The sequence below is a fragment of the Rutilus rutilus genome (assembly GCF_951802725.1).
Source record: "Rutilus rutilus genome assembly, chromosome: 16".
Lineage (NCBI taxonomy): Eukaryota > Metazoa > Chordata > Actinopteri > Cypriniformes > Leuciscidae > Rutilus > Rutilus rutilus.
The window spans coordinates 11,241,587-11,350,959 of record NC_140224.1 but is presented as its reverse complement, the minus strand read 5'-3'; the positions used below and the strand labels follow the sequence as shown (position 1 = coordinate 11,350,959).

Genomic DNA, 109,373 nt, shown 5'->3' with positions numbered 1-109,373 from the left:
CAATTAGGTACTTTATTTTTTATTGACATGACAGATTGTAGCAGTAATTACAGTGCTCTAACAACAGAGATTAGCTGAATACATAAATAAATAACAATTGACATTGAACACGATGTATAGATGTATTGAAGACCAAGTTTCAGTGAAATATTTTCAGTCCTCTATCTCTAATCCTCTGTCTTTACGTCCTTCATTATGTGTGTATCCTGAGTGTCAGTTTCTCTCAGCAGATGATGAGGTTATGATACGTGACAGCATCTGAAATAGACAATTGAGTTTAGTTATATTGTGTCTCTTCCAGTTGATTCTGTAAAAACCATTATGTTCATGAAGGCCAAAATGAGCAAAAATGGACAGAATGAGCCATTTACCATGTTAAAAGGAAAAAGTGATATAAAGTCATGGTATATACCCTTTCATGCATGAAATGTGATTTTTTTTTCCTATGTTTTTTTTATTGCTCTTAGGGCATGAAAAACAAGATTTGATTTTTTCTTTTTCATTTTACAAATTTTTCAAAGAGATTTTCAGATGTCCACTTGAGTGGACAGCATGCGTTTATGGTTTAAACTGAAGAGATATTGTATTAAATATAATACAATAATCAAACAGAAAGTATGTGTATTTAACAAACTAAATCAATAAAATTATATCAAATCATCTGAAAACTATAAAATATATATATAATATATTGCAAAGGCAATTGAACTTCATACAAGTTGCACTTCGCGTATCTTTGATATCAGAACATGAGGACGTGATTCCATCAGAATTTTCTACATGCTCCATCCAGTGTACCAGAGTATGTCAATTTACCCTTATTAGCTGTATATTCTAATTATGATCAAGATGGACACATTTCTAGCATAGCCCTCCTCTGAGAAAACCTAGCGATAAGTTTTTTTCAGTCTCATCTGAAATGAGCAGTGTTGGGGGTAACGCATTACAAGTAACATGCATAACGCATTCAGATTACTTTTCTGATGTTACAAGTAATGTGTTACAAGTAATATGCATTACGTAATCAGATTACTTTTTGATGTTACGAGTAAAGAAACGCATTACAAGTAACATGCATTACGTAATCAGATTACTTTTTGATGTTAAGAGTAAAGAAACGCATTACAATAACGTGCATTACAAAATCAGATTACTTTTTGATCTGACAAGTAATGCATTACAAGCAACATACATTACGTAAACTACTTTTTGATCTAACAAGTAATTAATTACAAGTAATTTGCATTATGTAATCAGATTACTTTTTGATCTGACAAGTAATGCATTACAAGCAACATGCATTACGTAAACTACTTTTTGATCTAACAAGTAATTACAAGTACTTTGCATTACGTAATCAGATTACTTTTTGATGTTACGAGTAAAGAAACGCATTACAAGTAACATGCATTACGTAATCAGATTACTTTTTGATGTTACGAGTAAAGAAACGCATTACAAGTAACATGCATTATGTAATCAGATTATTTTTTGATGTTAAGAGTAAAGAAACGCATTACAATAACGTGCATTACGAAATCATATTACTTTTTGATCTGACAAGTAATGCATTACAAGTAACATGCATTACGTAAACATTACTTTTTGATCTAAAAAGTAATTAATTACAAGTAATTTGCATTATGTAATCAGATTACTTTTTGATGTTACGAGTAATGAAACGCATTACAAGTAACGTGCATTACGAAATCAGATTACTTTTTGATCTAACAAGTAATGCATTACAAGTCACATACATTATGTAATCATTACTTTTTTGATGTAAATGAAAATTACATTCTAATAATACAAATACATTTATTTACAGTAAAAAAAAAAAATCACTGCAGATTAAGTATTTTCAAAAACAATATTCACAGTATAAGTATGAATTGTAGCTGAAATATAGCCATTGATGCATGAGGTCCACTATAGTGGACAGATGATTAATCAACTTTCTCCCAATCTAAAATCAAAACTTGGAAAATGTAACTGTGATATGACTCATTAGATATTGCTTGATGCTGCAATATCTTTTTTTTACCTACAAGAGTCTCCTAGGATAGAAGGAATGCGTGGATATTCCAGAGCAACTTGGCATTTCTGACTGACCATTGGCCATCTTGGTTTGGAGGGGGGAAAAAATTGAAAAACAAAGGCTTGCCACTTGGTGGCAATGTATAGGATGATTCACAAGAGTCCACTGTAGAGGTTGATGTGCAACTTTGCCATAAAAATCCATGCATTTGCAAAAAAAAGCTTTTTGAATAGCTGTCCACTGTAGTGACCACTATGCGTGAAAGGGTTAATGTTTTTTTGTGACTGTTTATGTTTAGGCATTGGATCATAAATTCCATATCTGTTACTTAGGCTACCTTGTGGAGAAGAGAAGAGTATCCTTAACTGAATAGAGCTGCTCACACATGATGCTTACATGTTCTGTTAAACTAAAAAGAGAGAAAGACATGATTGTTAGGAAATGATTGTTAAAATTTTTAAAGTTAGAATTTATAGATATTTTAAGAAAGAAATCATTTACCTGTTGAGTACGTTGACAGTCTGTGTAACTGGTTGTACAGCTGAGCTCCAGAAAATCAGTAATGAGGAGGCTTTGACAGTTACAGATTTGAAAAAGAAAAAGGCGGGAATAAAGAATCCTAAACTCTAACACAAATAACCATTTCAGCATATAAAGGGTTCTTCAGGATGATACGGTACTAAATAGAACTGTTACTACGTGTAAGAACCTTTAAAGAACCATCTTTTTTTTTTTTTGAGTGTAATTACTTAGTAATTAGTTACATCACACTGCTCCTAAGCTGTGGTTTCTCACTAATCAGAAAGCATTATCATGCTCTTTGGCTCACATATCTGCAGATAAGCAATGCCATTTATGTAGAGTAGCACTGTTTGGTGATGCAAAGAGCGAAAATTTATGGAACAAACATTAATTTTGTGGTATCAGCACTTGGGTTTATCCAAACCAATTTTTCACAGATTTGCCTAAAAGGGTTCACCCCCAAAAATGAAAATTCTGTCATAAATTTCTCACCCTCATGTCGTTCCAAAAACATAAGACTTTCGTTCATCTACGGAACACAAATGAAGATCTTTTCGATGAAATCTGAGAGATGTCTGTCCCTCCATTGACATCTACGCAACTACCACTTTGACGCTCCAAAAAGTTCATAAAGAGATCGTATCCATATGTGAACTTGACGTTTGGTTTTAGTCCAAATTTCCTGAAGAGACATGATTGCTTTATACATGATAAACTGATTGAATTTAGGTTTTTATTCACATATAAACATTTAACTCACACATCAGTTGTGGTAAACAGAAGCTCAAGCATGTTCGCTTGACGCGGAAGAACCAATGAGGTTCATTCTCGTGTTACTCGGCACGTTTGAGCTTTTGCAAGAACCAATGAGGTTTGTTGTCGCACGTCAAGCGGGTCCAGTTGAGCTTCTGTTCATGTTCGCTGATCAATGTTTATCAGTGAATAAAAGTGTTAATTCAATCTATTCATCATATAAAGTGATTGCGTCTCTTCAGAAAATCTGGACTAAACCGCTCAATTTATATGGATTCGTTTTACAATCTTTTTATGAACTTGAAGCGTCAGTGTCAGTTGCGTAGCTGTCAATAGAGGGACAGAAATCTCTCAGATTTCATCAAAAAGATCGTCATTTGTTTTCTGAAGGTTAATGAAAGTCTTACGGCTTTGGAACAACATGTAGGGGCATAATGACAGAATTATACATTTTGGGTGAACTAACCCTTTAAATAAAAGAGCCTTTTATTAATTTTAAGCTCCTATAAAATGCACTCAAGGCCATGTGAATCGCACAAATCAAAGGATACAGTCCAAAAATGAACATCTGTTTGCTGATTCAGTCACAAATCAAATCAACATCCGAGTCAATTACTTTTACAAATTTTTATTTATTTATTTTTTCAATTTGCATGTGCTCTGCAACAGTGGGAAAAAAAAATACATATGACATTAGGTCGAACAATTACAAAAATAAAACAAAACAAAACCATACCGCAAACATTTTTTCACATAAGCGTACATAATTCTGAAATTAATATTAAGGCATCCAAATTAACACTCAAAACCTTTCTTTGAAAGACAAAGTTGGTTTCATAACAAAATATGTTTTTATAATCACAACTTAAACCCTACACCTTTAGTGCAACTATACAATCTCACATCAACCCCAACAGCTTGCTCTGAAGACCACAAAGTTAACATGATCAGCTTTATCTGAGACACGACACGCTTCATGAGGCTTTATACGGTCATGATTTATGACTGAATATCAGCCACTTTTTCATAAATCATACTGATAAATCTTGTAAAAAAAAAAAAAAAATTAAGAAAAGTGCTAATTGCTAATCAGTGCAAAGCTGACCTTGATAGGACTAATGGAATACGCTTAAAGTAGACAGTTTAAGAAATAGGAGAAAAGGAATTGAGGTTGACAGGAATACAGATAAATCACTGATGAATGTGGTCTGTCACAAAATCCAGTTCATTTCATGTTTGGCGTTGTCCTATGTTTCAAGCCATTGTAGAGGGAGGTCATAGGGTCAGTGCTCATTTATGATGCTACAGCCAGATATCCTGTAGCTGATCTGCAGTCAAAAAACAAACAAAACAAAAAACACTTAATCTTACAATAAAAAGCTCAAGGGCCAGATTTACTGAACGGGACAAATCAGCATTGACCGCAATCTCTTAAAAGCGCAGATGGGAGTGAAACATTTCTGCGGGTGATCGGCGCAAAGTGTAGGGTCGCAAACAAGCAAAGCCGATGATAATCAGGTCTGGGTAATCTACTAATACAGGCGCAGCAAATTAAAAATGTAACGTGGCTTGGCAAATAATGCTCAAATGTCTTCCTCTGGAATTTCAAATAAATGAACACAAGTGGAGAAAATTATTTTCGTTCTATCACGCGCTCTCTGTTCTCTGCTGGGCCTCCTCATAGCAGCAACTAACTATCACAGCCTTGTCAAGTGCAAAATGGGTGCAAAACTCAGTTTCTTGAAGGGCCACAGCCTTGTAGAGTTTAGTTCCAACCCTCCTGCAACACACATACCTGTAGTTTTCAAATGAGCCTGAAGGACTCGATTAGGGGGATCAGATGTGTTTAATTAGTATTGAGGCAGGGCTGCAGTTTTGTACCCCTGGGTTAAGACATGCTTTTTGAGCGTTAAATAATGGCGCAAGTACAGTAAGTCGAGTACCACAAACCTTAGTAAAATCAGGATTCATGTAACCTTGTAATGCATACATTTTTTGTAAAAAAAACACAACTTTTGTATACGTCATCGGCTATTTGCACTAAGTGCAATTAGCGAAATATGCCATTTACATGTAAAAACTGCAGTATTTTCTTTGCAACGTGTAAAGTTAGATACTATTTGCACCTCAGTATTTTAGTACATAAAACTGCATTTAAGTGTAAATGATTATTTTTATTAATTATTCTTATTAGGACAATAAAGCCCTCCTTACACCTACCCGATAAACGCTATTATTAAATAACCGGTAGGCATTTTAATTCCACATTTTAATTCCAATTCCAAAAAGGAGCAGAAGTTCAGCAAAAGGTGGATTCAAACTCTGGTTCAAACTCACGTCAAAAGTATCTGCTACACGCCTTACTCCCCTACGGCTGATAAATTACAGGCATTTTTATTTTTGTCTAGCCCAACCAGACATTGGTGGGAGGAGTTGTCTACCAGCAGGGTGGGCTATTTGCACTTGGTGTAAATAGACGCACATCGTTAGTATACAACCTTTGCATTCCCGGGTCCGCTTGGACCTGGTGGAATGCAAGCCTATAACAGTCATAACTTAAAATTTGCACATGAGAAGATGGAACCAACACATTCTTTTTCTAACAAAACATCAATATTACTCAAATGTTTAAACAATTTATACATTTTACTTGCATAAACCTTTACTTTCAGATGAAAAAAGATAAACAGCTTGAATATTCTGTTCATGCTGCAATGGTTCATCCATAGGTGGCAGCAGTGAAATGTGAATCTTTTTAAAATTTAGACCGTTTGGTCTATGAACTTTTGATCTACAAACAAATCAGCATAATTTCATGTGTAAAGCCACAGAGCACTTCAGGGGCAAAAAGGACCCAAAAGGTGCAACGGACCCATATGTAATAGGAGGGTTAATATACTCTTCTCCCATAAATCTGAAAGGGAAGCTCCTTCAAATGCATAATGCAATATGATCAGCCGCAAAATAACGGTCCATGCCTTTTCATTGCTAATTTTTCACAGCATGCCTTTAAAAATCAGTCTCTGACCGGATAAAAAAAAAAACCCTCTGGTTTCTTACCACAAGTGAATCGTTCCAATCAAGACAAACAAATCTGTATAAATTCATAATAGGAAGTTATGTAATAGGAAAGTATTGCAATAAGCAGTGTCTAATTGTTTGGTGAACATAACCAAAGTCCCTTTGAGACTAGTCATTTCACTCAGAGGCCATTTGAAACGCCTGCATTTCCGTGCAGCTCCTTTCTCTTTGAACGGGGAAACATCAAATTCTCCAAAACTGTTCACCAAGCTTATGATTAAATTTCAAATTTGAAATCACCAATGCAATCTGACAACAACAGTCTCATAAATTGGATCAAGGCTGGATCAAGTTAATGCACATTGGAAGTGCGTGTCTGACTGTTTCTATTAGGAACCGGAGGTTCTAACGGCAGCTGCAGTGACGCGATGACTTTACCATTTGGCGATTGGCTTTTATTTAGAAGGCAGGACTTATTCCGCAATATTGAGTGTTGCATTTCCCCCCCCCATTCAAAACAATATACGAGTGATGCGTCTTGTGTTATTCTAATCTATAGTCTTTGACATAACTTATCACAGTGGAAAACTAAAGAGCACCATCTTAAGTGTCATTGCACATTTCCTAAACAGGAGGCATTGCAAGAATGTGGTCCCGACAAGGCCTTGATTCCTGCTTTAAAGGATAGCAGTTAGAGAATCCAGGCTTATATACACACACACGTTCATATATATTTGTGTTGGCACTGACAGCTAGTCCACAGAGCCAACAGTCCTTAATGTACGACTGCTACGAACGGAATCACGAAACACAAACCGGTGAACCAATGAGAGGACAGTTTTACTTGCATGTGACTAGCATAAATCGCAGTATGTGTTTGTTACAAAGTAGAATTTTCTCTTGGTTCAGTTTGCTTTCACAGGGCTACATTTCAACTTATGTCCCGTTTCACAACAAAGCAAATTATCTACAGGTCTGAAATGCTCTAAGAGATAAGCAAAGTGTGAAGTATTGAGTGCGGTATTTAGACTCACTCCATGTTATTCTTCAGTTGGTGTATGGTCCGCTTGTCCAGATATCGACAGAAAAGCGTTAGCAGGTTGGAGGGCAGAAGTAATGGCTCAACAAGTGTTGTCTGGGATAGCTGCCGGGCCACATGGAATACGGTATCCGTCCTTGATGGTTGTTAGAAAAATTGGGTTTCAATTTTAAAAATCATTTACAACTGAATTAAACGACAACAAAATCTTGTAACAACTTTCTAGAGGAACAGACCAAATTTGTTGGCATCCACTGAAAACCATACTGGCTTCAACCAATATATTTGATTTTTTTTTTGCATACAGCTGAAAGTGCAGCATAAGAATAATAATAAAATACACAAGACGACAAAATCTGAACAAAACAATACACAAAATCATGAACATGATTCAATATCTAGGGAAATCTATAGATTTGCAGTGACTCATGCCTTAAATTTGGATCTCTTACTCGCAAAGTTACTATATGATTTCTATATGTGATATTTGACAGCCTCTCATTACAGTCCACTTTCATTGTATTGAAAAACTACAGTGTGAACATCTTCGAGAGATAGAGATGGTACCAGGTCTCAAAGTCTCCGATGCTGGGCTCCATGGGAAGGTCAGAAGATAAAAGCCTTTCTCCCTGCGAGAGCAGAGCATACAGCAGCGACAGACCAAACTGCAAAGCAACATTTAAGTTAATTTAAAAAGATTTTTTTAATACACAGTATGCATTGTAAATACTATGTTTTTAACCTGCATTCATTAAACCTGAAAATATTACTAGACAGCAATGCCACTAAGATGCCCTAAGAAAATGTAAAGCTGTTACACATTTGCCAACTTTGGTTATGGTAAAACATAACTAAACTGAAAAGGACAAATTGAATAATAAAAAAACAACACTACAAGATTATATAATAACCATCTAAAAGCTGACCTTGTTTTGGCAGGCCAGTGTTAACCGTGTGTCTTTTGAGTCGGGCAGTGATGTGGTGAACTCTTTGAGAATTCGGATTAGCTGACTGAACGCAAGTCCATCAACCACAGCACGGAGCGATGGATACAAAACAGGCAGGACCTGTGAAGGTTATAGCTTGAATAAGTGATCAACATCAAGAGCTATACAGAAAACAAATTAATACACATGTTCCAGACCTCATCTGGATCTCTGCTCATCAATACTGGGAGGTGTTTGGTCACCACGCTCAGGATATGTTGGGATGCATCATGTGACAGGAATGGGAGGAGTCTGGCCAACATCCTCTTTCCTTTTGATACAAGTAGACACGAAAGAAATTCCTCTCCCGAATCCCTGTAGGGAGGGCAAAAATATATATAAAAATGATAGACTATACTGTATTCACAACAGAAAATTAAAGGAGTTTCTTACAGTAGATTAGTGACCCGCAGCTCAGTGTAAAGCTGCTCCACCTTCCTCTTATTGTTCTGCATCAACCGCCTCTCCTCATCTTTGTCAGACACTGTTGCCTTCATTTTCTCTGCCTCTTCCACTTCTAACAAAACTATGTACAACTGTAAGAAAGCAAAGGGTTTAAACAGTCAAGTAAATGGGTGACTTTAGTTGGATTCTGAATTTTGAGCCCCGACTGAGTACTTAAAGTCACAATGAAACCAAAGTAGCAACAGATTTTGTCTTCCGAATTGTGAATAACATCCGAGATTAATGGATAAATAAAAATAAAAAAAGGTTAGGGAGTGGTTTCAATTTAGTTGTTTACTGAATATTGAGATGTGGTCGTTCCACTCAAGAGTAAATGCAGAGGAACGCGTCACAAGAGTGTCATTTCATCAGTTTTCACCTGAAGGACCAGTTATAACAATGATTATACATTAAGCTTATAGCCCTTCAGCAGCACAAACAACAGACACGGTAAACAACAAAAAGACTACACCAATAATTCTTGCGAATTCTTAATTCTGATTGGTCAAATCATGCCATTTGGTGGTAAAATATTTGTCCATGTACCAGTGGACACACTTGAAAAATAGGATCCAGAATTTAGAATAACTCCAAGGTACCAATTGTAAGGGTTATACACAGTTCAATCTATACCTTGAGTTAGGAATTAATCTTGGGTAATCAGGCATGTCCGTCAATAAGGGTGAACAACTTAACCTTTGGTCCAAGGCTGGACTCAAGGGGGACCCGGACTAGAGACAACAGGCTGTTTAACTAGTATAGATACAGTGCATTATTGCAGCCCTAGTGCTAGAGTCATAGAGGCTTTTCTTGTTGGTTGCAGGCAGGCAGAAAGGCCTTATAGGTTACAGTAATGAAAGAACAGAGTGTGAATGGCAGAGATAGATTGTGACTGACAGGTGGTTGGTGTGACAGACAGATAGACACTGTAACAATATGGAGAACATGTGAGGGACAGCGAGTCACTGTACTAACCAGACATGTGTCACCAACCATCCTAGTGTAAGAGTGCAAAAATGTCCCAATCCAAAATGAAACCTTCAGAACTGGATTCAAATATTACAAAGTGGTTACCTTCTCAATGGTGCTCAACACATCCAACCTTTGCTGTCTAGTGTCTTTGTGCTCCTGCTCAAATAAGAAGGTACAGGTTGTTTTTTAGTTTAAGTAGCCCCTCTTCCCTTCACCAAATTACTACAAATTATTTGTGCATCTTCAGTTAAAGAAAGCAAATCTCACCTCATCATGTGTGTGCGCATGAACGGCATCAATCGCTCTTCTTGGAGAGAAACAGGTGGACACTGCAACCTGCCCGAGCGAACCTTCAAAGTGGACCACTGTAGTAATGCAAAAATAACTGCAAATCATATATACTGTAAAATGATAAAATAGGCATTACATCAGTTAATTGTGCCAGACCTGGGATGTATGAAAGAGTTTTGGTAACATAAGGCGTTGTGAGTTTAGGTGGTTCCTTCTTTAACCGGTCACCCAGGATCTCCTCTTCGGTAAGTTTGGCTTCCATCCTCTGATAGTACTCCTGCAGAGATTAGAAATAACTAGACTTGACTCCCGAACTCATACATTAAGTAACTAACTTTTTAAGGGGGGGGGGGGGGGATCTCCTTCTACTCTTCTGAACTCTTCCCTCTCTTCATTAAAGGGTCACCATGATTTTGCAAAGCAAGACATCAACATATTTTGTTTTGACATCAAAATTTAGTCCTAACCCTATCCCTAACCCATAACTTATCCCTAAAATCAGAGGGAAATGGTTGAATAACACTGAATTAGAAGCACCTAACCCTGGTTGTAAGCCTAAACTTGACAATCTGTAAACTTCAAATCTGATTGGTTGATTGGAAAGTTGTTCCAGGATCATGTCGTACTCCAACGTTCTCCATTCTCTGTAATCACGTTCTCCATCATTAAAGCTCCAGTGAAGGTTTGCCAGATATCACAAAACAAGCCTCTTAAACACAATATAACACATGGCAAAAATTAAAATGAATTTTTTAGGAAAAATAATATAAACAATATAACTAGTATTACCAATATCCTAAAAAAAAAAAAAAGGCAGGAAATGTAATTTATTATGAATAAAATAATTTTAATATTTTATTGAACTAAGTAAAACAAAGATTGACAAATAATTCAAAAACTTTGTTTAATTACACCTATGAGTGTTTTAAAGGGATACTTCACCTCTGGGAAGATGAATGTGTATTTAAAATAGGTCATTTAAGTAGAAGAAATGTGAAGACATTTTTTAATTTGGAGCTTTCTAGACTGAGAAAAGCCAGAAAATGTATTTTTGGCTTATGTGGATGAAAGACAACAACTCCCAGAATGCACTTGCTTCGCTGCCTTAGGAGGCCATGCCTACCGGTAAGAGTGCGCAGTTTAAAACAACAAAGCTAGCCTACGTGATGAGTTTGCGAGGGATTTAGAGATAGCCCAAAATGTCCGGGATTCGGCTTTTGCGTTCTACAGTCGCCATTCATTCATCATGTTTACTGTGGCGTCGCGAGCAGGACGAGGCTGACGGCCGCGGGAGAACAGCGCGAGGCCGGTGGCGTCATTACTGAGACGCGCCGGGTCTCCCATCTCTCACGGAGGAGCGGGAATTTTTCTTAGCAATGGTAAAACGCACATCAACCGATCACTTGTTTAGCGTTCATGTAAACACTACATTCAAATTCACCAATCGGAATGAATTCAGTTAGATTGAAACAAAAGGTGTGCATGTAAACAAGGAATAGCGACCGCAGAAAGCAAAAGCTGAATCCCGTACATTTTGAACGATCTCGCCCGCCGGACAAGTCCGGGAAAAGGAGGATGGTTACTTACTCAGCTTTCTCCTACTATTCAGCTTTCTCCACAGAACAAGAGCCTGCTAGCTTAGCTTCCAAAGAAAGACGGCTGACACTGTGTACATTCTGTGAGTGAGATCCCACCCTGTATGGGCGGGCTGAAAACATGCGGAACAACGCCATCTACTGGCTGTAGTCTTTAGCCTCTGGCCAGAAAATCCTCCGATGACGCAAAATGACGATTTTTGCGTCATCGGAGGATTTTTTCCAGAGAAAAAATACATAAATCTCTTGTCTCAGGGGGATATGAGGGTGGAAAGCATGGTAATTCTAAAATACTACAGGTTTTCTACTAATACAAAGCTTAATGCTAAATCCTGAAGTAACCCTTTAATATCCATCATGGGGCATGGGTTTTATATAGTACAAGTAGATACATTCATGCACAATAAATACAATTCAAAAACAAGTTAAGAATCAAATCTATGCCAAATCTAATTGATACAAAATCAAGAATCGATTTTTTGATCGATTCGTGACCCCAGTCGATTCTAATCGAATCATGAGATTCCCACACCTAGTAGTTACACCCAATAACTTCCTTGACCATTTTCTGGAGGGCTGAGAAGTTTAGGACTGATACAGACCTGGTAATAGTAGTCATCCAGATGTGGATTCTCACTCTGTAGCTGGATCATCTGCAGCCTGATTATCCATTCCTTCTCTTTATCGGTCATGATTTGACAATATGGGTCCCAGCTCACTGGCTTTCTAAGAATTATATTTCAATTCAGGAAAAGGAAAGACATTTATTTTCAAGTAAACATATCCAAAAGACAAATGTTCATTACACTTACCTGTGAGGTCTCTGCTGTCGCTGACTCAAAAGCCGCTTGTGCTGGGGGTGGAACTGAACAACAGGGCCTGGTGCTCTAAAAGTTGACAAAGAAAAATAATTTGTGGAAAGACCAAACATTAGCTAGTAAGTCCAAATTACAGCACCCTAGTTGAAACCTTCACCCAAAAATTAAATTCTCTCATTAGGATTTTTACACCCAATAGCTGATTTGTTTTTCATCATCTTAATTGGCCGATACAAATTTAAGTTATCAGGACGTAAAAGCTTTTAAATGGACAAAATGTCATCGCTTTCTTCCACTGTAGAAAAATGAAGCCAAAATATCCCAGAAACGGTCGTTGCCAATAATGTTATTTGGAGCCAGAGTCTGTGCATTAGTGATCCTGAGGTGGAGAAGTGGTATCAAGATCCCACACATACTACTGCAGATGGAAGCGCAGTCATGACATTACACCTCATTTTTATAGGCTGAAACTACTAACTAAAACCCAAACTCATTGTTAAAAAAAAAAAACCAACAAAAAAAAACACTAACACTTGGACATGCGGTTTGATGGTAAGAACTACCTAAAATGGCAGAAACCATCGTCGGAAAAGTTATTTGTTTTTTAGGCTTGTGTCCCATTACTTGGAGAGGGCAGGGTTTATGACCTATACTGCAGCCAGCCACCAAGGAGCAATCAAAATGTTTTGGCTTTAATTTTCAGGGCTATGCAGCACACTTGGGACACATAAAGGGATTGAGGAAACAGCCATTATAGAAATAAATATATATTAAGCTTTAAGAAAAATTAAGGGGTGGGGGGACGACATAAGTATATTAAACCATGATATTAGACTTGCTGTTTTCATGTGCATTTTCAAAATGTGTTTTGTGCTTTTTGCCTTCATTTTGACAAAACAGTTCCAAGAGAAACATGAAGCGATACGAGAGGGATCAGGTAAGCACTACAAGCCAGGATACAACCTTGGGACACCTGAAGTGCTGTTTCATGTGTTGTGCACTTCCAACAAATGTACATTTCAACAGTTTTGCATTAAAAATAAATATAATTGACACATTTGGTCATCCATAAAGAGACCACCAACTGACTTTTCAGTGAAGTGCAATATGAAGATGGTATGGTTTGTGAATGAGACCCAGTCAGTGTAAAAATTATACCAACTGTGCACACGCACGGATTTGCGCATGAAATTTACGTACAAGCGTTTTCAAAAACAAACCATGATAAACACATACTCTGAGTGAGGTCTCCTACAACCGGATTACATGCAACAAAGGTACAAATAAAATAAAGTTCTCATACATAATATACATTGTACAAAGATTCTCAGATGACACGTTCGAAGACTCAGTCTCTCTAAACCCCTCCTTTCCGAGAGCCTACTCTGCTCTGATTGGTCAGACGGGCCAGTCTGTTGTAATTGGTCTACCGCTTGTAGAAAACAAAACAAAATACCCATTACCATAACTGAACTTCAGCTCCGGAGCCTTCCTCCGTCCGCAGTGATTGTAAACACTGTAAAGACAGTAGCGATGGCATTGATTTTACAATATAAATTTGAGTGCGAGTCCGATGATGAAACATTGGAAGGACTAGTTATTTAACCCAAACCTCCATCAGACATCTTGAGCAGGATGTTTCTCAGGGATATTCTTCTCAGTTTGCCATACATTATGAGATGTTGCAACTAATTCCTCACCATCAGCATTAACAAGTCTATGCCTATCAACAAACCGATGTTTATATTTCTAATTTATTGCGGTGTACATGTGGGAACCACTGTATCAATAACAGTGCATGAGTTAGCTGAGCACTTTTAATGATGTAACAGTTTGAAAAACAAATCTTGCTCCATCCTTTATCATTAATCAAAGTAGTAAGAACAACAATCAATCTGCATTAATGGACACAATTTTGGGTAATAGTGGCCCACAGCTGCTTAGCAGAACCATTTCAGTAAGACCGTTATAGCACGAGTTAGCGGGAGACCTACACAATATTAAACACAAACCTACCTACTTTGAACACTCTGTAGAAAATTCATACATAAATAATTAATCATACTTACAAGTTGGGATTTTGAGAAGGAATGTGGTGCAAACAAAGTGGGTACTGTCCCATCGTTAATGGATAAGGATTTTGTAAATCCCATTTAGAGTTGAGAAGCAATCGTCAAAAGGTTATACAGCTGTTGTATCGCTGTGATCATTTTAACCACTGACTCTCCACATCCTCATCCTTTGAAAGTTTACAAAGAGAATTTGCTTTTGCTGAGCAGAAAACAGCGTCCTCGACATGTACACAACACGAACCAGCTACAGTGTTTGAGGGCGGGTCAAAGTAGACACTGTTCACGGGCAGCCAATGAAAACCATTAAGCAAATGGGTTACATAGGTACGCATGCAAGTTACAGAAGTACGACTGGAATTACTGACGACTTGTTTCGTTTTTTTTTATAGAGACAATAACTTTATCGTGCACTTTAATCTTTAAAACTTTGCAGACCTTTTACATTCACAAACAGCTATATTACACTGCATGAAAGGTAACATCTGAAAAAGCATAATAGGGGCACTTAATATAAGACTTACTGTAAAGAAGAGTAAGAAAAAGGTACGTACATGCATAAAGATGCAGATTTGTCTCATGGACAGCTATGCGTACATAATGTACACACATTTTGTGAATTAGGCAAAAAAACAACAACAATTGTGAGAAGTTCTCCTGTGCAAATAAATACAAAGTATCCACACAATATTAGTGAATCAGCCCGGTTGTTCTCAAATCCCAGTTACACTAAAACAATCAATCTTTCCATGATGTGATCAGTTATGAGACTGAGACATCACACCTGATGTGACCTTTTCACAAGTCAAGTTTGAATAAATGGAAGTACATTCAGTTTATAACTTGGTCTATAACGTAATGAAGTTGTATATGTCCCAGTCCCTTGTGATTATTAACTATTTGACAAATGCGTCATAAAAGGGTTTGGAAGAACATGAGGGTGCTGGGTGCATATTTTTAATCTTTGATAAAGTATTCCTTTACAGAGTAGATGACCAACCTGAAGTCCTGCATGATGTTGGAAGATGGGCTGTAGAATGGAGCAGGTCTGGGGGACTCTGTTCCGAACTGCAGGTGCATGAGTTTGGGCGTGTGGGGCATTGGGGTAGAGAGATGAGGACGGGAAGGTGACAGAAAACCTCCAGGCTAGAAAAAAAAAAATTTAACTACGGATATGAGCTTCTGGAAGAAGGTGGTTTTATTAAGGAACAGAAACGTAATAATTGAATGAATAAGAGGATCACCTGGTTATATTGTTGCTGGGGTGAAAAGAGTCTTTGGGGTCGAAAGGGAGAGCAAGGCACCATGGAACTATTTTGTGCCTAAACGAAAAAAGAACAAAAACAAAAAAGAACAAAAAGATAAATCCAGTACATACAGTACAGTACAATACATTTCTGTACCTCTTACCCTTTATTAAACTCAATTCACACAACAGACTGCCTACTAGATAATTAGTGGCGTTTACCAAGCAAAGAATTAAGAGCAAATTTAAGGGCTTTGAACAAATGGTTAACCCTATTACTAAACAAGTAACTAGTTTGTTTCCAAAAATAGAATTGGAATTTTTGTATTGTTGTAACTAAAGTTTACTGTGAATCTTTTCTACCCACTATAAAAGTACAGTGCCAATAGAAAATCATCATTCCCCTTTTTTTTTTTTACATATTTTGCCTTACAACAAACTAATGAAAGGAAAAGCAACAGGTCTGAAAATTAAAAAGAACTGAAAAACTAGAACAGGGTTGGAAAAGTCATCAGTCCCCTGATTTAATACTTTGTAAAGCCACCTTTTGCTTTATAAAATCATTAACCTTTTTGGATATGTCTGTACTAGCTTTGCACCCCTAGATTGGGGAATATTTGCCCATTCTTTCTTGCAGAATTGCTCAAGTTCAGTCAAATCCCGTGGTGAGCGGAAATGGACTGCTCTCTCCAAGTCCATCCACAGATGGGCTTTTCTTTCATTAGTATGATGTTGTAAAACGAAATTTGTAAAAAAAACTAGAAAATATTTTTTCGGAATGAGTTTGATTTCAGGCTGTACAACAAAGAGCGCAACTATTTCCAAGGGATATGATGATTTTCTATAGGCACTGTAAATGTTAGATGTATACACCTCTGGGACACTAAAAGGTTTGTGAACAACTACACAAATTTGAATTTTATCTAATCTAATCTGACTGCTAAATCAATCAAATAGGGGAAGTGAGCACGCACAATTAAATATCCAATATGAGCTGATATTTCACATTTTTTAGATAGCAGAACAAAGCATCAAATAATGGGCTTTAATTATTTATTTATTTTAAATAAAATAAAACCTTTTATCATTGAAACATTACCAGCAGCACCCAATTTAAAAACCCTGGTCATGGTAAATAAGTTTAGGACAAGCTATTGTTGTTTGTTTATCATTCTAGTTTCTAAAACGGGTCTCACTTCATTAAAAATCTTTTCATAAGAGTCAACTATAAAGTTAAGAGTCCTAATGGAGTTCAACAGATCACAGTCCAGTGAAATATGCTTCTGCGATAAATGACTCTGGCAAGAGGGGCATAAAGGTGGATCTTCACCCAGTAACAAAAATGTGTGTGCCATTGTTGACCTGGCCACAACACTGACTGCTAGCAATATGCTAATAATAACCACCCACAACTTTCTAGTGTAGTGGAAGCTCATTTTACACGGGGAAACACAGCTCAAATTTACCTTTACAGAATGTAAAACAATCTCAATTAGTTCCCCATTTATATTAGAAACCCTACTACCTGATAATGACATCTCTGGTTGAAAGATCCAACAAAAGACTGTCCTCTCCTGCCTCGGCTAGTGGAAAAAGGCCGCATAGGAGAAAGATAGTTTGGAGAGACAGGTGGGACCCTGCCACGTGCTGATCGGTCAATCACTCCCACGATCGCCTGGTCCTAATTGGTGAGAAGATCAACATGATCAACAGATGGTTGTGATGTATAATTCCAAAAGACACATCTGAGATTTGCTTGATCACCTGATATATAGACGGTGGAGGTGACCTGTTGGACTTTAAAGATGCTATCATCCACTGTGAGGTAGAAAAAAATTAAAATAAAATTACACTACGGGTCAAAAAAAAAAAAAAAAAAAATACTGCCAAATTTTTAAGACTACACACAGTATTTGAATTGAGGTCCTCCCAGTAGGAGCTGAGGCTGCAATCCACAATGGCACTATCAATACTCTAAAAACAAATCCAATTCAGAAAAAAAAGAAGGGTGAGGGTGTTGGTTAGTACTCAGTTTAAGTTCACAGCTTCAAACCAGCATTTCTGAGAGACAAAAATAAAAAATAAAATAAAAAAAATAGAACAGGCAGGTAAACCTTCAAGCTTGGTCGACCTTCCACAGTCTTCACCACAGCTGGGTCATCAAACAGCTGCCCTCGACCCACTCTCCCTCGCTGAGACCGGCCTGTTGGAGTGTGGGGCCAAATGCGAGGTCCCGGTCTGGGAGGTGAACGGGAACTGTAAGAGGAAGGCGGTCTGGGAGGTGAACGGGAACTGTAAGAGGAAGGCGGTCTGGGAGGTGGTGAAGGCAGTCTAGGAGGTGGTGAAGGCAGTCTGGGAGGTGGTGGAGGTGGAGACCGTGGTCTTGGGGAGCTATCGCTACACAGCAGCAGGAGATCCGTAGGGTCTACATCTGGATTGTCACCACTCACATCCTCATCTGGTAGTTTTTGCATAATGATGTTTTAGAAAGTAAAAAAAAAAACAAAAAAAAAAAACTTAAAACCACATGCAGCAGCGATAATGCTTAAAGTGATTACAGTGCATCTAGCAATACAATATTTCCAGAAAAAAAGCAGTTTTACAGTTTTAAATGGATCATATATTGGTCTATACCCTTCATCAGTCAGTTACCAATTTGTGCAGGTTATGATTTTATAATATAATAATACCTAAGCCAAATGTTTCCACATTGTAGAGGTCAATCTCCTCATCCTCTTCAGCCATTTCCAGCAACAGTCCACATTCATCATCCTCTTTGTCGCTCCACTGATCTCCATTCTCTGGCCAAATGGCATCAGGAACAGATTCCGCGGTTTTCTCCTGAGATACACAAAATTATGTATAATAAAGCATTGCTAACTATCACCTTGTTAGCAATGTATAGCATAAAAGGAAATATGGTAACACTTTACAAAATAAGGTAATACTTTACTATAATATTCAATTTGTTAACATGCAAAACACCTCTTACACATTTATTAATCTCAGTTCATGTTCATTTCAACATTTACTATGATATTATTAAAATAAAATTTTGTATCCGTGTAATATTTAATTGACCTGAGCTAAAATGAACTAACAATGAACAGTTGTGTTTTATAACTAACGTTAACAAAGATTAACAAATAGGCCTAATGTAACATGTATTGCACTATTGCTCATTAGTTATTGTCTGTAAATGCATTAAACAACATTAACTAATGGGACCTTATTGTAAAGTGTTACAGAGAATATTAGCTTCGTATGAATGAGTAGCCTACATAATACGTTATATGCAAGCCATTGGCTTTCATCCAAAATGTTCAACTTATTCACAATGTATTTGCTTCATCTACTTACGGGATTTTCAGAATCACCCATTTAAATATTGTCTATATTTCGTCACGCATCCACATTCACTAAACGTCTACAACTGCCCGTGATGTAACACGTGCTTATCAGTGTTTGTAAATGAACACACCTGCGCACCTGGAGGTGGTGCTCACGCAACGCCGACGTAACCGCCATAGACATTAAAGGGGACACGTCACTCCCGCCAATAATCAAATACTGCCGCCAAACCGGCCCTCACAGTATTTGATTTGATCTACTGCAGTGCATTATTCACGGCTCTGTATGTTGTTAGGGTGACAAAAAGTGTTACATTTTAGAGTGCTTTGCCTCGGGTCTTATGCAGATGTCAAAATGACTGAGAATTTTTAACAAATTAAATAAAAGAAGGCGGGCGCTTTACTGTTCACAAAAGCCAAACATGAATTCCAGAGCTAAGCTTCAGGGTTACCCGTTAAAGAGTGCCAATAGGGAGGGGGAAATAGATTCTATAGCAAATTGTGTTTATTGTGACAAACTATTTAAAAAAAGCAACTTGACAGACTGTGGTGCATGTGACAGCAAGGCCATGGTTAGGTAGGACACAAAGCGGATTGCTTTTACAAAACTGTTACCACACAATACAAATAGATATTGAATCCAAAAATGTGTATTGCAGTTTTTTAAATTAGCTTACACACTAAAAGTGGTAGGCTACTTGAGAATAATTAGTCATTGACGTTTGCCACTGGCTCTGATGTCTCTGTAGCCTACTGGTTAAACATCTGAGATCTGTGTATATCTAACCAAAGTGAAGTTTCATAACTTTATAGTCAGGCTAAACTCATCCTTCCCTCGGATCATTTTGAACTGAAAGGTTTTTTTTTACTACTTGAGTGTTCATCAGAGGGGTCCAAGACCCAATGACTTTTGTCACACTTGAACTATGAATACACAAAATAAAAATTTAATTGATTCGAGGAGTTTTGTGGTTGAAAATTCAAATTCAAATTTCAAATGCTCAAAATTCAAGCTAAAACTGCAAAACTTTACCAAAAAATTATTTTATAATGTCTGTATGTGTAGGCTATCTGAATCATGAGCGTGTATGCGAAATTTTAGCTCAAAATACCCCACAGATATTTTTATAAAGCATGTTAATATTGTCACTGTTTTTGTGTCTGTCCCTTTAAATGCAAATGAGCTGCTGCTCCCAGCACAGAGGGCGGAGCTTCAACAGCTGTGTCCTTTTACCTCACACAGACTTACACTGAAAATTTCAAAAACCTTTAGCATTTTATGTTCAAACCGGAGTCAGACAATGATGGAGAAACTCAAGAAGAAGTGACAACATATAGAATGCAACAGGACATTTCTGAATGGTTAGTTGATACATTTATGTACTTTATGTGTAGTTATCTTTTAGTCATTGATTCACATTTTCTGTCATGATAATCTATAAATCACGTTCCTGGGGGCGGGATTATGTAAATTCTTGGGTTCATGATGTCACTAACCCTGGAGGAATGTCATGTAGTCCCTACCTGCCATTTGTTGTAGTCCTTAAAAAAGATTTCTTTAAAAGCAAATATCTTCCTTTGCTTTGAACTTTGAGCATTGTATCTTTGCAGATGTTGTTTATGCTCAAACAGCAACATTACACACTAACTAAAGTTAGAAAAGTGAAATCATAATCAACCACCCCTTTAATTTTAATGTGAAGTTTGTGCTTAAATTACTATTTATGTAGGCTATTATTTATTGATCAAATCTAGTAATTTAAAGCATTCTGAAAAAAAAAAAAAAGAAAAAGAAAAGTAGGCTATAATTTTAGGGCTTCGGTTAATTTTTACCTGCAAGGGAAAGATATGTTACAAAATGCGAGGGAAGGATGAAGGGTGTTTCCTAGAAAAATATTCCATTTTGTCAACTCAATCAGACGTCAACTCCGTCAGGTTATGTCTGATGGAGTTGACCTGAAAGCTGTTGGAGTTATTAACAAGTGCTCACAAAATTCTTTATGTAGTGATAATGTTGTATCATGATTTTATTTACATATTTGGCCTGATTTATATGCCTTACAAACATCTTTACATCTACTGTCACCATGAATTCAAAATTGATTCATCTTTTTTTTTTTTTTTTACAGAATACAGTTCTTAATATTATTACTTTTTATTTTTTACAACCTGTTCACATGACATCCCAGCAATAGCAAACCCTGATGTAATGGACTACTTCATAGAGAGTGAACATGTCCAACAGCATTTCTCACTGTTTAAGTCATGCAGGTCAGGCACAAATAAAATGTACTTGATGCGGTTTAAAGACAGGCTACAGATACTTTGGAATCACATTGGGAACATTTCACACTGGTACAGGGCCGCACATAATAATGCTTATCATTACACTCAACCTAACATACGCTTCTTGTATTCTGTGAGCTACTGCCTGCAAAATAGTGTTGCCCAGATGCGGTCCACATCTGGTACGCGTTGAATCCACATGCTGTCTGGGTGGAGACCCATAATGAGACGGACTAGGCTACTGCTGAAAGGAGAAAACAAACCACTGGAAGGATTGTTATTAAATAAAATATTAGTTTAAAAATGTAGTCAGTTGTCTTAATTTGTTGTCTTGACGATCCGTTGTTGTAACCTTCAGTTGAACCTTTGTCAACTCTGTCAGTTTTTGTCTACTCTCTCAGTAGATGAAGGTTTCTGTTAATTTTGAAATAAATATCGTATTTTTTTTCCCCATTTATTGTGTTAAAATATTAAAACATCAACTGATGACATTAAATGATACTGTAACCCTTATTTATTGATGCCGTGTCTGTGAACACTCCAGTCTCTTCACCGTGGGTAACGGGTGAAACACGGGTTACAATGGTAATAATTCATGTTTCGTCTTTAATCGGAAGCATGCCTAACTCACATACAACTCCAGCTGATTTCCTACACAAGAAGTAATTGTCACAAACTGCCTAGCCAAGCTTTCCCTAAACACACAACACTACATATTAATAAAATAACACATTATAGTACAGACACTTCTTATTTAGCTACCATGTTTTTTTAGGACATAATAGACTCATTTTAATTAGTTTGTAAAAGGTGTCATTTTATAATTTTCCTAGTGAAAAAAAGTATACTTTATTGTATTTGAAATATATTCCCCTTTTCAATAGTACATTGCAAATATACTAACAACAATATATATATATTTTTTACTATCTTATATTAAAAGTATATTAGCATCATGCTGAAAATAATCATTGTAACAATACATTGAAAATACATTATACAATAGTATATTTTACAAAGTATAGCTAAGTAATATTTGTTTATTAATTTGCATTTGTTATTGAAGACAAAGTGTGCAATTTGTAATATTTGGAATAAGCCAAAGGTATTACTGAGTATATACTTTTTACTCAAATAGCCTACTTGTTATATTGCTTGATATGTTCTGAAGACACTCTTAATGGATTTGTACTGTAGGCTACTTGTAGCCTAACACAAATAAAGTACACTTTAATATCACTAGCATGTAATTAGTCCCAACACAGGCATATACTTAAAGTGTACTTGAAGTTGTTTCAATTTAGCACACAAAAATACACTATAGCCTACACTTAAAGTTATGCTTCACTTCAATTTAATTAATTAACTGAAATATACTTAGTAGTTAGTACAAAATGATTTGTTCCAAAATAACACACTTCAAGTTAACTAATCATTAACACACTTGAAGTATACTGAATTAGTCTGGCTGCAAGTATAGCCTACTTAGCATTTTCACCAGGGGTTGGACCATGTTCTGCTTGCATTTAAACCACTTTAACCACCAGAGTGCGTATTTTTCAGCACTGGTGTCGCCAGTGTGCGGTGTTCACAGTGCCTAGAATTATGGAATCATTTTCCTAAGCATTTTGTTTAGTTGATTTGGAGTTTCGAAAAGCTCTGCTTCACTTGCTGACCGTTCCAAGATGGGGGCGCATATGCGGCATCTTCTTATGAAAATGATAGAGACAGACAGGTCCAAATCAGAAACAACGACCACGCCGCTAAGCAACGCCCATTTCCGGGTATACCCGCAGTATGAGGAATGCCGACGTCAGTGTCAGCTGTTTTTACACAACATGCTCTCATGCCGGCAGGACATACTTTCACAATAACATAGATGAAATATGTGATGAAAAGAACCAGTAGACAACTGCATATTGAGTATCGACTAACCATCGGATCGGGTGGAAGCTTTAACAGTGGCAGTAAGCAGGCTTGACTCCTATGGTGGATTTCCACGCCCAGCTCTACTCGCCTTCAATCGGATGAAATCGTACTGGCAGCCGTTCAGATAAGGTGCGTGTTCCCTTCTCACTGCGGTCATTTTTCTGTTTTATTTGTTATCTACGTTGATAGACTATTTGCTCGTAGTGGTTTGATCATGTGAGTTGATGTGTTTTTGACTTTGTTTACATTCCCGGGTCATTCTACACTTTCAGTGGCAGATGTTTTCTCTCACATTGATATGGAAAAACTGATATAAACTCTGTTGTGAACATACAAAACAAATGAATGCTTAATTTTTTGCAATATATACATATATATATATTTTTTTACGTTTTGAAAGTCGATTATGAAGAGAATGCAAATACGTATTTTTCTTATAATGCAGCCAGGGACACATTTTGACACTTAAAACTTAGCAATTTGTTGTTAAATATAGTGTATTTGACAATGGAATAAGTGGAATTTATTTAACATTATTTTACAATTTGCATGTAAATATTTTGTATGAATAGGCTACTTTTTGAAAGAATCATGTATTTTCACCAGTGTTACTCTCTTATGTAATTTGTGATTGGTTGTTAATCAAATTGTCTTAGAAAATATCCATAATGAAGAACACCATGTGAACCACTGACAAAAGAACAAGACAGCCAATGATAAATAATATTTTTTTTTGTTTCAAAAATACAATTATTTAATTTGACATAATAAGATTTATTAATATAGCAGAGAATTTTGATTGAGAAAAATAAAATCAGATGGAAATGTGACGCAGTTGTAGAATGCCCCCCCTTGACTATCAGAGGAAGATAACGTACCTTACACACCATATCACATGTCTGGCAATTCCACTGTTCATGTTGTGAGTTTATTAATTATCCATCCTCTTTTGGTTAGGTGCTGTTCTTATTAAACTTACTAATTTGAGATTGCTTATTTGACATTTTAATGTGCTGATTTTCCCTGGTCAAGTGTGTATATGAAATGTATCACATCTTTTGAAGCATTTTCCATGATAGCTATGCCAATTGATTGGTCCAAAGAACAAAACAACAACATCAACAACAACTTTTAATGTTAATGCAACCTTCTTGTCTGTGTGATAAGAACAATTCAAGCAGATGATGTTAACACTTTTGTGGCTTTTTAAAGGTTTGAAGGTCAGATACAGGTAATGATGGCCTTTAGGTAATGTGACACTCCCTTGCTACAAAATGACTGATACTGATGTGGCCAAAACTGTCAAGGCCAATAATAATCTCTTATAATCTTTAATGATTCATGAACTCTTGCCTAATGTAGGCTGTTTATAGATGTCTTTTAGTCTAGCTCCGCTTACTCTCACTTGCTTTTAATGATAAGAAGGGGATTAATCACTTTTTTTTTTTGCCTAATAGGATTATCAATTAGTTAAGCTTTACTGATACTAGTTAGTAGGGTCTTGTAGGTTTGTTTGCCTTGGTTCAGAACATGCTGGATGAAAAGATCCACATGCTCAATATAATAACTGTGCAGTGTGCACACACACACACACACACACACACACACACACACACACACACACATACACACACACACACACACACACACATAAACTCTTTCCTCTGCTGTTCTTGGCTTTCTCCGATATCTGATCTCCATAGATAATTCATGCTTTGGCCTCTCTGGCAGGGTTTGTGATGGTTGGGTGTGGTTTGTGCAGTAGTCTGGGCAAGCCAGAGGGTGTCTGTGCATGGCAAAGAAATGTCCCAGTTGTGCTATCAGTGCGTAGAGACATTTGGTCAAAATGTTTTAAGCTCTGCTGCTTTGGCAACCTATTAGTTTGGTTCCAAAACCAAGTGAGCTGCATACCTAGGATTTAAGTTATCATTTTAAGACAGATATTTAGCATCTTTGACAATAGGGGAAGGCGTTATGATTAATATCATAATAACAATAGTTGTTTTTTTTCTTTTCTTTTTTCTGGAAATAATTTTGAGACTCCAAAATTTTTGATATTAGTGAAATTTCACAATTCTTATATAAACCTCAAGAAACATTAAAATAAGCTTCATGCTTCTTTTTTATATCATATGTTTGTGTACAAATCACATCATACTAAGTCATTCGAAATAGCCACTTTTAGGCCTAATGCATGGATACAATATTGGCACATTTGTTTTTTCCCCACTCAGTTTTACTGTGTTAGTAGGATTAAGTGAGTTATCATTACCCATCCAATTACCATTTTTGTATATTAAAGGAACCGTATGTAAGAAATGTATTTCAATTAATCATAAAATGGCCCTGATATGTCACTAGACATTAAAGGGATAGTTCACCCAAAAATGAAAATTCTGTCATCATTTACTCACCCTCAAGTTGTTCCAAACCTGTATGAGTTTCTTTGTTCTGCTGAACACAAAGGAAGATATTTGGAAGAATGTTTTAATCAAACAGATCTCGGTCCCCATTGACTTCCATAGTAGGAAAAAATATATACTATGGTAGTCAATGGGGACCGAGATCTGTTTGGTTACAAATATCTTCCTTTGTGTTCAGCAGAACAAAGAAACTCATACAGGTTTGGAACAACCTGAGGGTGAGTAAACGATGATAGAATTTTCATTTTTGGGTGAACTATCCCTTTAAGAAATCATGTTCATTTCAAATACTTATATCACTGACAACAGTAGTCTGGCCAGGATATTGTCATTTAAAAGTGAAGTTGCAGCCCTCAACTGATGTTGATGTTGTCATGTTGTGTTTTGGCCTGAAGCGCCACCCTCCACCTATCTACCAATCACGAAGTCAGTAGTGTTCCGGCATCCGGGTTGCCAGCTCTGCTCTAGTTACCACAGCTGCAGCTACAAACGTGTCGGATAAAAAAATGTCTAACGTTACGAAACCTAAAAGACCTCGTAATGAATCCGAAATACGCAAAACATCTCTCATGAAGCATAAACATAATTAACAGAAAAAAAACTTACTGTGTAGGACTCGTCACTTGCCATTGGAAGCTCCTTGTAGCAGCCTACGTTCCTGCTGGATCCTGCAGCCTAACTGGCAACCTCGAGTCAGGGGGGAGGGGGAGGGGATACACCGCTCTACAGTAATTTGAAAGTGATTGCAGTACCAGTTTTGGCCACAATCTTACATACGGTTCCTTTAAGTCTGTATACAAACTAAGCGTTACAGTACAAACTTCCTACACTTATAATTGGTTGTTGTTATTCAGAGTTGGGAATTTTTCCTGCTTATTGAAAGTAAGAGCAAGTTGCGTTCATTTGCCTATACGGTAGTGAACATCAGCTCAGCTGATGGACAAAGAAGTGTTCATTTTGAATACAGATTTCTACAGCCTTTTACAGTTATTTATTGTGGTTATGTAATTATGTTGCATTTCGATGTTTATTAGATGGTTTTCTTTAATGAGTTCACAGTATTTCCTAGCTGATAGCAACATAAAAGTTGTTAAAATAAAGAAGAAGTGCTTTACAATTTATTAAAAAAATATATGTAAAATAACAACAAAACAAAACATGGTTTTCTTGCATTGCTGGGTTATTGGTTTGCATGTAAACTGGTAAGATGGGTAATTTCAATAAGCTGATTTTTGGTAGTTATTAGTGTTATTGTGTGCATGACATGTATAGGTTATCATTGAAGGAAAATTTCATTCAAAAATGTCAAGCCATCAATCCATGACCTCAAACATAACAGAGTTTGGGTGATGCAACAAAGCAATAACACAAAGCAAACAAGTAAATCAATTAAAGAATGGATGAAAAAGATTCATGTTTTGGAATGGCTAAGTTAGAGTCCTGACCATAACATAACTGAGATGAGGTGGCATGACCTGATATTTGATTTGTAGAGGGCAATGGTCCAAAATCCACCCTCATTGTTGTGATAAACAGCCACAGAAAATGTTGGTTGGTTGTTGCTGCAAAAGGAAGATCTACAAGTTACTATATTTACTAGGCTATATTCTCACATTTTTTGATGTGGGTTTGTGTGCATTATTTGCACAATGGCTTAGTTGTTGTGACTTGTTTGTTTAGTTCAGACAAACTATGCAAACTTTACTTGATGCAGCTTTGTTGCCCCATTGTCTGCGGGTGATTTGTTCAGATCAGGTGCTCTGAAATAGAGCAAGTCAATCCACAAAGGTAGCAACATAAAATAAGGAAAATAAGCACCTGCAGGTGGCTTTTAAATGTTCTTTACATATTGCATGCAGTTTGTTTTCCCAGCAGTTCATGAGCCATTCAATATGTATAACGAAGGCCATAACCATGTAAGATTCAGCCTTCTCACTAGACCTTTCTCTTCCTGAAGAAAAACAAGATTTCTGTGTGGGTTTCAAAACGGTCACCTGACTTTTAGCTCTTCTGCCAGCCCAAGAGGTGCAGGCAGGGGCAAAAAAGAGATAGCAGGAGACAAAGTTATGGTATTAAAAAAATGAGGAGACTATATTGAACATTTTTATTTGCATCTTTCTCAGTGTCTGTTTAGATGGAAGACATAGACTGTAGATTTTAAATCCACATATCTGTTGAAAAGCATAGATGACTTTGAAGCTATAAGCGGATATGTTCAGAGCCGTCGCTTTATGGGCAGAAGTGTAGCTGGTCCTCTGATGGAAAAACCTGCCTCTACCTACATTTCTGCAAAACTCAAAAAACATACAGGTCTACATACAATTATGTAGTTTGTTTCCAACTGAAATGAACACTATCGGCAGTAAAACACCAACACATTTTATACACAATGATAACATGATGATAACAGCACAGAGGAGGATTAATGGAATCACTTTCAGATAAAAGTAGTTTTCAGCTGATACAATTGTTTCATTGTATGATTTTGGGCTGTCTCAGACATAAGATGGCCAATCGTGGCGATTTCTGTGGCTCCTAAATGGTGGTCCTATGTTGTACAGTGAGAGAGGTTCAAAGACAGCTGTTGTCACAGCCAAACTGTGATCATTTTCTGACAGTGTCAGAAATTTTGCATGATCAACTCACAGTGTTTGCTGCTACGACCTATGTGTACTGACTAGCCAATAAAAATGCAACTTGAAATTGCATATTGATCAACGCGATCTACTTACCACAAGCTCCACTTACAAAATTGGCATGCCAAGTTGGCCTCTTTTCCCTAGCCATGACCGCATCCATATTCTCCTATTTTGCTTCCTTCTCTATTTTCAGTACACATAAAAACCACAATGCTAAAGTGCAATTCATCTTGCTCTATTTGTCTGTCACTAGCGCATACTGATGACGTTTTATGCTTCTATACTAACTTGCCATAGCCTGAGTAGTCTAAATTCTGTTTCTCCCCCCAATATTCAGATTGGTAGTCGACTGAAATGGGTTCAGGGTTTGAATATTATGACATTTGATCCCCCATTCTGAAAATTTGGTGACATTCTTGCCAACTGAGGTTCACTATGGACTAAACCATTTGAGAAGGCCAGAGAGGTGTGTGATGAGGTTGAGAATGAAGCCGTGAAGTTCATTTGCATTAGGGAAGTCAACATAGATAGTGCTTGTTTAAATGCTTCTGTGGTGCTTTGCAAGCTGAAAGAAAAAATGGGAGTGATTTTTTTTTTTTTTTTGGTCTCAATAAGATTGAAAACTAGCCAATGTACTATTTTCTGTTATGCTCTTTTTGCAGTGTCTTAACATAGTTCACCTAAAAATGAACGTTCTGTTATGCATACTCATGCCATTTAGAACAATTTCCCCCCTCATCGCTCTTTTCCATAAAAGTGATTGTCACGGTCCAAAACTGTGATTTCTTTTTTTGACAGAAGTTGTTTATGGATGTGTAGATTATAATCTTCTGTAGCACTATTGTTCTGTTGATTATAAAAAATGTTTGGGAGATAATGTGATGAAATGAACATCATCTGAGATGATGTGGATTTTAAATGTGTGTGATATGATGATCTTGTGACTATGAGACTATGATACTTCCTTTTTTCATAGAGGCTGGAGGGTGCATCATCTCTGATACAAATCAGATCTCAGACAATTTCAGACAGTTCAGTGGAAACAGCTGTAAGAGCTGTGTGATATGTAACACCTCAGTTGAAGGTGACTTGGGGGTGCCACCTCTAATGGTTTGTCAGTGTTTTCACCTTTAGCAGGACTATAGGCTTACACCACGTCTACACTGGACGTGACGCATCGCTCCACGCCGCAACAGCTAGAAGCTGTCTACTGGACGCGACAAAGCGACCGTTGCAAATCCATTTGTCCTTCCTATGAGAAGTATCGCAAGTGCTTGGAGTACGTCATAAATAGAACTAGACATCAGTTTACTGTCAGGGATTTGTCGTGTCGCGTTGCATCACGCCGCTCGCATCCGGTGTAGACTCAGTGTTACATTTTAAAAGTACTCAGTAGTATTCGTTGTTCTTTTAGAGAGTTTTTCTCTTTTGATGAAAATGTCCTTTAATTAGTCAGTATTACATTGTGTCACATTCACACATATCATCATAATATGTCCAATGCAGGCGCATTGACAAAACATGCCTTTCAGCAAAATTATATTACATTGCTTATTGTACGTTTCAAACACTTTCGAAGTGAAATGTCCAGTGAGTGGCTCTAAAAGTGTCATCAGTTTTACCTGAAACAGATGCACATGAATCTGGCAATGTTATATTTCGTTGGTTGCTATTTAGTATGCAGCCCGGAAAGGAAATATCCAGTGAGTGTCACTAAAAGGTTAATGCACTATCATATTTGAAAATAATGTACCACCTTCACTAAACCTAACCTATAACAAAAGCAAATGTAAGATAAAAGTGCATTTGTTGAAGCAACCATGTCATGGCACGTAGCTCTTTTATTGTGACTTGTGCCTCACATGTGCATACTCAAGTGGTTTGGATTGCAAGTGCAATGCTGTACCAGGTGAGCGACCAAGCAATTTCACTATGTTAAAAAAGTCATACATCTAGAGCTAATTATGTGATGCGAACATCAAAATATATTAGCTTGTAAATCATGCACTATGGTGAAAGTGTTTTGATGTCACACTCACTACATAGTATTGGGCAAGGAGCTGCATGGGATTAAAGGAACACTCCACTTCTCCGGGTCTGGCGGTAGCACTTTTAGCATAGCTTAGCATAGATCATTGAATCTGATTAGACCGTCAAAAAAATTACCAAAGAGTTTCGATATGTTTCCTATTTAAAACTTGACTCTTCTGTAGTTACATCGTGTACTAAGACCGACGGAAAACGAAAAGTTGCGATATGGCTAGGAACTAGGCTATACTCTCATTCCTGTGTAATCATCAAGGAACTTTGCTGCCGTACAATATAACTTCCGTCAACATAACCAACGTGACAACCTGCTTGCACAGGGAGCTGTAACCATGGAGACATTTGTGAGAGACAATTCAGAAGACATTTACTTTGGTGCAGATCCTGAACCGTATCTATTTTGAACCGGCTGCAACTACACAAACTTAGTGCCGGTCACGTTGGAAGTTACCTAGCTGGGAACTATTTTCAGGCGCTGTGTAATATCATTGCGCCTGCTGCACCCATGGTATGGCAGCAAAGTTCCTCGATTTATTATTTATTATTTTTGTTGAAAGATTCCTCATTATCACTATCATTATCAGCATGCCTTAGGCTAACCTTTTAACCTTTAACACCTCTAATGGAAGACAAACTCTTTTCTGTGACAGCAGGAATGTAACCGTCTAAAAGGTTGTGGTGAGAGTTTCAAAGAAGCATAAAAATTAAATAAAAACACATGCATCAAACAAGTCAAGACAAGGAAGAACTTGTTATTAAGGGCGTGATGTAAAGTGGAGATTAACTAATTACAGTTGCCGAGCAACATCACAATTTGCCATATAATACAGAATATCCATAATTTAAATGTGTCACAGAAATGTAAATGAATAATCTAATCTTTTGGTTTGCATCCATACATTTTCAAATAAAAAGTAAATAAAAGTAAATAAATAAGTTTAACCCTTAAACAGGCAAGAGTAGAAAATAAGCAACAAATAATTTCATGTCATTTTTTTATATCATCTGGACTTAAGTAAATCATATCCAAAAGAATTTTTGAAAAATGTTATGTATTTTGGATTTTATGAGTTGTGACTCCCAGATCACATTGCCTGTTTAGGGTATAAAAAAAGGACCAAATCTATAACTGTAACTGCTATTGCATGTTTAAAACAATTATATCCTATACTTCAACTCATATAATGTTGACATATTATATATCATTGAAAAGCTTACAAACTCAGCCTGTGAAAACCGTTTTGAAATCGGACCTTGCGTTACCATAAAAATGAATACAAATAAAAAATACATTTGGTAAAATGGTAAAAAAAATTGGATTTAGGTCAGGCTGACTAATTGATCACAGATAACTTGAAGCAAATCATGTGACCAGCATACTCAAGACAGACAGGCTGTATCAGTTTAACCTGTACATTTTATCATTTGTAAAAAACAAACAAAAAAAACTCAGAATACAAAGATTGTTACAAAAATGAATACAAAGTTAATCCCTTTTTATACCCAAAAGTGGCAATGTGACTCAGGTGTAACATATATTTCAAAACGTGCTAAATAACAACATGAACAACATTTTTATACATTTTAGCAGTGTTAAAGACAATTAATGTTAGCAGTGTTAGTATTATTTTTCCAAAAGAAAAGTAAGTTTAATATATATTTACTTATCTCAAAATCTGAATGTCCTGCACCACTGGCAGCCATGTTGGATTTAGGTCAGGCTGACTAATTAATCACAATTTTTTTTAAACAAATCATGTGACCAGCATACTCAAGACAGTCCAGGCTGTGATAAATGATAAAAAATCATTCTTACGCCCCAAAAAAGACGACAAAAACTATGTTACACCCAGATCACATTGCCAGTTTTAGGGTTAAGTATTCAATTGAAAAAAAGATGTGAATTCATTTTATTATCAAAATAATGATACCAATGAGGGCTTACCAATTATGATTATATTGCTACTATTACAGGTTATAGTATATAGGCTACTGCATGTATGTATAACATACTGTCTTTTTTCAGAATATATTTTAAAGATAATTTTGTAAATTCCAAATAAGCTTTACAAATCTTTATTGGAAAGGGTTTATACAATGTGTTTTTTTTTGTTATATTAATTTTTTTACGCTTGTTCAATGAACCATAAACAATTATTGCACATGCTCCTGTGGAACATGTCCTTAAGACACTGACTAAGACTATGCTCTCTCTGTCAGTACAAATCTGATTATTTGTGTATCCGATCTGAATCTCCACACTATATCGCAACTGTTCAGATTTGATTATGTGTCCCGTCCGTGGATCTTTCATTTTCCGGAATATGTGCGTTGGTTTCCATGGCAATGATGTTGGGTTGATAGGACTGTGACAAAAACAACATGGAGGTGTTTGCAATGTTGTCTTTGAATATGACACTGAGTAGCTGCAGCACTGGACTACTAATAAAGCAACGAGCTATGACATGCATGAACCAAGCCATATTGCATGACTACAAGTGTGATCCTGCTTATATATATTTTTTGTACACTCACTATCCACTTTATTAGGTACACCTTCCTAGTATCAGGTTTGACTTCCTTTTGCCTTTAGAACTTTAATTCTTCATACATAGCATAGATAGATTCAACAAGGTGCTGGAAACATTTCTCAGCAATTTTGGTCCATATTGACATGACAACAACACATAGTTGCTGCAGATTTGTCAGCTGCACATCCATGATGCGAATCTCCAATTCCACCACATCCAAAGGTGCTCTGTTGGATTGAGATCTGGTGACTGTGAAGGCCATTTGAGTTGAGAAGGCCATTGTTACTTTCAAGAAAACAGTTCGAGATGATTTGAGCTTTTTGACATGGTGCGTTATCCTGCTGCAAGAAGCCATCAGACGATGGGTACACAGTGGTCATAAAATGGCTACTAAATTAGTACTAAGGGGCACAAAGATATGTCCCTCACACTATTACACCACCAGCATCCTGAACTGTTGATACAAGGTAGGATGGATCCATGCTTTCATGTTTATGCCAAATTCTGACACTATCTGAATGTCGCAGCAGAAATGAGACTCATAAACCAGGCAACATTTTTCCAATCTTCTATTGTCCAATTTTGGTGAGCCTGTGTGAATTGTTGCTTTAGAACCATTGTTCTTAGCTGACAGGAGTGACATCGGTGTGGTCTTCTGCTGCTGTAGCCGTGTTGTCCGTTCAGAGATGCTCTTCTGCATATTAATTTGGTTATATGAGTTACTGTTGCCTTTCTATCAGCTTGATCCAGTCTGGCCTCCTATGACCTCTGGTATCAACAAGGCATTTTCACCCACACAACTGCCGCTCACTGGATATTTTCTCTTTTTCAAACCATTCTCTGTAAACCCTAGAGATTTTTTTGTGTGTGAAATCCCAGTAGATCAGCAGTTTCTGAGTCACTTATCACCTTTCTTCAGCAGATTGTCTTGACCATGTCTACATTAGAGATGCACCGATTGATCGGCTGGTGACCGGAATTGGCCGATTTTCACGTGATCGGCCATGACCGGCGACCGGCCGGTCAGTCTGACATATGCCGATTTTATGCCGGTCAAATGCACTCGGGCGCCGCATGATTAACCTTTTGAGCGGTACGGTCTCATATATGGGATTTTTATCTCTGTGCCCCTGAGAGTACGGCGCCACATTTATAATGTTCAGTGACGTCGCATAACTGCCAGATTCAAACTGTGCTTTCGCGCGTTGGCTGGCGCTGAGCCAGAGTCGGACGCGTTCAGCGCTGTCATAGATCACAACTAAGCAGTGTTTTCAACCTCATAATGTTTATTTTAGGCTTCATATATTTAAATACACATAAGCACGAGTAAAACAATACATTTGGAGTTTGTAAAATACACACTGATGTCTGTGGAAGCAGCAATAACAATCTATTCAAATATAATTTGCCGACATGTTTTATAGAGGGTTTTCACCTACGTCACGATTTGGTCAGTTACCCGGATGCGCGGCCATATTGGAGGTACTCGGATGTAAACAACAACAGCATGAATTGCACTGTTTATGTACTACTGAACACATTGTTACACTAATTTCTGATGTCTAAACCACGGGAACAACACATGGAAGCTGCGAAATCATATAGAGAAGGACTTAAAGCAGGAAAGAGCTCAACATTTTGACAAACTTAAGGTAATATGTGGTAAAGATCTGAACGAGCTAGCTTCTCCAACTAGTCCTTACTTCTATTTCGACATTGGCTACGTTCAGATTGTCAGTCCAAAAAAAAAAAGCACATGAAATCCGTTTCAAGCTACATCCATATGTGGTTTAATATCCTATTCAAATCACATATCAGGAAATCCACCAGTCTGAACGCTCTTTCGCGTGGTTTATGTGACTTTCTCACGCCACGTAAAATGTAAACATCAGACGTTGTTATAGGGAACATGCTGAAAGTCGCTGCCGAAACAAGGCTGTGTTGTTGCAAAGTGCCGAACAAGCAGAAAATTATTATTTTTTAAAAGTATTTTGAAACCGGCGCGGAAAAAGAGTTGTGCATACACCAGCCTCCTACAGTTCTGCAGCTCGAGACGCAGTAGTCCAGCGCAGCGGCTACACATCTCCATATTGTAAAATTTAAATAAGAAAACATTTATATTGCAAATGCAAACCCCTCCATCAACGCAACATCATTGCCGTGTTGTCAAAGAGCTGCGTGGACACACAAATCGGACCTGAACAGTTGCAATACAGTGTGGACATCATTTTAGATCATATTCCAATCGGATACAAAGATCATCGGATTGACAGTGTGTATGTACCCATAGTTAACTATTTTACGTCAAAATTTTAGCCATAGTTAACGCTTCATTTACACATGTGGCTGATGCTGTGCCTCTCTCAACCACAAACGCCATCTTTCATCAGTTTTTTGCACTCTTCTCTTTAACTTTCGGCAGTCTATAGAACTAGAAATGTTTTTTCTCGGTGCGACCGATGAGTACAGACCAAAACTTGACCATTTTTCAGAAGCAATAATCAGCCAAATTTGCGAGTCCGTTCAGTTCAATGGCACTGTTTACGTTCAGTGCCTCCAAAATGGCCGACTTCCGGATTGATGACGCGTCGTGAAAACCCTCTATTCATATCAGACAAACATAGTGGAAGTAACTATAAAGTTTACTCTATTCTTCTCAGTTCACCGGCCACTTTCTTGCATTTATTTCGGGAGAAACTGATGAATTCACGTGCTATAAATCCGATTGACAGGACAACATTGCGGCGCCCATCTCATGTTTATAGATCAAGATTATTTATAAAGGTTTTTAAACGACCAAACACACTCACTTACACGTATTTGAGAATCGGAATACCAGATAGGCTAGTTGATGACATGGTAAGCAAGTTTGTGAATATTTTGAATAAAAAAGGAAAAGCGAAATAAAAGCGACACATCTGTCATACAGTATTATTGTGGCTGCGGTGTATCGCGTGACGCGTCACGCGTCGCCATGGAAACATTAAAGGGAACGTTCGCCTTGAAAAAACTCACTCTGGGAGTGGGGTTGTCATTTAGAATAATTTTAAACTTATGTGTGAAAGGGTTAAAGAAAAGATCGAAAATAAATATTTGTGTGTGCTGTAAAGTGGTTAGAAAAAAATTAAATCGGAATCGGCTAAAATCGGTATCGGCAGGTCAAACTCAATGAAAAATCGGAAATCGGAATCGGCCTAGAAAATTGTAATCGGTGCATCTCTAGTCTACATGCCTAAATTGCTGAGTTGATGCCATGCACTTGCTTATTAGATATTTGCATTAACGAGCAGTTAAACAGATGTACCTAATAAAGTGACCTGAGAGTGTGCATTGTATATACAGTTGCAATCGATTCAACCCCCATTGCAAATCAGATTTATTGGCAAAATGTACAGACTTTCACTTGAAACATTTGTTGTGTTTAGCTATTTTAATTACTTTTGTTTGATTTGTTCATTGCAAATAGCTGAAAGTCTGTAAATTTTGCCAACAAATCTGATTTGCAGTGGGGGTTGAATAATTTCGATTACAACTATATATATATATATATATATATATATATATATGTATATATATATATATATATATATATGTATATATGTGTGTATATATATATATATGTGTGTATATATATATATATATATATATATATATATATATATATATATATATATATATATATATGTGTGTATATATATATATGTGTGTATATATATATATATATATATATATATATATATATATATATATACAGTACCAGTCAAAAGTTTGGAAACATTACTATGTTTAATGTTTTTGAAAGAAGTCTCTTATGCTCATCAAGCCTGCAGTTAAAAAAAACAAAAAACAAAAAAAACAGTAATATTATGAAATATTATTACAATTTAAAATAATGGTTCTCTTTTTTAATATATTTTAAAATGTAATTTATTTTTGTGATGCAAAGCTGAATTTTCATCAGCAAGTACTCCAGTCTTTGGTGTCTTATGATCCTTCAGAAATCATTCTAATATGATGATTGCTTGCGTTAACACGTAAATTTTGACAGCCGTATTTTTTATATATATATATATATATATATATATATATATATATAATATTGTGTGGGTCTGGGTAGGCAGGGAGGACTGTTAAACCATTATTATCATTTTCCTTAGTGTTATTTCTGACACATTATCAGTGAGTAGGCTATGTATCATAATTATAAGCAAACTGTATATGTCTGTCATTCTGTCTTATTATAGTCGATCTTTGACAGACAGTATTTGATGTCTCATACATGTGTCCATGTGCACCACCTGATCATGTGTCATTTTATAAACATGGGTGTGCCTGGGAGTTTGACTGCAAATACATTCACTCACTTGGTTCAACAGACAGTATAAACGCAAATAGTGAGGGAAAGCAAACGTGAGTCTTAACGGTAGATAAATAGCTATAGTAGTTGTATCCATTTTATTTTGCAATGTGGAAGTAAGCTGTTTTTTTTTATATGTGCAAGACTTACGATTCACAGGTAAACACCTAAGAATAACAAGTGCTGTAAAACTTTGGTAAAACTATTTGCGCTACAAACATAAAAATAATATAACATTTGAAAGTTTGCAATATAAAGCAGTATAATGGTATGTTTTGCCATTGTAAAATGTATGGTATGTTTTTTTCAGGTGAAAGAACTGCGATTGTGAAAATTGAATGACAGACACATTCAAGTTACAAATGGCTGTGCCCGCTTTTTCGTGAAAAATAAGGTGGATAGTCTTATATCTTTAATCATTCAATCCACTGGGTTGCACAGCATCACTTTTTTTTAATGACTCAGCAGGATAAAAGAGAACTTCCTGGAATATTTGCATGACCGCATTCTTTGTCACATGTGCTCTGTATATATAGACTTATAATAAAGGAGAGACCTGAACCTGAGAATATCGTTGACATTTAGGGGTCGGCTCTCAAAATCGATGTACATCATCTAATGTCATTATATTTGGGCACACAATGGCTCAGTGTACACCGCTCAACAAGAAGGTCCCTGACTCAAAAGGCCAGCACTAGTGGATAAGGAAGATGGATGAATGGATGGATGATTTTTGGAACTTGATGGACACAAAGCAAAATATAAAATTATTCATAACAACCAAATCACAGTGAACAGTGCAAAAACAGCCTAATTTTATGTAGCTTAACACTAAAACAGTTCAACTGTTTTATTTTATTTTTTATTATAATAAAATAACCTGCGTTCAAAGGCATTGCAAAACTGATACATCAGATTTATTATATTAATGCTGCATATAAAGTTGCTTGCTCAGCAACCCTAAAATAACTTGTGCTAGTATAGTGCTTAATACACTTCTATAGGGGCTTTTCGCACTTGGTAGTTATAGGAACTAGCCACCAGGGCTGTTCCCCAAGAACTAAACATTCCCCATGGGCCATTTTCCTGGTTGCATTCGCACCGCCAGAAGGAACTCTGAAGTGTCGCAAGACGGCCAACAGCGACATCATTTAAGCATGGTATTCAACAACGTCAATAACTGGAGAATGGAGGACGCTGTGATCTAAGCTGAGGTTTTGTTGTGTGTCATGGGACTTGTGATAACAGAGATGGAATGTAGACGTATAAGTAATGCAATGGAAAGAGCAAAAAGGAGGACTAAGACAATTTTCATGTTTCGCTTGGTTCCTTTAAAGTCGCGTTGGATTTCATCCGTGGCGTAAAGGTTGGACTTCGCCGTCGGTCCATCTATCCCTTTTTTCCATCGTGGAGTTTGTTCGTGGTGTAAACTGTGTGAGTACACAGCTTTTTTAAAAATGGCGGGTGCTGTTTCGTATACCTGTTGCATGTGTTCGACCAATCAGCGTACACTTGCGTCACTGATAGTTCCTATTGTACTGGGTTAGACCGTACTTTACTTAGGAGCTAGGCATTCCTAGATATAAATATTTTCCCAGTTCATGTGGTATGAACATACCAAAAGTGGGTAGTCCGCCATTAGTTCTAGGAACTATGGAAAAGTTCCTTTCAGTGCGAAAGCCCCTATTGTCCCTCCTTGTCTTGGCCTGTGTTGCAAAATGTAAAGCAATGTGAAGCCGCTGCCCACTGACTGCTGTGTAGCCTATATCTGCAGCAGAATCTCTAACAGTTGTTACATTTCTACTTTTGCATGGCGTACCGTCATACCACCTAGTCCTATAATGGATGATTGTAAAATTCATGTACCATAGTATTTCAAAAATACTAAAGATACTAATGTCCTAAAGATCTATGTAATACCATAATGCATTATGTTACTGATTACTTGATGAGAACCTTGGATGATGCGAAGAATTACCTTAAAAGGCTGTGTAAGCAAGACAACCCAGAAATGTTGATGAACTAAAACTGCTTTGTTGGAAGGAATGGTCTAATTGTTGTGCAAAACCTTTTATCGCTACCATATTCTTTAGAGGTTTAAATGGGTGATAAACATGATAACATGGTTCCAATACAGAAGTATCTCTCTGGTCACAGGGCATGTTCCTCTGTCTTGCTTTTGAATAGACAAATTGTATCCACCAACTTTTGGCAAATGGCGATATCTTCACTTGGTCATGCTTTATCCCTCCAGTGAATTCATTAATACGGACAGGGCATTTGAACATTTGTCACATATTGAATGAATAGAATGAATAATGCTTTGTTCCCCGCATCAGGTTAATCTTCATCATAGTACACACGTGGCTTTCAGCTCTCTGATCTTAATCAGAGTATTGTCTGAAAGTGTGGGCCTCTCATATGATACCTCTTGTGTTGAAAATGTCAATAGATTCTTTTAAAGTCCTTGTATATCATTGGCCTGCAATTTCAAAGCCCCAAGGACTACATTAAATATTATATATAATATAATGTAATATAATAGCATTATTGTTTGACATACTCATGATTACCCCCTTCAAGCAAAGGGAAGTCTGAGCACAAGGACTAAGATGTTAGGTTTAGCTAGAACAAAATGTTCAACCATAAGCGCTGATCCCGTGGGTGCTCGAGCCCCCCAAAAACAGAAGATATTCTTCATTCACTTTAACCAATCAAAAAACAATTGAGATTCCCAACCTCTCTGATTGGTGGATCTCACATCAGGTCCCGACGGGTTGTAATATTCTACCATTGCGTTTAGCAATACAACATAACAGCCTGACACAAAAGCTTGTGCTTTATTGATTTTTGCATAATGATAAATTGCATTTAAATAATGAACTCTAAAATAATCAGGTATGTCAGTGAGAGAGCAACCCGCAACAACACTCGTGGAAAGAATATGTGTTTTCCTTTGGTTGGAAATTGTATTTACATTCTGTGTGTTTTTCTTGGTGAGACACTTTATACAATACAGATCGTTTCACAGCAGCTTTACAGTGATCAAAAGGAAAAAATAATGATTCAATAATGCAAACATAGTTTAAATTGGCTGTAAAGCAGTTCTAAAAAGAAAGAAAGAAAATAGCATTGTTCAGCTGAAGTCAGTTCAGTGTTGATTCAGATCATCAATTATTAAATTAATTCCATTCGGCTATAAAGCAGCTCTGCAGAAAACAGTGATGTGATGTCACCGTCCAGCTCAATTAAATTCTCAAATGTGATAATGTGTTGAGTGTATGCTAGGTTAAAGAGATGTGTTTTTAATCTAGATTTAAACTGACAGAGTGTCTCTTCCTCCCAAATAACACTATAAGAGTTTGGGCACTAAATAGGAAAGGATCTTGGACTTTGGTATTCTAGGTATTATCAACCGGTCAGAATTTTGAAACCGCAATAGACGTGAAGGACTATAATGCTCAAGTACTGAGGAGCTAAACCATTTAGTGCTTTGTAAGTAATTAGCAAGATTTTAAAAGGTGTGCAATGTTTAATAGGGAGCCAATGTAGTGTTGACAGAACCGGGATAATATGGTCATACTTTCTGTTTCTAGAAAGAACTAGATAGCTGCTGCATTTTGGATCAGCTGGATTTTGTTTATTAAGCCCTGCAGGGCAACCAGCCAATAGAGCATTACAATAATCTAGCCTTGAGGTCATGAACACATGAATGCACTTGCAGAGAGAGCCCACCACACGGTCATCAGATTGGCTGTAGGTTGTGGTTGATTTTTGTCTCTTCTTGTAGATATGTTGAGTCTGGACCGAAACATTTCTTGTAGCTGGAATCACATCACATCTGGTTAGAACATGGTGATTCCTTATTCTGCGGCTCCCTCTAGTGGGCAACATTAATATAATAGCTTTCATTTTCCAGTTAAAATGGCTGACAGTTTAGAATTTGCTGTATCATGAGTTCATGAAACTAAGTGTGTTCACCTCTTGACTTCTTCTCCATATGTGCAAAGTTTTGAGAAGTGCAGACTTTGTGTATGTAAAAATCAAGATATAAACATAATAGTCATAAGGGGTAATACCAGGCACATATAAAGAATTTAATCTTCTAAAATAGATAACTTTTTGTCAGCATGGTCTAGATCTGATGTGGGGAAAGTTAAGGGTCTGACAAATGGCTTAAGAAAAAAAAAAGACAAAAAGTCACTTTTTTTAACGAATTAGAATGGCGGTAATTTTTTTTAGATAATCATAAAACGTACTCGGTTACTAACGTAACCTCTGTTCTCTCTAGAGAGGGAACGAGTATTGCGTAAGCTAGCTTACGCTGCGGGAAAGTCTCCTTTCTCGAGATACTGAAGCCAAAAATTATCCTAATTTTTTTAAATTTGTCAACGCAGTGCGGCAGCCTGCAGACCTAGGGCAAGCGAGTCGCGTGCCCATTGGCTGCTCTGCGGCAACTGCAGCAGCCTATGGCTGAGCCTTGCGCGTGACGTCACGTCCAATGAGCGCGCTTGGCGCGCTTAGTGCGTCACAGCCCGTCATTAGGGGTGTGGCTTAGCGTATATAAGCAAGGAACAGAGGCTGCTTCGCTGGTTTCTGTCGCATGAAGCGAAATGAGCTCGTGGCGAGAGCACGGCGGGTTACGCAATACTCGTTCCCTCTCTAGAGAGAACAGAGGTTACGTTAGTAACCGAGTACGTTCTCTTACGAGAGGTTCTCTCGTATTGCGTAAGCTAGCTTACGCTGCGGGAACACCTTTGTCAACGCCGTGCGCGCGCCCAGCATCCTGAATGAATCCCATGGGAAGCCCAGGGAACGCGAAGCGGAGCTGGGCGGCCAAGATACCACAGTACACAAGCACATAATATGGGGCAGGGAGCGGCACAGCCGGTCCAACTAACACTTCCATATAGTGTAGCTCAACCAGTAGAGCTAAATCAGCAGCGTAGCCCGCGCACAGACAGTGGGCTGGCTTACGCGAGACTTAGACTGATAGCACTTTGGCCTGCAAAGCGGGAACTTCCAGGTTGTAAAACCTAACAAATGTGGAGGGGGAGGCCCAGCCTGCCGCTGCACAAATGTCATGAATGGGAATCCCACTGGACCACGCCCACGATGAGGCCATGCCTCTGGTGGAGTGTGCCCGAATGCCCAAAGGGCACTGCAGGTTTTTGGATGCGTAAGCAGCTGCGATAGCATCGACTATCCATCTGGACAGGGTGTGTTTCGAGGCGGCGAGACCCTTGGTGCGCCCACCAAACGAAACAAAAAGCTGCTCTGAACGCCTGAAGGCGGCGGAGCGCGAAATATAGCTTCTCAGCGCCCTAACTGGGCAGAGGAGGTGACTATCTGCCTCGCAGCCAGTATTCGGCAGGGCTGAAAGGGAAATGACCTGCGCTCTGAAGGGAGTGCCCAAAATTTTTGGGACGTACCCATGCCTCGGTCTGAGAATAACTTTAGAGTCATTAGGTCCGAACTCGAGGCACGCAGCGTTAGTGGATAACGCGTGAAGGTCTCCCACACGTTTTACTGAAGACAGTGCTATCAGAAAAACGGTTTTGAGCGTGAGGTATTTCATGTCCACAGTTTCTAAGGGTTCGAAGGGATGTGCTTTCAGTGCGTCTAAGACCAGTGAAAGATCCCACATAGGAACCGAAGGGGGTCGCGGGGGGTTCATCCTCCTCGCTCCTCTAAGGAAGCGGATGACAAACTCGTTCCTTCCTAATGCGCGGCCCGGCTCTGAAACAGAGAGCGCTGAAATGGCCGCGACATAGACTTTGAGCGTGGAGGGGGACCTGCCCGCGTCCAGTAGCTCTTGAAGGAAGCACAATACTTGCGAGACCCCACATGTCTGTGGATTGAGTCCTCTGGCAGTGCACCATTTGTTAAACACAGACCATTTAGACGTGTAGAGCCGCCTCGTGGAGGGGGCTCTAGATTGTATGATCGTGTTCATCACCCCTTCTGGTAGATCAGCATGTAATTGTTGAGGCTCCACGCATGCAGAGACCAGTGCTCTGGGTGGGGATGCCAAATCGAGCCGCGGGCTTGAGAGAGAAGGTCTCTCCGCATCGGAATCGGCCAAGGGGCTGAGTCTGCCAATTGTATGAGTTCCGGGAACCAAGCTTGGTTCTCCCAGAACGGGGCTATGAGGAGCACTGTGTGGCGCGCTTCCCTGACTCTCTCGATGACCTGGGGCAGCAGAGAGACAGGTGGAAACGCATATAGCGGGCCGCTGGGCCAAGGCTGGGCCAGCGCGTCCTCGCTCTTCGAAAAGAACGCTGGGCAGTGTGCGTTGTCTTTTGACGCAAAGAGGTCGACTTTCGCTCTGCCAAAGCGGCGCCACAGCGACTGGACTGTTTGGGGGTGTAGAGACCACTCCCCAGGGGGAACGTTGTCCCTGGACAGTCTGTCGGGGCCCTCGTTCAGATGGCCAGGCACATGCGATGCTCTCAGAGAGCGCAGAGAGTGCTGAGCCCATACGAGGAGGCGTTCCGTCAGGGCGCAGAGTTGCTTTGATCTGACACCGCCCTGGCGGTTCACATAGGCCACTACTGAAGTGTTGTCCGTGCGGACTAGAACATGGTGACCATGGAGGAAAGGGAGGAAGTGCATGAGCGCTTTCTCGACCGCGAGCATCTCTAGACAGTTTATGTGTAGGAGATTCTCCTGGTCTGACCAGTGGCCAAAGACCGGTCTGCCTTCGAAGAGCGCTCCCCAACCTAGGTTGGACGCGTCTGTTGAGACAACTTTCCGGTGAGAAACCACTCCCATATTCACTCCCGTGTGATACCATTCGGCTGCTAGCCAGGGCTGCAGGGCTGAGACACAGACCTGAGTCACTCTGATTAGCGAGCCACCGGTCGCCCAGGCTCGATGGGATACGCGCGTTCTCAGCCAGCGTTGAAGCGGGCGCATGCGCAGTAAACCCAGCTGAAGCACTGCTGCAGCTGAGGCCATATGCCCCAGAATGCGCTGAAATGCCTTCAGGGGAACCCGGTTGCCTTCTTTGAAGGATGCAGCGAGGCGCTGGATGCGGCGCGCGCGCTGCTCCGACAATCTGGCCGTCATCGCCACCGAGTCCAGTTCTATTCCGAGAAAGGAAATCGACTGCCGGGGCGAGAGCGAGCTCTTGGTCCAGTTGACCGCTAGACCCAGACCCTCCAGGTGGTCGAGTAGCTCTGTTCTGTGAGACACAAGTTCTGTCTCTGACTGCGCTAGAACGAGCCAATCGTCCAAGTAGTTCAGAATTCGCATTCCCTGACTCCTCAGGGGAGCGAGAGCCGTGTCCATGCATTTCGTAAATGTACGGGGTGCTAAAGACAGGCCGAACGGCAGGACTGTGTATTGATAAGCTCGACCGTCGAAGGCGAATCTCAAAAATGGCCTGTGACGGGGAGTTATCTGGATCTGGAAATACGCGTCTTTCAGATCGAGAGAGATAAACCAGTCTCCTGGGCGAATTTGCGCGAGGATCTGTCTGGTTGTAATCATCCTGAACGGCCGTCTCATGAGAGCCTTGTTCAGATGTCTCAGATCTAAAATAGGTCTTAATGCTCCGTCCTTCTTGGGAACGAGGAAGTAACGGCTGTAAAAGCCTGACTCGCTCAGGGAAGGATGCACCTGTTCTATGGCCCCTTTTCGCAGCAGCTTTGTTATTTCTGCATGAAGCAGATGTGCTGTTTCCAAACTCACTTTCGTTTCCGTCTGCGCTAGAAAGCGCGGAGGGCGACGAGCAAATTGGAGCGAATAACCGTGTCTTATGGTGTTGAGCACCCATTCTGACGCACCCTGAATAGCCTCCCATGCTTTTGCATGCATAGCTAGGGGTCGAATGGTCTCTGGGTTCAGATCGCCGCGTTGCGCAGGATGGGGAACCTGTATCAGAGAAGACGGGGCGGCGCGTGCGCCGCCGATGATGCTCGGACACGAGGGCAGAAGAACAGGGCTGGCCGACTGTGCAGAATTTAGTAGCTCGATCTCGGGCGATGGAGCGTGAACTGCTGTCAAATAACCCAGGCGCGAGAGCGGCGTGGGGATTATGGTGTCTGAAAGTGGGCGCGCGTGCTCGTGAGCTGGCGCGGGATTTGCACTTATGACACGGCCAGTGTTTGGGGGCTTTATGAGGTTTGCAACCTGTCTGGCAGAGCGGGCAGTGGGCAGGTGTGAGCACAGGGCTGTGGGCACATTTCCTACACTTGATGCTCGAGCGGAAAGTTTCCGCTTTAAGAGATAGCGCTCTGGACGCGTTGCCATGGGAACCTGGTCTGTGTGAGGCAGTGAGCACACGGGAGTGGGCACTTTTTCTACACTTAATACCCCTGCGGCTTGAGCCGTAGCAATTTGAGGTAACTGAGTGACAGAGCGAGCAGCGAGTAGTTGTGAGCACGGAAGTGTGGGCACATTTACTACATTTAGTACTCGAGCGGTGTGAGGCCGCTTTATGAGAGAGCGCTCTGGGCGCGTTACCATGGGGATTGTACTTGTGTGAAGCAGTGAGCACATGGGTGTGGGCACATTTTCTACACTTAAAGCACTTATACTCTTTTTGAGATTTATCTGGGTCGCCGTGAAAACGGCGTTTGTGTGCAGGCGAGCGAGTGTTAATACTGGCTCGTTGGCTGCGGTGTGTGCTGCTGCAGTAGCCTGAACATAGGGGACTGACAGAGCTGTGCGTTTTGATGGCGGTCCGGCCGTAGCGGGACTCAACCATCTTTTCCTCCTTGCGGATGCTAGGAGGACTTCGCGGGCTCGGGCTTCAACGCGATCTTGGGCCGCGGGCCCCGTGAGGGCGGCGGTCTGTGACGGCTGGTCGAGCGCGACCTGGGGCGATTGCCCTGGCGTCGCTGCGAAGCGCTGGGGGGCCTGGAAGAGCGCTGGTTAGAGCTGCGCACAGGAGGCTGAGTTTGAGGGCGGCCTGTGGCTGAGCTCGAACGGCGGGGCAGGAAGAGGTCCATCGCCTGCGACGCCTTCTGTACCTCAGAGAACCGATCCACAATTCCGCTGACCGCAGGGCCAAAGAGGCCGGTGGGCGAGAGTGGTGCGTTGAGAAACACAGCGCGCTCTGACTCACTCATGTCCGCGAGCGTCAACCAGAGGTGTCTGTCGATGACGGTGAGCGCGGCCATGGATCTGCCGATGGCTTGAGCAGCGGTCTTGGTAGCGCGCAGCGCGAGATCCGTAGCGCTGCGCAGATCGGTTAAGGCAGACTGATCCGAGCCCTTCTCGTCCAGTTCACGGAGGAGGTCGGCTTGAAGGATCTGAAGAATAGCCATTGAGTGCAGGGCGGAAGCAGCCTGGCCGGAGGCGGCGAAAGCGCGGCCGGCGAGAGCTGAGGTGGTCCTGCAGGCTTTAGACGGCAGGGCAGACTTTGAGCGCCATCTAGCAGACGGCGGGCAAAGGTGCGTTGCCACAGCATCCTCAACGGCGGGGATGCCGTTATAGCCGTTCTCGGCGGCTCCGTCCACCTGGGAGAGAGCCGAGGAGACTGGCGGGCGGAATCTGGTGGAGAACGGAGCGTTCCAGGACTTAGAGAGCTCGGCGTGGAGCTCAGGCAGGAAGGGTGCTGACCTAGAGGCAGGCGCAGGGCGGCGGCTAGGCAGAAAAAACCCGTCAAGGCGATTGGGCTCCGGCTCCTTAGGTGGGGACCAATCCAGTCCCATTCTCTCGACCGCTAAAGTGAGGAGGCGGAGAAGCTCTGCGTCAACACTAGCGCGGGTTCGAGAAGACTCCAGAGTCGAGGGGGCGGAGCGGTGAGAGCCCGACCACTCCTCGCTGTCAGACGCGAGCAGAGAGCAGCTGTCAGCGGCATCATCTGCATCATCCCCCAGGGCGACGGCAGTGCGGGCAGTGGCCGGCCGCTGCGCGTCGGTGAAGGGTGGGGGGGAAGGAGAGAGCGAGGCTCGCGGGAGAGGTTCCGGCGAGCACTCAGCTGTAGCGTCCAGTTCCGGCGGCCTTTGAGAGCGACGTTTCTTCTTTCGTGGCCCGGAAGAAGCGGCCGGAGAAGATGGAGTTTCTTCAAACTTAGCGAGTCGAGCCCGTAGGGTCGACATCGGTAACTCCTCACACTGTTCGCAGCCGCCCTCGGAGAGAGCGCGAACAGCGTGGTCAAAGCCCAGGCAGAGAGCGCACAGCACGTGGCGGTCTCCTTCGCTGAGCGCGGCTCTGCACGAGCCACAGGATGTGCGAGGCATTTGAAACAACGCCTCGCGCTCTTTTAGATGCAAGTGTGTCGCGGCGGACACACAAACACACAACACAGAGCAGAAAAGGATATAATATGCCGGATGGCGCAGCAGGCAGGGAAGGCTGAAGGCGGCGAGCGGCCGGCGTCCTCAGGCTGAGATCCTCGGCGTGCTGGTCGCTGGATTCGACGGCGGCTTCCTCGGAGATCAGCGATGCGAAGAGCTTCGCTGAAGAGACAGAAATCAGCGAAGCAGCCTCTGTTCCTTGCTTATATACGCTAAGCCACACCCCTAATGACGGGCTGTGACGCACTAAGCGCGCCAAGCGCGCTCATTGGACGTGACGTCACGCGCAAGGCTCAGCCATAGGCTGCTGCAGTTGCCGCAGAGCAGCCAATGGGCACGCGACTCGCTTGCCCTAGGTCTGCAGGCTGCCGCACTGCGTTGACAAATTTTAAAAAATTAGGATAATTTTTGGCTTCAGTATCTCGAGAAAGGAGACTTTCCCGCAGCGTAAGCTAGCTTACGCAATACGAGAGAACCTCTCGTAAGAGAACAAATATTTTGTTCGGGATTAAAGCAAGGATTCAGAAGAAATAAGAATTTGAATTCTGTCACACACAGTTGCAGAGTGATTTGCTAAAGCTCAAAGTTGCTTATAGCGCCACCTAGGGTTGGCTCAATACCACAAATTTGGCTTCGGTACGATACCAGAAGCTGTAACATATATACATATATATATATATATATTTTTTTTTTTCTGCAGAGCTGCTTTATAGCCGAATGGAATTAAATCGATACCATAGGTGACATAATTAAACATACAAATCCAGCATTTTGCAAACAAACTCGATCTACTTCGCAAAGGAAAACATATGACGGTAGAGCTTTCAGTTTAGAGCTTTCAGTTTATAGATTCCCCTATCCTAGAGAGAGTGAATTGCCAAGTGCTAATCTGTCTAGATATGTAATAAACATTTTGCAAAAGAAAACCTCAAAAAGGTTAATTATAGATCAAATAAGACAGAAACACACCCGTTCACTGGTCATTTTCCTCAGTTATAGGCAAAGACAAGTTTCAAATCAGTGCTTCTCCCGGGAGACTAGCGCTAAATTAATCCCCTAGTTTAGCGCCATCTACTGTTTTAGAAGAGGAAGTTGCTCAACTGCATTTGTGCGAAAATCTGCCTGGACACATTTGTGAGAAAATCGAGCCTGAGAGATCTCGTAAAAAGCAAAGTGTCACACAATCATAACAGACAGATATGCATTTGTATGCACTAGATTTGGTATTTGTTCAAAGGTTACATGCAATTTGTAGGATGGTTTGTATTTATTTGTGAAGTATTATCTTGGCTCATTTATTTATATTTGTAAAACACAATACATATTTGTTACTCCATTGCATTTTCACTCAAACTGACCTTTGTACTTGCACATTGCTTTCTGTTTGTTTGCGAGTCGAGTTTTCCTTCACAAAGCAGATCGAGTTTGTTTGCAAAATGCTGAATTTGTTTGTTTAATTATGGCACATAATTCGCTCCATAAAGCAGCCTCAAAAGATAACTGAATTAAAAACTATTTTATTAAGAACACACATGAAACTGCAGTAACAAATGTGTTGCTTGTTTTCAAGCATGAATATAAACAACATAAACAGCACTTCTCAGTGCTCCATACTAAGTAAAATTGAAGTAATACAATTCATTTTTATTAGATTTTTTATTGTTTAACTATTATTGAATTATACAAAAAGTGCAATCTTCCTATAAAAAGTAATAGAACAAGTGATAGATCAATTATTTGCATTTATGCTCCAAGATCTGTTTTGACATACAGTATCAGGGTTTGTTTTGCCTCGTACATTGCTATGGTGATCATCACTGACAATCATTGCAGTTTCGGATTCACCGTTTAAATAAGGTTGTCATTTCAGAAACTTTAAAATGTGTTGTTAGCAGCGCTCCAATTATAATCACTGAGCATTGTGCCGATGACATACCAAGTGTCGTAACGATATGCCAATGTGCAGTTTATGACAAAATTCAAAATGGTCAATGCCTAAAAGGGTTGACATTGGAAGATTTGGTATAATTCAACTCTGTATGCTGTACTGAATCAAAAGATACCAGATTTATGATTTTTGTGCAATCCATTCATAAGTTACAAGCAAAGTTTTTTTTTTTTTTTTTTTTTTTTTTTTTTTTTATATCTCCTAGGTGGCGCTGTGCCGAAACACAGCAAGTAGCCTTAGGTCATGCTTTTGATGACGTGTACCAAGTTTGGTCTGAATTAGGGGTGGGCGATATGACCATAATCTTATACCCCGATATGAGTAATTGTATTTCACGATAACGATATATAACACGATATAGTTATTTTTGCTTTAAATAAGGTTTTTATGATATCAATTTTTGATACCATTGAAATGTCATAACTCTTATCACCATTTTCAATATCATTTAAAAAACGAATTGCCTACTAGCCTAAAAAGCTCTCAACCTTACTGAAGACAAGTAAACTGTGATAAAGAAAGAGAAAAAAGAAAAAAAACTACAATAGAACTAATACACAAATGAAATAGACCAACCTGAAAAACTTCAAGCACTAGAAATACTACATAAAATTATTAAGAAATCAAATGTATGAAAAAAAAACAATGCATAGGCTTTACTCTGTAAATTAAATATACATTTATTCTTATTGAAGTTACAAAAGTGATTCAGTCAAGAACAGAGAGATTTAAATTTGGATGCTGTCACTTTAAGATCGACTTCATGGATCCAATATACTTCTGCGTTTTCTCTCTCAACTGTTAACGTTCACTTAAGACATAAATGACTGTTTACTTGCAAATACATGGTCAGTTTGACACATAGGTTTGTGTATTTAACTGTTCAAGCCTAATTAGATGGCAAAAAGCACTCAGTTCAGTTCTCGCGCTCTATGAGCAGCGGCTTCATTCCTTGCATCTCTCAGACAGCGCTGAGAAACAGTCTCTCAGAGAGCACGCGCATATACTGAAATAAGTTCTGTTTCGCTGCTTATTGTGTTTCAACTGTTTAAAATCACCTGTTTTTAAACCGCAATGCAGACAATAAGCTTTCGTGATGAAGCAGCACTGCAACGTCACATGAGCCTTACTGCGATAGAGACAAAAGTCCAAAATCTCTACCCGTTGACATTTCTACCGGTTAATCGTGTCTGCCGGTATATCGCCCACCCTAGTCTGATTACACTAAAGAGTTGCAGAGCTATAACCGTACATATTGACGTGCTGTCCTACTTTTTGACAAATTTGTTAGCACATTATTTGAGAACAGTGGTAAAAAAAAAAAAATGGATGAACCGGCTAGGACGAGTTTGAAAAAGTAGTTTTTTTTGCAAAATTCAAGATAGTAAAAAAAAACAAAAAAAACAGCAGACTTCTTGCTTTTGAAATGTTGTCTAATGTGTGACCCCCTGTCGCCGATTCAACATGTAATCTGCCCACAACAGCAACTAAATTGTACCCCAAACTAGGGCTGAACGATATATCGTTATCGTATCTATATCTAGATATGAACTTTCAAGATATTACTATCGAAAAAAGCATTGTCAAATACATGCAAGTGGAAGTATATTGTTGTTTAAACACCTTTATAACGATCGCGTTAGTTGAGCTGTATGCGCGATGGGCGCCGCCGTGTTAGTTTGTGCCGCAGACGCAGTTCAGAGAATCGAATCTGTTGGATTTACAACCTCTATGTTTACAACACGTGAATTCATCCACTTCTCCCGAAATACTTAAAAGTAAGTGGCTGGTGAACTGGGAATAGAATAGAGTAAACATTGAAGTTACTTACACAATGTGTATCTGATGAATAAAACGTGTCGAATTATAATGGAAAGGATTATTATTACCTCTTCCATAGACATCAGTGTGTATTTTACAAACTCTAAATGTATTGTTTTTTTAGTACTTACGTAGTCATATCGTATTGTATCGATATCGAGATATTTGGCATGAAAATCGAGATATGAAATTTTGTCCATATCGTTCAGCCCTACCCCAAACAGTCTTGTAGTGTGAGAAGTACAGTGATCCGAAAAATGTGTTCCTTGCATTACATTCCAACTTGAAAGCTTTAGAGGATTTTCATATTTCATCATGTCTCTTTTTCCCTTTTTGCAGTTTTGTCCACATCCATGGTGGTGAACCTAGCTGATGGAAAGGAACGCTGTCAAACAGCTCAACATGGTCTCCAGGCTTCCCAAGTTTGCTTCCCATCCCTCAGTCACCACCATGACCCCCCTTCCCAAAGGATCTGCCCACCCGGTTTCCTCCATGGAGTCTAAATTTGGACCTATAGGCAGGCACAATAGTTTGACACGTGTGCCATCCCTAAATTGGAGAAAGGGTGAAGAGGACAGTGGAAATAAAGTTCAACACTCTGGCTGCTTGGATGAGGAGAGTAGTATAACTATAGATTCTCAGTCCCCAGTAATGGTGACTAAAAAGCCTTCCCCTGCAGCTGCAGTTAAATGCAAGAGTGCAGTCCCAACTTCACAAAGTAGCTGTCCCAGGAGTATACCCCAGCCTAGCAAAACTATTCCCCGCATGACTACTCCCAAACGCCTCTCCACAGGGAATCCCCTCTATAATGGTATAGCTACTCTGCATGGTGATAATGGTGGTAATGGGCGTTATGGCACCTCAGGGTCTTGTCTTGGTCATGTATCCCAACAAAGAACCCTGCAGGGCAAACTGTCCCTGTCCAACGACAGCATCAAGTCTTCCTCTAAAGAGAGCATAGTCCACTCTCAGAGTTTCACCCACTTCAAGAGAGCAACCTGCCCCACCAGCCCACCCATGACCCGTTCCTTCTCCTTTAACAAAGCTACAGAGCTTGCTAAAGAACTCCCCAGGCCTTTAGTACAATCTCCAGTGGCTAGATCACCCCTCATTCAGCCAAATCCAGTATTATCTGATGGGAAAGTAGGTAAATATGGGATTGCAAGGCCCTCTGTAACTACTAGTGATCATCTTTTGCCAACGACCACAATAAAGAAATCACTTTTACCCAGCTGTTCAGGTAAGAAACCATCTATGCTCAGTTATAGACTTACACGACCAACAAACACCACCAAACATCTCCGTCCTGTTGTCCCCGAAACTGTCCAAAAAGAAGCAGAATTGAGTAAAGATATCCAAGATCCTACACAGATAGTAGAAACCAGTTCAGAACCAACCACCAATAATGAAAGTATTGAAACTACCCCAAATGAGACCTCATTTGAAGTAAAGGAAGTTGAAGACATTCTGGGCCCTTTCATGGAGGTTTTTGATGTTATGTCGCTATCTTCGTCCTCCTCTGTGGAGAATAATGATACTAGTGAGGAGTACATGGATGACTTTGATAATCTCGGGAATGGAGGTGAGACCCTGCTGCTGCCTGTCCTCAAAGAAGGGTTAGACCACTTTGGACTATGTACAGATGCCAACACCCTAATCACCAAGTGCAATGAGGAATCATCGCTCACCAACCTGCACACCTTCTTGTCCGAATCAGTTGACTGGGCAGGGATGGGACTCGCAGGTTTGATTGAGAATTTCTTTATTTCCATTACACCTCAGAACTACTAATCCCAATTTCTGCATTTTGACTGTTCAAACCCTAGGTAACTTCAGAGTGTAATAAATGACCCCTGCATTGGTGTCCTAGTTTGTAAGAATGTTCCTAAATGCATTTCTTGAAAAATTATAATAAGAAGAAATGATAATTTCTGAAGAATGAAATGACAGGCTTAATTTGATGTAATCTGATTGGTTTGGCAGTTCTTGCTGAAGACTCGCTAATTAACTGAATGAAAAACACCTCAAAGGCCGTCTTTTTGCACTACCTGCAGATAACTAATACTCTTAACTTGTTGATAACTATTTATTTGATTTAACATTAATATTTGAGTTATGACTGGCTTGAGGGGAGTTCAGCACTTTCTGGTTGTGTTTTAAATATTTATTTTTACAGAGCCTGTAAATTATTATTATTATCTAATTAAATTGAATATGTCCATCACTTTGCAAAAACCAAACAAAAACATACTGCGTGATGTAGCCTTTTCGGTTTAGGTTAGACTACTTAGCATTTAGTGTGCACACTATCACTGCGTGATTTACCCTATTAAAATGCTGAAAAAATGCCCCTGGATGAGTATTTGTCTTTTAGGCTATATTTATATCATATGATATAGTCCCCCAAATATCAGCACGGTTGCAAATGCGATATTGATTTTATACAACCGTTAAAAAAAAAATTACGTGACTTACATTTTAGACCCAGTATTGCCTGTTGCTCTATTTTGCAGATGAAACTAGTTCCAAACAAAGCCATGGCAGAACTGTTTTGCATCTTTAAGCAACACACAGTGGTGTTTTGTTACTGAAATGAAATCGGTCCATTTGAACGAATTGGTTGAGTTAATGACTCAATGGGCCCTATCTTGCACCCAGCGCAATTGACTTTGTACACCGACGCATGTATCATTCCTATTTTGCACCCGCACACAGCGGACTTTTCCCTCCACAGACGCACGCTGGTAAACTAGCAAATGCATTTGCGCTCCCGGGGACGGTTCAGTGCAAAGAGGAGGCGTGTTCCGGCGCAAACGTTCCCTGGTGCTATTTTGCAGGTTTAGAAAACAATTCCGCCACTGACCAGGAAAAACCTAGTCTAAAGTCAGTGGCGCGTTGCGCATGTTATTCATATGCTATTTTAAGGACGCATGCTTGGCAATAATCAATGTAGCGTGTGCACAACGCGCATGCACTTTGCTTATCTCATCTACACACAGCAGTTCTCATTTTTAGAAAACCATACATTATTACAAGGAAAAATATTAACACACAAGGGAAATCATTGTTGTGTCCATGAAGATGTGAAAAAATAGGCATAAATCTAGCTTACACATTTACCCAAATTTTTATACGCCTGTTTAACCGAAGCTAATTTGGGTGGGTTTCTCCCATCCCCAATGTCACTTCTCTGTCTTTTACGGCCCTGACGAGAACGTCGGTCTCCTCGGATGTGAACCGCTCCTGGCGTGCGCCTGCCTGGCAAATCCGCTGTTATAATAGCAATCCGCCATGGAACAAGCGTGCCTGCTCTTAAAGGGAATGTGAGATGTCGCTCTGATTGGTTTATTTCACGTTACACCTAAACCACACACCTATGAATAATGAAGCTACTTCAGACCAACCCATTTTAGATTTGCGTTGAGCGCAAGAGTAATTTATCCCGCCGGTATAATAGCAACAGCGCCCAAGACCCGCCCACAAAGTTACTTGCGTTTCGCACTTGATACTTGCGTTTCAGATAGTTAAAATAGGGCCCATTGAATCACTCATTAACAGTGATTGCCGCCACCTACTGCCGGTTTTAGTATCATATTTAAATCTTTTCAATTTTAAAATCATTTTATATATCATCAGTTTTTTTTTTTTTTTTTTTACATTTATGCATTTGTAACTGCAGTTTAAAGGCCTTTATGATTTAAACTAATATAGTGTTAAAAGTTGAAGTATGTCATGTTATAATCTCAAAGCAAAATACATAGCCTATATGTATCAGTGGTGTTCTGAGGGGGCAAAGTCCTCACATTTTTTAACTGTTTTTTTTTTTATCAATCAACTTTAAATTCATGTCCCAGTTACACTTAATATTGTCACATTTTTCTGGTTAAACATTACACCACATAAAAAAGACCTCAAATGCAATTCTATTTTGTATATTTACATTAACAATGTAATTAATGTTCTATTTATTAAAACCAAGTAAAAAAATCTCAAGTTAGTGTTTTTTAGGCTTTTTTTTAATACATTTATTCTGAAATAGGAATAGGCTGTAACAATTTAAACAATATATTTTTTTTGCGAAGGTGATCTGATGTTCAGCTGTTATTTTTAATAGTGAACTTATTTTCGAATCATCAGATATCAAGCTTAATAAACACTGGTGATCACAGACACGAAGATGTACCTTTAATTTCACCAAGCTAATTGTTTACAAAAAAATCCCAGCAGTCATCATGTTTTTGAGGCCATTTCAAGTTTAATTTTGACGTGACATAAAGCGGTGAAATCTAAGTGGCTGAGTTGTTTACTTACTTTTTAATTAGTCTTCCCAACTCAGTACTTTAGTTAAAAATTTAATTGGATACATCCGTTAACCTCCTCTTGAAAGAAGCATTTATTTTGACGCACGGCAGCGCAGCACATTGTTAATGTATTAATGTTGAATGTTAAGAGAATATTAACGTTATTTGCAAAACACAGACAATTAAGAATAAACTATTCTTAAATTAACAAGCGCAGAGCTGTTCAAAATCAGTCAAAAATATTGACTGGTTTCTACAATTTTGGTAGCTTATTTATTAGAAATACAATGTCACATGGGCCTAAACAATAATAAAAATAAGTATTACACATGATATTCTTTCACGGGCTATGGACCTTTAAAGTAGCCATGGCCACCCCATGTATTAAAGTCTAGTTCCGCCACTCTCAATGGGCTCAGAGAAGGCAAGAGAGATGCAGACTTTAACTTTACCTGCTGTTGTCGCTGTTGGACACAGTCACTTTAGAAAAACAAGGGATTTTTACACTTGTTTTTTTTTTATGTCACACTTTTATAATATGGATTATTTTCTCATCCATTTTTTTTTACGAGGCACTGCCTCCCTTGCCTCCTCTGAGGAAATGCCCCTGACTTGTATCTACATAAACTTCTTTTTTTTATCAGTACTTCTCAGAATTGTATGCAATATTGTATATGCATAGTGTATATGCAAAGCTGTATACACGGTTTGATGCTGCCTTATATTTTGGCCAAGACAACGTACCTTAGAAGGCAGCATAATGATGTTGATGAATGAACAGCCTTTTGGAACAGTATTCCATCTTGAATGTGCCTATGGTGATTAAAATCCTGTCTGATTAGCTTTTGAAAAAGGTTTTCATATTTAAACAATTTGAGCAGATCCATACTGTCACTAACATTACTTTAAAATATATTTCTCTGTCACTTTCTCACCCATTTTATTGTCTGTCTTTCAGCTGGTAAAGATGACTTTGAACATGGGACATCTCCTACAGGCGATTTTCCTCATGGCTCGTCTCTGGACCTGTCACCCTCAGACAGCTCTGGAGGGACTTACATGTGGGATGAAGAGGGGATGGAGGCACTGGCAGACTCTGGACATGCCTGTGGAAGCTTTGACTCTGATCTCAACAGCATGGTGAGTCCAAAGCTTTATGCAATGATTGACCTGAGCAACTTACAAGAGAGAAGTAACAGAATTTGTATAAAAAAATTCATAATTAGTGGATTATTGAGTTTCATTATTTTATCTATTTAAAAAAAAAAGTTTTTAGTAGTGGTTCTTTAACTTGCTTGTACAACTAGCCTTTGTGGTCTTTGGCCCTGTGGTGGAGAATCGCTCCTCTAGGCAACTCTCTGCAATCTTCTTTCCAAGCTCCTAAAATACACTGCCAAACTTGTCTGAATCAGTGTGCTTAATGGTTGACTTTTAAAATCACAGTTGATGAGCACAGTTTGATTCTTTAAAGGGGACATAACACACACAGTTTCTGCCAATCTCATGTCAATCTTCAGTACCTATAGAGTAGTATTGCATCCTTCATATCTCAGTAGAGTCTTTTGTTTTATCAGATTCATAAAAGACAGATACAGCTGTACCACTTCTTTCTGCGTGCTGTGAAGTTCTGCCGATGACTTCCGTAACCCGAACAAAGCACGTTGATGGGCGTTGCTCTTGCTCTCGCTCTGGTTGATGTGCTCTTCCGGGAGAAGTGCCCATACAAGGAATTCCGCCCTTTATGACGTCATGCATAGCCATACTCGAAAAAAAACCGTATCTTATACCCAAAACTTATACGAACCCTGAAGGAGTGTATTTGACACAGAAATACTTTGTCATACGTCCTACTCATTTTTTTAAACTTTGGCCATGTTTAGCGTGAGAACCCAACTCTTTAACAATGTCAGTATGCATTGAAAAAGCATTAGACATCTCCTTTAAAGTGAGGTTTGTCTTGTGCTCAAAGCCCAGAGACTGACTGGATAAATCTGTCAGCTTGAGTTATTGAAGGTGTGTCTCTGATTACGCATCATAATTCTGAGAACTCCAAATTGGCTCCTGCTGATAGTCATTTGTCTTTCCTCTGGAAGCAGACGATCAGATTTTCAGCTTCATGACCGTTAGTAAATGGTGAGGTGAAATCAATGTCAAATGAGAGGATGACTTGGCATTTATGCTCAAAGCGCTAGCCTTTATCCTCCTTTGCATCTATAATATATTGTTAAATGCCTCTCCCTATTATATTTATCTTTCTGTTTAAGCCAGATTACAAATCTTTCAATTAGTGTAAGTGCGTCTCTGTTTAGTTATTATTTAGCAAAATATTTATTTTTGTAAATATGGCACATATTAGATAAACAACAGCTGCATTTTCCTATCATTGCTTTTAATGATTCAGTGTATTATAGTAATACTTTTTGCTAAATACTTTTTAATAAAATGTGTTAATTATATTTGGCACTGATGAGTAAGTACAGCTGCCACTTAAAGTTGGGGAAAGTCGTTTTTGAAATATGCTGTTTGGAAGTCGGACCGATACAACAACAAACATGTAGCCAATCAGCAGTAGGCGGCGTATGGCGGCCGAGGAGAGAGAACGATCAAGAGGGAGATTTGAAGAAAGACTGCAGAAATAGAGATGGGACACAATATAAAAGAGAAAAGCTCAGAAGAAATCACTGGAAAATAAAGGGGTATGTCTAGGTAAGGTCCCACGTTAATATTAGAAAAGCTGTCCAGCGCTGGAGAGAGCTAAGTGGGAAGGCCTGAAAACAGATGCAGTCAAGGCTAGGGAAAAGAGGCCAACTTGGCATGCCAGTTTTGCAAATGGAGCTTGAGGTAAGTAGTTTATCGCCATGTTGCGTTGATCAATACGCCATTTCCTGTTGCACTTCTCAGTGAAGACACATTAAAGCCCACTCGCAGTTTTCAAAAACACGCCTAAAAATCTTAGACTGTGAGAAACAAGATTCTCTGGTCTGATGAACCTCAAGTCCGTTTCTGAAGGAAACCAGCTGAAAAGCAGCTGAATTGCTGTGTAGCCTCTTTAGTAGCCTACCTTCAAGGGCCACATGGGGGCAGCAGAAACTCACAAACATTCAAAGCGTCAACCATTTCAATAAGCTTATCATCTAACAGAACATCCTACATATAGTTCATTTCCTCACCCTCACGTTGTTCCAAACCCATATGGCATTGTTTTTTTTTTCTATGAAACACAAAATGAGCTGTTTTGCAGATGATCTTTTACATGAAATGAAAATGAATGGGAACTGGAGCTCTCAAGCTTCAAAAGTAAAAAAACAACAAAACAAAACAAAAAAAACAATAATGTATCATAAAAGTAGAATATAAAATATGACTCATGCACTACTTTTAAGTCTTATGTATTCATGCAATATCTTTTGTTCAAAGATACAATAGGTGATTCTCTACAGAAATCTTTTTTGTTTACTGTTTGAAAGTCTCATCATATCCTGATAGCAATCACCATGCAACAAAAATGTAATCATTTATTGATAACAATAATTCTTCCAGCTAGCAATGTAGTTTTTTAGCGATGTTTAGCAGAATGGTTGAAGCTACAAATAGTGATGTAATCAGATCACGATTGTGTTTATATAGTATTTTACAATGGCTTTGAACACTGCTCCGCCAATCATAATCGGTCTTGTATCTATCTATTTTATAAATTTCCTGATATTTTGTAAACACAACTTTGTTTTCAGACATTCCAGATTTAGTATTTTCATCCTTTCCAGTCCAGTGGCAGTATTTGCCTTGGTCTTTTCATAGGCTTTGTTTCCTTTAAATACTATCCTTCAACTTATTCGACACTTGCTCAAAAACTGATTATCATTTTGATAAAAAATAAAAAAATAATAATAATTGTGGCTTCCAGCTGAAATGAACAATTATCATTAAGTAAATATTTGCACAGTTCTGTTATAACCTCTAAATACTTTTACCATAATGCTTGATTTGTAAATTAATATATTTTGTCATGTGCATCACATAACCAGCTCCATGTCTATGACTTCTAACATAGAAAAACTTTGCTCAGGAGAAACACGAGTCACGATAAAAGAGAGTAAAGGTTTAGCAAGCTAAAATGGCATGGTTGCTTCAGCAAAAGTGTTTCATGTCTGAACTACCGCAATATGTACAACCACATATAAGAAAACTTGCTTGCAGAACAAGTACCGAGACTTGCTACTGCCAATACATTCACAGACGTGCTGCTGTGAGCATGTGATAACCCCCATAGCAGATCTATACAGGTGGAGCTGGGGAAGATGTGGGGTTTCTGAAAGCGCGCTGCAGACTGCTAACAGCAAACAAAACCAGTATTTGCTGCGTTATGTAAATGACGATGCGTTCGCTACCAAATTGAGTTTGTAGAGTCTAGAGTTTCATGCCAGAACTTGGTATGGATTCTCCTTAGCTCCAATAAGGACTCTAAGGATTGTGAGTGATGTTGAAGTGACAGTGATGTTGTGATGTTGCACTTTTTTTTGGCCAATCCAAAAGTTAGCATCACCCTGGTTTTCCATTGGCTTTTGGATTATTTCCGAAAATAAGCTGTTACCAACAAAACTTTATGATTCTTACACATTTTGTTCATCATGATAATCTTCACAAATGAACACAAGTTTCATGCATTTTCAAGCTTGCATACTTTCAGCAGAAGTAAAAAGCTAAAAGTAGGCTATTAACGAACTACACTACGGTTGAATGAATTTAACGTCGCCACCATTAAGCTTACACAATCTCTTCCAGTCTTTATTTAATAACTATTCCCTGAAAGTTTGAGTTAGAATAGTTTGCAAGAAAGTGATTATATAAACACAAGACAGTGAAAACGGACTAGTGAGTAGATACTTCGGACTAGTTTTCCTGTTTTTCTTGATGAGGTTTACTATCCCCGAAAACCTCTGCAGTCCCATTTAGCCACTTGATAGCAACGGCCTTTTTCTAAAAACCCATTGACTTCAAGACAGTGGAACCAGAAGTGCTAAAATGCTAACTTGTTTCTCTGTTTTGGCCTACAAAGAAGCGTCCCCCCTGCAGAACTTTATAAGCAAATAATTTGAGCTAAATTTGAGAAAATATTTGACTCCCTGGTAAACATTTCAACAAAATGAGATTGTAAATTTGAAACAGTAAATAACACACACACACACACACACACACACACACACACACACACACACACACACACACACACACACACACACACACACACACACACACACACACACACACACACACACACACACACACAGTGTGACTTGTCAAGAACTTGTCAACCAAGGAACAGAAGTGACTCAGGAATCAACCAAGTGAGAAAACTCTGAGCGATGGTGTTCTGCTCCCGCTCCTCACAGAACGTTTGTCACGCTCAGATATCAGTGCTCCTTTTCTGATTGGCTGAGTCAGAAAGGATGATTTCCTCCCCACTGCTTATGTGTATTTCCTCAGACAGTTCAGCTGACCCAGTGTGCTGCTGTCTTGACTTGGGTTATGCTGAACGTAGGATATGAAAGTCATGAAACTGTTTCAAAGTGAAGTGTCTGAGACACTGTGGAGCCAAACAAACAAAAATTATAGGAGGCCATATGGTAGTGTACTCATAAAAGTTGACAAAATAAATGTATATAGGATGTATTTGAAATTTAGAGTCTCTCACTTCTGGGAAAATGAACCAGCAGCGTTTCGATCAAACTGATTTTCGTATGACATGCCTGACAATGATTTGTTTTTATCAAAACATTGGCGTTTTAATTAAGAAACATTAAAAAAAGGGGGAATAGGCAAAATAACTGACCGGTCGGATGAGACAGTGCTCCACTAGGGGGCAGCTTGTTTCCAACGTGATGAATAGCTACAAGATTGTTGTTTGCAAGAGAGATGCTTTGACGTTATTATACATAATTTTTTCTCTCTTTCTTTCACTCTTTTATACTCTGTTCTGATCTCCCTCGCTTTCACTCTCGTCATATGGGCTTTCATTACCACGTTCTCAACATTGCCTAGTCATTTGGGCTGTTTAGAAGTTTGATGCATCTCCCTAGTTCACCAGGACCGTCTGTTGTTGTTGCCTGCCAAGCGTCACTTGAGGGCCCTCACTATGGCACTGAATCCATTAAGATAACACATGTTTCTCATGTTTTTTTCTTTCCTGGAGGCAAAACCTAAACTTATAACCATCCCCTGAAGAATCTGCAAGATCCTAAAGCATTGGATTTTAATTTTAAACACCACAAAGGGTGTAACTAAGTAACTTTTTCCCATGGTAAAAAAGTTTTAGGGTGCAATGGGGCTAAATGTACTTTTCACTACTTTCAAAGTGTATGATTGCAGAAAAAAAGATACAAATACTTTAGCTAAAGTAATATGTTTTGCATAATAACCAAGTTGTCTCTGTAATACACCTTAAAAACAATCATTTCAGCAAAGTTTGTACCATATTCTGTTTTGGTAAATAAAAAACTATTTAAATAAATAGTATCCCATAATTAAATATGGCTTTTCAGTATTTTATATGAAATTATATTTTAAAATATGGTTTCATATAGAGGTCGATTGACCAGCTCTCCCTGATGCATTAATACATTTCATAACTAACCACTCTTTTTTTTTTTCCTTGAGTGAATCAGTTGATCTAGTTGTCAAAACCATCTCATTAAACCTTCAGGGTGATACAAGATCTAATCACCCTGTCTGTGTTTATTTTGCAATAATGGCTAGCTGACTGTACAGTATATTGTCTTTTACACTTTAGTCTGTTCGTCACATACAGCTATATTTGAAATATAGTGCTTGCGTTGTATAGACTTCTTTAATGATACCTGTATTGTGCTTTTTTTGTTCTCTTTGAAGAATGAAGTCAAAGTTCCCAATCATTTTAATTGCGTGGGGAAAGTTTTATTTACGTGAGGTCCTTCATTAATTCGCTAACTACCTGTCTGGTGCAAAATGTTAACAAAGAACTGATGACCTAAATGCAACAGACATTAAATCTACTTTTCACATCCTCTCTCTTTTTTCTGTCTCCCTCCACTGCCTAGAGTGCTACATCATTTCAATACAATGTGTTCAGGCTGTCACACACCACTGACACAAGAACCCCTCTAAAATATTGAGTAAAATATTGAGTAGGCTATATTGACTTTCTTTTCCACCCCTTCTGCCTCTAAAAGTACCTCTCAAAAACTGTCCGTCCTTCCATAATCCAAAAAGTCAGTTTAGTAATATTTTCTGGCTTGTTTCAGTTTGCTGCTGGGACTCAGAACATCAAAAGCACGCAGTGTCAAGAATTCCAACATGAAGGTTTAGGAGATGTGTTTCTCATGTTGACCTTTATTGTCATCCAGTTCACTTAAGGAAATATGCAGATCGGTTGGTTTCAAGTTAGTCTAAGGGTTCGCTTACACGACAATGATGTGATCAAAACTGAAACGTTTTTTCTTTGCAGAGAAGACTACGTTATCAATACGACCCGTTCACACAGATCTGAGAAAATGACTAATAACTAATAACAGACAAGTAGTTGGCGATGTCACTTTGTAAAGAAAGACTGCGCACATACGCATTATTTTACTACAGTGCACTCGAGCCGAGCACACATGCCTATAGACACAAATTACATAATATATCATTTATTTGTCCGATCTTCATTCTAAGGATGTTAATCTTGATAATACTGTATTATTACTTGGTCTTCTGGGCAAATTTCATCATCACAAAGCCAGAAACATTCACTGTAATCCCAATTTTAGAATGTTCTCCCTTGATATAAATACCTTTTTACTTCCTTTAAGAAAATGTCAAAACCTTTGAACACAAAGGCTTAGAAAACATATATCATGCTTGAGTCTGTTGTAAGAAACATCAAGTCTTATAACCACTTGTGATGATGTCCGTACGCCACCCCTTAATTCTTACTTAAAAAAAAAAAGCCTATAGCCTACACATGTGCATGACATCACCGTTTTCACAGATTCACATTTTTTTGTAGTTTACACAGAGATGATAACAGTTTCGTTTTCCAAAACTTGCACTTTGAATACTTTGATAACTATAAAGATAACGATAAAGATATAGTTTTAAAAATCATTCTCAATATTAAAGAATAGCAGAGTTCACGCCACAGCTATAACGATAACGGCACAGAGAAACAATATCATTGGAATCACTTTCAGAACGATTTTATCCAGCTGATGAATGTTAAACACACTGACAGCCAATCAGAAGCAATCCTGCTGTAACAAGCTTTATTTAAAGCGACAGACAAGCTTGTGCTTAGAATAAACAGAACGATTTCGTCCACTAATTTAGTTATCTTTATAGTTATCGTTCTTGGTGTGAAGGGGTCGTAAGATGGTCTTTGACTGACAAGCCATCATGTTCCAAAAATCTGATTGACCATCTTAAATTGGGATGACAATTCTACTTGCACCAATGTGCACCAGATCAGTTAGAAAAAAAGTGTCCTTGTTCTAAAACACAGCTATAATCTTAAACTGGATTTTCTAGCTGGGAGGTCTTATCACAATAGAAAAAAATTCTAAACCGATACAGAGTGAAATTTTACAATTTACAATACATTTTTACAATTCTAGATTACATCCACAGATGAACTACTACTAAAAAAACTACTACAGTATTGAACGCATTACTTTATCGGATTATAAAAACAAGATGGGACTTTTTTTTTTCTTTTTAAATGAGAAGTGGATGTCAGGTTAGATGGTTTAAATTTTGTGATCTGGACAAATTTGAAAAAAGGGATCAAATGCAAAAACAGTCCATCATTTATTGCTATTATCTTTATTGCTTTATTATGATTAAATACTGATTGTTTATTGCGATTAGAAACAATGGAATTTTTTCCCCATTATGCCAACTTTTTGTGTTCATATTTAATTCAGAGCATATTTCACATATGGTTTGGTGAGACATATAAATAAATATATGACATTTATCACAAAAGCAAAGCAAAAGCTTTGAAAGTCAAGCTTCCTTATGCAATGAGAAGGTAATTGTATGTTTGAATAGCGCTGGTCACACCGGGGCCATGTTTGAAAGGCTGTACCTCCATTTTGTGAAGTCTCGGAGGCTGTATGAGAAAAGCCTTTTGTTTTCTTAATGTAAAACGCACCATGACATAGCAAATTACTGTCTGATGGGAAAGAAAGACCAGAAATGGAGCAGACAGTAAAGTTCATTCAGGAGCACTTCCTGTGTCTTGAGCAGAGGGAAACAAGCCTTCTCTGAGAGCTGCAGATAATGATTTTTCCCAAGTACATTTCAGACATGTTTGCTATTTAGTTTCTACTTGCAAGGTCAGATTTTCTTTTGTAAGAAAGAAATTGTCTGTTCTCACAGATGAGTTAGGCCAGCTTGAAACTATATCTGCCTCTTCCACTTTATCTGCATTTTAATGGCTAAATCACAAAACCTTGGCCCAGTCAATAGTAATATGTACCATGCTAATATATGTCCAAAACACATGCAAGTAGGGTTGTCATGGTACTAAAATTACAGTAGTCGGGACCTATACCAGTAAAATGTCATGGTTCTCGATACCAGTTGTAGTACCATAGCAAAAACTGTTGGAACTCTTTTTTTTATTTTTTTATTATTATTATTATTATTATTATTATTATTATTTAAAAATACAAATATTAATTAAATTAAATGAGTTTATTACTCATGATGACAATAATTATATAAGTAAATAATACATTTAAAGAACATTTAGCCTTCAAATGGATACAATGAAGGACAAACATACAAACACATATACTACATAGAACACGTGGCAGGTCTGTTAGTTTACATTTACACTCTAAGACTTCATCTATTTTGACATACCGTATCAGATTGTTTTGTCTTGTCTGTTGGTATGGTTATATCTCTGTCAATTATTGCAGTTTCGGAATCAATCATGCATTTAAATACAGTTGTAAATCCGAAACTTTGCAGTGTACTGAGCAGCATGAAAAACAAAACTTTTATTAAAATTGCGTATGGGTTATAAATGAAAAGCAAGCAAAAAGCGCTTCCTTATATAATCACTGAAGCTGTCAATCACCTGCTCACTTACTGTACATCTACACTCCTGTGAAAAATTCTGCTTTAATCAAAAAAGCTGTCTACACTGCACAATGACTCTCTTTTTTACATTGTGTTTGCACTTTGTTGGTAAAAATTAAAGGGTTTGTGAGTGTGCAGAAGAGGGTGTTTTGAGTGGTGTTAAGTGAATTCTGACTAACTTAAACACCTCATATTGGCCATTGGGTTCATGCGCTCAAAAGATATGTTTGTGATTGGCTTCAATGATTAACACTTTGAAAAACACTTTGTAAATAGAAACCTTTGACGCAGGTGACAGAGCGCTTACACAGATACACTCACGAGCATTTGAAATCAGTCGCTTACCTGATATACCCGGTAATACCAGTACTCACGGCTGGACTGGCCATTGGGCATACCGGGCAAATGCCCGGTGGGCCGACGTGCTTTTTGGGCCGATACATCTCATAAATACTTTTTTTTTTTATTATTATTTTCTTTTTTAACGGCCCATAAAATGTGTACATCGGCAGACCATTCGTTTTGTTTTGTTTTGCTTGCGTTTTGGGTTTGTGCCGGTGTAATGCATTGGTCAAAAAAAGTCAGTGTTAGTTTTTTTTCTGACAGACCAGCCCATGAAACACGTAGATCAGCGGCCCATTGGTTCTTTCCTTGATTGACACTGGGCTGGCCCAATCACAACTTTAAACGAGTGAGCGAGCGTGCAGCAGTGTCAGTGTGTAATATCTGCCAGAATAGTCTGCGAGATGGAGAAGAAACGCAAGGAATGTGCAGATAAATAGCGTGAAAAAATAGAACCAGGCCCTTAAAGCAGACGCTTTATGTGTCAAAATATATGTTTTCTGACCTTCGTCAGCTCCTGTGGGCTGTGGCAGATGATGATAGTGAGGACGGAGGATCAGGAGAGAGATGAGAGAGTGTAGAGCCTGCGGTAAGCAGAACTACTTTCAAAACACTTAGGCTATGTCATGATGGAGTGTAGGAACCCATAACCCAGTTACAGATTATTTCCACATCTGCATAGTTGACGATTACCGCAATTCACTAGAAATTTAATGACAGGCGTTTGTAAACCATGTTTTCCGCCAAAATAAAAGCTTGATGCAGTTTGCGTCAAAATAAAAGATCATGTGCTTATCTCTTTCAAGTATAGAAATTGTTACAAAACTAATTATGAAAGTGTCCTTTATTTTTTAGTGCATTTGTTTTACAAAATATGGCTATTACTGTCATTGGATTAATATTATAACTATTATATAGTAGGTGTAATGTAAATAGACACTGTAACTTAAAGAGGTTTGAATTTTTCTTTGTTTAATTTGCACACTGAATATGGGTGAGCTTTTCATTTTGAACTCTCAAAGTGCACCATATTGATGAATTTAACATTAAAATGCACAAAATTTTCTCACGGGGGGGCATGCCCCCGAACCCCCCTAGAAGAACCAAGGTCCACCCACCACAGTTTTAACAAAAAATCCTGTAAGAAACACTTGTATTGCTATGCCAGAGCCGCTTATAGCTTGTTTTAGGATTCACCACTGTGGAGTATAGTTCGACTGTATTAATAAATGTCAAATTTGTACTTATTTCATCTGTAAACTCTCACTCGTTCCTATACTCACTCATTACATGGCATTAGTGGTTTTAATGAATAGGAGTTGGTATGCATATAATTAAGGGCGTGCAAAGATGGGTGGTGTTTATGATCATATAGTGGGCCGGTCTGGGCCAAAATGCCCGGGCCGATTTTTTGTCCCAGTCCAGCCCTGCCAGTACTGCAGAAATACTGGTAGTGTCACATTATGTTAATTTTGTCAGAATGAGAGTCGTAGATCCAATTGCAAATGAGCAGTTTATTGTAACAGACAGGACAGCGGAAAATTACTCAGAACAGCACAGACTATAGCTGGCAAACACTCAATGCACAATCCCAGGGAAGAGAGATGAAGAGACAGGAATCAAACACAGCGTGGAAACTCAGTCCGGACGGCTGGTTGAAGAGAAACTCAAGACGCTCTCCGAGCTGCTAGGAAGCACTGAGGAGATGAAGGAAACTCCGCTGGGAACTCAGATACCGACACTGGGTAAGAGAACAAAACAAGAGTGACGAACCGACACCAAGCACATCTCACTCCAGCTAGATATAGGCAGCTGACTAGCTGCAGCTGAATGACTAATTGAGTGATCAGCTGGTTACTTGGCAACAAACAAGCCACCACACAGACCCAAAACCTACAGATACGCAAAATGAACACGCGGATCCATGGACCTTGACAAATTTACTATATCATATGTAATAAAGAAAGAAAAAAATCAACATTTAGAATTTTTACCTCAGTATGTTTCTTCTGTGAGTTTCTTTATGTGTGCTGTTACTCTCATTTGTTTCGATGTCTCCACGAAATTCTCTCTCAAAGAGACAGGCAGCACGAGCCTCAACAGCACTACCATAGTTGTGGTCATGCCATATCATAATTACCGCAATTACGCGATTTCAACTTGTAAAAAGCGTTCACAACCTCGTAGAGCTTATAATAGCTTGTTTAATTTTTGCTCATTACAGCTTGTAATAATGTCTTAGAGCTCCTAGTTGTATCACGTGACTGCTGTACCACCTGACCGCTGCAGATTCATTTAGGCGTTGATAGTGGTGCCATAGCAATGCGTAATTCCCAGTCCGAGGATGTGAACAGCTCTGAATATATATGTGTGTTGTCATCTTGAGACTACGGTAATTACGACATGGCATGGATGCAGCACTTGTTACCAGAAATACACTATCAAATCATTCTCGCATTTTGATGCTTCCCTAGTTATTTTCTGTCAGTATGAAGTTTTAATCAGGCTACTTGTCGGGTTGGGAAAGTAAAATTCCCTTTCATCTGCCTCGTCAAAAAAAAAACCTTGTCCCAGACTATCGGGCAAGTGGTAATGTCGAGCCCTTTAATTTAGGGAGGATAATCAAGATATTTAGTTATCATCTAACATAAGGTTAGAGTTGTGGTTAGACACACCCATGACCTATGCTTGCTGATTTCTCACTTATCAATGTTGACTTCGGAAAGGTTTTTATAATTTCTGATAATGTGCAGACTGAGTCATCAAGATTTTTCATCTGTAGTGGTGGAAGACATAAATGTTGTATTTATATATAGCCATTAAAGTCCATAATAGTTTAATAAAAAAAAAAACCTGCATGATCAATCACAAACTTTATTATGAAAGTCATAGTTTGAGCATCACTGTTATTGTGATTTAGTGTGGAATGTTAAGGACTCTGTATACAGAGTAGAAAATATCCAATATTGAAAGTGGTAAATCGGTCCAAATCGGCAGTTCCCTTCTGAGCATTCCTCTATTGTCATGCCATGAGTAGACAGCTGGTCATGGGGAAGAGTTTTTAACCAGAGGTCCTCAACTGGCACTAAATCTTTTCTGAGAGAGATGAGTTGTGGAGAGGGCGAGTCGGCTTCCATCATGAGAACTGTTCCTCGCTTGAATACGCATCCGCTGTCTTCCTCCTTCACTGAAGTCTACTCTGCCAACTGTTTTCTCATCCTTAAAGTACCCATGCTTATCTTCAATTTGTTTGCACTTCTAATTTTGGCTAAAGTGCGCTCCACTTCCTGAAACCGATTTTTTTTATTTATATATTTTTAAGTATAGTTTAGGGATGAAGGTAGCACTTTCTGCCACGTATGCATTTGTGCTTGTGAATTGAATAGCCAATCAATGCTATTGACCATTTTAACCATTCTAATGAATTTATAAACTGTATTCTTTTTCAGTTGCCAATTCCAGATTCATTTTGTAGATCAGAACATGATTGTAAAGTCCCGTCTCTAGAAAACAGAATCATTTTTTTGGTCCCAATTCTTGCATCAAAATAAGATTATTTGTTATTACATTTGTAGTTATTGTGTTCATGTTGTTTTGCCAAACAGGTGTATTACGGGGTAGGGGTAAGGTCAACAGTGTAATCTTAGTTTTCTTCTTCTTTTTATTATTATTCTTGAGTGAAAGTCTATAGCAGCCCACTTGAACCCTTTGGTCAAAACGCATTCAATTTGGAACCTAGAGGAGAGTCACAATTTTAACCCTAGCAAATTTAAAGTCTCTTAAACCCTCTAAGCTCCACCAATGGGTCAAAGATGCACTGATGTTTACGCAAATACCTTTGGAACCAGGCAGCTTGGAAACAAAATTCAGCTTTCCTCTGATTTCCTAAACTTTAATTTTATGTTTTCCTTCTCCTTCAGATTTTATCCAATCTTCACCGAGGTTGAGTTGCAAAAAAGTTATCACTTTTTTATCACACACACACCCAATAGTCTTTGAGAAATAGTTTTACAAATTTGACTAACACGCAAAAGTGGACGATTGGCTATATCTATGCAATGCTTTGGCATATTGAGATGAAACTTGAGACAAAATTTATGATTTTGCTTATAACTTCTCAACAGTTTGATCTATCATGAAACTTGTCTCTATAGATTCAATACAGCATGCAGAGTCTATATCCAAAACTATATCAAGTTTTCCCATGTCGGCCATTTTTGGCGTCGGCCATTTTTAAGTTTGCAGCAAAGTTCTGTATTTTACTAATGCATTGGCGTATTGATACAAAACTTGGTATGCGTCTTCGGCTACCTGACGATTTTTTTTTTGGGTTGTTGCACAATTTGCAAGAATGTCTTTAGTTTTTTCGAATTCCTTTTGGGTCCTACAGAATCCAATGGTACATGTTTTTCAACAGCCAAAAAGAATCACCTTTATGCGATTTGTGGGCTTGGTTCAGCCACGTAATTGCTGCTTGTTCTATATTTATTTACAGATGTTTTTTCAGAAGCAGGTATTTTTTAAATAGAAGTACACTGTAAATATACATATCTAGACAATAAGGGCATTGTATTAAGTTATTAATTTAAATAGTAGTGCATACTAGTTAAAGACACTAAATACAAAGTTGTTAAAAAATAAGTTATTCTATAATCTTTTCACTATACTATTTTTTTTAATTATTTTTTAGATATGGGAATCTTTTTATTTTATTTTATTTATTTTTTTATTGAAAAGTGAATATAATAGATTGCAAAGATCCTGGCTGCGGTGTTGACTCTCTTTTTACATTATACATTTATAAGGACATTCTCAAAAACCTGGAGAGTGTGGAGTCGTGTGACCTGGAGGACGATGATCTCATGTTGGATTTGGACTTGTCTGAAGAGACCTCATTACACAGCGGTGAGTGATATAGTTTGGCTAGTATTCTCTTTAAACTGTTGCTTTGCCATTACAGTATTTGACTTGAAAGAGAAAAGTAGTAGAAAGTAGAGCTAGTATAGTAGTACAGTTTCCGCTAATGTTTGCTACAACAGATTTTATGATAGATTTAAGAACGCAACCGTGCATGAAGCTTGCATAGCTGGAAACATTTGCATTCACATACTTGCGTAGAGTTTGTTTTTAACAGTGTTGGGGTTACAATATTCTCAAGTTACACGCATCACATAGTTCAATTACTATTTCAAAGAGACAAGTAAAACAAGGTGTTTCTTTTTAAGTTTTCACCCAAATACACAAATTAGATTTCCAATTACAGTTGGTAACTTCTAGTAAATATTGCAATGTATGAATACAAATGTATTCAGGTGTACACCCTCTATTATTCATCCTCTGGCTGTTCAATTGTACTACAGATAATGTTGTACCATATAAATAAAGCACAATCAATAGTGTACAGAACAATCCCCATAAGCCCCTCTACAAGTAGCCTTTGCTATTTTTATCATTTTTAAAGATGCATTAAATATAACACTGGGGCTTCATACACAGTCTAACGGTCTATACAAATCTAGAATTCATATAATGGACCCTTTTCCTGGGCATACGAGACAGTACAGATGAATGAGCTAAGTCATATTTTTTCTTATTATTATCAATGTTGAAAACAGTTGTGCTGCTTTGTTTTTGGAAAGCATGATACACTACCATTTAAAAGTATGGGATAGATAATATTTTTTTATAAAAAAAAAGTGTGTATATGTAGTTTTATTCAGGAAGGTTGCATTAAATTGATCAAAAGTGACAGTAAAGATTTTTATATTGTTACAAAAGATTTCTAGTTAAAATAAAAACTGAAAACTTTCTATTCACCAAATAATTCGTAAAAAAAAAAAAAAAAAATCACGGTTTCCACAGAAAATATTAAGCAGCAGAAACGTTTTAAACATTGATAATAAGACCCATTATTAATAATTGGTGGATGATAGTCGATGATAAAATAGGGAGAAATCCCATAGACAGATATTGAAACATGGACACTAGCCATATCTAGAGACCTGATTATAATAGAGAGGGACTGAAAGCAACCACATTGCAACCTTATAGCAAGCATAAATGTTCTGAAAGCCACCCACAAACACATTGTGTTGGAAAATTCTGCACTCACAAAACTAGTTCTTGATATACTTATATCTGTTGTAGATACTGATGGGATGTCACCTTATGAGTGCTCAGAAAAAGAAGGCTGGCCCATTCAGGGGAGACGTCAGCAATGCTGGGGCAGGTGTGAAAACAGGTGACCATTTCATTTATGCATTTTGACATTTTGTGAAATTGTTGTACATTTTATGCCAGCGCTTAGCACAATTATTCAAATTCTGAATAAATTACATAAAGAAAGCAAGCAAAGAACATTTTAAGTGGTCCATGACAAGTCTAATGAGATTTATTCACTTTTGCAAAAACTCCCATTATAATCAATGAAGCTGTCTACACTGCAAAATGAATCTCTTACTTAAATCTTTTCTGCACTTTGTTGTTTATGATGATGCGAGAATTCGTGAATGCATATTCAGAATTCAGTCAGTGAGTAAGTTGAGCATTGCATTCATAATCTCAACAGAAACGTATGTGATAGGTTATAATGCTCAACGCTGCATACCACACGTGAAAAGAAATATGATGCACCATAAGCAAATCTACTGTAAATGTAATGCCGCAATCGATACTTTTAATTCATTTAACGTTTCACATTAATTGTGATAGCCGTAATAGATCTCTCTTAATTGTGCAGGGGCATTTTTTGCCTCCTTATCCTGAATTTGGGGGGGGTTTGTGGCATTTTAGCCCAAACCCACCGTTAATTTCAGACCTAGTTTCACCTATGTTTTTGTAAAACTCCAAAAACACACCTATACATAACATTTGCTGCAGTTTCCAGCTGAAATGACCACTAGTGGCAGTAAAACACCAACAACTTGTATACCTTTTCACATAAATGATGATTACGTGGGCAGATTATCAATTAATAAAAACTTATTGTCAGGTAGTTCATTGCCCAATACTATGTTATGTCCTCAAAACACTTTTACCATAGTGCATGATTTGTAAACGAAAACATTTTAACATTTGCATCACATAATCAGCTCCATAAGTGTATTTTCTGATCAGGATCTCACCTGGCAGCACCTCTCACCTACAGCATTGCACTGTCCTCTGCTTTGCATTGTCCCGTGAAACTCAAAGACTTGTAGAAGCAAGCTAAAATGGCAAAGTTGCTTCAGCACATGCATTTTTTCTTACATTTGCTTTTGCTAACAGTTAATGGTTGTTAACGGTTAAGTTTAGGGTAGGATTTAGTGTAGGAGGTACGTTGTTTTCAAATGTGGTAGAGCATTAACCTTTTAGTGTCACTTACCAGACATTTATCACTGCTGCGATACTTAAAACAACCAACCAAAGCGTTGTCAGATTCACGTTCATCTGTTTCGATTAAAACTGAGCGCATTTTTATAGTATATTTAATATGTAAACCTGTAGAGATTTTAGACTATCATCTCTATCCCGGTCACTTTCACGTGGCATTGCTGTGCTGCGTGGTCACGAAAGCTAATCGTTTGCATACGTTTTTAAACATTGCAGATTAAAAACAAGTGATTTTTAAACTGTAGAAGCTCAAAAATCAGCGAAAGATATAATTTCGCTTTATTTCACATATTTTTCATGAATCCTTTTGGTTTTCTTGATTTTGTATGGTTTAAGTTTGTTTTATAATAGTTGTACAGCACTTTGGTTTCAACAAACTGGTTTTAAATGTGCTTTATAAATAAATAAACTAAACTAAACTGATGCGCTGATGTGTCTGAGAGATGGTTTCTAAGCGCTGACTGAGAGATGCGTGCACGAGGACGTTCATTTTGCCGCCTAAATTGGCTTGAATGGTTTAATACACATACTTTTGTGTCAAAATGCCTGTCTTTGCAAGTATACTCGTAAACACAGTAATTTATGTCTTATGTGAATATAAACAGTTGAGAAAGAAAATGCTTGTGCAACTGTATATTGGACTGATGCATTCAGTCTTAAAGTGACAGCAGCCTAGTAAACCTGTGTCACGATCCTGGTGGTTGGTCTTGTTTTATATGGAGTTTTATGTCTTGTCCCGAACTCTCTTTTTTTTCTGTGATGGTTACGGAGACCATCTATGATCCTTCTGTCTTTCCGCCTGCTCCATCATGGGGATTTTCAGTCCAATCTACTCTGATGTTTTGGTCTTCTGCTCTACCTTGGGGATCTTCAATCCAGTACACTCTGCTGTTGTGGTCATCTGCTCCACCGTGATGATCTTCAGTCCCGTCTTCTCTGCTGTTGTGATCTTCTGCTCCACCGTAGGGATCTCCAGTCCCTTCCTATCTGCTGTGGTAGTCATCTGCTCCACCGTAGGGATCTTCAGGCCCGTGGACTGGAAGCAGGACTGGAGACTGGGGCAGATCGGTGACCCAGGATGGAGCCAGCAGAGCAGGTGGCCATGGTGGAGCTGACAGGACTGAAGACCATCTCAGCAGAGCTAGAGACCACCAGGGCAGAGCAGATGACCACAACAGCCAAGGAGATGGGATTGAAGATCCCCACTCTGAAGCTGAAAACCACCACAGCAGAGTAGAAGGGACTGAAGATCCCCATGGTGAAGCAGGGGGAAAGACAGATGGATCATAGATGGTCTCCAGGACCGTGTCCGAACAGACAGAGTAATTATTTTCTCTGTTCTTATTTTTTCTGTTAACTTGTCTTCAGTAAGCTTGAGTTTTTTTTGTTTGTTTTTTGCCGCTAGGGGTCGCTAACTTTTTACAATAACAAAGGCGTAGGTTGATGACGCAGTGATAAGCGGAATGATGGGACTTGCTATCATGCTGATGGAGCTAATAACATGGATGAGTGAAAACATTCATGTTTTTTAACATGATTGTGGTATGAAGCAGGTCACGATTGCTATTAAGATACAGATATTAGCGTCACACGCGAGTCCCGTGAATATAAAGGAATAAGGACATTTAATTACTACTCACACAGGTCAGTTTAATTGACGAATTAAACTTGTGAGGTAACGCAGCGCTGTTTCATTTAGTCTAACGTTACACCATCATACTAGCATTTGAGTGTGTTGAAAGTTATAATGTTATTCAATGTGTTAGTTTTTGTTTGCTATATGAGACTAGCAGTAAGCTAGATCAACATTAGAATAACATACTGATTATATTCTAACATTTCATCATGTTGAGCTATATAACATTGATTTGTTATATGTGCTCACCTGTCTAATAAAGTACATGCAAGAGCTGCGTCTCTGTCAAGACGTGAAGGGAGCTCTCGGCATCTCGAAAACGCCACGCTGATATTGATCCTTGTTTTAGTTCTCCTTTTGTCCCAAAGTCTGACTGCCATGGTCCATAATGTTTGAACGAAACAACAACAGCGTGAGTGTGCCGCTAGACGTAACGCAGTTGTCCACGTCTGTCGCCATGGTTACTATGGCAGTACATGCATAAACCAGAGATAACGCGGATATTACGTCATTGACAGACGACAAGTGAACAGGAACGGGCACTTAAAATTCCTCTGAATTTACTAATTCTTGGAAATATTTTGGATAATTGAATTACACAATTGAAATATATAACACTGTGCAAGTGGTTTTTGGATATTTTGATACAAAAGTCTTACATATTGTACCTTTAAAGCAAAAATAACAATATATCATGATATATCATTGTGAAATACTCATATTGTGATATAAGAGTTTGGTCATTTGGGCCACCCCATTTGAAAGTGTTACGAAACGTCCAAGAAGCAACGTGATATAATATTGAAGAAATGTTGGCACAAGTGCGGTTGTTCCCAAAGAGCCTGAGTTAGACAAAAACGATGCACCCTAACTCATAAATTGATCCAGTAAATGTATCTAGCTCTTGCCATTTTTGAGTTCAATATGAGTTCAGATAGTTGAGCGATCTGCTGGCGAGCCATCTGAGACTGAAGCTAACCTACAAAAAATAAGTAAATGTTATGTAATGAATACCCACATTCTGAAGGCAGTCTTGTTATAAAATTTTGTTATTTACAGTTCCAGTTTTTAGCCTTTAGTCCCCACAAGTTCAACAGTGTCTGTTTTATATCCATTTAAAAAGCAAATTAGTCTCAGAAAGCCACATTCTCAGCATACCTCCTACATATCCAGACTCAGGGGGATTTTGGATAAGATGGCTCTCATTGGACAGCTAACCTGTTTAAAGATTTTTATTTTTATTTTTTACCGTGGGCTGAGGCCTCTGGCTGACCTCGTAAATGCTTTCTGATCACTTTCTCTTTGTCTGACCTACAGAACTGCCATTTTCCAGTCATTTGACAGATTTGGGGGACAGGGGCTGGATAGGTCAAGGTCAGATCACGCGACACTGGATGAGCTGACGCTGAAACTCATGGTTCAAGACTGCTCTTCTTTCACAGAACAGCTGCTTCAACTGAAGACACTGCTTCAGGTCAGATACAAACGCATGCTATGCCAATATAACCTTTCATGTCTTTTCTGAGTGGTGTCCAAATTCTATTATAGCTGAATTTGTGATTGCATGTTACATAGCATGTCGTAAGGCTTATTAGGACATTTCATCGACGGATTTCATTGACAGAACTCTTTTAATTAGTGGTGTTTGCTCATACTTTAATATTTGAAGAATCCCATAACCTTGCATATTGCATTTTGGTGCTTAAATTCCAAAACAGTCAAAAATCTTGTGGAAAGCCTTCCCTGAAAAGTGGAAGCTGTTATAGCTGCAAAGCGGGGTCCAACTCCATATTAATGTCTATGTATTTAGAATGCATTGTCATTGCAGTCCCTGTTGGTGTAATGGTCAGGTGTCCCAATACTTCTGTTCATATCATGGATGTCCGAGGTCTTAAGAAGATAATTACAAAGTCTGTTGAATATGATACTTTGGGTGGGCTCTTTTGACAACCACTCAGAATGCCCTAGAAACCTCTTAGCCAAATGTTAGTGACATTATAAATCTAGTTGTATACTGCACTATGATGTTTCTGCCGTTACAAAGGTTCATTTTCAGTCACAGAGTCAACACAGAGTCAGTGTTTGTATCCGTAAGAGACAAACTGGACCTTATTGAATTGGCTTGGGGTAGTGTGGCATTTACCAAGGCAGTTGATGTTGTTGCACAGTTCATCCGGGCCAAAGATCTTTGCCATCATATGGCTGCAGGGCCGGATGAAGACTCTTTGGTGCCCTGGGCACTGACATCTTAAATGCTTAACTTATTCACCTATTCAAATTTTCTAGGAACCAAAAATGTGTTAAATTAACTGGTTTTATTGGGAACACTTACAATAAGGTCTCATTTGTTAGAATTAATTGATGCATTAACTAACATAAAAACTAACAATGAGCAATATATATATATTTTTTTACCTTTGTTAAAATGTTCATGTTAGTTCACAGTGCATTAACTAATGTTGTTGATGTTGAGATTAACATGAACTAATATTAATAAATGCTGTAGAATTAGAAGTTCATTATTAGTTCATGTTAACTAATTTAGTTAACTAAAGTTAACAAATGAAACCTTATTGTAAAGTGTCATTTTATTTTACTTTTTATTATCCTCAAAGGTCATTAATTAACATTAATAAACTTACCCTATTGTTTAAGATTACATCAATACAAGTCATTAAGTGTTAAATCAAGTAGAAAAAAATCCTTACAGATTGAAACTTTCCTTTTTTACAGTGTAGTTGTTACATTGTAGTGGATAAGGAAGGAGTAGTTTAGGTGAAGATCAAATACACAGATGTTTAATGATGACAAAAACAAAGTCTAAAGAGAATACAGGCATAGAAATCCAGGATAACAAGCAGATAGTCAAAGAAGAAGAATAAACAAACCCATGGGGTAAATCCAACGTAACAGCTTTGCAAACATACTAAGACTATTAAACAGAAAGACTGAACTGAAACACAGGGCTACAAATACGCATTGCATCCCAGTTTGCCTACTTAAACTATGCCCTAAAAGTATACTGTTTTTGTGAAGTATATAAAAAAAAAGTATTACATACTTTTGAGTGTGTAGCAGAAAAGTAGGCAAGCTTTGGTTTAGACTAATTGGTCATAATTTCCATCTTTAACTGACCGCTCTATCGCTTAGTTACATGCATCCTGTCATCGATTAAACTATCCTGTCAATCATCTTATCACAGTTAATATCCTCCACATTCAATTTAATTAAATTTTCCTTTGATCTGTCAGCCGTGGGTCTTAAATATGGTGAACTGTCCTCATGTTTTGCATAATGATGCTTTTAAAAGTTAATGACCAAACGCATCTTTATAAAAGTTCACAATGTTGTTGGAGATGAAATATAATGTGGATAACGTTGAATAAATATGGTTAATAATCAGTATCTAACATGACGAAACATGTTAACATGACTTGATACTGCCAATCAGTGTTGGGGAAATCTATGGGGAAAGTTACTTTTAAAAGTAATGTGTTACAATATTGCTTTACTCCCTAACTTTACTCAGTTACTCCCAGCAAGCAATGGGAGAGAATAGAGGGAAAGGATCTAATGCCAGGACTCAAATTCGGGTTATTTGAGGCACTATTCTCTGTGTCGGAGCACTGTTCACAAAGCTGTGGCTTTAACTCTGAGTCGTTCTGAGCTACATGAGCTTAAGCTGTGTAGACTTGGAATTAAGCCTTTTTCCCCGTTATAATTTGATTCACGGAACAGGACACCAGTTATCTTGCCAAGAAAAATCTTTATTGAACAACATTTAGAAAAACATGTTGCTTATGTTTAAAAATGGAACGTATACCTCATGCTTACACATGATGGTACAATACACTTTCCATATTAAGAAACTATTTCTCAGTGTATACATTTGTGGTACATTAGCATCAGTTGAAAAACATTTCTTTCCTTGTAAAGAACATGACAATTGTACACATTTAATGTATCATCATCATTGGAACATCTCTGCTCAGTGAACGTTACATTGCAAACATACCTCTAAGCAAAATGTATAACTCTCCCAGCTTCCCTCGTGTCTAAAATATGATCCTTAAACACATGTATCCATGCAATCTATAGCCTAACTCATGCATTTTAAACTTAATTTAGTATTATGAATACTAATAAATAATAATAATACAGATACATAATTTTAAATATATTAAATAATGAAATTATATTAAAAGAAATTTTAGTCTTCAAGCTGTCTCTATAAAGCTGTAGATAATTTCTGATAAGAGGGACATGTTCTAGAGCTCCTTGGAGGAGTTTTACAACTCCCTAAGTTACACTTAAGGCTTTTAAAGGGATAAAAGGATGTGTAAGATGTTATGGGAGTATGGAAAGATCACACATAAGGATGAAAGGATACTCCTACTTGTCCATTCCTTTTTATCATGGGGCCTATGCACACAAATGTACTTTTACGGGTTCTTCAAGTGTGTTTGTGAAAGAGAGAGAGTGGGTAGAAGATTATCTTCCAAAATATTTCTATGGATACCAGTAGTCTCTTACTGTCAACTCTCTGAGAGTATTTCAAAATGTTAACTGTCACTTTTTTAGTTCAAGCAAGTGCCTAATTTTTATTTATTTATTTATTTTGACTGATGGGTTAAAAATACAACAGTCCAGTGTATGAAATAATCAACACACACACACACACACACACACATACACACACACACACGTACATGTAATGTGTGTATATATATATATATATATATATATATATATATATATATATATATATATATATATATATATGGGGAGAACAAGTATTTGATGCACTGCAGATTTAGCAGGTTTTCCTACTTACAAAGCATGTAGATGTCTAATTTTTATCATAGGTACACTTCAACTGTGAGATACGGAATCTAAAACAAAAATTCAGAAAATCACATTGTATGATTTTTAAATAATTAATTAGCATTTTATTGCATGACATAAGTATTTGATCACCTACCAACCAGTACAAATTCCGGCTCTCACAGACCTGTTAGTTTTTCTTTAAGAAGCCCTCCTGTTCTCCACTCATTACCTGTATTAACTGCACCTGTTTGAACTTGTTACCTGTATAAAAGACACCTGTCCACACACTCAATCAAACAGAATCCAACCTCTCCACAATGGCCAAGACCAGAGAGATGTGTAAGGACATCAGGGATAAAATTGTAGACCTGCACAAGGTTGGGATGTGCTACAGGACAATAGGCAAGCAGCTTGGTCAGAAGGCAACAACTGTTGGCGCAATTATTAGAAAATGGAAGAAGTTCAAGATGACGGTCGATCTCCCTCGGCCTGGGGCACCATGCAAGATCTCACCTCGTGGGGCATCAATGATCATGAGGAAGGTGAGGGATCAGCCCAGAACTACACGGCAGGACCTGGTCAATGACCTGAAGAGAGCTGGGACCCCAGTCTCAAAGAAAACCATTAGTAACACACTACGCCGTCATTGATTAAAATCCTGGATTTTTGTTTTAGATTCCGTCATTCACAGTTGAAGAGTACCTATGATAAAAATTACAGACTTCTACATGCTTTGTAAGTGGGAAAACCTGCAAAATCAGCAGTGTATCAAATACTTGTTCTCCCCACTGTGTGTGTGTGTGTGTGTGTGTATGTATATATATATATATATATACACACATACATACATACTGTAATGGATCCACTGAAGGCAAGTGTAAATGAGAACCCAAGTGCAGTTTAATATAAACAAAACCAAACATGAAACAAAAACATGGCGTGGCATGAAAACTCAAAACAAAACATGAACATGAAAAGGACTCACAACAGTGGTTACAGGAAACAATACTTGACCAAGACACATGGCAAACATGAGGGCTTAAATACACACAAGACTAATGACTAGACAAGGGACACCTGTGAACAATGAACCAATGAACCACAACATGACACATCAGACAATGGAACACATGGCAGGATCACATGACTTACAAGGGATCACATGACAGACAAGGAACATGACGTGAACAAGTATATACAGGTATATATATATATGTTTGGTCACTTTAGATTAGGGTCCAATTCTTACTATTAGCGTAATAACTACTTTTTTGCCTCAGTAAACTCCTAATTACTGCTTATTAAATAGTAAGTAAGGTAGTTGTTACATTTAGGTATTGGGTAAGAATTGAGCAGGATTATGAATGTAGGATAAGGTCATGCAGATTAAGGCATTAATATGTTTTATAAGTACTAATAAATAGCCAATATCCTAGTAATATTCATGCTAATAACCAACTAGTTAATCATGAGAATTGGACCTTAAACATTTATTTATATATATATATATATATATATATATATATATATATATATATATATATATATATATATATATATATATATATATATATATATATATATATATATATATATATATATAACCTGGAACTTTTGTACACAGCGGAATGCAGAACTTTTTATGAGCTTGTCTTACTGGTCTTCCACTGTGTTACTGGTCTTCCACATTTGAACGAAAAAAGTCTAGTGCGACCACTAAACACTGAGCAATTGTATTGCTAAAACAAATGACTAATTTGCAGCAATTTTTTCCACCACATTACAAGGAGGATTTTGTTTGTTGTTTGTTTCAGATGGAGACAGATGGTTCAGTTGAAGAGACTTTAGAGGCTTATACTCCACAATCCACTGACCAACCTTTAATTGATCAGAAGGTAAGATCTTATCGTATCTTCCTTAAATACATGACATTTTGCTTTTTCAAGTGTAATCTTTTAGATGTTTTCCAGTTTTTCCCAATAATAAAACAAATCCATGTGTTTAACGTTTGAAGTCATATGTACATTTGTATTTTTGTATATAATTATTATTATTTTTTTATTTTTTTTGAGATTTTGTTTTCTACAAACGTAGATTTTTTTTTAAGTGCAAATATTCCACATCTCTGTTAATTTCAAGTCATGAAACCTACATGCATAATAATTATAAATATAATTATAAAGTGCTTGATGCACACTTCAAGTACATTAAAGTTTTTAAAATCAATCCAATACTGGGATGTGTCACAAGACGCTTAAGAACAGACAACGGATGATCGTTCACAGGAATCTACTAAAGAGATTAGAGGAAACCACACGGGTAAATATCATAGAGTGCCTGCAGGCACTTGAATGACTTAACTTTAGTACAACAGGTTGGCAGGATGCAGGATTGCAGGTATATTGCAGGATGTACCGGGACTGACGATGATTAAGATGAAGAACCGTGAGCGGGAGTCAGGTAAGTCTTGCACTGGTGTGAGAGACCAGACCAGACAGTGTAGTTAAGGTGAGTGTGGGCTTTTATGCAGGTCCCGGTTAATCCGACCACAGGTGTAGGGAATCAGTATTCAAGCGAACTGGAACGGAGAGTTGGAGTAGTACGGTCTGACGCTGATGGGAAGGCTGGACTTGTGACAGAACCACTCCCTCCATGGGTGGCACCTGACAACCGACGGTGGTAACGATGAGGATGACCTATGTGACCTATATTCACATCCTGCACCTATAGACCTGGGTGCAGGATGATCTGGGAGGTTGGCGTGAATCTTCTGGAGTAGGGTAAGGTCTAGAATATCGTCACGTGGCACTCAAGATCTTTTTTCAGGGCCGTAACCTTCCCAGTCGATGAGGTATTAGAGTCAGCCGCCTTGTCGCCAGCAGTCCAGGATGGAATGGACTGCGTAGATGGGATCCCGTCCAGCTCGACCGGAGGCAATTCACAGCTGGCACTTATGACGGCTCTACTGACCAGGGGAACAGGGGTGGCTGGAAGCCGAATACGCACTGAAATGGTGTTAGACCTATGGTGGGCTGACGAAGAGAGCGTACTCTGCAAATGGAAGATAATATCTACTGGATCTTCCTCTCCGTGTGCCCATTCGATTGAGGATGGTAGTCAGTTGTTAAACTCACTGACACACCAAGGAGATGGAAGAAAGCCTTCCGAACTCTTGAGATCCGCGATCTGAAACAATGTCTTCGGGTAAACTATTGTCACAGAACATATGATTAAATAGGGCTTCAGCAGTCTCCAAAGCAGATGGCAGTCCTTTTAATGGAATAAGTTGACAGACTTAAGAGAAACGGTCCATGACTACAAGGATACAGGTGAATGAGTCAAAGATGGGTAGGTCAGTGATGAAATCCACTCCTAGGTGTGACCAGGGTCGGCGAGGAATGGGCAGCGGATGCATTTTACCTTCGGGAAGATGGACAGTCGCAGAGCCGATGGAACATAGGTTCGTCCCTCAGGACCTCCCGGCAGAGCGGGTTCGGTGTAGGTAGCTTCTGTGATTTGGAGGGAGGGAGAATGGGCTCTGGGTTGGTCAGGGGTATGTATATGGGATCGAGTCACGGTGAAGTGAAACCGGGTGAAGAATAGAGCCCATCTGGCCTGACAAGGATTCAAGCGCTTGGCTTATCTGAGGTGTTCCAAGTTACAATGGTCTGTGATCATTTCAAATGGATGGTTGGCTCCCTCCAGACAGTGATACCACTCCTCCAATGCAAGTTTGATAGCTAGACGTTCCCGATTTCCGATGTCAGAGTTCTGCTCCGCCAGGGACAACTTCTTGGAGAAAAAGGCACTTGGATGGAGCTTGGGTGAAACCCCCTGCCACTGTGACAGCACTGATCTGGTGAACACCTGCTTAAGCTGGTGGAATGCCTCTGTGGCTGTTGGTGACCAGGACAGAGACTTGGGCATTTTACGTAGCATGGAGGTGAGAGGAGAGATGATAGGGTGATAAAGTTTGCGATGTAGCAGTGATATAAATTAGCAAAGCAAAGGAATCGTTGGAGTTAGCTGGAAGAAATAGCTGGAAGCTTCAGGGGATGTAGAAGGGCAGATGCAACCCTGGTGAAGAGCATCTTCTACATACTTCTCCATGGCATTTTTTTCTTGGATGGATAATGGGTACACTCTTGCCTTAGGCAGGGTGGTTCCTGGCAGCAATTAATTAGCACAGTCCCATGGCCTATGAGGTGGTAAACGGGTTGCCAATTGCTTACTAAAAACATCCTGGAACACCCTGTACTCCTCTGGGATTTTGACTCTCGATGGTGGTTGCTTGGAGGAGCATATCAGATGGTTTAACTGTTGAAATGGGTCGAGAGAGAAGTTATAAGCGGGTATCAAAGCAGCTGTCACTCCAGGAGAGACTAGATGTCACTAGATGTCCAGGAGATGTGAGGGTTAAGATATTTTAGCCAGGGAAGTCCCAGGATGATGTCAGATATTGATCCATCCAGCACCAGTAAGGAGATATTTTCATAATGAGTGGCACCAATGTGAGTGCAGTGAGTAATGATACCTCGTCCAAGTGGTTTCCCCAGGATGGAGTGAACATTAATCTTCTGGCAAGGGATTTGCAGGATGCGGAAATAGTTGATGAAGTTTCTAGAGATGAAGTTTCCCGCGGATCCCGAATGGATGAGGGCCTTGGCTGAAACGAAGTGCAGGTGCTGAGACTGCAGTCGCAGCGGGCGGAGAATGCAGGGCAGGAAGTTCCAGATCACATGCATTTAAGTGCTGGGCCACACGGGATATATTGTTGGATGAGATTTTCCAATCCAAAGCTGTTGTCGTAAATGGCAAGATCCAAATGTAGTGATGGTGATAAACCCTGTCGGTAGGCTGTGATGAGTGCTGGCTCATTCCATCGGCTTGCGGCGGCAAGGAAGCCGCTCCAGTTCTCCGCCGCGCCAGAGAAGGGCGCTAGTAAGGCCATGGGACCGGTAGGCAGATCGTGCAGGGAGTGATGAGTGGATGAAGAAGCGATTGACGGAGCTGGTGAACTAGGATCCATTTCACAATAGCGGTCTGGTCTTCTGTCACAAAACGATGAAGCACAGACAACGGATGATCGTTCACAGGAATTTATTAAAGAGAATAGAGGAAAACACATGGGTAAACATCATAGATTGCCAGCAGGCACTTGAATGACTTAACTCGAGACAACAGTCTATCTATATTGCAGGATGGACTCACAAAGATGAAGATGAAGACTGATCGACGAAGAACCGCGATTGCGAGTCAGGTAAGTCTTCCACTGGTGTGAGAGACGAGACCAGACAGTGTAGTGAAGGTGAGTGTGGGCTTTTATGCAGGTCCCGGTTAATCAGCCACAGGTGTTGGGAATCAGTATTCAGGCGAATTGGAATGAAGAGGTGGAGTATTAGGCTCTGACGCTGATGGGAAGGCATATATGATTTATAGCCATATTTATTGGCATATATATAATTAGGGCTGTCAATAGATTACAATTTTTAATCACGATTAATCGTACCCTTTCAAAATTAAGCATGAAAAATGCATTTAAAAATATTTCGCACAAAACTGAAAAATGAATGCAAAGTTATCAGTCAAGCAAACAATGCAGTCACAGATCGAAAAATAAGTGTGAATCAAAATGTTTAAAAAGCATTTAAAAAATTGCGCTTTGCTCTTGTTTCCAAATTCTGCGCTTGCTTTTCCAAATGTTGCAGTTCCGGTTTCATATAAATCAGGGGGGGCTTTAGCGTCAACATTGGTGCACTAGCTCTAGATTGACAGCTCCTCCTCTAGCCAATCAATCAGTTGACGTCACTCCAATGCAACCCATGCTGCTGATGGTCAGACTCGTACAGGTGAAAAACATGGTGATTTTGCGTGCAATTTAAATAACTTTGAATTCATGTTTCAGTTTTATATAATTTTAATTCATACGTACTATTTTTTTTTTAAAATTTTTGATTCACACTTTTTGATCGGTGACCGCGTTGTTTGTGTCTCTTCTGACCACTGCATATTGATATCAAACATACTAAAGAAGTTTCCTAAAGTCTTTATGAGGATTGGGGCATGATCCAGATTGACATAATTCCAAGTGAGCCAACAACTCTTATATGTCCTGAGCATGTGCACAGTCCATTGCACCACTCTGAAAAGTTCAGATTAATGCACCAACAGCAGCGCCAACTAACCACGACACAAAAACAAATGTGTCTATTGTGTAATATTTTTGCTATTAATAAATAAGCATGTAATGCTTATTAGAACCCCTGTTCTGATTTGGCAAAAGAAAAAATTTAAAAGAAGGTTCACCTTGTCTTCTGTTATTTTCTAGGTGGCACTGCTTCTGAAAGAGGTTCAAGAACTGAGAAATGAGCTCAGAAGCAAAGACAGGATGATTGCTGAACTTTCCCAGCAGCTGGTGCGTATTATAGCCTAAATATTTGAGAGTAACTAACTTTAAACATTGAAAAAAAAAGTGGTAATTTATTTTAGCGTGTTATTTATACTAAATAATTGGATGGTTTAACATTCAATGGTTGGTATTGTAATGTTAACAAATACAACTTTTGATTTTAATAATGTATTTTTTGTCATCATTTACTCACCCTCAAGTTGTTCCAAACCTGTATGAGTTTCTTTCTTCTGTTGAACACAGAAGATATTTTAAAGAATGATGGTAATCAAACAATGGACGGTAGCCATTGACTTCCATCGTAGGCTACAGTCAACTGTCTGGTTACCAATGCCACTTTTCCACTGCCGGGCCGAATGGTTCTAAGAACGGTAAGGAACGGTTCCAGTTGTATTTCCACTTGACCCCGTTGTGACACGGCCCGATTACAAACCCTTCTCTGCACAGTTGTTGAACTGTGCTGTTAGAATTTGTGTAGTGACATCGCAACTCAGGATTGGTCGCTTGTCTGTTGCCTAGCCACCAGTTTCTCTGTAGCTGGCTAAGCACGCTATTTGAGTAAACACATAAACACAAATTAGAAGAAATATCTGATCATATCATCTGTAAACTCTTGTATTACCAAGGCAACGACTGATGCATTTGTATTACATTCCAAAGAGCTCCGTTATCAGCCCCACAGTGGAAAATGAAACATTATCCATGCCGGATTGGCCAGCTGGCATGGAATGGAATGGTTAAGCAAAGAGAACCGTTTGACCCGATGGTGGAAAAGCAGCTCAACAAAATTTAAAATACCTTATTTTGTGTTCAACAGAAGAAAGAAACTCATACAGGTTTGGAACAACATGAGGCTGAGTAAATGAGTAAATGGGAAATCAGCCGTTGTAAAAATAAAGAAACCTCAAACTGAAAACAGACTGCAAGCCAGTTGCGAGGCTGCATAAGGGCCAGGGTGGCACTGGCCCCCTCAGATTGATGTCTGGTCCACCCAGTCATTCCAAATAATTAGTAATTACATTAGAAGGATGTAGTAACACCTGAGTCATTACTGTCCAAAACCTTACAAAAAACATAATTAGGAACTAATCGTAAATAATGGTTATGCATTAATTTAGATCAGGGTGGAGAATGTCAGTCCTGAAAAGCCACAATCCTGAAGAGTGTTGCTCCAACCCTAATTAAACACACCTGAACAAGCTAATCAAGGTCTTAAGGGTTACTAGAAAGCTAGAGGCAGGTGAGTTTTTATCAGGGTTGGAGCAAAACTTGGCAGGACTGTGGCTCTACAGGACCGATGTTCGCCACCCCTGATTTAGATCTTTGATTATTCATGTACTTTGTACATGAACATCCAGAAATTTGCCCAATGAGAGCACATTAACTGTATATAACAACGATTTAACTCACACTGGTGCTAAACTGTGATGGATGGATGGGTGGATGGATAGATGAATAGATGTTGTCTTCATACATATTGGAAACACAATGTGTTCTGATCTGCTTGTCTTGCATGGAGGCATTGTGATTGTATATCAGTGTAATCTAAACTTGATCTAGTGCTTTTAAAAGTAAGGTTTGCTTTGCACCAGCACCATTTATTCCAGATTAAGGGAAATATATCTGAATACAGGGCATGTGTGTGAGTCAGTCTTGAAACAGGTAGTGCTGAACTGATTATTCATGACAAACTCAAACTTTTGCATGCAGAGACTGCCTTTATTTAGTTTCTTATTAAAGCAACATGAGTAGATATATTGTTAGAGGAAATTATATTCTCAGACGTAGTGAAATATTGTTGCTAAATTAGATTTTGTACATGAACTCAAAACTCAGATCTATTCTTATCATTTTTATTTCGCTCATAATTTAGTATTTCTCTTGTTTCTGCTTTCAGTGTGAGGGTGAATTTCACGAAAACATCATAATCCACCCAAAATCAAAATATGAAAATAAGAAATTATATTTTGCATAAAGAAAATTAAGCTTTTTTTTTGGCAAATATTTCTTGTTGTTGTTGCATTGTAAAATTATTGTAATTTTTGTAATTCCCATTATTCTCAATAACGATTCTCATTAGATTTTACCACATGTTGTATACTTCACATATTTAAATAATGTATAATGTATTTGCATTGCTTAACTGTCATGAACTGTCATTTCAAAATACAAAAATACCTCAGGCTCAATGGTCCAAAATAGGAGTCATTTTCTTAAAAAAAAAGAATTTTATTTTATTTTGGGATGTAATACATGTTTTTGAAAATCTTTATAAAATTCACACTTATTTTGTGTTTATGAATGTTCATGATGTTTAGACATAAAGGACCTGTAATATTGAAATGTGTGTTGTGTTCTATTGTGAATGTTCCTGGAATCACAACGGATGTGATGAGACCAGTGTGACATTTGTTTGCTGTTAATTATACTTTGTTTTACATAGCAATACATCAGCATTTTATTTTTATTTTTCATAGTCTTCTCCAGAGGATATACAGTGCCACTGCCTGCAGGGGTCAGAGGCTTACAAGGAGTCAGCGGAGCACCAGGACAAGGATACTCAAACCCTGTGGAGGCCACATAATGTGAGTATATATGCAGAGATAGAAAACAAGGTCAGATCAGCTTTATCACTGCATTATTGGTTATATTATGTACATGATTAGGAATAGTACTGACTGACAGAGGCATAGTCCAAATTATTTCAATCACCTCTGTGGAAATAAGGATGCTCATGTATCTGAGAGGAAAGAAGTTAGGGGCTGGGGTTTTGACTGGTCGGTGTAATCGCCATGCGTGTTTTTGAATCTTCCAACATAGGCTCATTGGAAAAACGTACCTATACATACAATTCACTGCAGTTCCCATTTGAAATGAACACTAGTGGCAGTAAAACACCAACAAATTTGATTAGGTTCGACATGCACTTCAGTTTGCATCTTTATCTCTCATTTGCTTTTGTTGACACAGTCATTTAGGTTTTGGGTAGGGTTTAGTATTGGTGGTACATTATTTTTAAAGGGGTCATGAACTGAGAAATACAATTTTCCTTGAGCTTTTGACATATAAAAGGTCATCATACTATAATAATATCCTGTAAGTTTCAGAACTGAAAACTTCCTTGCTATTCCAAAAACAGCTTATATTGTAACCAAGCCCAGCGAACGACTTGTTGTGGAATGTGCCTATAATGGATCCTACAAAGGATCCTAATGCTAGGAATGTGGTTATTTATTTTCAACAATGCGAATGTCTCAGTTGAACATTATTTATTGGGATTTGGTACATTTCTCAGTGGATTACAATTTCGGCACAGGCTTTGCAAACAGACTTTTATGATATGGACTCGACAGTAATGGCACAACATGTAAGTAACTGTGCTCATTCTAATGCCTGATCTGTGACCAGTGATTTCTGATATGTAATGATTTATGTACAGTCAGATATTCTTTGTCTATGTCAGTAAATGAAACCAGTGACTAAATGGGTAACTTCACATTGTTTCTCTTGGTAGGATGAAAATAATCTGTTATTTAAACTGTGATAAAATTATATATAGAAAGCTATCGAACACTTTTTTTTTTTTTTTTTTTTGGGGTTTGGACTCTCGCCAAAACCCCTGTTATAACAAAGTCCCTTTCATCAATAGTCTGATTATAATCAACGAATCTCTTATTTACATTGTGTTTTCACTGTTAGTTATGATGAAAGCATTCATTAGTGTGCAGGAATCAAATTGCAAAGACGAGATCATAGTTCATGCGCTCAACATGTCTGTAATCATGAATGATGACAGCTTTAATATTTGGGTGAAAAAAGGCTGTGTGATTTCTACTTCATTAATGGCAACAATCTGCTAAATGAATGCTTGTTTCCAAACACTGCTGATGATTTTATATTAAAAATTTTAGGACTGATTTTTTTATTTTATTTACATTAGCTACTGACAAGTGACCATTCATGAGCTGGCGTGTTCACCAGCACTGTTCTCCTGTTCTCAGTATTGTTAGTCGACCATGCTGAGAAATCCGTCATGGAACAGTTTGTAATTGCACTGAACCCAAAGAAATGCTGCCACTGGATGATGCAAAAGTCCTTATTGTCTTGACAGTTCTTAAGAAACTTTGTCTGTAGTCCTGGAAACAGAATTGTGTGATGATGTGACATTTCTTGAAGGCTCTGGAAGAAATCACTCTTGTTCAGTGGATCTCAGTCTGTGGTTCTGTGCTCAAAGGGTAATGGAAAACAGGGAAAAACAATGCAGTTAATATTCAGAAAAGACCCCTCGAGGGGGCCGGCTGAACGAAACAGCCCAAAGTGTGGCAGTGATTACTGTGTGATCCTAATTGAATTTGCCTGTGTTTAGTCAGCACTTTCCATGAATGGCGTACTAAATAGGGCCTAAAACTTGTTTTCCTCAATAGTTAGTAAAGGGTTCTTAGTATCCTTTTCATTGATTATAAAAGATTTGCCATTTTTGCAACCCTTTTAGCAAATTGAATACATTTTTGTTATTTTCTAACTATAAATATATAAACATCAAAGTTAAATGGACTAAATTAATTAATTTTAATTGAAATGTATTTGTTTTTGGAATAAGGGCATATGAAAAAGTTTATGTTGTGCTGTTGTGTGTGTACAATGCCTATTGAGAACAGTGTTGTCACAATACCAGAATTTCAGTAGTCGGTACCAATACCAGTAAAATTTCCCGGTTCTCTGTATTCATAGCAAAAAGGATTTCACTATTTGACTTTATAATAATTTTTTTTACAAAATCAAATGAATGTTAATTGTTAATGCTAATAAAAATTTGAAGTAATCATTACTATAAATATGACGTCGTGAGTCATTGCAATGTCAAATTCAATCCAACATTTAAATACGGTTGTCAGTCCCGAAACTTTGCTGTGCGCAACTAGCAGATGAAAAATAACTTTTATTCAAATTGTGACTGGGTTGTATTGTATACAGAAAGCAATGAAAGAGTGCTCACTTTATAATCATTGAAGCTGTCAGTCACTTCTGTTTTTCTGGTAATTCTCATTTAAAATGTATGTCTTTCTGTCACTTCGTCACTGCAAATCACTGTCAATGTGAACACCCCTTTAGATGTTTCTCTGCATGGGCCGTCAGATGTAGTCAGGGTGTTTTATTGGGTGATTTTAGACATACATCTATTGAGAAAAGATGTTTGCCTTTGGTTGCCTTTACAAGTAACCAAGGTTTGAAATATTGAACATACTGTAGCAGTGTTCCCTTATGCCAAGCCCCAGAAAGGCCCCAATGGTGTGATGCATGTTGAGCAAAAAGTACAAAATGCTACTCTGGGCACTTGTCTTAAAGGATTAGTTCACCTCAAAATGAAAATTTCCATTTACTCACCCCAATGCCATCCAAGATGTCCATGTCTTTCTTTCTTCAGTGGAAAAGAAATAAAGTTTTTTGAGGAAAACATTTCAGGATTTGTCTACACACAATGGACTTCAGTGGCAACCAGAATGTTGAAGTTCAAATCAATGCAGTTTCAAAGGGCTCTGAAGTGCTTCAAAGGGCTCTGCACGATCCCAGCTGAGGAATGGGGTCTTATCTAGCGAAACGATCAGTCATTTTGCTAAAATAAAATAAAAATGTATATACTTTTTAACCACAATTGTTTGTCTTGTGCTGGTCTGTGACACGCCACGCATTGCGTCTTCGCGTTGGAAAGGTCACGAGTCACGTCATCTTTATAAGTTATTTGTCTGTGTACTCTGGTTCAAAAAGGTAGGGAAGGGCGAAAAATTCCATCTCATTTTCTCTCCCAACTTCAAAATCGTCCGACATCTTTGTTTTAATTTATTATTATTATTTTCTTCTTTTTTTTCGTGACCTTTCCAACATGATGATGTAATATGTGGCGTGACACAGACCAGCACAAGATGAACAATTGTGGTTAAAAAGCATATACATTTTAATTTTTTTTAGAAAATGACCGATGGTTTCGCTAGATAAGACCCCATTCCTCAGCTGGGATCATGCAGAGCCCTTTGAAACTGCATTGATTTGAACTTCAACATTCTGGTTGCCATTGAAGTCCATTGTGTAATCCTGCAATGTTTTCCTCAAAAAACTTATGAAGAAGAAGGATGGACATGGACATCTTGGATGGCACTGGGGTGAGTACATTATCAGGAAATTTTCATTTTGAGGTGAACTAATCCTTTAATTCTAATCCTGGCCCTGCAAGACTAGTATTAATTTGACAGAGCAGATAAAAGTGGCATTTTACCACATTTACAAGAACAAGTAGGGGTGAATACAGGTTGAATGGGACACTTTCTGCCATCGAGATGACAAGGAAAACCTGAATTCACCCTATATGTGGCTTGCACATTTTTTTTCCTGTTGAACTGTAAGTGTTTGTATCGATATGTACAGTATGTGTATGTGTATGGTGCAGGGATCAGCTTTTCTCTCTCTGTTCCTCTGTACAGGGCATGTTGCTTGCCCCTATCCTCTCTTCTTGGCAACACTCACAGCGGGGGAGTGTGCGGCCATGTGCGCCACGTCACCACAGACAGAGTGAGTCCCTTAACCATCCGACCAACTGAACCAGTCTGTGCACTAGCCCCAGTGCTTGCTGCATGTCCGCCTGCCTCCCCCTTGTTCCCAAATCCACCGTCCTATCACATTCCAGTGCGGAATCAGTCCATCATTTCCACTCCTTTTAGTTTCATTTACCTTATATCCTCTCTCTGTCTGCTTGGTTTTAGAATCTCCAGACCCATTTAGTTTTTATGCATAGTTTTCAAAGCCAGACAGTCATGCTCACACTGAATGACTTTCGTCTGTACTTTTATCCCTCAACCAAATTTCCTAGAAGATCTGAGCTGTTTTCAATAGAGCACTTGCTGTTGAGATATCAGGTTTTGTCATTTCATTGCCTAAAAATATACAGTCGTGACTGAGATCCTTACTGTAAGGGATCAATTAGTTTACAAAATGAAAACCGTCATCATTTACTCGCCCTCATGTCATTCCAACCTTTTTTTTTTTTCAGGCATATGATAGCTTTTTTGAGGAACATACCTCTACTGCAGCTTTCGAATCTTGTTCAAGCTAACATTCATGAGACACAAGGTGTTTGATCATGAGACATGAAACCCAATGATGTAACTTGATGGCAACTCATCTTGACACGTCAAGTTTGAACTGTGATTTGAGAGCTACAGCAGAAGTAAATAACCCTTCAATTTCTGTTTCTCAAAACCTATTACTTAGCTTCAGAGGCATAGATTACTTTTATGATACTTTTATAATGCCTTTTTGTCTTTTTTTGAGGCTTGACAGCCCTAGTACCCATTTAATTTCATTCATTGTATAGAAATAAGCAGCTTGGTTTGGAACCCTTTATTTTTTTAAACAACATGAGGATGAGTAAATGATCAGCTGTATAGTAAATTACCATACAGTAGCTGCCATCACGTCTGATAAACAAGATTTCATTTGACAGAAAGATCCTTCCCCACAATGCTTTTGGTGAAAGAGCTTGCGAGCTGTGGTTAAGCCGTGATGAGTACTAATATGTCAGATGGCAGCTGTGGGAGACAGGTATTGAGAAAGAGAGTCATTGCAGTCTTTGATCTGGCATTGTGGGATCCCTTAGAGAAGACGACGACAACCTGACTCTTAGACACATATACTCTCTCTCTCTTTCTCTTTGACTTTTTGAGCAGTCCAGACAGAACCTTAATTCTGCCCATTTTCAGATGCGCTAATGAGCATGGAATCTCACTGAATGCACTTCCCCTTTTTTCTTTTTGCTTTTATTTGTCACGTGAAGCGCAAAATCTAGATTACTGTCATGGCTGAATTGACTGTTAAATGCTAGTAAAAAAAAGTTTGCCTTCATGTTGTGTGTGTGTTGTGTGCTGATGATGCTTCCTGTTCTACCCCTGTCATATCTTTCATTGACTGATTTTTCCTTATTGTTTCTCTCCCTCTGCCTCTCCAAAAATCGGGCAAAAGGAGTGGAGCATCTAGTTCATTACTTCAGAGACACTGCGTGGTATAGTACTGCCTGTCTTTTCTATAAAACATCCTCTCAACCTCTTCTTCTCTGTTTGCATGGTCTCTTATTCTGTACTGTGAGGACAGCCTATCTGCATTATATTGTTCATTCTGTTTTCATGAAGCCGACTTTCTTCAAACCTCTTTTTGTATTTCATTCTCTTCTGTCAAGCCCACTGTGTCTTTCATTCTCTCTTATCTGTTTGACCAACCCATATAATTTTGTGAAATCTAAGTTTACATCTGTTACTTCCAGAGTTGGAGACATGACCAGTACCAGACTCCTTAGCCTTGTCCCATTGTTTATACATGGGTATTATGTAACGTTTACATTACAAAAACACTTTTTTGTATGTTTTAATAGATACTAAAACGTACAATATAGTGAATTGACAACATCTAAAAACTAAATATTACTACATACAGCTAAAAAAACTATAAAATATTTACAAATATATTATATCATAAATACATTTGTATAGATAAATTGTACAAATGTAATAGATATATTTTAAATGTATTAACCCTATCCCCAAACCTAAACATAACCACTTCAGAGTATAAAAATAATATATAAAATGTAACGGACACAAAAATGTACAATGACAGTTTTAATTTCAGTATACCATTAAATCGATTTTTGAGCCGCTAATCCCACACATACTGTACATCTAAAACTAACCCTAACCATTTTTCTACACAGTAAAAAGATAAACATAACAGATAAATGTAATCACCATAATTTATGGTCAAAAAATTACGATTTGCTACATTTGCAGTCCTCTCAGAAGGAAACAATAGTTTTGTGTGAGGTAAAGAGCAGAATTTAAGTTGTTAATAGCTGGAAATGTTATCACGATCCCCTTTGTGACGATGCAGGCAAGAGCCAATGAGTGTTTGATATCACTAATGTAAAACCTTTGTCCTAACACTTCTTGAGAGGCAAATTTTTAATTCGTAACAACTACAAGATTTGACGAAAATCATTAAATAAAGGCTTGAATTTGGGTCTGTTCCTGACAAAAAGCAATCATGGATTACTTTTATGAAATTTTTTTTTGTCGGTTTTTTTTTATGTATTTTTAAAATGCACTATGTTTAACAATTTGATCTCTGGGAACCCATGAACCAATGTCTGTATGGTTTTCACCTGATCTCCGATCAATTTTATACATTTGTAGACATTTAATGAAACAATTGTATAGTAAAAAGGAAGAGGTGTAGTTATTAGTCTAGTATTGGCCTGATTAATCAAGCTCTCCATAAAACAAACAAGCCCTACAATTTAACAAAATAACACATTATAAAGACACTTCGGGCCCTATTTTAACAATCTTAAGTGCATGGTCGAAAGCGCATGGCGCAAGTGCAGTTAGGGCGTGTCCAAATCCACTTTTGCTGGTTAAACAACGGGAAAAATGGTCGTCGTGCCAGGCGCATGGTCTAAATGGGTGTGTTTTGGGCTTTACGCTCAATAAACCAATCTCCCATTCCCTTTAACTGCCAGTTGCAGTCGCGCCATGGCGGATTCGCTATTTACATGACGGAATTTGATAGTGGAAAGACCGAACGCTTCTCCAGAGCGCAAACGGATCTGCTCGTGCGCGAGGTTAAAGCGCGCAAGCAGAACATCTACGGGACAAGCCGGATTCCACCATATCTTTATGTACAAAATAATAATCTTTTACATTGTAATCCTTTTATTTTTAATATTTGGCATGTTTGTGGGCTGCTGCCCTGTCTGTGTAATAAGCAGAGTGTACGCGCGTTGTGGAACTTTTAACAAAAAAAATTAAATAATGCGCCATTGACTTTAGACCAGGTTTCAGTTGGTCAATGGCACAGTCTATTTCAGTTGCCTCAAAATAACAACGCACCATCAATGCGCCTGACCACACCTCGTTTTTAGACCAGCACGCCCATGGGCGAACAAATGGGCGCAAATGCATTTGCTATTTAAACAATGTGGCTCAGGACGTGAAAATGATAACTGCGTCGGGGCTGAAACTAGCGAAAAATGTTTCCAGCACTTTGAAAAAGTGAAGTATTTTGCAAAGTAATTGGTTCAATTGATTTAAAGTTTCAAAAAGCTTTGTTTCACCTATCACTTACATTTTATGCAAAACACATATGAATACTTCTGAGATTATGTTGGACTCCCATAGGCCCTGTTTAAACCTGGTATTAAGATGTGTTTTGGTCGATTGGATGACAAATGGATGACACTAAATACATGTGTAAACGGGGTACTCGAAAACACATTTGACCAGATAGCTTTCATAGTGAAGACGCTCATGTGGTTGAATGTGTTCGAACAGCCACAAAAGACTGCCTTCTCTCAGTCTACTGACCTAGGGCCCTATTTTAACGATCTGAAACGCAAGTATCAAGAGCGAAACGCAAGTAACTTTGTGGGCGTGGCCGACGCAAATCTAAAATGGGTTGGTTTGAAGTAGCTTCATTATTCATAGGTGTGGTTTGGGCGTAACGTTAAATAAACCAATCAGAGCGACATCTCAAATTCCCTTTAAGAGCAGGCACGCTTGTTCCATGGCGGATGCTATTATAACGGCGGATTAGCCAGGCGCACGCCAGGAGCGGTTCACAGCCGAGGAGACTGACGTTCTCGTCAGGGCCGTAAAACACAGAGAAGTGACATTGTATGGGGATGGGAGAAACACACCCAAATTAGCTTCGGTTAAACAGGCGTATGATAATTTGGGTAAATGTGTAAGCTAGATTTATGCTGTTATAATTCAATTCAATTCAATTCAATTCAAATTTATTTGTATAGCGCTTTTCACAATACATATTGTCTCAAAGCAGCTTTACAGAAAGTGCATTTCAGAAATGTACATAGAAAAATACAGTTAGTTAATCATGTATTAATTTAGGGCATAACATATCGCCAGCGTTGAGTCGTCTCTTCACAGGCGTCGAGTCGTCTATATAATAATCTATCTATCTATCTATCTATCTATCGTAATAATGTATGATTTGCAAAAATGAAAACTGCTGCTTCTGTGTAGATGAGAGAATCAAAGTGTATGCGCGTTGTGCACACGCTACATTGATTATGGCCAAGTATGCGCCCTTAAAATAGCATATGAATATCATGCGCAACGCACCACTGACTTTAGACTAGGTTTTTCCTGGTCAATGACGGAATTTTCTAAACCTGTAAAATAGCATCAGGGAACGTTTGCGCCGGAACACGCCTCCTTCTTTGCGCTGAACCACCCCGGGGAGCGCAAGTGTATTTCCTAGTTTTCCGACGTGCGTCTGTGGAGGGAAAAGTCCGCTGTGCGCAGGTGCAAAATAGGAATGATACATGCGTCGGTGTACAAAGTCAATTGCGCTGGGTGCAAGATAGAGCCCCTTATGTGTAAACGTTATAGGAAGTGCGCTAGTGTTTATATGAACACTTATAAACACTGATCTTGGCGGTTTATGCAACCCGCCCCAGGTGTAATCAGGGCCTTAGATTGAGGACCAAACCAATAACAGATCCCTAAAGACCCAAACCTCTAGCAGATCTTCTTATTTGAGTAGTTTTAAAAGCAATGGCCTAACTTTGAGTGCTGCCACCTAGTGGACTGTGCAGATGATGAAATTGACATCATGCACACTGTAGTGGCCAATGAACTTAGACACCTTGAGGCCAAGATCCAGACCAAAACCTGTATGTTCAAGAACCACAATGTCCATTTTAAATGGGGAAAGTGCCAAAAAATGTATTCCATCATTCATTTCAAACATTGTACCTCTGACTGTAAGCTCAGACCAAGACAACATTTATGTGGTTCTGATATGTCTCAAGACCAAGACTGCAACTTTGGTTTATACATAATTAGTGCTTTTTTGTTTGACATTTTGCAAATTGCAAGATATACTGGTACTAATTTTTTTTTAATGTCAAATGTAAAAAATACCATGCCGAAGATTTGAATCAGTCAACGAGACCCTCGGCAAGGCAGCTGAGTGGTAGAAAGGGCAGATAAAACAAATATGTTGATTTTTATATCTTTGCCCTCAGCTCACTGAAAAGCAGTGCTGTAAAAGCCTAATATGGAATTATTTGGCATTCAGAAAAAAACAAAATGCTAACCTGCAGATCTGTCAGTCTGCAAACAATGCCACAAGAAATGCCGCTTCAGGAGGGAATACAAGTCAATACAAGTCATAGACAAGTGTGCTTGATAACATTCAAAATACTGTTGAAAGTTATATTTTATTGCAGCATTTTGATTCACTAGTTCTTCACTTGACATTTGAGTGCTGATATGTCCTGAATGATGCCATTGGTACACCAATCAAACTAAATATTGTGTTTGGACTTGAAGTTGAAGTTTTAATTGCTGAAATGCTTAAAAACATGCAACAGATTTGGTAACTACATGATTCACTGATTTTCAGCTCATCAGTCATCTAAGGTGGTTCATTTGTTGCCTGCTATAATATCGATTTAGTTCTGAGATAGCAAAGTTTGGTGTTGTACTAAAGCATTATTATTTTTTTTTTAATCAGAGCAACCCTTTGTGTAATAAAAGCAACCGCAAAAATGAAAGACTGGCTTTACCAAAAATTCTCGCATGGAAAAAAGTCTTCATTAATATGAAATGTCATATTTTATTTTCACGTCGCCATTTGCTGAAGTGATTAGAGAAAATCCCGCTTTTAGTTGAACACACCTTTTGTCTAATGAAAACTTAATTTCTCATATCAAAAGCCATTCTGTCGTCATGTATTTCTTACTTAGTTCTTTTTTTTCTGGCAGTGGTGATATTAGTGATATTATGGTTATTATAATACTATATTTGATTATTCAACATCTTCCTTCACATTTCTCATCTTTTTTTTTGTATAAGTAGGGAATGTGGAGTACATGGGCCGTGAGGATTAATTATGTGCTTTTATATTCTGCAGTTCGTTCATCACACACCTCTTTTAAACAAAACTGAAGATTCCCTTGGTATTCCTGCCTTAAGAAAGAAACATTAATGTCTGTATATTCTAATTATTTGGAATGCTCCGCACTGGTGTAGCTAGAGGTGGTAGGTTATCATTATTAAAATGCATGTTTGGAGTCAATTTAGGTGTGAGTACATGAACATTAAACAAAACAGCAGCACCTCTGGCATCATCCATATTTTATAATGATGTATTTCATGGGAAAAAAAGTTTTCCAACTATGAGAAAGTCATTTGCAGAGAACTGGTGGCCTTTTTTATATTTGGGGAATCTTTTGGCAGTTCTCTTCATTTCACTCACCAATTTGATTACACTTTAGTGTAGACCTTCTTTACTTCTTTTCTCCACCTGTTTGTCTACTTTTCCCTCCCTCCATAGATTCTTTCTGCTCCAGAACTTGTCACCTTCTCTCAGATGTCTTGTTTTAATTCTTGGTGAGCTCTCATAAATTATGTATGAAACAACTGAGAGTCCTCACACAGCTCCGCTAAGACTTTCTCTGAGGTTTTGACAGGGTTGCAGGTGTTCTCGGGTTAGCCCGATTGAGACTTCACCTCTCTAGACAAACCCCTCACTGCTGTCTTGTCCATTCTGAACCACAAACTGTGGAAAAAACTTCAAAGGATTATATTTTTGAGAAGAACTCTGGGACCTGGAATTGGCACAAAACAGCGAGATGGGCTCAGTCAATGAAACAAGCACACTGCACTGCATTATATGGAAGATGGTGTCCATTAGAGGGTGCTGTGGACCAGGAAATACCTCCTGAGGATCTGAGGAAACACTATTGGGGTTGCATGTGGCATACACATGTTTGTGAACTTGAGGAGATAATGGAGATTTGCTGTGGACCAATAATGAACATTTTGTCATTTACTCACATGTTCGTATACAATAGCTTAGCTTTGTGTGAACGAATCATTCTTTTGAGTCAGATCTTTTCAGTGTTAAAAGCATGTGTGATAGCAAGGTAATAGCACATAAATGGCTCAAATCGAAACTACTGCGGGGACAGTTTGCCACTTAAAGGGTTAGTTCACACAAAAATAAACGCACATATTCACACAACAACATTCTCTCTCATTTCAACTCAACACGCATCCGTCTTGGTGCTCTCTAAACGTACGTTGGAGATTAATATATTGTAAAAGTGGGAAATGATGTTTTTTTGCACAAACAAAGCACTCACGTTACTTCATAAAATTGAGGTTAAACCACTGGAGTCACATGGATTACTTTAATGATGTCTTTACTTACTTTCTGAGGCTTGAAAGTGGTAGTTGCATAGACTGTCAATGGAGGGTCAGAAAGCTCTTTCATTAAAAAGATCTTCATTTGTGTTCCAAAGAAGAACAAATGTCTTATGGGTTTGGAACGAAATGAGGGTGAGAAAGTAATGACAGAATTTAAATTTTTTGGGTGAATTAACTCTTTAAGCACAATAGAAATCTTGCTGACAGCTATTATTCTAATTACAAATAAATGCAATAATAAAAATAAAAAATAAAATAGAAATAAACTGTAAACAAATGAATTCTCCCTAGTAGGAAATGTAAATCTTAACAGAAACAGTAATAGAGTCCTGCAGTGGTGAAGTTTTTTTTTTTTTTTTTTAAACCAAATCCCAGAAATTTGTTATCATTTTAGCATTTCTGGTTCCATCATCCTTAAGTTAATTGGTTTTTTTAATGTTATTTTGGTTGAATGTCTAAAATAAGGTCTGTAGTTAACACAAGTTCAAGTTTTTTTTTTTATTCTACGACATAAAATACATCAGTAATACCCTCTTGTACCCTTGTCTTGAAAAAGGCGGTTTCTAACAACTGATTACTAGTTCAAACTAAACGGACATTTAAGAGATACGGTATACAGTCATTCATATCACTTATTACACAGCTTTTCACCACATAAATAATTATGGGGATAAGATATATTGATTTCAGAATAAACTGTTTAAAATCGAACCTGTTTGTGTCTCATAATCCAACAGTGTACAAAACAATAGTCACAAAATGGCAGCAGATGCGTTTGTATGAAACAAGAGAGCGCGAGTCCATGATACAGGATGCCATAATTAAATAACTGTACACAAACTTGAGTTTTAATATTTTATTAGCTCACCAAACGCAAAACTTTCACGAAGAAAAACTGTTCCTAGCAGGCGTATAGCACTGCTGACTTCAGTGACCCGGATGAGCCTGCGTTATCTGCTTTGAGCGGTTGTTATCTGGGAATAACTTACCGCTGGATGGTACCGCTATTGACCAATCAGAATCAAGTATTCCACAGAGCCATGTAATAAAATATTTTAACTCACCCCATGACTTCAATCTTTTAAAGTATGTAGTCGTGGTAACTTCTGCATGGTATTTGTAAAAGGATAACATTATGTACCATTACGCTCCGTTTGCATGGAATAAACGCCAGCCATGGAAAATAATTCACCAGTGCCAATCAACCAGCACAGCAGACATCAAAGACTGAGCTAACAATATCACTGTACTCCAGCACCTCAATGAATCACATGGAATAACTCACTTTGAGATGGATGTGATGGCTTTAGCATCAATATTATGTGTATATTTCTTGTGATCCTGAATTTGAAATATTAAATAGGAGGCATAAATCTTTCTATGTACCTTCCTTAGAAAAACTCCTTTGCCCTACTTTGGATGTTTTGCTTTGTGACAATGCTAGTTTCTCTAATCTAGACGCTTTTGGGTAAGTCATAAGTTGTTAACTTGAATTGCATTCTTGTTTGTCAGTCTGAGAGATGCGCTCGAGTGCACGTACTGCTTTGACAGTGACCTCACCACCTCACGTGTAAGTCTACATCATTACTAATAAGTGTGGAGAGGCTGATCTCCACTTCGCCAAGAACTGTAAGGATCAAAGCCTCTCAGACAGCTTGTTGTGTGGATGTTTCAGTCTGTCTCACTCAAGTCTGAGTTAACACCCAGAGCAGGTTCGTCTGAAGCTGTGTGGCTGCAGCTGAGGATAGTGTCTCATAAAGCATGAACGATATAAAAGTTTTAAACATTAAACAACACTGAGAGTTGCTTTTTGGTACTATTGGTTATCTGGAAATATCAACACTGATAGTTTTTATTTTTTAATTGAAGTGACAGAGAGAAAAGCCAAGGTAAGCATTATCCTTACATATAGTCATGGAACAAAAAGAATTAAAGGGATAGCATTATTAGTATTATAATATTTTGTCATCATTTACTCACCCTCATGTCATTCCAAACCTGTATGCCTTTTTTCTTTTTTTTTTGCGGTGAAAATATATTGTTACATCATAACAACAGTTTTTGTTGCTATTGACTTCCATTGTATGGAGAGAAAAAATTAAATAAACAGCAAGACATTTCTCAAATTATTTTCTTTTATTTATAGTTAGATCTATATTGTATTTATTATTTTGTGTAGGAGTCTGTCACAGTGTCTCAGGCACACATCTGAGCATATAATGTAGTTTTGAGATTTAAATATTAATCTGTTTTGTTCTAAGTAAGAGTAAGTAGTTCTCAAAAAGTATAAACGAAAATACTGTCAGTTGTCCTGAGTGAATATAACTAAAAGTCTGATGAAATATAACAAAAAGGTTGTCGAACAGTTTGATGTGAGTTTAACATTTTATATATTTAATTAGCTATCATTTAAGCAATGGTGTTGAACAATCTAGGAATTGGCTTTCATTTTGAATTAGTGATGACTAATTTCAGTCAGAACAACTATATTGTCATGTCTATCCTTACTGTGGTTGAGAATTCCTCAAATTTTGGTTATGATTTTGGTCATATTGCCCACCTCTAAGTAGTTTAATCAAGGATCTGCTACTTCATAATGATTAAAGCCCCCAGTGAGCAAGCCAGAGGTGACTGTGGAAAGGAACCAAAAGCTTACTTTTGGTGGTAGCAAGGCCATTTGAAAATTACTGTTACTCCTCACTATATACTTTCCTGTATATATTGTATGTGAAAATAAAAAAGTGTGTCATGAGTGATGAAACATAGCTTTAGAGACAGTACTTTTTATTTTCTAATGATGTTCAACACTATTTTTCATTAACTGGAAAGCTTCCAGCTGATTAATCATTTTATCAGGCAAAATAGTTTCTTGTGTACCCAGATGCTCATGTTATATATTCTGTCGTCTATATATATATATATATATATATATATATATATTTTTTTTTTTACTTTTTAAAACTCATCCTAAGGGACAGAACATGCCCCGTAATCGAAGAATCAGCCTACTATGATCATTATGAAATTAGAGCAAACAAATGTTCAATAATTGCTTTTTTTTTTCTCTCTCTCTTTAATAGCTTCAGATACTACAGACTCCCAGATTCTTACCCAACAAGCTCCACAACCATGAAGGACTGTCAAGTCCAACCTCTACAGAGGCCCATTGTGACAGTTTGGATGCCCAGCTTAGTCACCACCCACTGAGGCCCACGTCCTGCTCTCCAGACCTACAAAGTCCCATCACTGTCGAGACTACCCTAAATTGTACTTTACCAACGGTAACTATATCTGCTGATAGCACTGCTGCCTCCTCTTCCAGAACTTTTCAGAGCTCTGATCCTGCTGAGCTCGGCCTCGCGAGCAGCCGGCTTAAAATCAATGAGCCAGCAAGGCCACCAGCTTCTGCTAGCTTTTGCTGTAAGCTAGAGAAAGGTATACAAAAACGTCCTTTAAGAAGAAGCAGTTTTTCAACCCTACAGCCACCCACATATACTAAGAAAGCTTCAACACTCATCAAGTCCCAGGAAGTACAGCAGGTCAGTGGGCTCAACGGGGCTCTAGGTAGGGTAGGAGCCACAGGTCTATCCAGAACAACACATCAACTTTTACCAGCTTCTGGACTTTCCTGCATTAAACCAGCCCGACAGGCTACCATGGACACCACCACTGTATCACCAATATGTAACAAAAAAAATCAAGGGTGCAGACAGACTCTATTTATCAGAAAGATAGAGAGCAGTTTGCCCAGAGCTCGTGCTCCCCTTCAGCCCAAACATTCCCGCCTTCCTAAGCCAAAGGCGCTTTCTTCTCTCCCAAACCCTCAACAAGGTCAAACAATAACCTCCCCCGCTCTGCCTTCTCATATGCTTCCACAATTCTAGATTAGCCAAGCAAAGCTTGGGGCATCTCACCAGAGTGTGCAAAAGCTGCTTCGTAATGCACTGCTTGTAAAGAACCAGTCAAGTATGTTGACTGATATTAAGGTATTCTTTAAGACAAAGCCATGCTGCTTTGCTTGATCTGCGGGGCTCCAAACAAATAACGCACTCTGTGTTACCCTGTAAATTAGGAATTCCATGAAAAAAGTGATTCTCCACTGTAGCTCCATGGTAAACACTACACATGGTTTGTATTAAAATGATCTCAGTGAATACATTTAATATATCTTGAACATAGGAGGTAATTTAGCAAGATACCTGATCACTTCTACATGCTTTTTACCCACAATAATCAATTCAGTTTTTCTGGGCTTGTTGGTACTATAAAAAAGTAAAAGAAAACTATGAACAAGTCTTACAGTCTACTACTTTTTACATCCCTGCAGTACAAATATGCAAGCCTACCAACACAGATTTGCTTCCTTTGGGCTGATCTTACCAGTTATTCTTACTATGTACAAAACTTGAAACAGATAACCACTATTTTTTTCTGAATAATGCACTAAGTTGTAAGAGACAATATTGTCTACCTTGTACTTATGCACCTTGCATAAGATATTGCTTCTCTGATAGATTAGTAAGGCGCCATGATGACGACTGAAACCAAGCAGAGGATCGTTATTGCTCCCGCATCATTTTTTTGTTGTTGTTTTGCTCTTCTGTTGAGAGAGACTTGCATTTTCCTGTCTTAACAACCACCAAATGTGGTATGTGTGCCGCGTGGGCCATGATGCAGGGTGCCCATTGAGATTTTCAGAGTCGTCTCCTCGAATTACTTCTCTACCCATCTCTCTCCTTTGTTCTTTTCTGCTAGCGTGAAGATTGTGTCCTGCATGAATTGGCCTCCCACCACCATACTTAATGAGTGCAAGTTCTGGATCTTAACAACAGAATGTGTTGTAAGTCCTTGAACATAATGTGAAATACAAAAATTCAAATAAAATTCTGGCTGTGAGGAACATTGGCCTATACAGTGAGGGAGTTAGAAGTGGTTGACATGGTTACTTTAAAGTTATTTCACCAAGTACGGGATGTTTGAAAATTATTAGCAATCTTGTTGGTCTTGGACCACATTACTCAGATTTAAAGGAACACTCCACCGTTTTTTTCATATTAAACTATGTTATTCCCTTAACTAAGATGAGTTGATACATACCTCTCTCGTCTCAGTGTGTGCACTCAATCACTCTGGCGCGCGACGACACTTTGATAGCACTTAGCTTAGCACAGTTCATTCATTAGGAGCCAAACAGAGATGAAGCTAGAAGCGACCAAACACCTCCACGTTTTCCCTATTTAAATACAGTTACACGAGTAGTTACACGACCAAGTATGGTGACACAAAATAAAACGTGGCTTGGGAGCACTTCGACTCGGCACAGTAATATCATCACTCCTGAAAAATCCTCTCCCTCTCACTTCTGTCATTAGAACCAACGTGACTTTTTACTGCGCCGAGTCGAAGTGCTCCCAAGTGCTATTCCGCCATACATTATAGTTATCCTTTTTACCCGCTTAGAAAAGCGCCACGTTTTATTTTGTGTCACCATACTTGGTCGTGTAACTACTCGTGTAACTGTATTTAAATAGGGAAAACGTGGAGGTGTTTGGTCGCTTCGAACTTCATCTCTGTTTGGATCCTAATGAATGAACTGGGCTAAGCTAAGTGCTATCAAAGTGTCACCACGCGCCAGAGCGATTGAGTGCACGCACTGAGACGAGAGAGGTATGTATCAACTCGTCTTAGTTAAGGGAATTACATAGTTTAATATGAAAAAACGGTGGAGTATCCCTTTAAGGTATGTTAAACCAGGGCCTAAAATAGACATTACATGGCATAGTCGGGGTGAACTGCGCTTGATTGTGAATTGCAGGAATCAAAGGATGCTGTGTGCACATACTTGCAGTCAAACCATTTTAGCAAAATTAAATAGTTAAACACAGTTATTCAAGAACAAATCATAGAACAAGGAAATTACTAGCTGGCCCCCCAAACCTCACTACCACCTGGGTCACGACACCAATGCAAGCGGTTATGCCTGACTAGTTCAAAGTGAGTCTTGAACCGGCAACAGCCGGCATAGGAGGTGTGTATCATCAGTTGCTAGTGCACTTCTTTAGGAAAGGGAAGTGAGGTTTACTGCACAGCTTTTACTAGCTGGCCTCTTGTTACACCCAGATCATACCTGATTATAATGTTAATTTAATTATATTCAATGCCACACTCATCAGTTTCTTTTTAGCTTTCTTATTTATTGTTATCAAAATTAGGAAAAGTTATTTATAGATTTAATTTATTTTAGAATAATTTTTATTAAATTAAATGAATATAAATGTGCGGTTAGTCGACCAATGGCTTAAATTAACGATTACTAGTCGACTAACCGCACATTTATATTCATTTAATTACTTAAATATATACTTGGAGAATACTAAACCATAATGAGCGTTTAATATATATACATATATATATATCTCCGAAAAAATAGCAAAGGAGACATTTTAAATATTTATTAATAAACAGTTTTATTTATTTTTTCTGTGTCAGTGTCGGCTGCAAAGATGAAGTTGACGATGCTGACTTGCCATCTCCGCAGTATAGTGGATGCACCTTTAGAGAGAAATGCACCTTTCATACGGATACACATAATCAGAGAGTATTTATTTTCAATTTGAATTGGTTAATTTAAAAGTAGACATTTCAAGCTGTCTATAGATATATTTATCATGTCTGACTGTGAGCCAAGTTTCGGTTAATTTTTGTGACGCGCTCCAGTTCACGGAGACCAAGATGGCAGAAAGCGCTTCCTGTTTGTTGTCTTTATTTTACAAAGGCACAACATTTTCTTGTTATTTAATTGTGAGTTTACACAAATACAAGTAGACCCTTTACAATATTACTCTTATCTGTATGACAAAAAATGTTTGTATTTTAAGTAATTTCCACTGTTGTCAGGAAATTATGCAAGTGATTGTGCCGGCGCCTCCATGTCATACAGTAATCGCACTAATACTTTACCTTTCACACTCCGCACAAACTCTTGAATATGCGCCTAATAATAGGACACATTTATCTAGGTTAACGTTAGAGCAAGCAACCAGGTAATGTTGCTACTTACGTTTCAAATGGTAAGCCGTATTTGAGGTCGATGAATGATAGGCGAACGTTTGGATTTCCTGCCCGACATACTGTAATTACGACAAGGACCCGCCGTTAACGATCTGTCCCTCACGGTCTGCACGACTTCGCCACAAGTTTTTTTTGGTCTTTTAGTTTTCTGCGACTAACCGACTACAATTTTGGTCACATTTGGTAACATTTAGTCGACAATCAGTCGGGCAGCCCTAATTTTTAGTTGGTTTGTTAAACAAATGACCAGTTCCCCTGTTCTTATAGTCTCTACTCCAAGTTTCCAAAATGAAAAGATCCCACTTTCTCTGCTCTTGTAGTTCAGTTTCGTGAAAAATAAAGTGTCCAAGCTTTGCAGCAGCAGCCCCCTGCTTTCATTCCATGTCTATTCACATCAAGATTCAGTCTGTCTGGTTAGCTTACCAAACACTGCAGTACATGGTTAGCACACCCACTGACTTATCTGGTGTGAATCCATCAGGCCTTTCAATCAGCACTATCTTGCCTGACAGCTTGCTACATATACCACTGCAATTCAAACAGTTTATCCCCTGCATGTCAGTTCATCTTATTTCATTTATCTCAGCTATCCTTTGCCACTTCTACATGCATGCAGGTATCTTCTAATGAGGCTGTCGACATGGCATCTACCTTGCATAAGACACTGTAGATGTTAAAAAGGGTTTAATGATACAGATCTTTAATACGGTGGAGATGAACCTGATGCAAAGGCTAGATTAGTCCCAAACCCTCACTCTAATCCCTAAATCCTCCTCAATGTGCACTCGCCTCATAAAATGCTTCCATCGCTACCTCTACTCTCCACTCTTGGCCTCAGCTATTACTGTAGATATATTTGAGTGAGATGCCGAAATCTCTTCTGAAGAACCCTAGATGAGATGAGGTGTTCTTTTTCTGAAGTGTTTTGGAGTAAATATGATAGTCTCTGTCGATGCAGGATATTGAAACCCTTTCTGAAGGCTCAAGGAAACTCTAACATCTTATCTTTTTCATATACTAATGAAAAAACGCAGCCAGTGAGCGATATAGAGGTCCTTTCCTACATAAACATGAAGCAAGTAGCTGCAAAGATTCTGATTCTGAATATCATTAATGGTTAATAGATATGTATTATCAAAGCTTCTTACCAGAGTGTGTAGTACAAGTATGGTTTATCACTTTAACTGTTAACATGTTCCACTAACCTTTGCCAGCCACAAATATTCACACTATTTTTTGTCTTTATTTGGAACACTATAATTGTAAGCCTGTTTATTGTTTTATCATTTCAAACCTAACTTATTTTTGTGAAAGGTTTGGCTTGGCTACTTATTTTGATATTTAGTTATTTTATGTCATGACATTCATACATTTTTAAATGTGACTTAATTCCACAAATACATTGGAACCAAAGAAATTTAATTTAAGACATTTTATTTACATTGCTGCAATGATTTGGAGAGTAAAAAAGCAACAAAGATACACAAACAATCAGAGTTTGAATCAGAGTTTTTGTCTCACTCTCATGCCCATCTTGTTTATTGTCTGCACTCTTAATAGTCCGTTTAATTTTTTTACATAATTATACTTAAAAATAGACAAAAATCTTAGTCGCCTCATAGTGCAATGCTTGTCATGTTCAGAGAAGAATTTGATCCAGGT

At 38.5% G+C, this 109,373-nt stretch overlaps 2 protein-coding genes across 3 annotated transcripts; one reads left to right on the top strand and one right to left on the bottom strand.

The window, feature by feature from the left end:
- Positions 1-3,918: 3,918 nt before the first annotated feature.
- Positions 3,919-19,265, bottom strand: patl2 (PAT1 homolog 2). Its single transcript, XM_084434884.1, has 19 exons — positions 19,155-19,265; positions 18,485-18,635; positions 17,909-18,252; positions 17,703-17,768; positions 17,559-17,612; positions 17,320-17,475; positions 15,793-15,870; positions 15,549-15,694; positions 12,474-12,548; positions 12,264-12,387; positions 10,223-10,343; positions 10,043-10,140; positions 9,878-9,931; positions 8,753-8,895; positions 8,518-8,674; positions 8,300-8,440; positions 7,941-8,038; positions 7,369-7,509; positions 3,919-4,641 (listed from the first exon to the last, which is right to left on the bottom strand). Exons 1-19 carry the CDS (start codon positions 19,173-19,175, stop codon positions 4,608-4,610), a joined length of 2,202 nt encoding a protein of 733 aa, XP_084291010.1. The 5' UTR covers positions 19,176-19,265; the 3' UTR covers positions 3,919-4,607.
- A 3,626-nt stretch (positions 19,266-22,891) lies between these two features.
- On the top strand, positions 22,892-104,906 carry ccser2b (coiled-coil serine-rich protein 2b). 2 transcript variants are annotated; one of them, XM_084434272.1, is made up of 12 exons: positions 22,892-23,488; positions 51,714-53,118; positions 56,634-56,815; positions 70,927-71,026; positions 72,269-72,362; positions 76,446-76,602; positions 81,770-81,850; positions 86,284-86,370; positions 88,842-88,949; positions 92,841-92,928; positions 94,375-94,414; positions 103,721-104,906. In XM_084434272.1, the coding sequence occupies exons 2-12, from the start codon at positions 51,747-51,749 to the stop codon at positions 103,845-103,847; spliced, it is 2,436 nt and encodes an 811-aa protein (XP_084290398.1). In that variant the 5' UTR covers positions 22,892-23,488; positions 51,714-51,746; the 3' UTR covers positions 103,848-104,906. The 2 variants fall into 2 exon arrangements, with proteins under 2 accessions (XP_084290398.1, XP_084290397.1); XM_084434271.1 differs by lacking the exons at positions 92,841-92,928; positions 94,375-94,414 and having other exon boundaries at positions 23,223-23,488; positions 103,721-104,642.
- Positions 104,907-109,373: the final 4,467 nt, after the last annotated feature.

What these genes read in the sequence shown, in the direction of transcription:
- patl2 (XM_084434884.1), bottom strand. Translation starts at nt 19,175, where the DNA reads ATGGGTGATTCTGAAAATCCC. An exon ending in TGGATGACTACTATTACCAG is followed by an intron (nt 10,344 to 12,263) that starts GTCTGTATCAGT and finishes TAATCTCTGCAG; the next exon opens with GAGTACTATCAGAGGATGGA. An exon ending in ATGCGCACACACATGATGAG is followed by an intron (nt 9,932 to 10,042) that starts GTGAGATTTGCT and finishes TTATTTGAGCAG; the next exon opens with GAGCACAAAGACACTAGACA.
- ccser2b (XM_084434271.1), top strand. Translation starts at nt 51,747, where the DNA reads ATGGAAAGGAACGCTGTCAAACAGCTCAACATGGTCTCCAGGCTTCCC. An exon ending in GGCAGGGATGGGACTCGCAG is followed by an intron (nt 53,119 to 56,633) that starts GTTTGATTGAGA and finishes TCTGTCTTTCAG; the next exon opens with CTGGTAAAGATGACTTTGAA. An exon ending in ACTCTGATCTCAACAGCATG is followed by an intron (nt 56,816 to 70,926) that starts GTGAGTCCAAAG and finishes TACATTTATAAG; the next exon opens with GACATTCTCAAAAACCTGGA.